Here is a 105,887-nt window from a genome sequence, read left to right as displayed (position 1 = left end):
GCTTTTGAATTATCACAAAAAAAATAAGCTCTGTGATCATCACAAGTTTATGATAGTGAGAAGCAACTCACTAGCCAGAAATAAAAAGCTAACCTTAGGCTATTAGCTTACACCATGGTCGCTCGGCTTCAAAGTCACCACCACCAAGCTTCAAACTCTTTCGGTCTATATATTTTACCTGAAAGGGTGAGTTAGAATAGTTTGCAAGAGCGCAATTATAAACTCAACGAGGTTGTGAAAGTGGACTATAGTGTAGAGATGACTTAACCTGCTCGTTGTTATGACCCCGACAATGTCTGCAGTCCCACTTATTAGCAACCACCTTTTTCAAGACATGTAAAGTAGTAAGTGGTCTATTAGGCTACTGGCGTGTGTGTTATTTCACAGAATAAAACATGAAAATATTTTGAGCTTGTGTTAACCACAGAGACCGTATAATCATGTTTTAACCAAATTCCATGTAAAAAAAACTGACTTTGGGAAGAAGAAACCAGAAGTGATAAATTGCTAAATCGTTTCCAGGTGTTGGCCTAAAAATACATCATCCCTGCAGCACTCGTCCCGCGGCCCGCCCTACATTTTTTCTTGTTCGTGAAGTCGTTTCACTCAGATAGGCTATTTTATAATAGGGAAAAAAGACTATATCGCAACCTCTGTAATGTATTTGCTACTTATAGAGTTTTATTTATTTTTTTGGAGTCCTTTGGACTTTACAAGTTAAAAATCCTTGATCCTTATAGGCTCAAAACTTTTACAAAAATGATTGTGGCTTTACGAGGGTAGGCCTAGGCTACAATGATATAAACTAAATAAATAATTACCATATAAATATTTAGATGGTACTCCAGCATACTTTAAATAATATCATGGTTTATGTCCAAAAAACAACAACAACAACAACAACAACAACAACAACGTATAAACATGATACCGTGGCAGACAGACAGACAGATTGTGTGTGTGTGTGTGTGTGTGTGTGTGTGTGTGTGTGTGTGTGTGTGTGTGTGTTTATTTCTTGTATATTTTAATCAGTCCAGTTCCTCATTCAAAATATCAAATCACTAGGTTCTTTGAGGGTTGGTTTTAATGGACACCACCATACCACATGCAACCACATCACGAGATTTGCCTCTGGCACAAATAAAATGATTCATAATGAAAATGAAATACAAAAACATTGCCAGTACTGACAATATGAAGCACTAACATCCTTTTTAACGTTTGCTTTCTCATGCCAAACTTCGATCAAAGCAGTTTCAGATTCTCTCAGAGGAAAACGGCACATTGGTTAATTAAACATTTTTAATAAATAAATTAAATTCTGTTTTGAGTGTATTACTCTTTGGAGAAAATTCTGACAATTATTCATCTTTTATTCTTACTTTAAATAATGACATTACATCCATAACACTCCTTCCCCAACCCATTTCAAATAAACGTTTTCAGGTCTGACTTTGATCCAAACTATGGCAGATATACCTCTGAGCCCATGCCTGTGACTATGCTCCCTAGTTTCTCTTTTTCTCGCTCATTCTCTGTTCAAACCGCCATGACCTAGAGAAACACCACAGCGGTATTCTGGTTACACTCTGGGTTAACATGCACACATGGCTCTCAGTGTATACAACACACAGACACTCTCTCACTCACACACACTGCCAGGTTCCCATGCTCACTGCCTGACTGACATTTAGCTTTCCTTTTGTCTTCTTGTTACACAGTTTGTGCCACATAATCATGGGAAATCCTACGTAGGCTGATGTTAGTCAGCGTGGTTTAGGTTTAGTGGTCTAACCCTGATGATCCCTGCAGCGAGAAGTCTCACAATAAATCCTTGCATTGGTCAATGTGGATACTCACTGTGGCCACATGATCACCTTTACTTTGTACTTTAGTATCTCGTGTATTAGTTTATGTGCAATAGTGTATGTTATTAATTTTGGAATCATATATATATATATATGTGTATATATATATATATAATTTTTTTCATAAATTATATTTTTTAATAATACATTATATAATTTTTTTAATGCATATTATTTTTTGTATATTTTTTATACACATTATAAAGGGATCTAATCACACTAATGACTGTTAGGGTAATATTTCAGATGAAAAATGAACACGACAGCGATCCTTTACATCCTGCTGAAACTGCCTCTGAGAACTCGGCATGGAGCAAAACCACACGACCGCCACCCCCCTCTATGATACCGAGAGCTGGGCAGTTGCTACAGGTCTTAACAAAACAGGAAATTTCATGTTTCCTTTGCTACTTTTAGCAACTGTTCTTAACGCGCAACTTCTGAGAACCTACATACATTCACACACACAAATCTGACTTGGATTGTTATACTATAAAAAGCACATGAAGACCACTATCGTAGTAGGTGTTCCCCAAAACAAATGCAAGACAAATAACAACAAATATGACCATAACTTGTGTTAAATTAATATTAGTAGTCGTGTATGGTCCTTTTAGATGCATGTTTTGTGAAAGGTTTATGTATTTAACACAAGGACATAGTCAAATATTCAACATTCAAGGTAACCCTGTGTTAACATTTGATAATTTTCCACTGAAAAACCTATTTTGATCAACCACTAACCACTCTGTGGTGTTTCAGCCCTGATTTGAAATTTAACCCTCGCACGCACATCAATATTGGAGAACTTATTTTATCAAATAACTTATTCAATATAAAAAGCACTAGAAAGGCCAAGATCATGGGTTTAATTGCCAAAGAACACATATACAAATAAAATGTCTAATGTACTGCAAGCTGTTTTCAATCAATATTTTGCCAAATGAATAAATGCAAATATAAAACATAATGAGTAAAAGTTGAATTGCCACTTTTGTTTTCACATTTACAAACCATACAGCAGCCAGACATTTTCATGCATTCTAATGACGATAAAATGAAATACATTCACATACAGACCAATATGGCCTAAATATTTCACAATATCACATTTCTCTTTGGCTATGTCCCGTTGTCTGAAAGTAGCAACCTTTAACAGCATATTTGCATGTTAGCCCCTTATTTTACAGAGACATTCGTTTTACAATAGCATGTTTCTCAATAGGAAGTCGGCCTCCAGCATCTCTTTTTAATAGCGCGAGGCAACATTCTTGGCCTAAAGGTTAGCATGTAAATGATAGAAATACCCATGATGGAAACACTGACTGTTACAAAGAGAAGGATGTACCACACAACAGACTCCTCATTACTGATACCACCACAGTGGACGGTGTCCAAAAGGACGATATTGTGACGTCTGTGGTTTAAGTCCAAACAAGTAATCTCGGAGTGATCTACAACATTGATGCCTTTATTCTCCCCGAAGGTCCTGTACCAGTCTAAATGGCAACAGTTGAAAGCATTTCCATTCATATAAACAGTGTGCAGTCTTTGAGCTAACATGTTAGCATGTTGGGACTGGATGGTTGTCAACATGTTATCCCTCAAGTCCAGAAGTTTCAGGTTTAATGCCATTAGAGATTCGGGAAGTTCTAGTAGTGAGTTTCTACAGATGTTTAATGACTTCAAATGGCTGTACATAGAAAAGTCGAAGTTTTGAAGACCGGTATTACCAAGTCCCAAATGCTGTAAAGTGTTTGCGAGACCTTCCAGAGATTCCGGTTTAAGATGTAGGTCTGGATTGTTGGAAAGTTCGAGATGAATCAGCGGCGTGCCCTTGAACGCTGAAGACGGTATGTTTTGAATGCTACAGTCGGCAAGATAAAGCTGTTTTAGGGAAACCATGTTGGACCACACAACACATCCTGAGGAACTTGTGTAGTTTGGCAAGTAACACACGTCCACTGCGTTGTGACTGAGATCTAGTGTGCTAAGATTTGGTAGACAAGCAAATATCCTAGGTTGAAGGTTCTGAAGGTCATTTGTACTCAGATTCAAATGTGTGAGATTATTTAGCTCACTAATGGAGCGTTGGCTTGCTGTTAGCTCGGTTAACCTGTTTCGGCTCACGTCCAGTTCATAGAGGGTGTCTGGCAAATCTTCAGTCGTCAAACTAAAGGACTGTAAACAGTTACTTCTCAGCCTCAGCCAGTAAAGATGTGGCATCTGTTGAATGAATCCTTGGGGGAAATAGTTCACCTTGTTTTCACTCAGGTCCAGGAGCTCCACTGAAGAAAGATCACCGTGAAGACTCTCATTCCAGAGATCCACTGTGATGTTGCTCACATTTTGCCCCAAGTTATAGTACTCAACCTTAGTCGTCCAGTTTGAAGATGTGTTATTTGCAAAGTGTTGGTAAAAACCAACTCGATTATTGGACAACAACAAAGTTCTTATTCGGTTGAGTGTTGGAAGGAACGGAAAGAACAGCAAATGGTTGTCAGACAGATCCAATGTGTCCAGCTGAAAGGTCTCATTCAGATTCTGATTGGTTATGAACCATTCAATGGAATTGTGGCTGGCGTTTAGGACCAGCAGTTGGGTCATCTCAAAGTTGACCAAACATGGCAAGTAGTTGAAGGCCAGGTTCAACCTCTGGAGTTTTTTCATGTGATCAAATGCTCCACTGATCTCAAACAAAGAATTTCTCTCGACGTTCAGCTCCTTAAGCTGATGAAGGCTTCTGAATGTTGACTCATCCAGCCTCTGCATGGCATTCCGGGACAAGTATAGAGACTCAAGCGAGGACAGATTCTGTACCAGCACAGACACCATGTCCTCCGAGAGATCATTACCCGAAAGATCAAGCGTCTTTAGTTTGGATAGAGAGCTCAAGGACTTGGCCACCTGCTTGTGTCCCTTATAAAGCTCATTGTCCGCTAAATTGAGGTTTTCTAACAGAGGCGATTCCGAGAAAACATTCTTTTCCACTGTCATTAGTAGATTGTTGGCACAGTTCAGTATCCGTAGAAAAGGATACCTAGAGAGACAACCATCTTGAAGGTTTAACATAAGGTTCTTGTCTAAGAAGATCTCCTCAATTTGATGTGGTAAATTATCTGGTATGGTGGAGAGCTGACTGCCGTTGCACAGAGCCTTGTTTTGGATCTGGAGATGTGGAGAGACAGAAAAGAGAAGGAAAGACTGATTTAGATTCTTCTTAAAAAATTGAAAAAATTTAAATAGTAACATGATGATGTGACTCAATATTTCCACTACAGTTCATTGGGCCCATAGGAGAACATCAAAAATAGATGAACAAAAAAAATTAGCCCACTTGTGGTTTGCTGATTAGTCCTCATAGCCTATACATGGTAAAAATGTTTAGTCAAGTAACCTAAAAATGTCCTTCATGTGGTAATATCTAAATTCAAGTCAAAAGTAATATTTAAAATGTCTAAATCCTCCTGAATACATCAGATTACAAATATTTTTTTTAAGTTCAGGATGAGTAAAAATAACTTGTTAAAGTGATAGTTCACCCAAAAATGAAAATGTTATCATCATTTACTCACCCTCAAGTTGTTCCAAACCTGTATGAGTTTATTTCTTCTGCTGAACACTAAAGAAGATAATTTGAACAATGTTGATAACCAGACAATTGACGGTAGCCATTGACATCCATAGTATTTTTTTCCCCAACTATGAAAATCAATGGCTACCGTCAGCCGTTTGATTACCAACATTCTTCAAAACATGTTCTTTAGTGTTTAGCAGAAGAAAGAAACTCATACAGGTTTGGAACAAATCGAGGGTGAGTAAATGATGACAGAATTACAATTTGTGGGTGAACTATCCCTTAAGGTAACAACTGTAACATCATACTTTAAGATTAAGCATTTTGAATATATTTTCGGTTTAGAAACTAATACGTTTATGGGCATTTCCTTTCCAGGAGATCATCGTGTGCATCAGTGTTCATCTAGGAGCATTTGTACAGTCTTCCTTTTTCTCACATACCAGACTGCAGGGGAAGGTCTGCGGATGTCCTAAGGCTGAAAGAAGGCCCAGCAGTAGCGGCACCACGGCGTGACAGACCACGATGGACAAGCAATCGAACACCGGCATCTTAACATGATCACTGTGATGAAGGTCAAATAGACTATTTAAGCATTATGACTACAAGAGTAAATATGTATTCCTCTAAAAACTAGTGTATGTACACACAAACAAACATACATATATCTAAAAGTGATCTTCACTCTTTATTAAAATATTATAAAAAAAATATTAAAGATTTTGTAAACATATTGTGCTTGGAATCAATTTTTTTTCTATTTGTGATAACGCAATGAAAAATGGAATGGTAAATTTTGCGGACATAAGTTTTGGGCAGGCTGTCCTACAAATACATTTTGAACACATGCAAAAACAAGAAGGAACCAAAGAAGTATTAATAACTGATTATAGTCAATCATGTATGATTTTTTTCTGTGAGCTTTTTGTTCTTCCTATTTCCTATCTATCTATCTATCTATCTATCTATCTATCTATCTATCTATCTATCTATCTATCTATCTATCTATCTATCTATCTATCTATCTATCTATCTATCTATCTATCTATCTATACATGCATTTCTTTGTTTTTGAAAGAAGTCTCTAATGTTCACCAAGGCTGCATTTATTTGATCAAAAATACAGTACAACAGCAATATTGTGAATTCAATTATTACAATTAAAAATATCATTTCTAATTTAATATATTTTAAAAAGTAATTTATTCCTGTTTTCCTAATTTTCAGCATCATTACTCCAGTCTTCAGTGTCACATGACCCTTCAGAAATCATTCTAATATGCTGATTTACTGCTCAAGAAACATTATTATTAATTGAAAACAGTTGTGCTGCTTAATATTTTTTAGGATTCCTTGATGAATAGAGAGATCAAAAGAATTTTAAATAGAATTTATTTTAAATAGAAACTTTTTGTAATATAAATGTCTTTACTGTCACTTTTGATCACACTCATAAATATGTCAAATATATTATTTTAAAAAGGAAAAATTGAGACAATATGAGACAATAGTCAAAAACATAAGCTTTCACAAGGAAAAACTTAGTTAGTATGGCTAGACACTTTCTGGACACACTTTACAGTGTCCATGTAGTTTATTAACATGTTCACAAAACAATTATTGTGTTGATCTGCTTGAAATTAAACATTTCCGATGCGATTGAATTGAATTTAAGTACCGGTAACATAATATAATGTTCATCTTAAATATTTTAAACACTTTTTTACTTTGACACCTAGTGGTCCGTGTGGCACGAATAGCGGAAATTATTGGCTAAAATCAAATTCCAAATGTGTTTTAGGTTATAAATCAGATCGGTTAGGCTGCGGACACAGGATCAAAGCCATCAGTTGATTTCAAGTGGCCCTAAAAATACTTGGACACTTGTGTCACACTTAATGCATGAATGTTACTGCCTTAGATATCAAAATATCAAACCAACGGCATTTATTAAATAAGAAAGATTTGCTTCAAGCTAATATTTAAGAAATACACACACACACACACACACATATGTATATATATATATATATATATATATATATATATATATATATATATATATATATATATATATATATATTTACATATATATATATATATTATAAAGATATGTGCAGTCCAAAATTAAGATAACTATTTATTTTGACAGTTTATGTCAAACCTTACTGGAACATCACCACAGTAGTTATAATGTTATTATGAACTGTCCTTACTTTACAGGACACCTGTGTGAATGTGACAATTGACTTTATAAATACCTCAAATCACCTTGGAATCGTTTGGTTAAAAGTCTAATAGGTCATCATTTGAGATAGGCCTATCTAAAAAGTCATTTGTTTGTATATGCCAGTTGGTTTGATATTTTATTATCTAAAATCTTGACCTTTTATGTGTGATCTATGAGACAAAATACTTTTGGAGCCACTGTAGGCTATGCATTAAAGCTAAGACACAATATATCCCAAACAGTTCGACTGTTCGATCACCACAAAACATGTTAATATTGCGCGCTTGAGTACGAGAGGTCACGCAGGCGACAATACCTGTAATGAGTGCAGCCTACTGAAAGTCACATTGACTCAAATCGTTAAACAAATTGCTATTAAACATTTAGCCTGTCCGTTTTATATTGACACACTCTCATGTGAGTATAATGTGGACACTTACCCCAGCGGCAAGGATCGCGCCCTCCGCTCCTGTGCGAAGTTCACAGAAGACCATTACATCGGTTTGCGGGGAGGTTCGGTTGGCTTGGTCTCTTCGGAGATGCAAAGTGCTTGATATCTGCATCTCTGCAGTGTCTTTAGTAATTGCGGAAGCAAGCAAGCAACGGAAACGCAGTCACATGAAGCCAGCCAAGATCATTTCTCACACACACACACACACACACACACACACACACACACACACACACACACACGCACACACACTGCAGGGTCAGAAATATGCACGTTAGATATGTAAAAATCGACCACATCCCACAACAGTAAAAGTATTTCAGTTTATGTAGACTAATGGCGTAGAATTCATCTAGAGTATAACGGTTCTTACATAAACTAAAAAAGTTAATGCATGAGGACAAATTATTGAAGTGAACCATGGCGCGTGAGATGCAAATGCACGTTAAACTATAAGATGCACAAACATTTCACCTTATTTCAGTCGACCACAAAACCTACCAAGTGAACACACCCAAAGCACCCACTACTGGTTTCACTCATCAGATACTACTCAAGAGGAAACCACCAAGAGCTCACACCCTTCCTGCTAGAAAGATGCAGGGCAGGCCCATCACTTCTGCGCGTTGAAACTGTGCTGTGTTATTCACAAGTTGTGCTATTGTGAAAACGTGTGAAAATGTTGACACGTGGCACAATTGCTTCATTTCCAAATAGGCTACATCTGCTGATAGCCATCTACCTAAAAGCATTTAGTGTTTACACATGTAACGTTACACAATGATTTTCATACGTGACCACATCCCATTTTAAACTGTAGTAGCATAACGAAAGGCGTACAGTACGTATCTTATTGCACTCAGTAGTGGTTCGGGCTTCTAAGTGCAGACATTAGAATGTAAAAAAACAAAACAAAAAAAAAACATCTATGTAAAGTCGACCGATTGATCAGTTTTGTAAGTAGGCCTAAACAACTGGGGCCTCATTTACAACCGTTGCGTTCGCACAAAACAGGCCCCGAAAGAGGCGTACGCCACTTCCGACGCATAAGTTGTGATTTATAAAAACAAACTTGATGGGAAAATGTGCGCACCTGCATGCAAACTCTGACCCATGCGTACGAACGTTTTGGAGACGGAGCAGTTTGGCGACACCGATGGTGAGCTGGAGTTAAATGTCTTTTTGGTCACTTTTAGACAGAAAATCGAAATAAAATTATACATATACAGAAAGATAATAGCCTACAAACATAATTTCACTCACCAAGCCTATCACTTGAAGCAAATATCCACACCTTAAATGTCCGCGCCAGCGAGCGCGTTGGGCCGTTTAGTGAAACTGACGCACGTAACGGCAGATGAAGTTGTAGTGGCATTTTTAATCTTTCCTAATGATTTAAAAGATTAATGCTGTATGTTCTCTGTCTGTATTCTGAGTTTTTGCTGATGTAACGTTGGTTCAGCTGGAGATGGAGGTGTGAGGCCGAGAATGATCTGTATCTTAAGTTCCCATGCTGGGGGAAGCTGTTCCTGCTTGTATAAACGGTGGGGGTGATGGTTTCCCCTTGCATTATAAAGTAGCAGGCCAAGCTCTCTTGAGGAGAAGTCCCAGTATCTGTCTGTCTCTGACTCTGGCCTGCAGCCTGGCTGCAAGGCTGGGGTCAGGGAACCATTTTCTTGCATGAATAAATTACTTTTCTTTTTAAATACAATTTGGATCTTGACGTCTCTTTGCCTGGGAATGCTGAGTTTAGTAATTGTTTTTGCCACAACACATGATAATAGCAGATTGTGCAAATTTATAATGCACAACAAGGTCTATCTGTTTCCATTACAAATATAAATCAAATAAAAATACTATTAGGCCAGTGGAAAAGATTAAGAAAAACTTTCTCTGAAATGCATTTTGCACTATTTTTTTTTTTTTTTTCAAAAACAAGGCAAGGATAGGCTACTACCGGTAAATTATTTTTTATTAATGTAATGTGACAGCACATTCGTATTTCATATTTTCCTAATGTCTTGTACCGTTAAACATGTTATCACGTGGATGAATAATTATATGCAAATGATATGCAGATGAGGATATGCATAGTAAAACTACGCGCTGTAAGCTCCATATATGGTTATTTCGGGGAGGAGACGCATGTGCGCACAATCTTCCGCAGACTGGGATTTATAAAGGGATTTTGCGCATGTTCTGGCGTAGGCCTACGCACGGTTTTATAAGTCTGAATATTTTTTTGCGCACGCCATTTTTGGCTTTTGGGCGCTCGTACACTTTTAGTAGGGATCCTACGCACAGTTTTATAAATGAGGCCCCTGGTGATATGCGAAAATAGCGAGATGTTTTACATTTACTATGCTAGCGTGTTGTGTGTGGTGCCGTCAGACCATCACTAGCGGTTTTTAGTGCATTGCAGTTGGGGATGGGGTGCAAGAGTGCAATAGGCTAGCAGGGATAGAGATGGATAGGGTTAGTTGTGAAACCGCCGAGATTCAAATTCCAGAAGAAATGGGATAACTTTTCACAGGTGAGAACGTTTGCGTTTTAATATATGGGCCATTCTACAGAATTGGTGCAAAGCTGCAAACTGCTGTCCCACAACCAAAAAACACATTTAAAAAGCATAAGTAGGCTATTACAATTTTAGATGTTTACAAAGATCCTATGATCTATTGAATCCCACAATAATATTTAAAATATCATAAGCTTAATCTGTGTAACTTTAAGGAACGTCACGACCAAACACCTTTTTTCTCCAATTAAGCAAACTATTTTTGGTGTTATTCCATAAAATTTAGTTTTTATGTAATGTGTGTACAAGGTGCTACCGTTCTGATTTAAAACATGTCGTGCTGGTTACAATCTTTGAACTAGGCTCAAAAGTATACAAAATTGTCCGAAACAGTCACTACCGAAACGTGGTGAAGTTTCGGTTGTGACATCATGGTGTTTTGAGTGTTGTAGCGATTATCTTTGAGAAAGTAGTGATTCTTTTAGAGAAAGTAGCGATTCTTTTTAGGAAAAGTATCGATTCTTTTTAAGAAAAGTATCGATTCTTTTTAAGAAAAGTATCGATTCTTTTTAAGAAAAGTATCGATTCTTTTTGGATAAGTAGGGATTCTTTTAAAGAAAAGTAGCGATTCTTTTTAAGAAAAGTAGCGATTCTTTTTAAGAAAAGTAGCGATTCATTTTTAGAAAAGTAGCGATTCTTTTTGAAAAGTATCAATTCTTTTTGGAAAAGAAGTGATTCTTTTTAAGAAAGTAGCGATTCATTTTAAGAAAAGAAGCTATTCATTTTAAGAAAAGAAGCGATTCATTTTAAGAAAAGAAGCGATTCATTTTAAGAAAAGAAGCGATTCATTTTGAAAAAGCAGCGATACATTTTGGAAAAGTATAGATTCAATAGAGATTCAATTATGCGCAATTGCGTCGATCTATGTATATATCTATGGTTGCAAAGGTATTCTTAGTAATTGTTGGTGTTGCTATGCAGTTACTATTTTGTCAAATTGCTTTTAGTGCAATGCTTTGCAGTTGCTAAGCTACTTTTTGTGTGTTGCTATGCTGTTACTAGGGTGTTGAGTCATTTAAGTGCAGTGCAATGCAGCTGCTAAAACATGTTATTTTTTTAGTGCGTTGCTATGCAGTTGCTAAGGTAATTTTCAGTGGGTTTCCAAGCAGTTGCTAGGGCGTTTAATGTCACTATGCAGATGCTAATGTGTTCTTAGTAGTTTTAGTGTGTTGAAATGCATTTGCTAGGGTGTCAAATGCAGCGCTATGCAGTTGCTAAGAAAATTGTTCAAATGAATCGTGGTTTTTCGGGGGTTTCTAATTGTTGAGGGGGCAGGGTGGCCCGGTCTGGACAACAAAACTAGCCCATCAGCCCAGCGATCGCCAACAAAAATAGCCCAAACCTAGCCCAATGCGAATTTGGGGGCGCCGCAGACTTGGCAACCCTTATTATTGGGAGATACGATCGGGTCCGTGGCTCGACCATTGGAGAAAGCGTAATGGCCAACTTGGATCAGTGTGCTTTGATAACCAATCACATTACTGCCTTCACATAATTTAATTTCATTCAGAGTTGTGCGACAGTTTGACAGTTAGATAGGGCCAGGCTGTGTCCGAAATGCCCCTATACCCTTAAATAGGGCACTATTTGAGGGGACAGCCATTTGTAGTGGTGTCCCAAACCATAGTAGATGTAATCAAGTGCACTAATTCAATCACACAATGCACCTCAATAACGAGTGTACAACCAACGTACACTCAACGTCTAGACTAGAGAATACCTATAATGCATTGCGAGAGTTGCTCGCGCCAAATGAATTCCCGCGTCTCACGGGAAGATGGCGCCCGCAGCTGAATCATAGGTATAAATTCCGTTTCAATTGATTATTAAATTGGTTTAAATACAGTTTCCATGAGTTCAAGATACATTTTCTATTACTACTGGAGCTGCCAGTTTGTTAAGTTTCAAATGATTATTAAACAGCAGGCTACAAATTATTTAAAGCTGGAGCACTTCTGGTCCGTATTCACTCACTCGTTTTCATTCCTTCGAGTGGGCTATATAGGGATGTTCGCCGGAGTCAAATGTGACGTCACGATATGGGCGTGGTCGCGAACTGGTTGGCACTTGGCAGAAAGAACCAAAACATGTCGCAGACTCGCAGCAGTATACATGTGTTTTGTCAGCATATGCTAATTATTTGTCCGAAGAACCAAAAAAGAGATATAAGGTTAAGCTTTTATATAACCAGGGTTCATGTTCTCTGCCTGATCAATATCACCTGAGTGAGAATTGGAGCAAAAGCCCGGACACATGGCCAGATTTGACATTCGGCGACATCTATCTGTATCTCATCGACACGCCATCTATGTTTACCAGAGAGTCGATGAAGGCGTACAAATCTTTAGATGCCTATAAATTAAGTAATAATTACGAATATTACTTGTTGTAACTAAGGATAACTGGTAAATATGTTACAACTAGAGTAAAAATACAGGTGTCATTTATCCATGGGCTATATTTTGAATCAAAATGATCTTACCTCTGATATATAACATTGGTTAACATATAAGTAAAATGTATGAATGAAAATACAATAATTTGCCCTTAATTTATAAGGTTATGTCAGTGTTATTATACTTCCATTGCTCAGTCACAGCATGCACAAAAAGTTATGTAAACAAACACTTTGACACGTCTTCCGCGGTATTTTGTACAGTTATTCATTCATTAATTAACCCATCAATGCGATAGAACCTACTAGTAACATTTATTTACAAAATTAGTTTTAATTTTTAACGCAAAATGTAGGTAGCTGACGCGATCGTGGTCCGCTGGCTCCCATTGTTTTCCGCTGGGTATAGACGCCTAATTGCAGAAATTCAAAGCTTTTTTTCTTGATTCAGGCTGTTTAGGTACGCGGTAGAAGCTCTTGGGGTTATTACTCTTATCGATCTTGTTAACACAGCCGATCACAAAGCACGATACAACCATTTTTCTTCTGTGTTTGCGCTGCGCTTTAAGCGGTCATTACTTTTCTTCTGCCAACCAGAGCGCGTCGTGACGTCACGGCGAACATCCCTATTGGCTAAGTGGAGTAATGTAGGGAATAGTGAATGAGGTTATAGGGGGCAATTTCGAACACAACCACAGAAATGAATGAGAAGTGCGGTAAACTGAATCCTACCTGTCTCGCAATTGTCTGTGACTTCTTTTATAAAAAAAGCAATTTTTTTCAGTGTAAACCAAAAATAGATCAACCTTAAACGAATGTTTAAGAGCAAATATGTTGAAGATTAGCCGATAGGCTGTCAATTAATTAAATGTTAAGCCTTTTCCCACAAAAACAGTTTAGTCAGCGTAGTGAAGCCTCTCCTCCATGGACATTGATGGCCTCTGGTCTCCTTCCCCGCATACCATGCTAACATTTTTGCTAACTTTGTAGGCTTGTCTTCAAGTGGCTTTGATTAAAATAATAAATCTCTCTCTCTTGCTGTTAGCTGAGGCCATCTTGTGGTTGAGATCCACTGTTCTATGATATTTTGGTCCCTTGATATGGCTTGGGATTTTAAAAAAAATGCCTGTTTTATTGTCCACCTGCTACAATAATAATTATGACAGCTTAGAAAATTATTAGCACACCTGCACTATTTGAGGTATCATTCATGTTCATAGTCCAAACAGTGGATGATGTGTACAGTACAAACCAAAGTTTAAGACTACACCAAATCCTGACCTTAATTCTGAGCAATAATTATAGTTAGTGGTTAACACCACTTACAAACCACTGATACAATTAAAAAAAGAATGAAATAGTCCTTTCCTTCCATTTTAGACCGATTGCACTATACAAAATTAACATTGTTATAGAAAATAACAAACAGATGTGACTGTCAACTGTTGTTTGGCCTTGTCTAGGAACTCATGATGACGGACGCCACCTTGTGGTGAAAAGAGAACAACTATGGGCTCTTCGTCGATTGCTTGATACAAACATTAATATACCACCAGATCAATCATGTAACAACAAAACAGTCTGAGATACATTCACAGTCTGGCACAATTTAGAGTTTATTTGCAGTCTCCATAACCTTGGTTATAGCAAATATGGACCTCAATAAATAAATACTATACACTTATACATCACAGTTAAGATGTACAGTAACAAACGGAATAACGACATACTACCTTTGCCTGTCCTTAAAAATAATAATAAAAAACAGAGGAAGAGACTGGTATACTGCATGCAGATAACTGCTCTGGAAAAAACAGAACGGTAAGATATTGGTACATCGTTTTGGCATGTTTACTTCATGTTATTTACCTACACGTAAATGTGCTTTTTTTAAGTGAAAGCTTGGGCCGTCCTTGTACTCATACAGTAGCTTCTCATTCCATGCGTGTGTAAAATGTTTGTAATGAATTATAAAACTTTGTCACTTGTCTCTTCTATTTTGGCTTAATTTTTTTTAACCTATTTCATAAAATAGAACAGCTGCTCCCTGTGCAATTTCATAAATTAGATTAAAAGCAGGTTTTAAAAAAATGTCCCAGGTCTTAAAAAAGGATTAAAAACAAATTGATGTTCAACTGAAATCCGCAGATGTGTGTTGGACATCCTCACCATCAACAAGCCCCGCCACCAACCACAAATTTTCCTTTATTTTAGTGACAAGCAGCAGTTCCCATGGTGCTCTCCGGTGGTGATAGTGGCACTGAGATCCTACTTATCCATCCAGGGGTCTTCCCAGATACACCATAGTCACTTCAGTGTTCCCATAGACGGCAGAAACTGCTGGAAAGAGGCATGCTTTGGGCAGCCCCCGGAAAGCCACTCCAAGGAACTCAAACCCTCGCTCAAAGGCTAGTGTCTTATCATCCATGTCTAGGATTACACGTATTCTCTCCCCTATCTGGAAAATAAATACAAACATATGATAGAAAATCAACAATTCTTATTTCTAGGAATATTGCAGTATTTATTATTAATAATTTATCAGTGCACATTTTTTAAAAATGAATGTGCCGTCATAATCTTTAGTCAATATAACTTCCCCTTCCTCTCGCAGCGACATCTCTTATTTGATGATGTTTACTGGCGTGAGGGCGGGACAACCTTTCACTCACATGAGATCGACTAATAGCAAACCACAATGATCCAAAGACCCAATCAATTCCCCATGGACAAAATCAAGTCCTGCCCTTCTTGTTCAGAAGCCTTTTCACTCAGAAAGACTCACAACTTCAGTTTCATGCTGACTTTTCAAGGAAAGGTTCAAGCAAAAATTACAAACTGACTAGAGATGCATGATATATCGGCCACCATATCGTTATCGGTTGATATATGTTCATTTTTAAGTTATCGTTATCGGCCTGATACATTCATTATTTACCAATGTATTAAAGACAATAAATAATGGATTATTTCCTTCAGCTGAGACACTTCAGATGCACACTGTTCGGCATGATGGTTTTGAATTGCGGATTGGAATTTGGATTTATATTTATCTGCAAATATATCGGTTATCTGCTTCCAATTATAAACAATTATCGGTTATCGGTATTGGCTAAATTGTTCACATCGGTGCATCCCTAAAACTGACATTAGTTACTCTCCCTCCTGTTGTTCCAAACCCGCGTGCTGTTATGTTTGCCATCAAAAACACAAAAGAAGATATTTTGAAGAATCTTCACACTGTCGTCGTCGTAAATAATAAAAAGTGAAAAAAATGTTGAGGTACATTATTTCTCTAAATGAACAGTTCCCCCCCCCAAAATGGAATTGCTGTCATAATGTATTCAACTTCATGTCATTCCACTCATTTAGCTTTCTTTCTTCAGGTAAAACACTAAATAAGACACATGAAGCTGTTGTCTATATTGTGAAAGCCAATGACCTTCAATAAACCAAAAACGACAAAAGGTACAGTAAAACTAATTCGTACATAAACATATGTACTCTGAAGTGTACTTTTTCTTTTTACAATTTTCAGTGTACACACACTACTTATACTATTTATACTACAAAATCGCATCCTCTTGTGTGTTTCGCAGTAGAAAGAGAGTCATAAGGTGCTAAACGTCATGAAGGTGAGTAGGCTAAATGACAGAATTTCCATTTTTAGGTGAACTATCCCTTTAAGTTTGGAAAAGCATGATGTTTATGTATAGTACATTCTCAAGCTCCACTACCTGGTATTTTGGTGCGTTGTTGCACTGGGGGAAGTTGCCGTTGACCTCTCCATTGTGAAGCAGGTTATTGTCTACTAGATTCCAACCCCAGCTCTGGTCATCGCTGCCTAGAAGTGCCACATAGCCCTGGCACTGCATGGGAGCCCTCTTGGTCGCGATGCCGATCACCGCCACCGTGCCAAGAGGACCCTCCCACCAGATCTCCCAGGCATGCCGGCCCTCCGAGAAGCCGATCTTCCCACGGGCACCGTCAGTGCTTTGGGCGATGGGGTTACGGTGCAGAGTAAACCCGTTTTTCTTTATATATACATTCCTGGAGCAGTCATGGGAACTCAGCGCATGCTGGAAAGACTTCAGCTGAGGATAAAAGAAAGAAAGTTAATAAAATGTTATCTAGAATAAGACGGTAATACAATGGTAATTCTCTCTATAGCCTATATAATTTATATGAATTATGATATGTTTAAAAAAGTATGGTATGGTTTATTTAGTGGTTTTATGCCACATCAGTATTTATTCTCATCGCAAGAACAGGGTAAAATAAGTTACAAATAGGTAAATAGATTAATAAACATATTTGGCAGTACCATGTCCAAAACACAATGCTGGTACCATGCTTTTTGGTGATGAGAAGTCTTAGCTTTGATACGAACAGTCAATACAGGATTTTAGTAATTTATATGTACCGGTAAATGCCATTTTCCTGCCCATCATTTTATGCATGCAACCTATTGATGTGACTGTATTTGGGTCCAATATTTACAAATGACGTCATACATTAGCACCGTTCTCTGACGGTCACCTACACACATAACTCTATTAAAAAAATACGAAATGAAAAATGAACGGTTATGGATATTATTTGAAAAATAAAAGCAAATAATAGCAAATTAGCATGCACTAAGGAAATTCTAGTTTATTTAATAAAAAAAATCAATTTTAGAAAATGCATGCATGATGCATGATCATACGTATTACAGTGTCGGTTGTATAAAAAAAAGAAGAAGAAAAAAAAGAATAGCACATGAACTACTTTGACCAATCTTACTTTTCCTTTATATGAAGTCAGGTTGCAGAGGACATCAGAGCGCAGCGCTTCTTCACTGAGCAAGCGGGCGCACAGACTTCGCCACACCTCGCTGTTTTCATCCGCCAGACAGTTGTACCAGTGCCAGCAAACGAGCGAGCAGTTCATGAGATCCGGCAGCTCCAGATAGGAGAACATATGCTCGAGAACTCGGCTGGGTAACCGGCCCGCGATGCTCGATCCTCCGTTTAATAATGCGGCAGAACCGGCGCCCGACGAGGAGGAGCAGCAGCCCGCGGCGGCAGAGCCCAGCCCCGCAGACTGCGCCCCTCCACCGGCCACTGCGCCAGACATGTCAAACTCCTCCGCTGAAAGCAACCGTTATTACAACCGCTAAGCTGGATTCAACAGCGGGTCAGAACCCCACCGCGGTCCCGTGAAGCACGTTTGCCTGACACATCTCCCGGTGTTATTGCTGTTGCGGCCAAATGGATCAAAATCTAAGCTATGTGACTATTGTAAAGGTCCTGGACGGCGTGTGGTCAACAAATCCGAGCACAATAATCAGGACGGATTGTACGAAAGTATATCGTTTGATTAAGTTACTTTATATATTAACAATAGTTATCCAAGTGTCGTACATAACACGTTGTAATGCTACTCTTTCTGTTTCTGTTTCACATCAGTAATGCCCGATTCATGAATGAATCACTCTTGTGAGTAAGATCTTTTCAGTGAATTGATTGAACTGGTTCACACGAAACCATCCTTTTTGATGAGCCGAGAACAAATGAGTGAACCGTTTGGAGTAAACCAAGTCTTTTGACTAATGGAGCGAAAGGTATAAAATGTTCTAAGATAAATGTTTATGTTTTAGCACGTTAAGGTGATTGTTTTACTATGGAATTGTATTCAAATTATATTTAGGTCCTAAATAATAGTTGAATTGTTTCTCACCGGTTCTTTGAACTGAACTGTTTGAAAGAACCGATTCGCGGAAATGAATATACCATCTCTATTTTAGGTTATACACTTCTTTAAGGACCTTGCAATTGACTAGATTACGTAGATGGGAGGGGGAAATGGAATGTTACGGGAAAGACAACTAGAGGGGCGGGGCATCCAAGATGGCAGCCGGAGCGGTCGCAGTTTCATGCAGCTGATTCAATTTTACTTTCCATCCCCTATTTTTTAACTCTATTTAAACCCGGACGCATTATATCTTTCGGTTATGCATTAGGTCATTGTTTGTTTTGTTTTAGCGAAGTAACTTGATATTTAAGTTAGTTTCATTTCCTCCTTGAGTTGGCGATCGTTAACTGAACCCTTTGGCGCACATGGAATCTAAGGATAGCACGATGAAACGAAAAGGAAAAAAGAGCTCTACCTCTAAGTTGCTTACGGAAGAGATGGAATTAGAGGTTCCTGTCGCTCTTGGTGGATCTGCTGCACACATCGAGGTAGACCATCAATATGACCAACAACATCCCGATGTCACCCGATCTGAATGCCCAAGTCTCGAGATTGTACATGACTCCGACCAAGATACGCCCGTGAAACCTCAACAAAAGAAATATCGAGGAGGTGATATCTCTCTGTCAGAATTGCAAGATAATGTAATTGCGGCATTGACATCCAGGATTAAAGAAAGTGCTAACGACCTCGGCAAGATGATTACCAGCAACACGGTGAGCATTGAGGGCCTTAAGAAATCAATTGACTTTGTGTTTGAAGAAGTAAACGCCGTAAAAAAAGATTTGAAAAATTGCAAAACTACCGCCAACTTAAACAGCACCAAAATCCACGAACTTGAGCGAAGTCTAAACGATGCCGAACGCTATCAGCGGAGATGGAACCTCCGTCTGTACGGTATTCCTGAACATTCTGAGGAAAACATCAAGCAGAAAGTCATCGGCGTCTGTGTCTCCGTTGTTCCCGACTCAAACGTTTCTTTCAAAGATGACATAGATGTCGTGCATCGACTGGGAAAGCTGATGGAGCAGGCCAATAGACCAAGACCAGTGATCATTCGCTTCGTGAGAAGATTTACGCGGGACCTGGTCTGGCGGCAGGCCAAGCACTCTGAATATCTGAGGAGTCACAAGCTGAGATTCACCGAAGATTTGTCTCAAGCAGACAAATCACTGAGGATGAAGAGGTGGCCGTTGGTTGAAGCTGCTAGGAAGGAAGGAAAACGAGCGTTTTTCGTCGGTGTGCGCGTATTCATTGATGGGAAAGAGGTGCAATCACCCCCGTGAAATCAAGGGATTCGCATATTGTCTCATGTGAACACTTTTCCTTCTGACCTGTTCTAGTAAGTTTGTACTAGTGTTTATTACTTGCCTAATGCAAGTTATTTTTGGGTGAATGTTATCTATAACACCTATAGTTCCATAACCGGGTTCGTTCTTATTTTATTTCAAAGGGGATGGAAGTTTTTTCTCATATTGTTCTAGTTTTTTCCTTTGTTCCTTATATATTCATGTCGTTTTCGTTAGTTACACTTAATGTCAGGGGTTTAAGGTTTAATGTTAAACGTAAAGCTTTGTTTTTATTTGCTAAACAGCAGAAATCTGACTTTTGTTTCTTTCAAGAAGTTCATTCAACTCCTAAAGATGTTAATTTCTGGAAAACTCAATGGGGTAATGATGTTTGGTTTGCTCATGGGTCTGAGCGTACAGCTGGTGTTGCAATTCTAAAAAACAAATTTTCTGGGGACATTTTATTTTCTGAGGGGGATCCCCTTGGTCATTTCATTATTTTAGTTATTAAACTAGATCTGGTGACTATAATTATTATAAATATTTATGGGTACAATTCTAAAACTGAAAATGATGCTTTAATAGAAAAATTAGAGAGTCGTATTACACACTGTTTATCTAAATTCCCAAATTCACTTATTTTAATAGGAGGAGATTTTAATATCACTTTAGACAATTCCCTTGACCGATGGCCACCTCGCAGTGTAAATTATCATAACTCCACATTGAAGGCCTTTATGCAGAAACTTGGAGTAATAGACATTTGGAGAGAGAAATTCCCTGGTATCAGTTCTTTTACGTGGAATAATAAGGCATGTACCAATATGTCTCGTATTGACTACTGGCTAACTCCGTGCAATTTACATAAAGAAGACATTTCTGTTAATATTCTTCCCACGCCATTAACAGATCATAAGGCAGTGTCTATCAACGTTTCTTTACATTCGTCTCTTTCCTCCAACCACCATAACTCTTATTGGAAGCTTAATAAGTCATTATTGGAGCATGAATTTGTAAAGGTGACCATTCGCAGTTTGATTGCACAATATTGGAATATAGCTCAGATTAGTAATAACTATTGCACTAATTGGGAGTTATTTAAATTTGAAGCTTGTAAATTTCTTAGAAAATTTGGCAGTTTATTATCTAAAGCTAAAAAACTTGAAGAGGAGACAATAATTTCTAAAATTACGGCTTTTACTCATAAATCTCCTCCAGATTTGTTGGATAACGAATATCTTGAGTTATTTACACTTCAAAGCCAATTAGATGATATTTATAAAAGGAGGGCAGAGGGGGCCTTCATTAGATCTAGACAGAGATGGTTGGAAAAAGGTGAACAGAATTCTTCATATTTCTTTCAATTAGAAAAATTCCATGCAAAATCAAATACAATTTTGCATCTAAATATTAATGGTAGGATTACACATGACTCAAAGGACATTGCAGATTACTGTTCAAACTTTTTTAGCACTCTTTACAATTCAAGGTTTAATGAAAACGATTCTTCCGTTTTTATGGATAGTCTTACTAATTCGAAAACTATAAATGAAGATCAAAAAGAACATTGTGATAGTTCTATATGTATAAAGGAAGTTCTTCAAGCTATCACAGAGCTCAAGTTTAATAAATCTCCTGGTGTAGATGGTTTAAACTCTGAGTTCTATAAAACCTTCTCAGAAGAACTTGCTCCTTTTCTTTTAAATCTTTTCTTACAATGTATAGAGTATGGTACACTCCCGCCTACCCTGACACAAGGCCTAATTATCTTAATTCCCAAACCAAAAAAAGACACTTTAATTTTAGACAATTGGCGACCAATTTCCCTTCTTAATAATGATTATAAAATTTTAGCCTCTATATTAGCTTCTAGAATTAAGAAAACTTTGGATTATATCATTGATGACACACAGTCAGGTTTTATGCGTAATAGACATATTTCAAATAATATTCGCTTGGTTTTAGACCTTGTTGATTACCCACATCTATACCCAGACGAGAGTTTCATTCTTTTTTTAGACTTCCATAAGGCCTTTGACACTGTTGAACATCATTTCATATATTCGGCCCTAAAAAAAATTGGTTTTGGTGATTTCTTTATTAATTCCATTAAAACTTTATATTCTAATGCAAATTGTTCAATCAGATTGCGTAATGGCACCTCACCCAGATTTAATCTCAGTCGTGGTATCAGACAGGGATGCCCTATTTCCCCATATTTATTTTTACTTTGTTCACAACTTCTTGCAGATCTAATTAAACAGAGCCCTTTAAGAGGTATCACTGCTGCTGGCAGTGAAATTATCATTAGTCAATTGGCAGATGATACCACTCTTTTTTTAAAAGATGCAGGAGAAATACCTTTAGCCCTTAAAATTGTCCATACATTTTCTAAAGCTTCAGGGCTTTACCTGAATATAAATAAGTGTGAATTAATGTCTCTTAAAAACAGTAATCTTCTGTCAATTTGTAATATTCCCATTAAAGATGAAATCACATATTTGGGTATTAAGATTGTAAAAAACGAAGAAGAACGATGCAAAATTAATTTTTCACCAGTCATTGACAAAACAAAGAAAAAATTAAATCATTGGTTACTTAGAGACCTATCCTTGAGGGGGAGAGTATTGATCACAAAGGCAGAGGGCATCTCCAGACTTACATATGCTGCGCTCTCCTTAGCAGTTAATGATAATACTTGTAAAATTATTGATAAAATGCTGTTTAACTTCCTATGGAAAAATAAAACCCATTATATAAAGAAATCTGTGGTTATGAACTCAACTGAAAATGGAGGCCTGAACTTCTTAGATTTTACCACCCTTAATCACACCTTCAAAGTAAACTGGCTTAAGCAATTCCTTAAAAAACCAACATCTATATGGAATATTATACCTCACTTTATCTTTTCACAAGTTGGTGGACTTCAATTTCTTTTGCTTTGTAACTACAGCATTGCCAAACTTCCTTTAAAACTATCTAATTTTCACAAACAGATGCTTCTTTCGTGGAATTTAATCTATAAACACAACTTTTCACCCAACAGGTGTTTTATCTGGAACAATAAGAACATTCTGTATAAATCTAAATCTTTATTTCTTATGAATTGGTTTTGTAATGATATAGTATATGTTAGCCAACTGTATAACCATGAAGGTCTTATGTTGACCTATTCTGAATTTCTTTCTAAATATAATATTCCAGTTACTCCTAAAGATTTTGCTGTGGTCATGGATGCTGTGCCCTCTGGTCTAAAAATGCTTCTTAAAAACACCTGTCCTCTGCTCTCTCCATACTCGTTGGATCCTGCTGATACTGAAGTAGGCCGTATCTGTTTTTCTCTTTCCTATACTAAAAATAATAATCGTTGTGTACGGGCTTTGTTTCAAAGGGATATTGTCTCGAGACCTGCTATTATTTCATTTTGGAATGGTTGTGTTGATAATCTGTTATGGAATACAATCTGGAAACTTCCTCATAAATACTTAATCACAAACAAAATCAAAGAAATTTCCCTTAAACTCATTTATAAATATTACCCATGTAATTCGTATCTTGTGAACAGATTTAATTGTGATATTGATACAATTTGTACTTTTTGTGATCTACAAGATGAAACACTTTATCATTTATTTTGGAGTTGTCCTCATTCAGTTTGTTTTTGGTCAGATTTCTGTTCCTTTGTTAAGGCTCATATCATGCCCAGCTTTCAGCTGTGCTTTAAAAATGTATTATTTGGTTTTTTCTCTTGTGACAAATCTTTTCATAAGGAATATTATTTAATTAATCTGTTTCTTATGCTAGCTAAATTTAGTATTCACAAATGTAAATTTGGTGGAAACAAACCTTTGTTTTTAATTTTAAAAGCAGAAATTCAACAATACTTAAACACAATAATGGGTTTGAAAAATAAGAAAGCTGCAAAGTGTGTTTCAATCTGTAAACATTTTGACGTCTTTGTTTAGCTTTTAAGTTTGTCACTATGTCTGTACTGTACGGATTTTTATATTTGCTTATTTGGTTTACTCTTTGTACTCCCCTGACTATACTTGTAATTCATAAAATTCAATAAAAAAAAAAAAAAAAAAAAAAAAAAAAAAAAAAAAAAAAAAAAAAAAAACAACTAGAGGGCGCCGTTTAGTTTACGATTCTTTAAAGGCTCAAATAAAAATAACCTAAAATGTAGGCTACACTTTTGACACATTTATTAAAATATATTTATTAAATATTCATTAAAATAAAGTGCATTATTTATAGGCTAGCTATTGCTGAATATTTAAAATCATAAATTAATAAAAGAGAGTTTAAAGGGATAGTTCACCCAACAATTCAGTTCAACTTCTTTTGTGTTCAACAGAAGAAAGAAACTCATACATGTTTGGAACAACTTGAGGGTGATTGATGAGTAAATTTTCATTTTTTGGGTGAACTATCCCTTTAACTCACATAGGAATCAACCTAATATGCAATAACTGTGGACCCCGAAGAGAAAAGGAAGAAAAAGATCCCATATCTTAGGTCACATTCATGTAATACATGCCTTCAGTCTGTTTCTTTCTCAAAACAGCAACTGGAGTTTGCAGTTATTTTACTTCCTAAATGGCTGGTTATTAATTAACTATTATTAAACCTTCAGGGTTATTTAGTAGCTTGAGCTAGACAAAGACTAATGATGTAATTTATTCTTAATACTCAAAGAACGATTAGATTTCCTCAAATTTCCAGATGTTGTAGGAATATTATGTTTTTTTCCCACCGTGGTTATGCAACTGTCAGTCTGTTTTCTGCATGATTGATTGCTTGCTGCTCGAATGCTGTCTGGTCTGATGGATCATTGGCTTTAACGGAGGGGGGCAGGTAGTGTATGCTTATATTTCCCCCCAATGAAGCGATTATGTCAGTTATGGCTCACCATTGCTTTGCCACATCTTATTAGCCAACATCTACTATAATGGGTTTAATGGGTTTATTTCTGCATAAAAGATTATTTATTGTAAACTTGTAAAGTCCATGTTTCCATGTTCAGTGAAACTTGCTGTCAGACCGGATTGACTGGTTGACTGGAAATGATGTATGGTGCTTTCTGTAAACCACTATATCTGCTGGGGGAATGAGAATATTAGTGTTATTGTATTGACTATAAATAAGGGAGTACATATGATTACATCAGTTGCTGGCAGGGAAATCACTTAAAGTGACAATACCCAATATTTGTGAACAAAGTTGCAGGAATGTTTTGGAAAGGTAGACACTGAGGGGGATATAAGGGTTATTTTCATGAACTAAAAATAAAACCATTAAAAAAATAATTAGGCTACTTGAAATAAAATCAGCATTAACTGAAAAAATGACACTAAACAAACACTGATATGCTCCTAATATTTAGTGGATAATCAACGTTTTTGCAATGCTAAATAAATGCTAGATGTATTCTAATAAGCATTATAAAAGCAGCCACTAGATGGATCAAATCCCTTTACAAATAAGCCTTCCCTTTGCACAGTCAATTTATATTCCTGAGCACAGATGTTAAGTTCCCTAGTTATTCTTGATGTCCTGAACTATAAATGATAGGCAGGAAATTTAGTAAAATTAATCTAAAGGATTTTTATATATATTTTGAAAGAAAAGAAGCCGTGTATGTCTACACATTATCCAGAGTGCAAGTACACCTGTTGTTAGTGGGTGGAGACTGAAGCCCCGCCTCTCAATCCACTAGGGCCAATCATGAGTTAGATGGCCGTTAGAGGGCGGGGCGAAGCAAGCGGAATGTGATGCTCGCATAGACAACATTATTTCGGTTTACGGGACTGAGATTGTAGAGAAAACCGGGGATTTAACGGCATTTCGGATATATTTGGGCTTCCAGTATACATGTATCTGTGTGCAACGATCGAGATATGCTCCTTCAGTAAGTATGCATTTTCTAATTTCATATTTGCTATAACGGAATTGCTTGACTGGTGGGATTTTGATTTAAATAGGCTACTACGTTAATAAAATGATGAAGAACTACTGCTATAGGTGAAATACGTATTATAAATAGTATTTGAGGTGTGCAATATCGTATTAACAGCAACACAGAAAAGTTACAAAAACTTAATGACCTCGGATTTAGTTAGTGAAAACTTCTCCCACTAACATGTAGTAGGCTAACGTTACCTTTTTGAGGAATGTTGTCTTTGGTTGTTTGGGAATGGACTTCACGTGTCCTAAGGCACTGTCCTTTGACATTGAACGCAATCTTTGTTAGAATTTACGCGTTTACTGTGATTGTTTAATTTTTTAATCGCGTCATTCTATCTGTTTATATTAGTAATTTTGGTGTAAAAATGTGTGGAATTATCTGACTGTGTGTGATGGTAATTATATGTTTTAGTGTTTGGAGAAAATGTGTTGGACTTGTTAACACAACAGGGTTTCTAGCACTCAAATTTCTCTAAAAAGAAATAAATACTTTCTGAATTGAAATTCTTAAATACTGACATGTTTGGTAATGACATGAAGTGACATTCCACTTCTTTAAACTGTAACTCTGCTCCTTGTCTCATCTCATTTCCATCACCTTTTTTTGTGTGTGGATAAATTCAGTTGTTCTCTAAAATAATTGTTGACTCTGGGGCAGTGATTAAAACAATTGCAAACTGTTCACATGTTCAAATACAAAAAGAAGTAGCCTATAAATATGTTCTTAGGAAAAACTGCAAGGTAGAATTTCCATGTTTTTTGTAATTCTGGGTTAATGTCATAGTAACTATGTTTCTGTGAAGTTCTAATTTCCCTAAATCTATTTTATATTGGACTTCCTAAATAACTTGTCATCGATATATTTGGGATTCTAACTTACTCTTACTAACCTTGTTTTATCTTCTTGTCTTCGGAATAACAGCAAGGGACGGTTTTATTTACAATCCACAGTGTGGGTTCTTTCAAAAATGACAGAAATCCTAAACAAAGACAAAGTGAGATGTTACTTCATCTTTAGTCTGTGAGGTTAGTGGTTTGGCTTTCCTCAAACTCAAAGCATTTTATCTTGCGCAAAGTAAAGGCATTGGGATTGTTTTTACCTGCATTTTTAAATTATAAAATTATATTAAGAGCACTTGATATAAAGAATGCAAGAAAAAAAAGAAAAAAAAAGCTTGATGGAGACATATTTAGACTCAGGCTTTACTCAAGCTTTTCCTAAGCCTCAGGTCACAGTCAAAATATGCCTTTGAAATTCCTGGTTTGCTTGTAACTAATACCCATCTCAAAGTATACCCGACCGTATCACCTTTAGTCTTTTTGAGGTTTCTTTATTTGAGATGCAAATCACTTTTGAGACTCAGTGAAGTCTAAACCAATTTGGTGTGTAAGACATCCCTATTAGAGCACAGCTTAAATTTCTCCCCTGTGTATGTGCACTGCAGTAAAAGTCCTGCAAATAGAAGTGCTCTTGTCTTCAAACATCAGTGGTTTAACCATACGTTGTGTCTGTTGTGCACACAGGACCGACTGTCAGTGAGGAAACTCTTGGAATCTGAGAGTCTCCTGGGACCGTTGCACTGGGATCCTTTCAAACTGGCTGCAGCTGGGATGTTTGCTGCTGGGATGCTACAGCAAAGCAGCGGAGGACTGAACAAGCTATCGCTGGGAATGGCTCGGCTTCCCAGCTCCCACTTTTTCCCCCTCTCCTCGGGTTCGGGGTCGTGGGGTTTGGGCCGGTCTGCGAAGAGTGGCTCTCTGAGCTCCGTCAGCTCGGGATCGGACAGCATGGACATGGCGGGTGCCGATCCCGACTACATCATGCAGCTGGTCAACGAAGTGCGGAGGTTTGCAGATGTGCTGCTCCACCTCAAGGAAGCTTTTAACACCAAAGGTAAGCGTGAGATCGCACAGTGTTGATGGAAAAGAGCTGGTTGTTGCTGTCAGAGTTTCAATCTGTCGTGGGGTCAACTTTAGCCTTGGTTTCAGGGCCACTAACCTCTCTTTATCTTTTTTGGATAGCGGCGAGGGAATGTTTATTTGCCACAAATGTGAGTTCATTCAACAATGCCAGCAATCTTAAACAAAGATAGTCGGAAATGATTTTGTCTTTATTTAGAAAGGTTAGTAGTTTATTTGCATTTTGTTTAAAGCAAATAGATATTTGAGCCATTTTTAATCCATTATGTTATATAATTTAAATGTAAAAATATACATTTACAATTTATAAAAATAAATACATGTATAAAACAGTTATTATTATATGTTATATATATGTGTATAACCCCACCCCCAAAATCTTGCCATTGGTTGAGGCAATATTGTGTGTGTATGTATTATATATAATCATAACAGCCTTGATTGTGGGATTATTTATTCAAATAATACCCTCTGTGGTAATTCATAACCTTTCCTCTATACTCTGTAATCTTAAATGAAGTGTTTTAAAACAGCAAGAAATGTTTTATAATAGAGGAGTGAATAAAGATTATCGGGATGATTACTCTTGCATGTGCGATTACTGCATTCCCAAGGCAGTGCCGTTTGGGTCCGTTTGGATCAGATCCAGTGCACTAATCCTTGCCTTTCCTTGAGAGTTCCTTAATAAGGAGGGGACGGAGGGGTGGTTGTGTGTGTATGTGGTGGTGGGGGGGGGTGTTTCCAGCCTCCCATTGTGTCTGTGCCATGTTGTCCAGGGACTGTAGGAATCTCTCCTTTTGTTTGGCGGGGTGATGGAGGGTCCTTGACCCCAGCTGGGTAGGAGAGTAACTTTGAGAGCTGCCAGTGTGTGACCAGTGCTTTCGGCCTCCAGGTCTCCCCTTCCCGCAGCTTTGGACCTTGAACAGTAAGAGCCACCAGATCTGAGAAGGGATGTTACTCTTCCAATCATTGGAGACTTACATTGTTGTCATCGTTCCGAAAGTGTGGCACTTTACAAATCCGTCTCAGGCTTGGAATCTTTCCGTAGAGTGACCTTATTAAAGATCTCACAGTTGCGCTTTTACAGAGAAAAAGTTAACCTTTAAACACGCATGTAGCATTCTTGAAAATACCCCTTTGTGTCTTAGCCTTGGTGGCTCAAATCAGTGGATATTATGTAAATAAGCTTAGTAACACACTAACATGGGAGTCATACCATAATGCGTTTGCCCTTATCGCCTGAAATTCAGCGAAATGCAGGAAAGGAGACTAATTGAACAGGAAGCTGAATATAAGAGAGTGCAAAGAACTCAAGAGGCTCCTTTGGAAAAGCAAACAAACATTACTTCTGCTTTGTAGACTGTTGACAGTATAAATGTGTATATATATATGTATAGATTTATTTAAATACTTTTTAATGGCACGTAGGTGTCTTTAAGGGATAGTTCACCCAAAAATAAAAATGATGTCATCATTTACTCGCCCTCAAGTTGTTTCAACTGTCTGTTGATTGGACCCCATTGACTTCCATATAATTTTTTCCGCATACTATGGAAGTCAACGGGGTCCATGAACTGTTTGGTCACCGACTTTCTTCAACTTTCTTTTGTGTTCCAGAAATCCAACAACTTGAGGGTGAGTAAATGATGACAGAATGTAACATTTTCGGTGAATTGACACTTTAAAGAGTGATGACGCCATAATCACTGTGAAATTCACACTGCTGGTTCAATTTGTATTACCAACAAAACAAAATTGAATGTATTGTAAATATTCAATATATTGCCCACCCCTTTTATGCATGTTAAAGGAACACTTATCCTCACAGATCATCACATTTCTTCCACAGCCACTTATTTATTCCTAAATCGTACACGAGGCACTTCAGACGTCCATTTAAATGAAGAAATACTCCTAATTTCCATTCACAAGTGACTCTTGAGCCTTGTTTACTCTGGTGTGTGTAGGAAATGAACATTCTGGGTATCTGGGTGATTAGTGTTTTGCTTCAGCGCACATCTTCAAAGTAGTAATTGTTGGTAGTGAACTGGGTGGGGCTGAAGCAGAGCATAAAAGAACTGGTTGGGAATCAGTTGCTCTGGTGTGATTGAAAGTGATTTAGATCCTTTCAGTTTATGGCTGTATTGTCTCTGCAGTACGTGGCTCCTCGTTTCTCAAAGCTTTTTCAGGAAGGGTCGGGAAACCATGGACCTTTTATCACAGTGCAATATTTCGGCTCGTTACAAAACATCTGCTTCATTCACATGCGCTGATGTGAGGGTGACTTTCTTTGTCACTCGTTCTTAGAATTGTTCTTCGAGCAAACTGGCAGCTTCTGGCAATGAGTCGACTTTCCCATGCAAGAATAGCAAGAACCTTGAGATCCCTCCTTAGGGAGTAGTGGTCTGCTATAGTAGGAATTCATTTTTTTTCTTTTCTTTTTTTTCTATCTGAAGTCAAGCTTGTCACCTTAAATGGCAATTACTAAACAGCAGCTCTCAGAGACAGCGCCGTTAAGAGGCTGACCTCTATGTTTCATTCTACTTGAGTTTTTGTGGATTTGAATCAAGAAAAAAAAAAGAAGAAGAAAAAAACATCTTGATGGCTTGATTTTTACATCATTCCCAGTTATGAGGTCTAGACAGCTTCCATAAAGATGTCTTCACAATGAGAGGGATTTTGAATATCTTGAAAGGGTCATGACCTTGCCCGGGGGCCGCACATGATGGACATGCTGGTAATTGGATTGGATTATTTTGGGGTCTGCGCTGGCCTGGGACATAACTGGCCGTTTGGGCTCTGAACTTGGAGGTCAGTATTGAAGTATTTAGTTTAATGTGGGGGTAGTAAGGGTTATGTTTTAGCTTATTTTAAAGACCAATAAACTTGGCTACATGTATCTATATTATGCCTATACTGTTGGTAGTGTAGATACTGATTTGATGTGTTGATTTATGTCGTGTGGAGATGGCGTATTGTAATTAAGGATGCTCAATATATCGGTACTATTAATATACTGGTTATCAGCTAACTTTTCCCCTATTTTTACATTCAGATTACCTAACGTTCATGTTAATGTGATCTTTAAAAACACTTTAAAAATCGTTTTTAATAATTTAATAACACTGTTAAATATAATCTTTAGCTAATATCAAAATAAATGTCAATTTTCCATACTGTACACTATAATTTTGTCATGCCTAAATGCACTTGTAGCATTAAAAATATTTTTTTATATATATATATTTTTAAAGAAATAAATATATTTTATGTATGCAAGACCAAATTGTTTAAAATAGTCAGCATTATCTATATTTGACTGCCATAATTCTGTATTTCACGGTATTTGCCTTAGAAATAGTCAATATAATGCAATAAAGCATGGCAGGTGGCATTTACAGAGCATCCATTGTTAGATTGACCTCTTGTTTTACATTTTGAGACCGTGTCTTTGATTTTCCGAGCTGGTCAGGTGTTGCATTTGTCCCATGGGCGGCTCATTCAAGCAGCAGGATGGTTGGCATGTGTCAGCTATTTTGGAAATGAAAAACAAGATGGCCTGTAATGAATACTGGCCCTATTCACTGAGGGAAATAAAGTGTGCAAGGTTCACTGCTCTCTTTATGATGTTTTGGAGACCCTCCATTCACGCTTGCTCGTTTCTGATGGGAACCACAGCGAGCTTTTTGCCTTTTGGATAATAATTTGGAAAGCGCTGTGCGAAAGCACAATTTCAAGTGTCATTTCTACGAAATGCTTTGGTTAGAAGGCATCGCTTTTGTTGAAATTATACACGACTGTCTGGCATGCTGAGAAATTGACACAATCGCCCTCACATAGACCAGAATCAGCTAATGGCTGATTAGCGAAACTTGTTATTGTGAAGTGCGAAGTAGAGTCTGGCTGCTTCTGAAAACTGATAAATGCTGCCTACGGAGGACGCATTCCAAGGTAGGAAGGCATCAAGGCCGTGCGAATCCAATGTTACCTTCAGTTCCCGTCTCCTAAGATACCTTCATCTGATCGATTTTGAGTGTAGAAGATGTTTCCTTCGCTGCTTTTAATATCCCACAATCCTGTGCTTTTTATTCTGTGACAGTTGAGCTAAAAAATAAAGATGGCACCTGAAAGTTGTGGTTGGTGGTCAGTGTGTGTGAATGTATGTTTTTGAGCAACGGTTTCCACATTTGATGTAATTTCTAGCGAGAAATTACTATTGTAGTAATTAAAGATTCGCTTAGTTTTCACCAAAACTTGCTCTATTTTGCTGTAGATCATTAAACCGTTATGCTGCCTCAGAAGTCTGTCTGAAATCAGTTTCTTGAGGTACCTTCATGTTAGGGTCTCGATGCAGATGTTACAATTCGATTCAATTTCGATTCTTGATTCGACTCCATGAATAGATTTAATACAAATCCTATATTTATAAAAAAGAACAGTGGACATAAGTATACAAGTGGTTAATTGCTAAAAAGAAATTAAGAACTTTTAAACTCTTTTAGGTACACACTTGGGTACATTAAAACAGAACCCAACTCTATATTTCAAATGCATACAATGACTAGACAGGATTTTGATGCAAGATGAAAAATGTATGCTGAAAATTGGACAAGTCAGAACAGTTGCATGCCTTGATCAAACAGGATCAGGTTATTTTATGTTTAAGTTAAAACAAACATAAAATCTCACAGCATTAGCTGTAACATGGAGGCTGCAAGTCTATGAAAAGTGTAGGAGAACTAATACTGGCTTATGGGTGATAGATAAATAAATATGGAAAAAAAATGGATTTGTGGCTTTTTAGAATCGATTTTGAATCGACCTCATTTAAAAAACTATTAATAAAAAAAAATTTTTTTTTGGCCCAGCCCTACTTCATGTGCAAAGTCATTGCCTGATAGAGCAGTGAGGCAACAAGTCAGCTGCCTAAGTTTTTCGGACACAGCCCATTTGTTTATCAATCCACTAACTTCTTTGGTCGCCCTGAAGTCTATGTGAACTAAGGGCTTCTCAGAGTGGACATTTGTTTATTACGAGCTCCTAAGGGACAGTAAACTGTTTCTGTTCTCCCCAAGTGCAGGATGGATAAATAATCAAATTGTCATATAATTTCCCTCATATTTCTATTTTTTTTGGGTTGCTTTATAGCTCACAGATGTTTAAAGTCTTAAAACTGTTCTGTTTACCCAAACATAAACACTTATTCAGTTATCTTAACTTTTAAGAGAATCAAATTAATCACATCTCACATACTTAATAATATCTCAGTACGGTTAGGTTCTTCTTACAGGTTTCTGTTTGATAGTGCTAGTGTAACCTTGAGAGGACCAGTCCGGTGTATTTTTAACTGTTAAATCAATATTGACCCTCTCCTGGTCAGCCATTACCGAGGTCTCGGCTCATCATTTTGATGGGGTGGGAAACACAGTCCTCTCCTCTCCCATCCCCCCCCACATACTCTGCATTCCTCCAGAACAAATGCTCACTTGTTGCTTTAGTGTCTTAGATCAACAGTTGCTGGATGTTGGACACTTTGGACAAAAAGAACCGGCATATAACATTGACAGTTCTGCTGTCCTATAGTACAGTGACTTTACAGTCCATTATGATGATTGGAAATGTTTGGAGTCAAAGGGAAAAAATAGTTTGTCTTTGTAATCCTTAATCAAAATGTACTGCTGTTGTCACTTAGGCCACCTACTATTGGATAATCAACATCTAAATAGCATTTAGGCAGTTATTTAGAATTTTAGAATGGGTGCCAAGTGTTCATGTATAGTTCTTTAAACTGTAGAGCATGACTCCAACAGCGCTGACATCTACCTAGAATACAGGCCTTGATAAAAGAAATGCAAGAATTAAATAAATATCTTATAAATAAATACCTTACCTAATAATAAAATGTATACCTTAAATGCAATGTAAGTCACTTTAGATAACGGTGTCTGTCAATTGCATTAATATAAAAATGAATATATGTATGTTTTGTAAATATAATTAATATTTTGAATTAGCATTTATTTTTATATTTCCCATTTTTATCTTAGTTTGTTAGTCATTTTATGTGTTTTTTTATTTTTTGTTAGTGTTTTATTTTCTACGTAGCTTTAATAATTTTTTTTAGTAATTTTAGTTCTTCAACTTTATTTTATTTCAAATAACAGAATTTGTTTTAGTTGTTTTATTTTATTATTTCTACCATAAATTTAAATTATATAATATAAATATATATTTTTTAAAAATTGGTATACAAAAAGAAGCCACTTAATGTCTAGCACGTTTGTTGAGCCGGCCTGGAAAGGTCTCAAACTGTTGCTGTTGAGTTTGTGGAGGGTCCAAACTGCCCTCGCAGTGGGGTGCAGGCCGAGTCTATGAGTGGGATTAGACCCCTCTTCATCCCCAGTGGCACCACATTGTGCTCCAGCCTGCAGTGCATGGGGGGCTTCCTCTGATCGGCTAAAAGTGATTTTCTGGCCCCTATTGTGAGGTGATTTGGGGGCTGGTGACCCACACCACTTGCCCTGTGAACGACAACCTTCAAACACAGGCATGAGGGACCACATGAACCATACATATGGGCTGCTTTGATCCCGAACAGATTTCAGATGTGTTTAGGGTATTTCTAGCTCATCTGTTTAAGAGAATTTGTTATTTGTGCAAAGTCAGTTGTGGCACAGCTGATTTTGTGTCATGAGTCATGAGTGCTTTACATTTAAAGTCAGTCACATCTGCATTTTAAGTGTTTGGTTACATAAATCTTTCAGTATTCTTAATGAGTCATTGGTATCAGATGACTTAATAGCTTGGTTGGCTGAACAGTAAAAGGTGATCAAAACGGTCATTTTCACAGTTCTGCAGTGTGGTAATGTTAATGTGTAACTTGTTAGGTGCTGAGAACTTCTCACCAGGTGTTTCACAGCACCCTCATCTGTCAGACGTCACTGTGAGTAATTCCTGGTGTCGGGCCAAGAATGTTTTTTAGGATTACCGTTTCTTTCCCATGTGATACTACGGCCTGTCTCTCAACTGGTACACATATGTTGTGTTGATTTCACTCATATATAACAATGAGAAATACAACTTCTTTTTTATGGGAAAAAGGTTGTGCACTAGCCCCTCTGAGAAAGCCAAAATGCTCCAATGTGAAATTCCAGCCTAAATTTAGCTGTCCCAAATTTCAGTGGCTTGTTCAGGCATTTTAATGCAGCTGTGATCCAGCTGTACTCCTGGTAGATGACAGATCTCCTCTGATATGAGATGCTTGGTGCAGCCACCAGTCAGTTCTCTAATAAAGAGTTCCTTTAATGGCCACTTTGAAGATATTCTTGTTCAAAGGCAAAGTAAATGAGCTCATAAATGAGTCCAGATCATCTTTGAAGATCACATTACACTTTCTGGTTTCATCAGAATTAGAGTTGGAGCTAGGAATCTTACTTAGAACCGCTTACAACCGGTACCATTTAAAAACAAATATGGTAACTAAATAATTTTCATGATGTTCATTTCCATTATGAAATCTTTGCAATATTTATTTAGTTAGTTAGTATGTAGGCTACTTTAAAGAGGACCAATGCCCATTTACAAAGTCTTGATTTTGTTTTTTGGGTCTACTAGAATAGGTTTTTTTGCTTGAATGTTCAAAAGTCTGTCAGCAACACTCTGTTTAGTTTCTGTATCTATGAAGCTCCTTTCCGAAAAGCGCAATGTGCTCTGATTGTTTAGCTGGATGAGTGTGTTGTTGTGATTGTTACTTTTGAGCATGTTTCGGAAATGTCCCGTCCCTTACCATAACTGCATTAGATCCGGGGTGGACAAAACAACATCTTTTGGACATTGCGACAACACTCTACTAGTACTAACTCAACTCAACCAGGCCCCGCACCCTTTATTTGTTTATTTATGCAGTGGGCGGGAATTATTTAAATCAGGAATATTGTGATGTGTACGTTCCTGTAAGAAAACTCAAGACTACAATCATGGCATTTCAGGGAGTTCAGAAACAGTGCGCACTGATATAGCGAATAAGTCCTTTTGGAGTGACTTTATGCTTTGTAACTTTGCAGAACATCTTCATGCTCAAACAGCAACATTACACTCTAAAGAAAGTTGAAAATGTTAAAAAAACACCAGCTGTTTTGCTCCTTTTCTCCTAGATTTCAGTGCTTATCTATAGTGGAGCCCATTCAGGAGGTGAACATGGAGATTACAGCCTTCAGGGAAAGCTGAATGTAGGGCAAGGTGACATTCATTCCTACCCTGAGCAAAACAGAGAATAATAGATAAGGCACAACTGTGAGATTTCAGGGCTGGCTGTACCATGTGTGGGTTGCGGATAGCTGTTCACTGCCTGGTCTATGCAGATTTGTGGAGTTTTAACAGTTAGCCATCCTGAAACAAGATTTGTAGGCTGATTCTTTTTTTTTTATTTAAATTTTTATTTTTTTTAAAGTGATAGCTCTATATTACAGCACATAGCATTTTTAAGAGCATTATTTTTTTTTGCCCATTTTCCTTACCTCTATTGTTGAATTTTCTCATCTCAACTATTCAACTTTTTCATCTCATTAGTAATTACTTATTCAAAAACACAGTTTAAGGAATAAAAAATAAAACACACTAAAATAGTTTTAGTCTATTTAGACTATTTAAAATAGTCTATTTAGGCATTACAACATTAGAATGTACTGTATTAAATCTTTTGAAAATCAGCAAGTCATGCATAAAATGTAAAAAGCATTTTTGTAGTTTATGGGTCTGTAGACTTACTTGTATTTATTAAAGCAGAAGTTACAGAGAGAAGGATCCACTGACCATTTGAGGCATTCAGATTAATACAAAGTCCTAACATAAGGAGCTCTGGAAGGAAGAAAGTTTACAGCAGGAAGTTTGGAGAGAGCTGTAACCTAGTCAAACATAGGACACAAAGGAATGTTAACAGTTTTCAAGAAACTGAAATGATAATGTTGGTCAATGGTAACAAGATACCACACCTGAGGGTCCCAGTAGCTTTGTCTTTTATCTCCAAACCAATTTAGCAAATATGGTCTACAGATTAACCCAAATTCTAGACAACCCCCAATCAAGCCCGCCCCCTCTGGATTAGCAACTTTAATCCAAGACGGCAAATTTATCCTGTAGATTAGATTAAGGTAGCCCTCCGATTGCTACTGGATTAAAATAGTCTGGAAAGCAGTAGATTGTATGTGTCCCTGCAGTCTCCTTACCCTCAGTAAAGTCAGGAACGGATTAATCTCCTCCGCTCCCACACAAAACACAAGGGGTTCTATAGCGTAGCCCTGCAAGACCAAATACTCAACTTGATCTGACTCAAATCCTGTTTTCGAGCAGTGGGTTCCTGGTACAAGATGAGTGGTTGAAGATTAATTGGCCCCTGTTTTGCATCTGAGGCCTGAGCCCTGGAAAGCCCATCAAAGAGACACAGCTTCATGTTGAGAGGGGAAACCCTGTCCGTGGCTTATCCTTGGCCGAGCAACAGCTGTCTGGTTTTTCTCACAAACTTTATGGGCAATTGCACAACTAGTGTTAAGACAGAATGAAATGTATACTTGTTCCACAAAAGAAAAAAAATGCATACGTTTTATTTTGGGGTGAACTATCCCTTTAAATGCTCAATATACTCAATGCATTCATGTTTGCGCACAAATGTGACGTGTAATGGGAAGGGTTTAGATATGTGAGAAGCAAAGGATTTCCATTTACATTGTTTTAATGCAAATTTTGCCATATTGCTAGCCTGGAAATTCAGACGGGACAGTCCGTCAAGTGGTCGTGGGCGGAGCATGAGCAATATGACATATTGCTCAGAAAATCCAAATGGCTTGATTATTGAGTGTTTAGACTTTTTGAGGATAAAAAAAAGAGTGAATGGATTTTTTTTCATTGTATGGTGGTTGTGCACACAATGCAAAGACACATTAAATGCAAACACCATATAAAAGTGATTTTTGCATCAGATGACGACTTTAAGGCATCAACCGATTATCGCTAGCGAACACGAGGTCCGTAAACATTTTGTCTGCACGCTCTAAACTGCAAGTGATGTATTAGGCTATATAAAAAAATTATAATTTTTATTACAAAAAATTAATAAAAGAGCCACAGGGGTTTCCACAGTTTTGTGCTTCCAAGTTCCAAACTTACATTTCCATTTTCCTTTCCATTGTGCAAATAGATTTTGTATTGCATTCCGCATAATATAGCATAAATTAATTTAGCAATAGATTACTTCAAGCTTTACTTTTTTTTTTGCATTATATGTAGGCTAATATAAATCATATGCTATTTTTAGAGGATGAAGCGAGTAATCTGTTTAGATCTAGTTTGAATAGGATTTTTCTGTCAGATTTCTGTAGATTATGCTAATTAGGACCTCTGTGAAGCTTTTTTTGTGTTTTACTCTGCTTGACTTTTGACAATAAGTCAAAAGTCGGTTCTCTACCTTCTGGATGTCAGGTCTGGCAGGCCCGAGATGAGCTGGTCGCAGTAATCCGTGCGGAGAGAGCTCTCTGTGTTCTGGTCGGCGTTGCTCTGTGGGAGATTTTCAGTCGTGTTGAATGCGGCATAGCTGGAATGCTGGGGCTCAATTCTCCTCATAAATGTTACGTGGGGAACAGGAGGGAATGGTGGCTGTCTTTTTTCCCGCTCTCTGAGTGATCGACAGCTCTGCGGTCTAATGAAAGAAACAAGCGCATTCCTGTCTCCATGCAAGGTGTCTGATTTATATGCAGAAGGAAACTTATGAGTACTTGGAATATTTAATGGAAGTGAAGATATTATGGTTGTCAAAATGGATGCATTTTGCAAATAACGTTTGGCTTCACAATCAGCTGTCCTTCAAGCCCTCCAGAAGTGATTCAAAATCAATTTGAAGAACATCTCAAAGTGGTATTTGAGGCTTTTCAACAATCAGGGCATTTTTGTACCATGATTTCTAATGGCAGTTGATGAATAATGTGACCTTACCATGTCATTCAAGACTGTGTTCATTTTTACACAGCTTTTTGTGTTTAATTACAGTTTTGTATTTTGACAAAAATATCCTTTCAATTTAGTTTATGCCTAATTCAATCATTTTAGAAAATGTTACTAAAATGGCATCTACTTTGAGTCAATATGGATGCCTGAAGTATAAAATCGTTGATATGATAATGATGCAATTTTCTTAGTTATCCTAGAAGAAATGAAAAAAGTCAATAATTTAATTGAGAAAATTTGATTAATTTAACGTTTGCCAGATATTTCTTTTTATGTTGGCGAATGTTCTACCTGTCCCGTTTGAAGTCAGATGCATGTCTATGCGAGTGTGTGTGTGTGTGTGTGTGCAAGAGGCTCTTTTAAACGTTGGCCCTTTGTGTGCAGTCATGGGAAAGAGTGGATGAAAGGTGGATCAGCAGGGTACTTTGGGGCAGGGGGAGATGCTAACGCAAAAGGCCCCTTTACCGCGGAGCATGTAATATCCTGATCCTGGGAGCTTCCCTGTCACAGGGGAGGACCTGGCCCACCTACCTCAACAGAAAGTGCCCCGGGGTGGGCCTTAAGCGCTGAGGAACGCATTAGACCGTCCACCCTGGCAACTCTGGTCAAAAGGGCATGTTAAAGGCTAAGTAGTCTGAATTTTACCAAGTCTTTTGACTTTAAGACATAAAGGAGGAATGTAACCAAAGATGTTGATCACCAAATTACTGACTCCTACACTGCTGTCGACCCCTAATCAGAAGATTATCATAATGAGTGTTCTTGCTGGTCTTTGTGATGGCTTTTCAAGCAGGTGGTTGTTGTGGGACTCCAATTAAAATAAATTTTCAATGGTATAATAGCATGTTTTTTAATCCTTTGTGGAGTGGGGTTTACATTAAATACCATAAGCTCTTTATAATTTGATTGGGCCTCAGCTGGCTCAATTGTGACATGTTTAGTGATTTCACACTGGCCGTAGACCAAGAGGCCCTGCCATCCATCTCTCATATTCTGGAGCTTTATTATTACATTGTTCTCATGATTAGCCATGCATGATTGAGCAAGATTGGGGTCGCAGGAAGAGGAATGTTGCAAAGGTTTAGTATTGGTTGGTACTGTATTTTTAAAATGACAAACTGTTCATTTAGATTTAATAAAAAAGAAAAGAAAAATCTGTTCATATTGGTTGATACTGTATTCTTATTAGGTTTTAATTTTAATTTAATTTAAAATAATATTATTGACTTTTTATGTGGCGTTTATATTGTAATTTATATAGCACAACATTATATAATATTATAATGTTGACTGCGTTGTCTTGTAGATTTTACAGTACTTGATTTTAATTAATATTGACTTAATTTTTGTATTTATTAGATTATTATTTTTTTTATAGAGAATTTTAAGAATTTCATTCATCAGATAATGGCCATAATGTGAAAGTAATTATCAGCAACAGCCAAAATTGTAATATTAGCGCACTCATTGTACTCTAAGCTTGTTTCTTATTACATTATTTATCAACGTTTTATTTACGTGCTTTAGTTTAGCAGGTTTTGAGGAATTATATTTCCAAGAAAGGAGCCTTGGCTGTTGTACTTATTTGGAAGACATCTTGTGTGTTCGTGTGTTTACATGTGTGGCCCCTCTTTTCCCGCTCCTACACTTGATGAGGCGTCACCATACAGGAATGCTGGGTTTCCATGACGCTAACTGGGTTAAAAAAAAAATTAGTTCAAAGTGGGCTTGCAGGAGTGGGCTTTCTATTCCTAGAAACACGCTTCCCCAGGTCTTAACCCAGGTGCACATATCTGGACCCAGGAAGAAGATCCCAACTTCCCCCTTCCTTCGCTCTTCCGTTCCCTGTGGAGTCCTGCGGCCCATCTCTCGTTTCTGAAAGCCTCCCAGATTTATTGTTCTATAAATGCCTCATGCTGCAGGCCCCGAAGAAGACATCCCAACTGTTTGCAAATGGCCCCCGGAGACAAAAGGAAGGTTCCCCCAATCAGAAAGGCTTTTCTTGTCCCGCTGAAAGCTCGCTCTTGGTTAAACAAGGTTTCCCGTCATCACCGGTGAGGGGTCTCTTCCCTGCTATATCAATCTGTTGGTGAGTGATCGTGTTTGGCCCCGGTTAGAACAAACTCAGTGCTGTTGTAACCATCCCAAACAGGGAACTGCAGGGTTAAAATCATCAACTTCCCATCCTTCCCACTGTTCTAGGATTCAGTTGTGCTAATTGGTTGTTTTTTAGGATCGGCCCAAACGAGCAGGGAGCCATTTAAAGTGTTTGATGGCACTGGGTCTTGTGGCCTCTATTCTCTCTGTTCAGCCATACCGAGAAGAACTGAACCACCCCCCCGTCCTTTCGGGATGCGTGACCGTGTGTGCATGTGAATGGGAGCGCTGTGTGGGGATGGGGCCTTGCTTTGTGTTTGTGTTATTGTCATTCAAAATGTAATGTCTTTAAAAGAGGGTTTTTAATTTGACCCCCACCAATTAAGAGATTTAGGCTCGGGTTGGTTGGCGGTCACCTTTGACCCACCTGCTTATTATACTCGTCGTCTTCGCATCACGGTGTGAAATCCTCTTCTGCTCCTTCTGTTTCTCCGAATATCTCCCTATCCGCTCTCATTCCCTCTTTACGAGATTGTTTCTCTTGATAGTAATGTAGATTTGTGTTGCCAAACTGATTGCGAATTTCTCTTAGTAGTTGTTCTTGGTCTCATGCTTCCCAAGTGAAATGCAAGCTTAATATAGCAGAGAACTTTAAGAATAGTATGGCAGTTTCAGCATTGCAGTGATTAAGATTAAGATTATACTTAGTCAGCTAGTTAGTCCCATACTTAACTCTGAGAGAGGTCTTGAGTGTGTGCCATGCTCTGAGAAAAACAGGGTTGTATACCATCTAGAAAAGCAAAACTTTGAATGTTGACTTGACAATCTTGTTTGAAAGTTTTGAAAAAAAGTTTAGTTTAGATATGGCTTATCAGATTTGTATGGGACTTGCAACATTGCAGGGATTAAGATTATGCTTAGTCAGCCATTTCGGTTGTACACAGTTAAGAAATGAATTGATGGTGTTTTTTACATTTTAATTCATTCAATACATTTCTTTCATGACTTCATCAGGATGGAGAATTGCAGTTCAAATTTGAACATAACAAAGTCTAATTAAAATTCAATAAATTCATACAGCTGTAAAAGCTAAATTTGTTGAGGAAAACTTGGATGGATGGAAGGATGGATAGAGGGGTGTGGCTAATTCATTTAAAAAATGCTAAAAACTTCTTATATTCCTAAAATGTCTTCAGATACCTGTTATAACTCCTCAGATACAAATGTAAAACACTGTCTGTAGGCAATGTTCCTCTTCCTCTTTCAAGGCCTCATTGACTCATTGAACTGTAGATGATTTAACTTGGAAAGCATGGTGACTTCACCATCGCCTAGAGTAGCCTTTTCCCCACAGCTCAGAGTAAGACATAGTAGAGGCTTACAGGAACACATCCTGCACACTCCCACATGCAATAACCTCATCTGATGTGTCATAGCACTCATGGCGAGGGGTCTCCGGGTCAGAAGTGCAGGGTTGGCCTCTTTCAAACAGGAGGGGAGCTGGTGAAGACTGGCTGCAGAAGATTAAAACAAAAGCTTGGTTCAGTTCTCATAAGAGAGCACTGGGTTATCTCATCAGGAAGCGCTTATACATGACACTTGATGAAGATAAATGAGTGCTAAAGCAACAGGACAGTGGCAGACCTGCTGTTCACACTGGTAAGGGCAGCAGGGTTGAACATCAATGTAGATATGTCATTCTGTGAGCTTGGCATATTGAGTCATGCGGTGGTTAGTCATTGAGCACAGGAGTTTTCTAACATTTTAATGCCAAAGACCCAAAAAATTATGACCCAAAGACACTTTCATGATTTATGTTATGTTGCAATGTCTAAATTGACTTAATTGAATACAAACAATTATATACATTTTTCGTATCTTGTGATTTTCTTTATATTATCAGCCATTTATCGGTTATTGCCCACATCATGAAAATAAGGGCCAGTATTTTTCAATATCGTTGCATCTATAAAATTGTTTTCCTATAACTTCCCTTGCGTAACTGTAATGTGGTCAGACTGCATTGGCTCTCTAAGGCCAGAGAGCAGCAGTCATTCATTTCCATGGTAGTCACCATCCACAGCAGCATTAGTTCCACCGCAGGCTCTTTTTGTTACTTTTCGGAAAAGAGATGGAGCGAAAAAAGAGGGTAGAGGGGGTAAAGTCTCCCTGATCCCCTTTTCCGTATGCCGGGTAATCCAGAGGCCACTGTCAGCACAAATGTGGCTTTGATAGCTGGGAGAGGGTGCGACTGAACATGGTGCCCCTGAATGCGTTTATGGGTAAGCGAGTGTGTGGGTATGTGTTTGTGTGCTATTGCGAATCTAGCGGGAAACAGGTCAAAAGAAGCTGTATAGAAAGAAGGCCCCATGTGGGAAGTTCAGTTTGAATGTGTCTGGAAAGTCGGCACTATTGTTGGGTTGTGCAATGTGTGCTTGGACTGACCAGGCAGCAGGCCGAAATTACATAATGAAAGCAAATGTGTTTCAGAAATGTTTATCTCATCCACAGAAGGTTAATGAGACGTGAATGTAGATGTAGTGATCCGACAGGTTCATGCCATTGTGTTTTTGTTTCTAATATAAACAAAAGATTCATTCAGAATAAGTGTAAGCTCTTCCTCCATCAGGTGTATGTTAAGTGTTAGATGACGTATTAGTTGGAATCAGGTGTCAAAATAACACACGAGTACAATTGATGTATTACAAAAGTTGCACTTGTGTTTTGTGTGTCCTTTCAGAACATTTTATTTTGCTATTACTAGAGGTGTTTGCTAAAACAAGCATCACTATTATCATTACTGTCATCACTCATGATGACACTCTCGGAGTGTTTGGCATGGTAATATGGGTATGGGTACATGGATATGACAATATTGACATGTTTGGTCTTGGAGGAATAGATCTGCTACGCTGCTGCTGCTGCAACAGAGCAAGTACGGGACTTGCTACTGCCAATAGATACACAGACACACAGCTGCTGTGCAATAGCATACATGAATTACCCATAGCAGATCTATACAGGTGGAGCTGGGGAAGGTGGAGGGTTTCTGATAGCGCAAACCAAATGCTACAGCAAACGCTGACCAAGTATTTAAAGGCTGAGCAGCGAGCTCATTGGCTACTGATACATCAGGGACCAATCAGCTGTTTCCTGATGTGACTGCAAGCAGATTGAGTTGAGGCCTGCGCCATCTATAGTTTCATGACAGAACTTTGTATTGCTCATATTTAAAGAAAAGACTGAAGAGAACTCCACAAACAGTTGAAAGTTGAGTCGTGAAAATGATGTGAATCTATCACCTTTATACAGTGCGAGCCATTGTAAAGACTGTAAGTCTATCCCTCACAGCCTTGTTTTCATCCGTTAAATTCAATATGGCATCTAACCCGACTAAGGCCTGTTAGGTTTCTTTCTAATTAATAAAACTTGCGTTTTTTGCCTAGTGAATTATAACATTGAAAGGATGGGCTCTTTTGACTTGGACCAGTAAGCAGCTGCTTATCAATGCTCTAGCAACGACCTATAACACCCTAGCAACTCCCTCGCAACCAATCATGTTTTTTCAGTTTTTTTTTTTTTTTTTTCAGAAAATGAAAAAAGTTTGTGACTTGTTTTTCTCATGACTGTAATGTTTCCTTATGTGTTTCAGATCACCAGGACTGTCTGCACCAGGTGGTTCACGAGCGTTTGGGAGAGCTGCTGCGTGTGTTGAAAGCTGTGATTTCCAAACACCACTCCTTAAATTCAGTTGAAATCCTCAGTGCGGCAGGGACCCTAATCGCAAAGGTCAAAGGTAAAGAGTTGTCTCACTCTCCTCCTTCGACTTAAATATTACACAGTGTAGAAGAATGAGGGAGAGACACTCATTCATTGCTATCTTGCTCCTCAAACTCTCTCTCACGGGCCTCCCACTCTTGTTTTGCACTCTGTATCACTCTAAATTGTCTCATGTCACTAGTAACGATAAACCCGAAATTGCCAGGGATGATTTTCCAGAAGGATTACCAGTGCATACAAAGCTCTGTGAGATACATGCGGAAATCAAATCCCTAAAAAAGAGACATCTTTGTTTCTCAAGCTTCTCTCAGGGCTGACATTAGAAAAGCAGAACAATGCATGTCTACAAGTGTGTGTTTGTGTGAGTGCACGTATGTGTGGGGGCAAACGCTTGCTCGGAGTACAATGTCCTTGTCAGAGTAGAGGAATCCCGTTTCACTCGGTTCCACGGTGAGAGATTAGCATCTCCATGCATGGCGATGCTTCACTTGGCTTGTGGACAAGAATCTCTGTATCTGCATAGCATCTAACAAACTTCTTATTGTGAGTGTTTTTCTTGTTTTCTAAATCAATGATGTTTTAAGTGCTGCCTAAGTGTGCATATAATTTTTAGGACCACTGTGTGCATGTTCATGTTCGTTAGTATTTATTTCATAGACAAAGATTAATCTAACCACATTTGCTGATATGTAACCTGTAGTGTCACTGATGTCAACATTCTCAGTGCTGAAATGTCTGCTGGTTCTCGCTTGTTAACACAAACAGAGGCAAGACTAAATGGCAGGTCTTGGTTTATTATGTGGTCACTTTACTTGCACTCTTCACTGTTATTGGGAACTGAAGCTAAAATGCCTAGCTTTGTTTTGACAGTTGATATCATAGCGGGTCATGTGATGTTTTTGTATAAACACATCCCCAAACCTTTCAGTTTCCTCTTTCTGTGCAGCTATTCAGTTTTCTCTGTGTAATCAAATTTATTGAATTTAAATCCGTTTTTTAGTCTTTAGTATGTGTAAAGTGTTTTTTCTAACATATGTGTATTTTGTACATGTGCATAAATAATAAATGTATTATTGACAGCAAGTTTAGATACTTCATGTATATGAATCCTTTGAGGTAATATACATATCAGAACATTAAATTAGATTTGATTAATTTAATTTAGATTTATTGTAATTGTAGAAAATTAGGTTAATTAATATTATATTATTGAAAATCTATAAATCTATTATATTCGAAATATTCTGCATTTACATTTTAGATGCTGTGCATATTGGATTTGGATTTCAGTGTTTAACCAAATGTACAAAAAAATAATGTTTAAACATTTTGTATGAAAATCTTTCAATACTAATTTCACTCTTTGATTTTCTAGAATTTGTAAATAATAATAGTAAGTTTCTGAAGTTAATTTAGTGCAATTCCAGCTTCCACCACTAGAGGGGCAAAATGCTTCTTATTTCTCTTATTTTCTCTCTCTCTCTCTCTCTCTCTCTCTCTCTCTCTCTCTCTCTCTCTCTCTCTCTCTCTCTCTCTCTCTCTCTCTCTCTCTCTCAGACACACACACACACACACTGAAACCTTTGTAATGTGACACTTGAATAATCAGTGTTCTAGCTCTGTGGCACGGAGATTAGAATAAGAGAAAGTTGAATATCCGGATCGGGGAGCTCCAAGCATGATAAGAACTCCACTGTGGAGTTTGAACAGGGCTGAATCTCTCATGTTCAGCTCAGCACATGCGTCCGCTGCCGAAATGTGACACTGACCCTCCTGGCTGGGCCTCAGGATGAGATAGGGACCAGCAGGAGTTTAGGCAAACCTTCATGGAGGCTCTAGGGAGGACTGCGGTCCAGAATGTTATGTGAACATCGCAATATAAACTCCCCAAAAGCCGAATATCCTGATGGGAAGATATGTGCTGATGTTGACGAACCTCGTGCGACTTGTCCTTGATGATTTTAGCGCTCAGCATACCGGCCTGTTCTGAGGAAATAAAAATAAGGCTTGTTTTCTTGAGCGAGAGCCACAAGGAGGTTTTTTACCTTCCTTTTTTCATCCTGCATTGCTGTTATGCAAGAACTCATGCAACGTTCTTGCACATATTGGGTTTCAAAAGTAATTGAAGTTTCTCTGTGGTACGGCGTCTCTCATGGGCTGCCAACAAAAAGGGGGTGTGTTTGTTCCCATCGGCCCTGTGGCTCTTTACCTCTCACCACCTACATCCCTCAGGGACGCTCCAAATCCATTCATCTGATGGGCTTGAGACCTTTTGACTAAGTGCTGCTCTCCAAATTCCCAGAGCTTACGGAGACAAATCCATCAAATTCTTCTTCTCACCCAGTTAGGACTGCATTTTAACCACCTCTAATGTGAGGACGTGTCAGTGTCATCCTTATCTGAACAGATAAGTCTGGTATCTTCTGTGGGAAACATCCAAACTGGGTCTCCGGGGGCTCAATGTTTGGTCTCATCCATGTTTTATCAGTTCCTCCCTCTAGATTTAGAGGTGAAATTGATTAGCAAGCCTCACTGGTGCCTGATTTCCCAGAGAGAAGGGGGAAAAACGCGAAAAAACAATGCCATTTTTGCTTGATGATGTAACTTCCACATTTGGATTGTGTGTGGATGGTGAGGGCTGCCATTGTGTTCTTGCGAGCTTCAGGATGTCCTGTTGGGGAGGGGTATGTGGAGGGACGAGGGGACGTGAGGACCAGACAGAACTTCGTAAACGGCGGTAGAAGGAGCTTCTGATCCGCGTCACGTTCGCTTCAGAATCTAAAAACCTTTTGGGAAGATCTCAAAAGGTCAAGAAGAGCAGCCTAGCGGTTTCGTCCATTCAGACCACGAGTGTCTTCAAGCAAAGTTTGTTGGGAGAATTTTGGCGAAAGAACGTAAAAAGTTTCCTGGAAACTAATCGATTTTGACTTTCATCTGTCTTTTCTTGGCGGTTTGGTGTGTGCTGACTGGATGGGAAGTGTAGTGATCGGTAAGTGTTTGCTTTGTGGAATTGTTTTGAGTCTTGAAGACAGCTTCTCTATTTGCTTTTTAGCCACTCTATGGTTTTTTGAGGGCTTTCAAGAGTTCTTAAAGCGTCTTGTTCTCAGTTGAGTGGCACCGGAAAGCTAAACTGAGACTGTAATGGTTAAATAAACCAGTAGTGAGCAGATAGGAAGGTATATAACAGGTGAAATCTGTTGTAATGGAGTACCTGGATATCCACTGGCCTTCTTTCTCTTCACAACTCCTCTTTTGGAGGGTGTGTTGGGGTGGATTTGGAATCGTGGGGGGAGGGTGTTGAAATAGGAATGGCGTCAGTGGTTTTGGCAAGGTCTGCCACTTGTTTATTTTCACAGTGTTTATTATTGGAGCTGATTGTAGCTTATTTACGCTGCTGTTTAGTTCCTCCCTGTCTTTACTAGTCCAGTGTTTAGACTCAGGAAACAAAGTTTTCTCTAGAGTACAGACTGAGCCATAATGTTACTCCCAATCTTAGAGTAGAAGTTGACTTTAGCATCATACATTTTTTTTATGTAGGATGTGACTGGAAAAGTTGATGGACACTAAATCTGTTTAGCTAGTAATTTATAATTGATTAACTTATTATTAATTATGTTTATATTATTATAGCAACACCTTTGATACATAGTAAAATATCCATAGCTATACATTAATATATAATAGGATTTTATGTATGTTTATTTATTTATTTATTTATTTATTAATTCACTCATTTGTTTCAGTATCCATGTAATAATCAAGATAAAGTATTTTAATATTTTAATTTCAAACATTTCTTTTTCTCATCTTTTGTCATCAAACAGGTGTTAACTTCAAGGAAGTGAATGAAGACAATAAGCAGACGCTCTTTTCCGAGATCTACACTTCCATAGATACATTGGCCTTCACGTTTGGCAATGTGTAAGTGCAACACAGTTGCTTCATTATATGTTACTGTAAAATCCTTGGTTTGTCACGAAACATTATCCGATTAGTCATTTAAAAAACATCTGCACAGAGGATAGTGACCTCCCTGAGTCAGCAAGCTGAATGTGTGTTCAGCTCATGTCTGTTTTATAAGATAACACTGACTCTATGTGGTTTAGGTGTTGCTTGTTTTTTTTCACATCAGGAGTGTGCACGATTGTGTGTGAGTCATTAGCTTTGTTCCTAAACCTAGTGAACTTCAGCATTTTAAGGCATCATAGACAAAAGCTGTTTCAAAGGGCAACTTGATTATAAAATGCTTTGTTTTTGAAAGATTACAAGAAAGCATTGCATCGTTTGAATAGAAGGCAATGGCTGCATCCAAACATGCATACAACTCCCGGTATTCATAAAACAGTAGGCAAAAAGTACCCGGTGAGATTCTGAAGTGTGCATCCAATGGACAATGAGGCCACTGGAGATGAATTGTGAATGGCAGCAAAGTGACATAACTGACATTGCAAGTCACACGATAATAACAACGTGGCAATGTAGTATTTACGGATTACATTCATACTACACATTCATGGCATGTAGAACATACTTGTTTAACGGTTGTGATGTAATTCAAAAGAATATGCAATTTTCTGAATATTTGTGTGGTATGTATGTTTAAGTGTATTGCAGTGTTAGCTTAGCAACATGCTAACAACAAACTCTATTGGAATTAAGTCAAGTCTCCCTTGCTAATTTTAGTCTAAACTTACTTTTTTTTTTAGTTGCTGCGTATGTAGACCACTCCAAAATGGTTACTTATGAGGTTTCATGACAGTTACAATACTGTCCACACAGAATGTGTTTTTAGCATTCCACTGCACTGCTTTTCCATTGTTTTTCTATGTAAACAAGTGTTAGAAGAATGTGTTTCACCATTGTACTAGGGTTTTGCGTCTTTTGCATCATGACGCTCAAGTTAAAAGTAGTTCAACGTTCCAACGCAGTCACTTACAAGGTTCCATGACGGCTAGAATGTATTTTTGAGATGCCGCTACCTATGTAGGTTATATGTAGCAAGCTGTCTCAATAGATTTTTTTAAACAAAGCTTTGGTCCTGCTGTGCATGTGCGCTTATGTGTGTGTTGTTTTAATGTTGAGTTTGTTGTTTTTGTCTTGTCTTCCTCAGAGTGTCTGACTTCCTTATGGGAGATGTAGAGAATGGCTCAGCCTCGGGGCTTCCTCAGGCCCGCAGGAGCAGGGTGAGATTTCCCGCTTTCCACTCCTCATTATACACTTTAAAGCAGTAAGAATAACAGGTGGCTGTATGTCACGTCAAAGGCTTAAGGATCTGGCTGCTTTCTGCGCTTTAGAGGTGGGGGTCAGAGAGTGCAATACTCAGTAAAGGAAAATAGAAACAAGGTCTGTTTTGGAGAAGAGGGCTCTTCCTGTTTGGATCGCCCCCTTGATATATCTCATGGAAAAAGCCAGTGACACTTTGGCATTGTGATTTGACTGAGTACTCTTAGATAAACCAGATATGGAAGATAAAACGTGTTTCCTTTTCTGTATTGGATTTTTTGTTCAATCTGCCGTCTTTTTTATTGTTCCCTGTCTTTTATTTCAGTCTTTTGAAAACCTGACGGTGGAGTCTGGAGGATGTGGACCGGAAAAAGATGACCCTCCAGGTGAGAGTCAATAAAAAATTATCAAGAATTATACTGTAAGTTACTTACTTATACATTTAAGTTACTTAATAAATATTAGATTTAATATTTAAATATTAAACATATTTAAATGAAATAATTTAAAATCAACATGAAATCCAATTGGACAATTTTCTCCTCATTCCAAATTTGTTTATTTATTAATTAGTTAATTAATTTATGATTACTTATTTGATTTATAGATCTGCCTCTGAAATGTTTTTATTTTATTTTATTTATTGATCTGCCTCTGGAACTTTTTATTTTATTTGATTGTTTCTCTGCCTCTGTTACAACTTTCTTTTTCGACTGTTAGCAATCTTTCTTATTTTTCAACTCACTCCCCTCCAACCACCTTAAAGGACAGTTTTTATGATTCAATTGATATCTGATGGATACATTTAGGTCTGTTTTTTTCCCTTCAATATCTTGTTTCAATTGGAAACATGTCACATTACAGAAATAAAACCACAATCGCTAAGGTTTGAATTTAGCAGCACGGATCACACCCACATACTGTAGACTCGCACATATCAAACAGCTCCCTGTTCTCAGATCAGTTTTACTGATCATTCTCAGCATGTGTGAATAAACTCTCGGCTCACACATTCGCTGTCACTTTAAATCCTGGCAGGGCTGCTTAGTGACAATCCACTCTAATACAGCCCCAAGGTCAATAAACACTTTCCTTCTGTCCTACACACACATACGCAAACACCCTGCCCCTGGTGTAAAATCACCTATGTCTGGGGTGGGCTTGCTGGGATCCATGCGACAGCCCTTGCTGCTCACCCTAACGGATGTGTTTGGCTATGTGTCTGTCCTTTTGGCAGGTCCCTCTCCGCCCGCGAGGGTGGAGGAGATGGATGGAGCTTTGCTCCGGAGTGACAGCGGGGTGGAGTCGGCCCTCCTCTATGCCAAAGCCTGGTCGAAATACACCAAGGAACTTCTGGCCTGGGTGGACAAACGTATTAATATGGGTGAGTCGAGCATCTAGATATCTGTACAAGCATGCTTATCTATCATTAGTAGATGAGGGAGTTACTGTCATGTTTTGTCTTCACCTTTAGTGGTCAATTGTGTGTGTTTTTAAGTGACTAATGAAAATGTGATGACAAATATATGTATAATTGAATATTTGAGTAGGGTATAAGCTACACAATCAGGCTAACCAGCTAGCAGTATGCTAAGTTAATATGCAGGGCTTGCAAAACGAGAATGAGAAATGTTTAATTTCACGATTACTATACCTATATATATATATATATTTATATCCATTCAAAATATATATCCATATAAAATATTTTAGTTAGTCGGATGACTGTGTAATTGAACTAACAAACCAAGACTCTATATTAATCATATCCTTTGAATTCATTCCCAGACATTGAGTGTGCAAAGTGCTACACCAAGATGGCTGAATCTGCAAAGGCGCTGGCGTCTCAACAGGTCAATATTTCTATGATATCCACTTCATACTTCAAGTACAATTCAAAAACGTACACATTTCCATTCTCAGACTATAAAAAAATCTTTGCTAAGTAAGCAATGGTGCTATCAAAACTTTGTATCTGTTTGTTTTATCCTCTGTGGTTGATTCCAGGAGCACATGCCATTTCGGGATATTTACATATCTGCCTTCAAAAATGATATTGAATACAGCCAGTTGATCATGCAAACCACAGCTGCTCTACAGTCTAACAAATTCATGCAGGTACAACTTCTTTTCTCTTTCTGATTTTGATCTTATTGTGTAACTGATTCATTGAAAATGTACTCGTTTTTTAAAAGTGTATGTCCTTTTTTAGCCTCTGCAAGCTCGAAAAAATGAGCTCGATAAGTTGAGAAAGGAGGTGAAGGAACAATGGCAGAGAGAGCAGAAGAAAATGGTGGGTAGATTTGTATGCAAATCAATCAAAATCAGTACGGTATTTGCGAAATACGTGAGGTCCCCTTCTGAAAACCGAGTTGGCTCAGCTGTCAGCCTGTTTGTTGTTCAAATTCCTCTGCTGATCTAATAGAGGCTCTGTGTTAACACTAATTACATCAGATTCAATTGCAGCGACTTCATTCTGTTGGTGCACAGACATGTCTTTGTGTGAGGTATTTTGGTAAGCGGCTGTTTAGCACCTAAGCATGACTTATTACTGACGAAAAGAGAACAAAGAAAGTTTAAGGTAGTGCTCATGCACTGCTACACTCTGAAGTGCCGATTGTCTGTGTTCTTCTAGTGCCTCTGAATGGGCATCAAGTACGTACTTCCTTTAAAACGTATTTGTGTGATTTGATAATTATAGAAAATTGGTGTGTTTTTGGATATTCATATGAGCATGTGCTGAAATTAGTTAGTTAGTTTGACTTTATTATGAAAAATGGCTCTTTAATTGTGTTTATTTGGTATTTTTCCAAAATATGTTTGAAGGACTTCTTTTTTGCAAAAAATGTTTTGCAAATTTTTATTAGTCCACTTTTATTTTTTGTGAAAGTAATGGTTTAATGGAAAAAAATATATGAAATATAGAATTACGAGGTTTCCGTCTAAAAGCAATGATTTATTTTCATATCATGAAGTACAGAGTGTGTCCCATTATGGAAGTAAAATGACTTAAACATTAAACGGGCTGTTTTTGTTACTTTACCTTTAAGATGTCTCCATTTAAACGACCTCTGCTATGATTGGCTAATCATATGAATGTGTTTCTATTGTGTATTTACAGCATGAAGCAGACAGTGCGCTGAAGAAGGCCCGGCTCCTGCAGGCTCAGAGGCAGGAAGAGTACGAGAAAGCCCGCTGCTTGACCAGTCGAGTGGAGGAGGAACAGATCGGAACGGCTGGAGGAAAACAGCTGGAGAAGAGACGCAAACTGGAGGAGGAGGCTCTGCAGAAGGTCTGACACGGATGCAACACACTTTATCCATCCATTTTTGCAATAATTCAATCTTGACTTCTATATTGCACACTTTTCTGTCTTGTATATGTAAAAAATGTTTTTTGTTTTTACTTTATTAGTTGTATTTTTATATTTTCATCTTATGTTTTTGAGATCCTTATTGTTAAAGTGATTTTTTTTTTCAAATTAAATTATAAAAATTGTTCGTCATAAAAAACAATTTGATAAATATTAGATATAATACAATAAAATAAGATTCACCCTTAAGTAGTTTCACTGTTGCAAGTAGTTTTCTCCTGTCTGCTGTAAATAATCTGTTGTTTGAGACACAAAGATGATTTTGGCCAGAAATGAGAGAAACAGGAAATATCCCGGTCTAAATATAATTGTGTTTGTATGTGTCCGTTTCTAGGCAGAGGAAGCCCAAGAACATTATAAGCATTGCATTACAGATGTCGGAGTAAAGAGAGTGGACCTGGCCAACACCAAGAGCGAGATTCTTACTCAGATACGAGAGCTTGTGTTTCAGTGCGACCTGACCCTGAAAGCAGTGAGTATGTACATACGATTAGATAAAATCTAACTTATTACTGGTCATTCAGACAAAACAGGCACACCTGGGATCCTTGAGGCGGATTGTAATTGGTTGACTTCACTTCAACAAAGTGACCTCAGGCTACAGGTTAAATTTCACAATTTCTTAACCAGGAATGACTCAATGGTCAAGCGATAAATCTTTTAAATAGTTTTTTTTTGACAATTGATTGATTTGACCTTTTTCATGTTGTAGCCAATGTATATGTATAATGTTTATGTTATTTATATACTATTATAATCTTTATTATTATTTTATAATTTTAGTTTAAACTGTAGTTATTTTGTTATGTGCTTTATATATATATATATATATATATATATATCTCATTATAATTCGGTTAGTTGCCAAGGCAAGTTTCAGTTTTTCATTTAAAAATTATATTATATTTTTAGCTTTGTTTTAGTTAGTGATATGTGATGTGCTTTTGACAGAGAGAGAGGGAGCTTTCATTTATTTTTAATTTAATTGAATTTACATTTTTGTAATTTAGTACTTCAACTTCAAATTATTTTATTATTCTGTTTAGTTGCTATGGCAACACTTCTACTTTTCATTTAAGTTTTATTTTATTGTAAGTTATTCCTCTAATAATTATATTTTATTTCAGCTTTTTTTTTGTTTTTTTTTGTGAATGTTTGTGTCAATGGCCTCAATTGTACTCATTTGATAGTAATGATTTATTTTCTTGTTTGCAGGTGACGGTGAACTGGTTTCAGATGCAGCAGGCACAGGTGGTGTCCCTGCCTGTGAACTTCCAGTCACTATGCGAGAACGCTAAACTGTACGAGCCAGGTCTGTGTTACACTGAATTTGTGAAGAGTCTGCCTTCAGACAGGACCAGAGTGGAATCGTTCTCCTTTGACATCTCTGGGACACAGAACACAGGGTAGGTCTATATCCCTATCCGTAACTTTTTCCCAGCTCAGAACATTCCCACCGAGATGAGTATCCAGGAAAATCTGTGTTTTGGAATCACTATTCCAAGTTTTGCTTCTCAAAACTGGCAAAGGCCTGCTTGTTTTTTTTTCCAGATCTTTGACTTTTAAGTCACTGAGTGATGGAGAGAGACGGAGAAAATGAATTGTGTTGGTGAGAATGTCACACAATTGTGTGGTCGCCCTCAGGTCTTCCTGAGGAAATGGCTGTGGTCAGGGCAGAGAGGGATACAGGGAACGGGACAGGGAGTGAAGGGAGAAATGTTTCGTGTTGTTCCTATTTAACAGATCTCACGTTCGCATGCGCTCTTTCTGGCACATGACTCTGGGTCGTTGATATCCTGTGTTGTGTTGCGGACCATATTTCAGAGCAACCTCTTTTAAAAACACACCTCGCATTCCTGAAATGAAACTCAAAAGCAGTCTAGTCAAAACACCCATGTTCTAACTCAAGGTCCTTATTTATTCGTGCCTCGGTGAGTGACAGCTGAAGACCTTTTGTTTTGAACTGTAAAGAGGTTTTACTGAAAATACCTGGGAGGTGGTGAAAACTGTATTTCATCAGTTTCTCTCTGTTAAATGTCAATAAAGAGCAACCCAGTTAGTACACATGCGTTGAGGTGCATGTGGATATGCGTAATTTGTGTGCAAATGTAATATATGTATATATGCATAATATATGTATCTTGCAAAAAAACATCCTACATGTTGTTCTAACATCTTATCTGTAATGTTTTTGCGACGTATTAAAAATGAGTATAATTTGTATCTTATATGTAGTATTTTGTTAATTGGAATAAAGCTGTAATAAAATTGAAGAAAAATTATTAAAACTAGAACCTAGAAATGTTGCAAAAATTTATAAAATTACACTGAAATAATAAATATTCACACAAAAAAAGACAAAAGCACATAAAATTACTAAAACTATAGTAATTATACTGTACTATAGTAAACTATAAACTATAGTAATACTGTATATATATATATATACAGTAAGCGTACCAACTTTACCATAGTATTTAAATGGCCACAGTCATTATGGCCAACTATGTTCTTTTTCATATCAGGTTTGTGACATACAAACTGACTAATCTAGTCCAAACTACTTTTAACCGGTTTTCTGAAATACTTGTCTATGTTCATGCAGGTTGCCCCTCTCAAAGCGAGCGATGAATAGTGGTCATTCATCCCAAGTTCACTTGTCCCAGGTGTCTCTCGCACCTGGAGACTTCCTGAGTGCCGACGATGTGGAGAGTCACGTCCAAGCACGCACTGGAAAGATGACGGACGGACGCTCCAACAGCAGTTCAGATATTCAAGGTAGCACATCAAACACCACTTCGCTTTTGAACAAGTTTTCCTTAAAAGCGCAGCACGTTTTGATGTAGGATTCAGTGAGGTCCAGTGAGGCTGCATCACTGCAGGGTTTTGGCTGACTTTCCTGGAATGCTAAAAGTGAATCGCTCCCTCAGGATGCGCCCTCGTTTATCTCTTTCATGAAAAAGTTCGTTCTTTTCACTAATGACACATGAAACCTCCGCTCGGAGATACGCCTGTCAGACCTGCTTTTAGCAGAGATCAATTGGACACATTAGTGTTTTAAGACATCTCATTAAGGTTTACGAGAGTGTGAACTAGCATCAGCTGAAGACAGGGCAGAGGAAGTGGGCGGCTCACACACACACACACACACACACACACACACACACACACACACACACACACACACACACACACACACACACAGCACTGAACTGATCATCTGTGATGTTCTTGACTCTTTTTTCCAAATTTTCCATTTCTTGAATCAACATTTATTTTATTTTATCCTATTTTTTATTAGGGTATTCAATTTGATTCTTATTCATAAGCTCTCGATTCAATTGTATTTTATACAAATTAGATTGGATACAATTCATTTGGGTATATTTCAGCTATATTGTCCATTTTGCATAAAGTACATGTAATGGTAATTTTCTCTCTGCTAACCCTGTACATTTTACACTACAGTGTTTTAGACTGATTCAAACCTGTTAACTTTAATGAAAGCTATTAATTAAAAGAACCGGCTCATAAGAGTCGTGTTTCGGGAATCAGGCTACATCGGTACATTAAATTACGATTCACTGAAAATAACCGCTTCATACGAGTCATTTGTTTCAGGAATCAGGCTACACTGTAGACTATTCAATTCAATTCAATTCAAATTTATTTGTATAGCGCTTTTCACAATACATATTGACTATATGGTTATGATTCACTAAAATTAACCGGTTCATAAGAGTCATTTGTCTCTGGAATTGGACTAGACTGGTAAACTCTATTGTTATGATTCACTAAAAAGAACCAGTTCGTAAGAGTAATTTGTTTTAGTAATCGGCTACACTGGTACACTATATGTGACCCTGGACCTCAAAAGCAGTCACAAGTCGCACGGGTATATTTGTGGCAATAGCCAACAAAACATTGAAATAGTCAAAATTATCGATTTTTCTTTTATGCCAAAAATCATTAGGATATTAAGTAAAGATCATGATCCATTAAGATATTTTGTAAATTTCCTTAAATATATCAAAAATTTATTTTAGTGAGTGGATGCAGCAAAATCGCTGAAATGGACAAATTTAAAGGCGATTTTCTCAATATTTTGATTTTTTTTGCACCCTCAGATTTTCAAATAGTTGTATCTAGACCAACTAGTCCTATCCTAACAAATCATACACCAATGGAATGCTTATTTATTCAGCTTTCAGATTATGTATAAATCTCAATTTAAAAGAAATTGACCCATAAGTTTTGTGGTCCAGGGTCACATATGGTTATGATTCACTAAAAAGAACTGGTTCATAAGAGTCATTTGTTCATGAATCAGTCACTTATTTACCATGTTATATAGTAAAACACAAGGATAGACATGTACATCAAAATAGAACTTGTGTACTATTCAGATCAAAGTTTCTGAATGTTATGTCGTGTTTGATAGCTCTGAGGATCCAGGGTCCGTTCCGGGTCTGGAGTAGCAGCAGTCAGGGTGGAGGCATGTGCAGTGACTCTGAGAGCGCTGGAGGAAGCAGTGAATCTCGCTCTATGGACTCCCCTACGGCAAGCCCAGGTACAGCAACAGTAAATCTCTCTTTGCTTGAGGCAAATAAACACACTTGATTGACAGGTCTTTTGTCATGAGTGTGTAGCACAGTGATGGTAAACAGACCAGTCACGCTCTCTGTTGCAAAATTACCCAGAATGCCATGTGGTGCTTACAGTACATACACTACTGTTCAAAAGTTTGGGGTCAGTAAGATTTTGTTTTAAAGAAAATAATAATTTTATTCAGAAAGGATGCATTAAATAGATCAAAAGTGACAGTAAAGACATTTATTATTATGCTGTTTCTATTTCAAATAAATGCTGTTCTTTTGAACTTTATATTGATTGTAAACATAAACATGTAGTGTTGAAACTAATGATTCATTTGTGCCATTTTCCAGGTGATTTTAAGAGAAGGCTTCCCAGGACCCCATCCACAGGCACCATGTCTTCAGCAGATGATCTGGATGAGAGAGAACCGCCATCCCCTTCAGATAATGGTGAGCTTTTGTACATTGAATAACACTTCCAAACATGCTGTCTGGCTGTTTGACATTGCACAATTTTTTGTATTTATACTGTAACAGACAGACAATGTACAGAATGCAGTCCAAGCATGTTAACACTGTGCTATAATTGTTGCTGGAAACATTTTTCAAAATCTTTTGGTAAGGTCTGACTCTGAATGAACAGAGCAAAAATAAACACTGCAAACATTGTCTCTTAGGTTTGAGTGAAATGGTTACGGAGGCAGCCAGCTCTCCTGGACCTTTTCGCAACACACAGATGTCTAAAGCGGCGCAGACGCATAAGCTGAGGAAGCTCCGTGCTCCATCCAAGTGCCGGGAGTGTGAAAGTCTTGTGGTGTTTCACGGTGCTGAATGCGAGGAGGTGAGTTTTTTTTTTACATGAACACGCACAAGTCACTGATAAGGCATTGGCTAAAATACATTTTTGTAAGATAATGTTATTTAATGTTTTTGTGTCGCAAATTTGCACCATGGGAATTTAATAATTATTTAATCAATTCTTCATTCTTGTGTTATTTCCAGTGTTCTCTCGCTTGTCATAAGAAGTGTTTGGAGACTCTAGCCATCCAGTGTGGGCATAAGAAGCTACAGGGGAAACTTCATCTCTTTGCTATCGACTTTGCTCAGGCAGCCAAGAACAGTCATGATGGAATCCCCTTCATCATCAAAAAATGCACCTCAGAGATCGAAAACAGGGCTCTGAATATCAAGGTGTGTTCTTCCTCTCTACGTCTTATGTATTTCCTGGAGGATATGGAATGTAAATGCTGAGGGAGACTGAAAGGGGATGTTTTGTTGTATTTTTAAAGGGAATTTATCGTGTTAACGGTGCCAAATCACGGGTGGAGAAGCTTTGTCAGGCATTTGAAAATGGCAAAGACCTGGTTGAGCTTTCGGATCTCTACCCTCACGATATCAGCAACGTCCTCAAACTCTACCTACGCCAGGTATATGTCAAAATTTTGTTTTTTAAATGCAACTTAATACATTTATAAATTCGTTACATGTTTTAGTGACTGTTTTATTATCATCAAATATTAAGCTAAATTATTTAAGAAACATTTGCCCTGCAAAAAGCATTTCCCGCCCTATTTCAGTATTTTAAATTAAATGTACTTTATTTAATATTATTTCATTTCATTTTATAAAATTGTTTTTATTTACCCATTCATAAAATAAATTAAGAATAGATGTATACGTTTGTGTAATGAAAATTATAATTTTTAACCCCTCAGCTCCCAGAGCCCCTCATTCTTTTCCGATACTATAACGACTTCATCGGATTGGCCAAAGAGAGTCAGAGTATCATTGTTGATGAAGTAGAGGCGTCAAGAGGAAGTCCCGCGTCCGACAACCGGCAGATCAGCGTAGAGCTCAACCGAGTCCTCTTCAAGATTAAAGACCTGCTGCGTCAGTTTCCTCCAGCCCACTACAAAACCCTGCAGTTCCTTATTCAACACTTGCACAGGTGTTTTAATGAGTATATGTTTTAATTAGAATATAGATGAAAACGGCGTCAGAAAACACAGTTTGTAATCACATTTTTCTTTCTAATAGGGTGTCAGAAAGTGCAGATGAGAACAAGATGACTGCCAGTAATCTGGGCATCATCTTTGGGCCCACACTGATCAAGCCCCGACAGGCCGATGCGGAGGTCTCTCTGTCCTCTCTGGTAGATTACCCCTACCAGGCCCTGATCGTGGAGCTTTTGATCCGCCATTACGAGATGATCTTCGACACTCCTCTGAGTCCTCTTCCTCCTTCCTCCCCTGTAGCCGAGAGCTCTCCGCTCCCCATCAAATCACGTCTCACCTCACAGGAGAAGCAACAACAGCTTAGCCGACATTCAAAGTCCATGGTGGACATTAAAGGGGTGAGGCGGTTTGTTGATGTTTATGATGTTGATTTATAATAATGGTTAAAAAATATTGTTTATTTCAATATAATCAAAATCGCTACCCTGCTGGAAAGTCCATCAGAAACAACTTTTGGCCCAAACTAGTCACTCCCTCTACTAGTCCGCCGACTCTACACACGATGTGATTGGCCTGACTAGAGTTTGATTATTCCAGCTTGAAAGAAAGCAAATGGAGAGTTGCTAGACCGCCTTGGCTGCAAAATAAAATTTTGCCGCTAGGGTGTGTCTACATTTCTAGGCTAATCTTGACCACCTTTGGCCAGTAATAGTTTTTTTTGTGTGTGTGTGTTGGGTTCAAGTAAGTCCACCAACTGGTTTTTCCATCAGAGAATAGATCAAACCAAACCTTAGATGTCTAAATGAAGTCTAATAAAAGAGTCTAATAAAACTGTATCATTTTTCCATCTTTGTTTCCTTTGTCAAAGCAGCAACAGTCAAAGGCTAAGACATATAAACGACATTCCTCTGTAATACCTTCTACTCACCTGATGGATGAGGTGAAGATAAGTTCTGACAAAGACTTTGCTGCAGGTCAGTATTGTTTTACTTTGCTAAAAAAACATAAAGTGACATATTGTCATACGACGAAAGCTTCTACTTCTCTCTCTCTTCGTCTTTGCATGCAGTTGGCGATACAGTGGACATCAACAGGCACCTCTCATCAAGCGTTCCTGAAATGAGGAACTCGCCCGGCCTCAGCCGCCGCAACCACGTCTCCAGAGTTCAGCTTCGGCCACCGAGACCCAAGCTGGCCTCTCGACCGATCAGCATGCCAGCCGAGCGGCTCCTCAACCTCGCCAAGGTGGACGAATGTAACGTGAAGAACTCTGTAGAGCAGGGTGACAACCACGGTCGCGATCCCGTCATCGAGGAGGTGTCCGAAGAGGAGAAGCCCAAGTCCAGAGCGGGAAACCATTACAGGAAATCGTATATCGATACGCAGACCCTACGGCGGACATGGGACAAGCAGTATAAGCATCACGACATCACTCCAAAGACCGTTGTGATTACAACCACCTATCCTTCTGATTCCAGGACCAATGATGCCAACGTTCACACTTCTTCTCTCACGTCATCGTCTTTTTCAGAACACACCACAACCGTCAGCACTGCTCTTGCTAACAGACCCTACACCATTGCTGTGAGGCCTGGACGGACTTTACGTAGGGAAGGAAACGTTAGCGAGTACTGCCCCGTTCCCACAGCCTTCAGGCCTCCTAGAACTCTGCAACCTCCTCCTGGAACGTTCTACAAACCTCCAGGTAGCAAAACCAAAACATTAACAGGGGTCGAGCTTAAGTCTAGTAGAGCAACCGCAAACAGCACCGAGGAAGAAGAGGAGGATGACGATGAGGAGGAGGAAGGGTTTGGGGTGGAAGTCTCGGTTGATGAACCTGATACAGATTTGGATCCAGAACCATCACCAGAGCTGGATGCCCACAATACAAGCCCACTTTTGCTCCCGCAGTCTCCCGGCTCCGGCCCGGAGGATCTCGGACAAAACGAGACCAAACCCGTGTACCAGAGACTCAAATCACACCGTATGCAGGATCTCGAACACAGGGAGGCACATTTTGTTTGAGATCTGGACACGTATGACTCCAGAACTGTTGGTTAAGGGACAACCGGGAATGTCATCCCGGGACGAGGTCATTGTCTTTACGATTTTGTCTCGGACCTGTGAATTTTAGCAACGGCCCCATTTTGTGTATGTGGAAAGGTTTTCCATAACTGTGAAGAGATGCAAGGACATGGTATACATCTATATATTAATATATTGTGCATCTGCTGTTTGTAATAATCAAACAAACCACTTGGACAAGAATTTACACAGTATGCACTTAATGTTTTTTAACTTTATCGCATCACTTATGCACAAAGTCAAAACAACCCGTTTTTGCATTATAACACCAGAACGTCACTGTCACCGTGCAATTTCATTGACACTGTATATGGATTTTTTTTGTTGAAAAAAAATATAAATATATATATATATTCTGTATATTTCTGTATTTTTGTTTTACACCAAAACCAAAATGACCAAGCTGTTACAGTTGAGTATCGTCACTTTATTATAATCATAAAATGCACTTATTAGACTTTGGAACCACACATTTCACGCTACTGAATTGTTGAACTACATGCAGTGTTAATTTTGTTTTTTAAGAACAACAGACAGATGTAATCTGACCCGTCTGAGAGATGTACACTTGTTTTTTGTTAAAGTGTGCAATGGTATTTTCTTTTTTGTCTTGTTTCTTTTTTAATACAAAAATGCTGATATGAATTATTGTTTATAAGTCTATTAATAGAGAGCTTTCAGAAATGCAATTTGGCCCACACTCTATTAAGTGTACATAACATATTGTAACAGTTTGCCCAAAGTTTCCTTTTTTATTATTATTTTTAATGGTCATATCAACAACAACTTAAATGTCAGTATACCCAAAACAAGCAAGTCAAGCCAAAGCAAGTGCCTTCATTTATGAGACTCCACTGACTGGTTGTCCAACACACATTAGCTGGTCTAAACTACATTTTACCAGTTTAACACTCATCAGTGGCTTTTGTAAATGGCACCCATGTATCTGATGTGATTATACTGTATAAACTGATTCTTTTAACAGCATTTTCAAGATGTCTTACCTTTCATCAAGTGTAAAAACAGGTGCATGTGAGAATACACACTTGTAACTTATTAAAACCACAGCTGATGTCATATTTGAGTTCATGTTTTTACTTGAAATTGTTCTGATGTACCTCTCAGAATGTGTTCTCCTCATTATGTGTGCATATAAATATGTATTTGAAGCCCCAGCCATGTAATCAAAATGAAATATGTTAATTCAAGAAGAAAAAAAGGTAATGGTGAATGACAATGACTATTGTAACATGAGAAATTGTTTAACAATTATTATAACTTATTATTGGTTGTTTTAACCTCATTTAATATGATGGTGGTGCATCTTGATATTAGTATTGCATCCTGAAATAAATAGCTATGTTAGGCATAATAAAATATTGTTGGCTAATTTTGATTATGTACGGTATTTAACTAAATTTTTAAAATGCTAATACTAAACTGAGGCAACATTGAAACGTTTTGTGAACGGCAACTGCATTTATTTGCAGGAGGGAAGTTTCCGCCATTGTGTGCACTGTTGGGGCATGTTGTCACAAATCGATGTTTGTTTACTGGACCTTTTTCCCATGCAGTGACGATGGAAATGTCCAATAGTTTTTTTTTTTTTTTGTAGCCAGACTTTAAGGTATGTGTTTATACAGAAATGTATATATTCACTGGCGTATAGGTGTGACAACTAGCCCTGGTCTCCACTAGTGCACTGCCCAGACCTCCCAAAAAAAAGTCACTGTTTGCATTTCAAATAGGCAAATGCTTAGGAGTAATAAAAAAACATCACAACATTTATTTCGATCAAGAGGTGCATCAATTTTTGGTCAAGATCTTGTATTGACAATGCAAGAGGTGAGCACTCTGTAAAGCCTCCTCCAGCACATCCCAAAGACTTTCAATGAATTTAAGGTCTGGACTCAGAGATGCCAATTCATGTGTGAAAATGATTCTTCATGCTCCCTCCCAACCATTCTTTCACAATTTGAGCCTGATGACTCTTAACATATTCATCCTGGAATATGGCCATGATGTGTCTTCCTACATGGTTGTTTAAGAAATGAGAAGCTACACACTCCATCAATTAGGATTAGAAGAACTGTTGCCAAACATATAACATGCTAGAAACATAATAATCACTGCAATAATGATCCAATCACTCTTAAGCATTTTCCTATTTTAATCTGAACAGCGACTTTTTGGGGTCGCTGGGCAGTATGTATATTTACTATTAGTAAATGTAAATGAATTTATAACAGTTCCTATATGCATCACCAATTACTGTTAGTTAGGTCACAGGTCCACGCAGCATAGATTGGGCTCAGAGCACCGGCTCTCACACTGGTGAAAGGAGCTTAAATCAATCAGATTACAAACCTGCTTAGCGTCTGCAGCAAACCTACAGTCAGTCGAGTGAGGACGGCCATGAGCTTCAGCAGATGTAAGCGGAAAAGAGCCTTCTTCTCCTGAGGTGAGTTCTTTCTGTTTAATTATGTTTTGCATGTGTCCTTTAGCCGTTTCCGAATGAATGGTCATTGAGTGTTGCATAAAGGAGCCTGTTACGTAAGAGCACTGTGTTTGTCTCTAATAAGCTGAACTGTATTTACAGCCCACACGAATCATTTCTTGTCTCATTATGTCTCATGACTGGTCTTTTGATTTAGACACAGTGTATTTATTTTGTACTTTTCCGAGGGGTTGAAGACAGAAACAGTTTGGTTGCTTTGGTTTCTTGCTCATCTTTCCCTGCTGGGTTGCTCAATGGTATATGATGAAGATAAAATGTGGTGTTTCTTTGGTTGTTTTGTCCAGGTAGGTCACCTGTAAGTGACCCCTGTTGGGGTGAAGAGCAGCAGTCATGGGAACCAACAGCCAAGTGCGGCTGCTCCTCTGGAAAAACTGGACTATCCGAAAGAGGCAGAAGGTGATCAGCTTGTTCCATCAATATACATAGGAAAGCTGGAAATTAGTACATTTAACTCAGCAAAAGAAAATTCCAGTCATGTTATGCAATGAATATGGGTTAAGATTTGAACTAGGACACAAACAACTTCATCTGACTAATATACAGCTCAAAAGTTTTGTATATTTACTGTAGGAACTGTAGGATAGATGTTCTTTGTCTGTATGTCTTCTTGAGCCTTTCTAATGAATGTTCTTGTGTTTTAACCCCAGACACGGCTCTTTATGGAGATTATGTGGCCTGTGGTGCTATTCATTGGACTGGTTTGGCTGAGAAGAGCGAACCCTCTTTACCGCCAACATGAATGTATGGATGGTTGAAGATGATTTTAATAGTTTTAAACATTTTATTTTCATAAAAATAAAATAAAAATAAAAAATACTCTAAATATAAGTTAGTAAAAGTAGTATATATTTTACACAGTATATTACAGTAAACAATAATATATAATATTATTTTATCACATTAATAAGAATTACATTTTTTATTATTCTGCATTACAGTATTTCTAGTCACATTCAAAAAGCAACCGTTCTCACTGATGTTGGTTGATGTTTGTGATGCATATGTTCATTTGTTGGCATTAATGACCATTTTTCTTTACCTCAGGTCATTTTCCAAACAAAGCCATGCCCTCCACTGGCATCCTTCCATGGATCCAAGGGATCTTCTGCAACGCCAACAACCCCTGTTTCCAGCACTCAACTCGTGGAGAGTCTCCAGGCCTTGTGTCCAACTACAACAACTCAATGTGAGTTGATTTGTTTCATGTGCAAATGATGCAGATGATCTAGTCCTCCATTGCTCAAATACGCATGCACCCCTCTCTGTTCAGTCTGGCTCGGTTTTGGACGGACGCGCAGGAGCTGCTGTTTGAAGACACAGAGTTCCTGCAGTTGGGACGGCTATGGCGAGAACTCATGGCCATGAGCAACTTCATGGACACCCTCCGAACCAATCCTGAACTGATCGCAGGTCAGCAACCCTCACGTCACCTCGGCTTCCCAGACGTTCCTTCACTGTTTACAGCGCTCTCTCAGATTACATCACATGCTCAATCTGCCTTGAAGAGGTCCTTTCATGGGGAATGCTAAGAAGCTTATGCTCCTTCCATACTATTATTTTTAGAGAAAGCACTTCCATTTGTTTACCTCATGACGGGACACACAAATAGAAGTTGTCTGGGTTTGAGTCTGGCATTCCTTCGCTGAAAGCTCTAATTGGCCTGTCCTCGCTAGAAAAACAAATGTCTATGGCCTTCAGTGGAATGTGATTGATTGTTCTCTGGTGATTGACTGACCAATTGTCCAGTGCATTATGGTGAGGGCAGGAATGAGTGATCTTTTGGTTCCTGGCAGAAGAACCTGTCTAAAGCTTAGTCCTACGTGCAGCAGCTCGCGTTCAAAGTGCTAATAGCATCGTGGCCCTTGAGAAAAAAGGCCCATGACTTGTTTTTTGTGTCGTGTGAAATGGTCTCTGGCTCCTCTAGGTTCCTGGCACTGATTCACACCGGAATCTCTCTCTTCTATCACACCCTCTTTACACTTTCTTTCAAAAATAAGCACAAACAGAGCGATATATTGGCCAGATTTCAGCAGGTCATGGATGCCTGGCATACCAGAGCTGTTTTCTATCTGTTCATCTCATTAGAATGATAGTCATGCTGCTGAAATCCTTCCAGCTGAGCATCTCTTAAGTGTTGAAGTGCTACATTCCTTCATCCTATTGAAATTCTTCTGTCTGGAATCCTGTTCTCACACATTTTGTTCTCTTCGTGTGCAGGTCGAGGCGTGAAAGTGGAGGACATTTTGAAGGATGACGAAACTCTCACTTCTTTCCTGCTCAGAGATGTTCCTCTAACAGAATCTGTGGTGCATCAGCTGGTTCATTCACAGATCCGACCTGAACAGGTAAACTGTGTTGGACTGTTTCAATTATGTGATCCAGAAATATCCAATATAAATATTGGAATAATTTGAATAATTTGTCATTTACATTTTATATGTCCATTTCCCACCACACTGCAAAATACAGTATGCGTTTTTTGGATTGTTTTCCAGGTTAAATTCTTTTTAAAAGAAGATAAGTTTTACTTGAGAAGAAACAATGAAATATTAATTTCATTTTTTTTTTACCTTTTTTACACTTATATTAAAGACACAATCTTAAAAAAAAGTCTTAATCTTTGCTATGTTGCCCATCAAGTAAATCATTTTTGTTTGAGTGATTTTAGAAATTTTGTTTGGAAACAAAAACTCTTTAAGAATATGATTTTTTTTCTTTTTCTACTGTACCTTTAAGACTTATAAATATCCATTAGAATTAAATATTCCAGAGGATTATGTATTAAGATTGCTTAGCCTCTTTGCATGTAAAATGAGTAAAAAAAAAGTTAAGGTTAAACTCACATTTAGGCCATTATAAATTATATTGGCTCTAGAAATGGACGATATATTAATACCATATTAGTTATGGGTGATTTTAGAGATTTTTTTATTTATAAGTGCATGCTCATTTTACCTATTTTTCACATTTTGGTGACCATTGCTGTCATCTTTGATCCCTTAAAGTTAATCTTAAAAACACTTAATAACAATGTTAAATGTAATCTTTTAGCAAATCTCAAAATAAAAATATCAATTTTTCATGCTGTACATTATAATGTTGTGATGCCTAAATACACTTTTAGCAGTATATTTTAGTAATAACAGTTTAGTTTTTAGAGTTTTGTTTTTAAATTATTTACACAAAACAGTAATAATTTATTAAGATGACAAAAATCATCCGTTTACTGCCTAGTCATTTTAATCTGTAACTGCCAGAATATCTTTGCATCTATTTACATTACAGCCTAGGGTTCAAGCTCAGAGAGGTCACTAAACCGAAACGTCCTTTTTTTGTGATTGTCTAATTTAATCGTGAACGATACGCAGATTGATTTCGCCGCAGAGACAAAAATTCATCTGCTTTCTCTGCCGCTTTGTTGGTGGACTTGAATGTCTCTGTTTGAGACTGAGAGAATCTTGGCCGGTTCTCAAGTCCCCGTTTGTTCAGCATCAGACTGCATGTTTGGGTTTCTCAGCTCTCTGTACAGACCTTTTGTGATGCATATATTTGTCATCCCAGGGCCCTGTGAGTAATCAGACCCCCAACCTAAGGTAGAACGGCTCTGGCTGAACCTCGCCCCCATGTTACCCTGCCCCGAGATTCTTTGTGGGTTTATTTTCCAGTGAGAACAAAGCACCGATGATGATTTGCACGAGACCCTGTCTCCTTTGATCTTGAGGGCAGTGATGTGGACAAAGAGAAGAGCAGGTCTAGAGGAAGTGATTGCATGAACACAAGAACATCAGGGTCCGAGTCACTTTCATATGGAAATGTTAGGGAGAGGAATGCAAGGCATTTTGAAGGCTTTCTCAGAGGTGCTGCCAGTCAGCCAGCAGGGCGTACAGAAGAAGATGGAATGTCCTGGTTGGAAAAGTCTTTAGCTACCAATGAAATAGAGAAAGAGAGAGGAAGCTGGTTAGAGAGGATGCATGAAGCTGGAGGTTTTCCAGTTGTTGTTTTTTGTGCACTGGTTCTGAGCCATGAACCATCTGTATGTATGTTTCTTCCAAGTGTGTTGCCCATTGTTGAGGCAAAGACACACAAGCGCTGCGTACGACATCGCGTCTGAGTAGGTACTACATTTGAATGTGAATTTACTTCGTCAATGTTAAAAATATATACAGTATGAAAATGGGTATTATGAATGAAATTTGGACATACTACATCCGACATTTTGTTTCTGTCATGTGACCTAGCGTCAGTTGCGTTGTTTCCATTCATAAATCCTCTCCCACAGCCTCATGGGATTGTGAAGTGTCCATCAAATGCACACTTCAGAATCTCGGCCGAAGTCATTTGGGTATTATTCGCCTACTGGTTTTCTCCTCTTTTGGCATACTGTTTTTCGCATACTATATAATAAGTTGTTTATAATGTCTGAATATTGTTGTTAGCTGCTTGTACTGTGGATACTGTACAAGTCACAATTGTTATTCCCCTGCTTGTTTCATGATAAAAGTTGCAGACATTAAACAAATTCAAAGTAAGAAGGGAAACAAGTATGAAGGAGATGGTTGCGCTGCTTAATATTTTTGTGGAAACTGTGATCATTTTTATTTTTTTAGTTGATAATTCTTTGATGAATAGAAAGTGCATCGACAGCATTTATTTGAAATAAATATTTTGTAGCACTATATTGCAAGTGTATATACTGTAATTTTTATCAATTTAATGCATCCTAAATAAAAACATAAAGAAAAATTAATTCTTGTTCCCAAACCTTTGAACGGTATAATTTTATTTTTATTTAAATGTTTTACAATATGTCAAATACAGTATATAAAATGTGATATCTATATTTTACACACATACAGATAATTTAAAAGCATAAGGATTATGTAAACATACATGGTGTGCTATTATATATGTCATACTATAAATAGTCGATGTTGTATTGTCTAATGGTAGCAGGCAGCAACACCTCAGAAGTGTTTCTTGTGATTTAAGTCCGTGGTTAAAGCTGCTCCAGGATGTCTTGGATGTTAATGATTTCCTCCAATTTTGTTGCCATCCTCTTTTGTGCCCCTTCCTTGAGTTGAAATGCTATTCCACGGGGAACCTGGTGGTGTTTCTTAATAGATGTTTGATGAAGGTAGAGTACAGGTTGAGTTTCGCTGACTAACAGTTAACGTTATCTCGATGTGTGTAGGCCTATGTTGTTTTGACTTTTAACCTGTGCATGTTGTACACTATGAGAGGAAAATTAGCACATTTTCATTTTCAAACCGGTAAAGCACATGCATGGGCTCATGCATTGTTATGTCTTTCAAATGTTTTAGTAACCATTTAGTTTTCTGTCATACATTGATCAATACTGTGAATTCTGCTAATTTAGATAGCATTAGCTAGATAACATAATGTTGGCCTATATGAGTTATTTGTGTGTACTCAAAGCATTCATTAAAAATTTATTAAAATTATAAATAAACCAGTATTTTTTCATAGAAATAGTATGTATTCTTGTCACATATAGGCTAACACTAATGCTAATATGTCTTTATAGTGGGTGCAGAGAATGTTAGCATAGCAACTTTAGCTAGTACAAATCTTAACCTATAACAAATTTTTTTTTTTAGCATTGATGTCTTTTTTTCAGTGTTATGCTAGTGTCTTAATCCATGTGCTAAAACAACACTAACACTACATTGCAGCAACACAACTGATTTGTTATGTTACGGTTTTGATATGTGCTATGTAAATCACAGACTGATACATGACAGATAGTTTTAGAGATCACTCTAACTATCTATTTTGATCTATTTCCAGAAACATTTTACTACTGCTGAAAGTTTAAGTCCGGCTCAGACTAACACAGTATTAACTGCCCTCAACTCCTAATCTTTTCATTCTGTTTTTCACTGTCTGTCTCTCTCAGTTTGCATATGGAGTTCCTGATCTCCATCTGAAGGACATCGCCTGCAGTCAGACTCTTCTTGAGCGTTTCCTTATTTTCCCGAGCCGCTGGGGCCTGTATACTGTGCGCAATGCCATGTGTGTCCTCACGCCACAGCGTCTTCAGACCATTGAGGACAAATTCTATGCTAACCTCGACTTCTTCAAACTTTTCCGCTTGGTCAGTCTACTCATACACTCAGTAAAATCACTGATATCATCTGTAAATGTTGGAAATGGGTTTGGGTGTAGTGGAAATGCTGACACAGATAGCTATGCCAACTATGAGGGAAGTTAAATCAGCTCATGTTTTAGGTGGAAGCAACAAAGTATTATGGTTCAGAATGTAGAAAGACCAGCTTAAAGCGATACTCCACCCCACAATTAAAATTCTGTTATCATTTGCTCACCCCTGTCATTCCAAACCTGTATGACTTTTCTGCTTCTGTGGATTACAAAAGAAGATATTTTAAGGAATGTTTTCAACGTTCTTCAAAATATCTTCTTTTGTGTTCAACAGAAGAGGTTTTGAATGATGACAGAATTTATTTTCATCTTTGGGTGCAATAGAGTAACCTTTTAAGGAATGCAGTTTTGTGTTAAAAAATGTGTAAAGTTAAATTTAAATTAATTTGAGCATTGCATTTTTAGATTTCCATATCATGCACAACACGCTGCTAAAGACGCGACATGAGATCGCAAACATGTTTGTCTAGTGGATGCTTGTATAGAAAAAGAATGGAAAAGCAGCATAGTGAAATGCAAAAGCCCCTAAGCCTGCATGAATTTCTATGTAGGTCTTGGCTGGTTTATGATGGTCTAGAATGTTGATTACCAGAAAAAAAGGCTGAGAAAGATGGTTGACCAAGGTCATTTTGGCCTGGTTAAAATAAACAAGAAGCCTGGTGCTGATCACTTAGGGCTACATTTATAATAAGAATAACATTTTTAACTTAAGCTTATTTATAAAAGACTGGGAACCCATGTTAAAAAATTATACAATTATTTTTAAAAACTTTAAACAAACATATTTTTGTATTTTCCCATTTCAATTTAATTTTTATTATTATTTCATTATTTCAAGTTCATTCATTTGTAAGTGAAACTGAAAAAAAGAAGATTGATTATAGCATTTTATTATAATTTCTTTATTCCAAATTCAATAATTTGCAAGTAAAACTGAAAAAATATTGATGATTATAGCATAAAAATATATTTTATTCCAGTCATTTGTAAGTGAAACTGAACTAAGGAAGAATAATGATTTATTATAGCAACAGCAAGTGCATGTTTTTGTAATTCCTGTTTGATGATAGCTCTTAAATTTTTGTAGAGTTAGTAACCCCAGACACCCTTCCTGGTTGTTCTATAGTTTCTGGTTTCTAAATGAGCGTAGGGAGAGGACAGAGGGGCGTTAGCCTGAGTCACCCGATCAGTGTTAGTGGAGGGAGCCGACTTGGCCTATTTCACTAATTAGATTACAGTCAACACACCTCTGCTGGACTAAACCCCATGAGAGCTTTAAATAATAATACTGATAGACTGTACTAAAGACTACTTTATTCAAGCTTTCCCCTCTGAACAGATACATAAATACATTGTTTATTCATTTGCTAGACACTTTTATCCAAAGCCACTCATGTGTTGTTAGCATCACGTTAACACTTGAACACTGCAAGTATAATAACTCCAATTGTCATATGCAAACACTGATGGCTGGATCCATATGAACATGTTATTAGTCACTTTTAGCATTAGAGATAGATTGAGAGACTAATAGGAAGGATGTCTCATATTTGAGGTTGCTCCTGTGACACACATACATGGCATTTCCTGAACTTGGTCCCCCCTGGTCCATTGTAAAGTAGCTTGGGTACTGTAGATTAGAAGAAAGATTGTTTCTGGAAGTGTTACATCTCGGAAGACAGGATGTGAGCTATACACGCATTTCCCAAACCCTGCTTTGCTACTTCAGCTAAAATGATTTGGACACTGTTTAAAATGTTGATTTAATACTATACATATACTTTAGACATAAATGTAACTAAAACCAGTGTTGTTATTGTTAATTATAAAACTGAAACCATAAAAAACATTTTCATTTCTTAAAATAAAAATTAACTGAAAATAAAATTAATTTCACCTTGTTGCCAAGGCAGCATTTCTCTTTTTTGTTTAATTTCAGTTGAAGAACTAAATAATTAGAACTAAATAAACTAAAAACTAAAACTTGATAAAAACTACAGTATATAGACACAGACATTAAAAATAAAAATATCCAAAAATACAACAAAATTAATTGAAAATATATAAGATAAATTAAATAAAATCTAATTATAATCAATGATTCTAAAATGTAAAATTTATTTTTATAAGGTTTTTACTATTTATGTATTATTTCTTCACTGTAAACCATTTCTAACCCCCCCCCCCCCCCCCCCCCCCCAACTCAAAATTTTCTAGTGACTGGTCACATCTAAATTTTTCAATTGGCCCAAGTGAAATTCTGCAGATGAAATTTTATCAATTTGCAAAATTTCACTTGGGCAAATAGAAAAATTTAGATGTGACCAGTCACTAGAAAATTTTGAGTTGGAGAGGTTAGAATTTTGTACGGTGTTGTATTCACTTACTTTTTGTCACATTTTGTGGTCACATTTCACATCAGTAAAAGTCACATTTTGTGACTTTTACCTTGGTGTCGAGTCTGTCGGCTGACAAAACAAAACAAATCGTCTTTCCAAAAAATGTCCAAGTGACATAAAAACTCATGAAAACTTGTTTGCAATGACATTAGGGCCAGATTTACTAACAGCTTGCATCAGCGTAAACCCTGTTTTGGCGTTTAAAAAACTACTGTAAGTATTTACCAACGGCACGTAGTGAGAAATTTGCAATGACAAGGCATGGACAGGGTTATTTTTGTGGCTGACCTTATTGCATATGCATTTGTAGGAGTTTGTGATTTAGGTGATTTACTAAGGTTTTCACAAGTCAGTTTACTGGTATTTGCTCCATTACTTACCGCTGCTCTTGATAGATTGCGTTGGTCATTATGGAAATGATCCGGCTGCGTCTGTTTTCTTTAATTTGCACGTCGTCAGTAGATCAAGCACATAACTTTCCACTCTCATTGACACTTTTTTGTTATTGCGTTCTCATGCTAATTTGCCCTGTTGAGTATATCTGGCCCATGGACTGTTAATGTATTGAATGCACTGTACATCTATTCTATGCCATCTAATTTGATGGTCTCATTTCCTTCTCTTCTCTTATTCCCAGCTTCCTCTAGTTCTTGATAACTACTCCAATGGACTCGACCTGCACTTCTGGGCGCGACTTCTGCCTGCCGTTTCTGAGAAGCTGAGAGCGGTGCGTATGGGCCTCAGGGCCCTACACAAGTTCAACTGTATTTTTAGCGATCAGGAAATCGCGATTTCCTCTGCGTGACTTTTCACGCAAGGATACGGATATGGAGATATCATTGGTGTGTGTGCGGAAAGCTAATTTCAGCCACTGCTCAGTCAGATTCATTGTAAATAAGGTTGAGGTTCACATGTGGTTAGTTGACAGTTGAGGGCATTTTATACCCTGCCGAAAAAAGGGAAACGCAGCACGGATGTTATACGTCAATGTCTGCTGGTTAAAGTGTGTCAGTGTGCCTGCAGTCAGGGACTTCCTGTCAGGTGGGGGTGGTCTTTTGTCTGTCGCCCAGCTAAGAGGGACCCTGACGCCAATTACTAATTTTCCGAATTCCTATTTCATCATATACCACGGGGCCAGATGTACCGTAATGAAAAAAATCCAGGAATTTACTGTCTCCTGTTTTCCAAAAATATCCCTTTTTAGTAACTTGTGAGGAAACAAATGTGTTTTGCAGAACTTGCTGGCTTTTGTTTGAAGGAGTTTGTATGAATCAATGGACTGGTGTTATCTGACATCCTCTAGACGCTGTTTTTTCTCTCTCTTCACCTGCCGTAGTACTGTGGACCCCCAGAGGCTCAGATTATCTGTCCTAGTGTCTGTAGACTTTGATGTGTTTGAGTTTAGAAGATAATGGACTTTCCCACCCAGAGGGATTTTAGTTTGGTGCCAAAAGATTTGGTTTGCCTTCTGACTCCATGACAGATATAAAATTCTTACTCCTTACTTTGTTGAAAGATGTGCAGATTACGGTGATTTCGGCACAAACCTCATCAGAAATATTTGAGCACAATTCAATATTTATTATTGTTCTGTAAGTTGGAAGTAGTTAAATCCACAGGATCCCCAATCTGGACATTGAAGTCACACATATGGAATATTAATTATATTGCATTAAATAGAAATATTTGACATGACTTTTAACCAACTGAAATTAAATGAAATGTTCTCGATGTTCTAAGTTAGACAACCAGAACGTATCTAAATACTTTTTAGCATAATTTGTAACTGTCCAATTTTGTGCCAAACGTTTTTATGAAATAAAACATTTCATAAAAACGTTTGGCACAAAATTGGACAGTTACAAATTGTAGCTTGAGCTTGTGCTTTAAAACAGAAATATAGAATAAAAAAACATTTTGGTTTGATATTTGATATTATAAGTAACGCAACATTCATGCATTAAATGTGACTTAACTGTCTGAATACGTTTTTGGAGCCACTGTATTCTAAAAACATTGAATTTTTTTAGCAAAATTAAAAAGTGCGCATTCATTTTGATAAAAAAACAACAAAAAACTCCTATACCCCTTTTTCAACAGCTGTTTGACAGAACTAGCTCTAAAGACCTCCTGCAAGTGTTCTCTCTATTGCTTCAGTCCCATGAGACTCCATCTTTCAGCCAACTCATGTCCGCCACCTCCAGCTTGTTCTGCGGCTACACGGAAGGGGCCTTCTCCAGGGTCACCTCCTTCAACTGGTACGAGGATAACAACTACAAAGCCTTTCTGGGCATCAACAGCACGAGGGGAGAGGGGAAGTACAACTACGATCACACGGCCAGTGAGTACTGTACTTTACACAGACTTAAGTTTAGACTGATGGAGAGGAAAAGAGGAGAAGAGAATGTTCTCGTGTTTCTCATATCTCTTTCAGCTCCGTTCTGTAATGACCTCATGAAGGATTTGGAGTCCAATCCGGTCACAAGGATCGTGTGGAGTTCAGTCAAGCCTTTTCTGATGGGCAAAATTCTGTATGCTCCTGATTCCCCAGCTGTCAGACAGATCATTAAAAATGTAAGAGAAACAGCTCTTCTTTGACTGCACACACACCTGGAACAACAGTAGATGAGTGTATTAATGCAACAGCTAATCTTGCTCCGGGCCTGTCAGATTAATCACCACATTGCTGCAGACATGTCAGCGGGTTAGCCAGAGGGGAAATGACGCAGGACTGACGGCTTCCCATAGAGGCTACGTGTGTTTCAGGAACACTTCAGGACATATGACCAGCTGACTGGCTTTAGCTCCCTCAGATTCTTATCAGGACTGCAGGTTTTTCGGCTGGGCGCTTTGTAAATGAGTTTCCTCTCTTTCCACGTATAGCATACCCTTAGCATTCCTGTACCTCAAAAAGTCAAGAATGGCATTAGCAACTGATAAAATTGACCTTAAATGACATGTAAGTTGCTTCAAATTGGTAGATGTTTTTGTACATTTGGCAACTGAAAGTCCAATAGACTGGCAAATGCATAAAAATGACTACCGTACTTGTCCAACTTTTTGTTTGATCAGAGTAACTTATTTTGTCTTCTGGGAAACATGTAAGGTTACACTTTATTTTGATAGTCCACTTTAGACATTCTACTGACCATAAGTAACTTTGCAACTACTGTAAGTCACATTAATGTGCAACTGCATGTCAACTAACTCTCCTTAGAGTATCAATAGACTGTTCATTTAGGGTTCGGGTTAGTAGAATAAGTTGAATGTACTTGCAAAGTTACTTATAGTCAGTTGAATGTCTGTTGTGGGACCATCAAAATAGTGTTAACAGATATTAAGCAAAAAAGACTACTTATCTAATGACTAATATGACATTAGCTTATAGTAGAATGTATAAAGTGAACTGTAGAAATAAAGAGTTACCACATGTGAATATATTACGTAGCTTTTGAAGGGCAATACTAAATGAAAAATGTGATCTTTAATAAATAAAAAACACACATCATCTTGTTCAAAAGCATTGTGTTGCCTTCTTGAGCACCATTGAATATTTTGTACCTTTTGTAATAGTTGTCAATGAGTGCCTCAGTTGTCTCAGTTATCATATCATTTTTGGAAAAGATTCAAATATTCAGAAGATTCTAGAAAACCGAAGAATGTGCAGGACCTGGAGGATTGTTCTGAAGAACAGTTGGCAGTTTAACTGCTCAGGACAAACAAGAGACTCATAACATCACAGAACATGACAACAAACCATCTTGGTAATAAAAACACACACAGTATTACGATTCAAGGGTATGTCAACTATTGGACTGGTTAATTTGTGTAAATGCAGCTCTTTGTGACCCTTTCCTTGGTGCCTCTCGCAATTGGAAAAGTGGAAGCAAAAAAACAAAGAATTTGAGTGAAAGAGCGATAAAGAAAGGGAAGGAGGGAAGGTTTTTGCCCCTGGAGAGCGTTCCGGTGCAGGACAGGCCTAGGTGGGGACATGCTTGCCCTGGGCAATGGGCCATGGCTTTGGTCCCATCAGATCAGCTTTAGAAAGCTTCAGTTTCTCTGTTTATGCAGTAAGGCTTTCAGTGGGACTGTGTAAACTGCTCCTGGTGGGAATTCAGTCATTCTGTGGTCAAACGCTAAGCAGACGACCAGTTGCCACCACCTGAGTATTGTTCTGTCTTTGTGACGGTGCCATTGAATGCTAAACAAATTGATTATTTAATTTGTGCATACTAACTTTTATTTGAATGCATCTAACCTTTGTAAGTTTGTGTGTGTTTACCCAGGCAAACACTACCTTTGAGGAGTTAGAAAGACTTCGGAACATGGGTTGGGCCTGGGAGGAGGTGGGCCCACAGGTGCGGAGCTTCTTTCAGGATGGAATACAGATGAACATGCTTCGGGTAAGCTTTGTTTCTTAAACATTCTTTGAAAAATTACACCAATACAGAAGAGATCCTTTCATTTTTAGCACAGTATTTCAAGTGTGAACGTGATTTCACCAATTAAACGTTTTCCTGGATTAACATTCTTGTTGTGTTCCAATAAACCTAATCAGATTTAAGAGATAGGTTTAGAGTTAATGTTAAGTTTAGGCTTACAACAATTGGGCTAGGGGCTTCTACACCAATCTTATTCACCTATCACCTCTATAGGAATATCGTTCCAGGATGTCTTACTTGGCAAAATCACGGCAACCATATTTCATGCAAGGTTTAAGTTCCATAATATTGTGCCTTATATCTCAGGACTCCATTAGAAACCCCACAGTGATGGATTATATCAACAAAGGCCTCCAGGATACACCGTTTACTGGCCAACACATCCTCAACTTCCTGCACAATGGTCCTGAGGAGGATCGAGCCCAGGACATGCCTAACTTTGACTGGCGGAACATCTTTAACCTGACTGACCAAGTTATTCGCCTCATAAACAGATACGGAGAGGTATCAAATACTAGCAAGAAGAATACTACTCATACTAATACTACTCATACTAATACTACTCATACTAACAGTATACAACATATACAGTGCAGTCTGTGTGGTCATATTCCTTTTTTAAAACACAGCCTTTGAAATTCAAAATATCTTTTTTGTTAGTTCTTTTATTGGTGATAAGCTAGAATTTATAAGTTCTCTCATCATTTAATTTGAGTGTAGATAAAGAGACCCAGATCTGCCCAGAAGCAGAAGGGTGAAAACCAAGTGGTCACTCTCAGCCGGCTCTGTCTCTGATGTCAAGCAGAACAAAGACAACCATTTGATTTCTCACTGAGAGTTTGCCATTGTGGAAGAGCTCTTTAATGGTAGAGTTAAATGCTGAATGCCTTCAATACAAATCAGGGTGAGCTTAAGGCAGCCTGTGCCAGCGAGAGCAAGACCTCTGCTATCTAAACCATGTGTCTTTTAGTTTTTGTCTGTCTTAGCTAGCAACACTTGAGGAGTGACAGACAAACCCAACGAATGAGTCCGATTCGATACAGCTGTCAGTCTACTCGACCTGCACAAAGAGAAAGCGCAGGCGAGTTTACTGCAGTGCATACCGGCCACATGGAGAACAATGTCTCCAAGATCTCTAATAGACTCCCACCATCTTATGCCAAGCTGAAAACAAATCAGAAAACAATTCAATTAAACTGAAGACTCATTCAATGAGTCTTTTTGGATACTAATTTTGTGCTGAATTCTGAGACGGATCTAATGCAGTGGAACGACTTGATCTGATTCAGTTTGACAGTCCGGCATTCAATGGCATCACATTAATGTAAAAATGTCTTTAATTTTACATTTTTTTTTACATTTTTTTATATAATTTCTTTTTAATATATTTGATTCCTACTAACTGTTTACTGTGCACCTGAAATACTATTTACCATTTTATATATAGAATATATATATATATATACACTACTTAATATTTTCTATATATAAAAATTCTGATTTGTATCACAGAAATAAATTATATTTTAATATTAAAATAGAAAAACATTATTTTAAATTGTAATAATATTTCACAATATTACTGTTTGTTTCTGTATTTTTTATCAAATAAATGCATTCTTAATGAGCATAAGAGACTTATAGACCGGTATATATCACACGTTTCAGCATACGTATACCTATGATATGATAAATTAGAAATAAGGTGACATTATATACTCCCCATCTATTTACAGTGTCTTGTCCTGGATAAGTTTTCCGGCATTTCTGATGAGGACCAGCTGACCCATCGAGCGCTGGACCTTCTAGGGGAGAGCAAGTTCTGGGCAGGGCTGGTATTTGTTGACATGTACTCCTGGACCACCAAGATGCCCCCTCATGTCAAATTCAAAATCCGTATGGACATTGATGTCGTAGAGCGCACCAACAAGATCAAAGACAGGTCTGTCTGTAGTGTACACTCTCGGAAAAAAACATGCAAATACTGTACCTTTAAGGGTACAACAGCTTGTCACTGCGGGGCAGTACCCTTAAAAGGACAACATTGTACATTATTTACCCGTAAAAGATCAAAGTAGTACCTTAAAGGGTACATATTACTACTAAAATGCACGTTTTAGAAGTAGATAAAGGTACAAAGTTGTCCTGTTAAGGGTACTGCCCCAGTCATTCCATAAATCTTGATTTTCTTTGCATTTATTCCAAATATATATCCTCTATGATCAGATACTGGGATCCAGGGCCAAGGGCTGATCCAATGGATGATCTGCGTTATATATGGGGAGGATTTGCATACTTGCAGGACATGATAGAACATGGAATAATAAAGAGCCACACAGGGAAGGAATGGCCGTTAGGAGTCTACCTGCAGCAGATGCCCTATCCCTGCTATGTGGATGACCTGTGAGTATCACACGCAGTATTCTTAACATTTATGCATGCTATTTCTAGACCTATTTCTATCTGCTAATATTAGAGATGTAACTGATCATATTTTATTTTGTTTATTGGATGTTTAATTGTGCATGCTTATTTTCACATTTAGATTACCTTTGCATCATGTAACACTCGCTTTAAAAACATTAATCCTTAAAGCCTATTGTAACATAAAAATGTGGTGGTATAGGTGTATTTTATACAGTATTTATATTGTTATATGAACAGTTACTGCACTGAAGGTTTACTTGATTATCCAAACATAATTATTTAGAAAAATCATGTTAAAGTATCAAATATGATACAACATTTATCTGTACATCTCTCAATCATTATTGTATTGCATTGCATTATGTTTTGTCCCCCACAATAAGCTTTGATCATAAAACTAAGCATTTAAATATAATCTTAAGACATATTGTTGAAAGATATAGTGATACCTGATATTTATATGCATTTTTTGTTTAAGTTGTCTGCTATACTGCTATACTTATTTTTTAAACTTATTTAGACAAAATAGTTCAATTTTAATTAAGTATCCAATTTATCGATTATAATCCATAACATGAAAAGGATTAACGGCTTACATGTATCTGAATTTTAATATTGTTGCATATCGTCAGTCTTCTCCTCGATCAATAATCTATCTTCCTCTTCTCATTGACGACACACAGCTTCATGCTGACTCTGAACCGCTGCTTTCCGATCTTCATGGTATTGGCCTGGGTCTACTCTGTCTCTATGACGGTGAAGAGCATCGTGCTGGAGAAGGAGATGAGGTTGAAAGAGACTCTGAAGGCCATGGGCGTCACTAACCGTGTGCTCTGGTGCACGTGGTTCATCGACACATTCTTCATGATGGCGTCCAGCACAGCCCTGCTTACTCTTATTATCATGGTAAGAGATGGTGTCCAAAACACCCCTGATATCAGCAAGCAAGGCCAGCTAAGACCAGTATTTTTTTCTTCAGTAGAATAGTGGTTAAAGATATGGTCAGAACCAAGGTTGTTGGTTCCATTTCCCAAAGGTGATCCATGACTGTCAAAAAAGGGTGCTGTCCCTGTAAAATATTATTTTTATTTAGGTTGCTTTCAACTAGAGTGTGAGCAAAATTCACAAGTTATGCCTGGCTCACACTACAGGAGTTTTAGGCCGATTTATGCCCGATTTCCCCCTCCCGAGAATCGGATAAAAAATCTTGTCGAGGACCTCAATCGGTTCCGAAGTTCGGCGCAGATTATCTGCTAATGTGAGGCGTTCACAGATCGAAACTTGCCCCTCCCGATCTTCTCTCACACAAATCGGGCCCGCCCCGATCATATCAAACATGTTTGATATTTATCGGGGTGAGCAAGATTGTGATTCTGTCAGTAGGCTACTGTCACAATAGCCACTATGAAACAATAGGGCTGTTTTGGTGAAGGGATTTCCATTGAGGTAATTTTGAGTGACTCAACAGCGCGATATGCGGTATTATCTCCATTTATTTATTTATTGCTAAATTAATTACGCTGTGGTCAGCAGGCACGAAGACGAGTAGGCTAGCCTACATGTCCAGTAATGAGACGAAAATAAAAACCGCACCAAAGTGGAGTAAACAGATTTTGAAATAACATTTTATATGGGTGGAAAATGCTTATGGGCTCATCTGATTTTTTGTAGCCTATATAGTCTACTTTATTTTGATTTTAGTATCATAATGATTAATGAATGCACGCACAATTATGCGTGAACTTTATAAATGTTGCAGATATGTTTTACTATGCACAAACAAATGCTTTTCAACTTTCTGATTTAATTAAAATTCTGAATTAAACGAATGTGCAGCAATTTGTACAAATGGAGAGTCTGTAGGCCTATTATACGTGTTGAAGCCATTAAATAAGCGCATTTAGTTTCATATTTGTTAAAATATTATATAAAAAAAATAATCTATGTTGATTATGAAAAGTGAACCGCATGAGTAAGATAGGATGCGCATAGCCTCGGGAGACATATGGGTCAGACATGATTTTGACCACTTCATTAGCCTAAGTTTTGTTTTGAAAGCCTTTCTTTAAAGTGAATTTCGTTTTGTTTTGTATAAATTGTATCTTAATTTTAATAAAATTTTAATCTACCAATTGCCTGGATTTAAGAAATAGGAAGCAAATATAGCAGACAATGTAATAATGACATGGAGGCACAGGTGTTGTGCCGAATTTTGACCCCCTGCCAAATTATTACCCCCCTCGTTGAAGTCAGTACCTGATTGCCTAATCCTAACCCCACCCCTAATCCTAACCCCTCCCCCACAACTAATCCTAAACCTACCAATACTAGGGGGGTAATAATTTGGCAGGGGGTCAGAATTCGGCACAACACCGGCGCGTCACTTGCATTGGACGTGAACTGGAGCGCATCTAATCATAAATTAACCGAAACTCAGTGCAGGGGTGCAACTACCCAGTGTCAGAAGGCTATGCAGCAACAATTTTGGCGCCCCCAAAACGAATGGGCCGCCGATGTACGAGTTTTATGGGCCGTTAAGACAAAAAAAAAGTATGAGTCGTCGGCCCACTGGGAATCTCCCGGTAGTCCCGATGGCCAGTAGCCTACATGCCTGGTTGTCACACTTTAAATCCTACCTGTTGTCTTTCACCATCCACTTATTTAGCTGCTGTCGCATCGATTGACATGCCATCTCCTTTTCCCTCTTTCTTTTTCTATTTTTAGCCCCCGCCAGCTTTTTTGCTTTATACATCTTTTTCGACGACAACTCGTACTACATGCTCACTCGCGATATTACCCTAGAAATAGGCTAGCCTACTAGAAATAGGCTACTCTCTGAATAATCCATGGCAATCGTCAACTTCATCTTTGCAGACACTGACACAAAAAACACTAGTTAAAAATCAATGCACTTGTGTAACCGGATTTACAAATGCAGCACATCTTGTGCAATACACACACATTATGTCGAAATAATGAGATATTATGCTGAAATAACATTATCAATAGCCTAATAATACAACTTTAATTGTGATAATTAAAATAATTTAATTTTAAATATTGAGTGGCCAAGTTTTGCTCATTTATTAATATTATTTGTATAGCCTATAATATATATACATTGCGCAGCTCCCCCTGTCAATGATCTAGCACCCCCTCAGCACCTGCGTAAAAAAAAATCACTCTGGCGCTGCCCTGATATGAAGGACAGATATTTACATCTTCTTTCCCGCTTCAGATCTCCTCCTGGGTGAGATCACGTGAGGCGCTTCCTCTGGCACGATAATCTTAATAACATTTTGTAGTGTGTGATGTGCTGCGATTTTCAAATTTTGTAGTGTGAGCATGTTTAAGATTTGAGGGAAGACAATCTGCAAAGATTCTCCTTAAGTGTGTGCTGCAACCAGATTTCACAATCGGTTAGGATTTCAAAACTCCTGTAGTGTGAGCCAGGCATTAGTTTTCTCTTTTTTCAGATTTCATTATTTTGCTATACTGACATTTTGTGGCTACCATCATAAGAGACATTTGAATATGTACTATTTAGACTAGTTTTAAAAAATGTGTGTTTATATAATTTTTTTAAAAACTAGTCTAAATAATACATATTCAAATTCATTTGATATATATGTATATATAAATATATATAGTGTATATGTATGTATATATATATATATATATATATAGAGAGGCATAAATTAATATTTTTATTCATCGAGGAAACAATAAAATGATCAAAAGTGATAGTAAAAACATTTGTAGTATTACAAAAGATTACTATTTTAAATAAATACTTTTCTTTTGAACTTTCTTTTCATCAAAACAATCCTGGGGAAAAAAAGTATATATACCACAACATTTTTACTATTTTCAATTGATAATAATATGAAATGCTTCTTGAGCATCAAATCAGCATATTAGGATCATGTGACACTGAAGACTGGAGTAATGATGCTGAAAACTCAGCTTTGCCATCACAAGAATAAATTACACTTTAAATTATGAAAACCCTATTTTTTTAAAATTGCAATAACATTCCACAATATTACTGTTTTTACTATATTGTTGGTAAAAAACAATTACAGCCTTGGTGAGTGTAAGAGAGCTTTCAAAACATGACAAAATCTTACCGACCCTAAAACTTTTGAGCGGTATTGTACAACTAAATGTATGTTGTAAAGAATATAAAAGCTCATCTTTGTTTTCTCACAGGGAGGAAAAGTGCTGAACTATAGCAATCCCATCATTCTCTTCCTGTTCCTGCTCACTTTCACCACGGCAACCATCATGCAGTGCTTCCTCATGAGCGTGTTTTTCAACAAGGCCAACTTGGCAGCAGCCTGCAGTGGAATCATTTACTTCACTCTTTATCTGCCTCATATAGTTTGCTTCGCCTGGCAGGACCGCATTACCAAGGATATGAAAATCATGGCGGTATGTTGCATGATAAAACTCACTACTGAAAAGAACAAATTCAGAACGGAAAAGCACCTCAATGTGATATTCTGATGATTTTAAGATTATTCTGATTCTATGTTATATTGTGTGTCAGAGTCTGATGTCCCAGGTGGCGTTTGGCTTTGGGACGGAGTACCTGTCCCGTTACGAGGAGCAGGGTCTCGGCTTGCAGTGGGATAACATCCAGACCAGCCTTCTGGAGGGGGACGAGTTCTCCTTTCTCACCTCGATTATCATGATGGCATTAGATACGGTTCTTTATGCCATTCTCGCATGGTACCTCGATAATGTCTTCCCAGGTAAACTATATTCTGGTTTATTTGATAATAAAAAGCCTATCAGAGGATAATAAGTGACATATATTGTGTATGTCATCAGGGCAGTATGGTATTGGTCGACGTTGCTACTTTCCAATCCAGCCTTCTTATTGGTTGAACCGACCTGAGCCTCTAAAACAAGGTGAGTGGCTTTTTAGCTTATTATAAGTAGTTGCCTCAGCCTTTTATGAACACGTAATCTTTTTTACACAGTTCCTGGGAAATCAGCAGTGGAGAAACCTGCTTTTGATAATCTGGTGAACAACACTAATGACCAGGCCAAGAACCACAATCTTGACCATGCCGAGAACCACACAGCACCCGAAAAACCTCCGGAGCAGCCAGGGTCCTGCAAACATGGAGATATACGGGATAAACTAGAGAAAGAACCAAAAAGTCCTGATGAAGAGGAGACGACCAATCACAGCATGAGCACAGACTCATCAGGTGTGGGAGAAAAAACTGTTTAAACCAGTCTAAGGTGGTTTGCTGGTCTTATCTGGACCCTCAGGTCTAGTGTACCAGGTTTGGTAGTCAGTTAATCCATATGACCTGACCAGGTAAACTAGCTGAACATCAGTGGCTGGTTGCAGACTAGTCATACAATTTAGTCATCTAATTTTTTTCTTTTGGACTGGTCGATTTTTTTTTTAATGTACTTTAAGTTACAGAAAAAAATGTAGATTGCTGTGAACGTGAACCTGAAAAGTATCTGCTAGTTGGTCTGACTAGTTCTTAACACACACTGCGTCCGAAATCGAATAATTCCCTACTATTTAGTATGCGAAAAACAGTACTCCAAAAGAGTAGTATGTCCGAATGAAAACGAAAAGTACCCGAATGAGTGAGATACTGAAGTGCACACTCGATGGACACTTTACTATCCCATGAGGTCACAAGAGAGGATTTATGAATCGCAGTGAAGCAAAACAAATGATGCTGGTAGATCACATGACAGTTACAACATGGCGGATGTAGTACGTCCCATTTTCATTCAAACTACCCATATTCGTACATAGAACGTACGTTTTTAACGATCTCAAAGTTCAAATTCAAATGTACGCAATTTCAGACACACCGAAAGTCTTAATTTAGTGCTATGTTTATGCACCTTTTCCCAGTTTAGCCAGGCTAGGTTGCTTTATGCAGTTTGTATCCGCATGGAAATGCTGAATTACTAATTATTTTACCTGTAAATTCTGACAGATATATTGTGGTTCCAGTGGGCTTTATTATCTATCAGGGGAAACGTTTCATTCTACAGTATTTTGTGAAAGAACCTATTACAACAAACAGGAAGGTGGTGTTTCTTTTCTTACTCCTGGAAAAGATCCCATCAGATGTATTCAAAGACCTAACCAGGCTTATCTGCTTGACTAGAGCGCAGGCATCCAGCAGGTTTTTTTGGCTTTGAACTGATGGAGCCCCATGGGAGTAATTACTGCAGTCTTAGCTTCGCTGGCTTTATCCATCAGCACTTGCCAGCGCTCTGTCTTAAGTTCAAGCGCACTGTATAAGGTGGCGCCAGGCATGTGTGCACTAGCACACATGTACACTAGTATAATGGCACACGATGCACAAACACATCTCTGTCTGTGCCCTTTGTGGGAACGCGGTGGCCTTGCGTCTGTTTGCTTGGCTGGCAGGTTGGAATGCTGGTTTCTGTGTTTGTCTTATTGCCGGTTAATGTATATTAGAGTCGTTAGAGATGTTTATTTCATCATTGTGACAATGACATTCCTTTCGTCTCACGGATCAAGGTGTATATACACCATTTCCTAACAAAAAGTTGACCATGGTTGCCATGGTTTTAAACAAAACAATAGTTACTTTCCGGTTTCATGCCCATTTTTTATATATATACAACTTTTCCTAACTAAAAGTTTGCATAGTAACCATGGTTTCAAACAAAATAATAGTTACTTCCTGGTTTTATGCCCATTTGATATGTATTCAACTTTATTATAAATTAATATCAGGGACTACAGGTGAAAAATAAAAAAAAATTCCCTGTTTAAAAAAATATATATATATATATATATAATTATATATAATTCATTTGATTGTTTTTTTTATATATTTGACCCTAAAGATTTGATTAAAATCAGAACAAGTCTAACTAACTTTAAGAACTTTTAAGCAAATATTTGTAATATCTATACACAATCATGTCCCTTTACACACCACATAATTGTATTTTATAAGGATCTGAAGTGTTTCTGTATAATAAACATCTCATATCTTAATCACTCTCCAATCTCTCATCTCCAGGGAGGCACTTTTTCGAGCCCGAACCATCCGGTTTGGTGGTTGGAGTGTGTGTGGAGAACCTGTATAAGGTGTTCAGCGGCGGCTCTAGACCTGCTGTGGACGGTCTGAGTATCACCTTCTACGAGGGTCAGATCACTGCTTTCCTCGGACACAACGGTGCAGGAAAAACTACTACCATGTGCGTTTACAAAACCAGTGAAACGGATCTTTGTTTATCTATGGAAATATCATACATGGAAGTTTTCTCCTCTCCTCTCTCCCACAGGTCTATTCTCACCGGCATGTTCCCTCCCACCTCTGGCACGGCCTATATTTATGGGAAAGATATCCGAACAGACATGGATGCGATTCGTAAATCTCTGGGAATGTGCCCCCAACATAACATCATCTTTCACCAGTTCGTAAACCCCTCATGCGGTTTCCATTGGAAGGATGTTGATTCACCGGCTAATATACAATCTGTCAGAATAAATGCTTATTTGTTCTGATCTCTTTCTCTTCTACAGTATGACGGTAGCAGAGCACATCTTGTTTTACTCTCTACTGAAGGGTAGGCCGTTGCCCGAAGCCCAGCTAGAGGTGGAAAACATGCTGGAAGATCTCGGTCTCCCTCACAAGAGGAATGAGGAGGCACAAAACCTGTCAGGTTTGATCATAAATACCTTTTTAAAAATCCCTTCCTCTGCAGAACAAGCTCAATTCTGTTCTGTAACACTGTAAGACTGAATTGAGGAATAAAAATAATATATTGTCTTCCTATGTAGGTGGTATGCAGAGGAAGCTTTCCGTTGCCATGGCTTTTGTCGGTGGTGCTAAAGTGGTGTTTCTGGATGAACCTACATCAGGAGTGGACCCCTATTCTAGGCGCTCTATCTGGGACCTTCTGCTGAAATACCGTGCTGGTAAATTGAGCCAAACTAAAAAATACAATTACACTTCAAATTAAAAAAAAATTCCAAAGATGGTTTTTCCTAATTTTAGGTAGTTCTTATCACACAGACGTATGTTCAAGTGTTCGTTTTTCCAATAAGCTTGATCTATGATATTGGATAATAAATGCATCCATCCAGCCATAATTTATTATTATTATTATTAATATTATTATTTAATATTTTTTATTTAACATTGTTTTTATATTTTATATAGAATATCCATCCCTCCATCCATCTATATTTCTGTCTAATAAATTGTATTATATATACCGGTATATATATTATTATTTTTTCATTTGTATTTTATACATATTTTATACACATTTCATTTAATTATTATTATATTAATATTTAATACATTTCTATGTCTATATTTTATTTCCATTATTTTATTCATTATTTTATTTTATATAATTCATATTTTTATGTTTTATACAGAAAAGATTACATAATAAATAAATACAAAAATACATAAATAAATACATTACGATGTGTATTTTTCTTTTTTAAATAAAGATGATTATTTTAGATATTTTATTTTTTATTAAAAAAATATATATTTTATATAGAATTTCCATCCTTCCATCCATCAATATGTCCATCTAATACATTTTATTATTATATATTTATTTATTTATTTTTTTCATATGTTTTTATGATTTAATTATTTATACATTTAAATGTTATATATATATATATATATATATATATATATATATATATATATATATATATATATATATATATATATATATTATATATATATTTGATTCCCATCCAGCCATTTTGTAATTTTTTTATTTGATATAATTCATATTTTTATTTTTATATATTTTATATAAAAAATATGATATCCATCCATCCATCAAGATATGTAAAAAATAGTTTATAAGTTTATTTGATATTATACATATATATATATATATATATATATATATATATATATATATATATATATATATATATATATATATATATATATATATATATATATATTGTAAAATTGAGCATCATCTACCAGACTTAATTTCTGGGTGTAAAAGTGTGTATCTGTGTTATTCAGGCCGTACATTGATCTTGTCCACACACCACATGGATGAAGCTGACCTGCTGAGTGACCGTGTGGCCATCATCTCTCAGGGTCGTCTGCACTGCTGTGGCTCTCCTCTCTTCCTGAAGAACTGCCTGGGCGCTGGCTTCTACCTCACTCTGGTGCGGCGCATTAAAGAGCAGCCGTCCCATGTCAGTCAAGAGGTGAGACTCTTACCATCCGTTACAGAGAGTGTATAAAGCAGCTGGACTCTCATGGTTGTTGTGGTTCTCGCAGGGTCAGTGTGACTGTACTGAGGACTGCTCCTGTAAGTGCTCACTCTGTACCAAATTTAAGGAGAGCACCGTAGAGCAGCCCAGAGTGTCAGAAAGACAGATGGAAGGTAAAGAGATCATATGTTTATATCAGATCAATGAAATCAAGCTACGATGATAATTTAGGATGTATAATCTCGCTCTCTCAGGGGACATAGAGAGAATAACGGCCCTCGTCCACCATCACGTCCCAGAGGCCAATTTGATCGAGGTCATAGGGCAGGAGCTGACCTTCCTGCTGCCCAGCCGGGGCTTCAAACATCGTTCTTACGCCAGCCTGTTCAGAGAGCTGGAGGAGACGCTGGCAGACATGGGGCTCAGCAGCTTTGGAGTGTCAGACACTTCATTGGAGGAGGTCTGTCCTGCACAAACAGGCGCATTTACTTTCATTTCTATTAGAGAACGAGAACATCAAAACACAATAAAAATAAAAATAAAAAATGAATCAGTACAATAAATACAACAATTTGCCATTGGGATATTTTTTTTTTTTTTTTTTTTTTTTAACCATCAACCATCATTTGTTTACAACATGTAATAGTTGTGTTGATAATTTGTTCAATAATAATGTTATTTTTTTTCATATATATATATATCCTTTTTTTTGCAGTAAGGGATCAACCTTTTAAAAATCTGTAAAAATCAAGTGTTGTCTCTTGTGTCCTGTAGATATTTCTGAAAGTCACAACTGATGGAGAGGCTGCACACATCAACTCTGCATCTGGTAAGATTTCAGCGTACTATCTCTCATTTAATCTCAGCTGTACAGATACTGTGCATGTGTCAGATTGTGGTGCTTGTGAGTCTTGTATATTGTGATGGTGATGTCTATATTTGTGGTTGAACCCCTTTAGACATCAGAGTTCTGCAACAGAAATCTCTTTCAAGTCTTTATAGAGACACCGCAGTCAAAGTGAATATAGAAGGTGACGACCAACGTAGTCTCTCAGGCTTATAATGCTTCATCCTTACTTCAGCTAAAGCTGCCTTGCTAAAACAACAGTTAAATGGACACAACAAAAGCTTGCTTTTTATAGTTGTAGCTATAGTTATTTTTTATAGTTAAAAATTAGTTATAGAGCAATATATCAGCCAGGCTTATTATGATAAATCATCAAAGGATATTTTAGCTTTTTGAGATTCTGTATAAGCCAACCCTTGTTTAATTTAATTAAATCATTTGTACAACCTATAATAATAATGTGTTGTTCATTTGTTCAATAAAAATAATGTTAATTTTATTAAATTATATTTTGTCTATAGCTGTTCTCTAGATATCTGCATCAGCCTTTGGAAAACCTGTATTAGTTGACCAAAAACAATATAAATAATTCTGTTCTAGATTTCCCTTTGACAGCGTTTAATGTTTTGTGCAGATACAGTCAGGTCGGCGTATGCTAATGGCCAGTCAAACTCTGGAGGTTCGACCAGCAAAGAGTGCAGAGGATCCCCACAGGTGAAGGGAATCTTTCTGGTCCTAAAGCAGTTTTTCGCTCTTCTCATTAAGAGGATCCATCACTCCACACGCTCTGGAAAAGACTTCCTTGCCCAGGTCAGAATAGCATCATTGCTTTGTAAACAGCTTTGTAGCGACAGTGATGAAGACCATATATAAGATTACATTTTTTGTTAAGTCAATTAAATGTAATTTAAGTTGAAATGACTTAAACATATAAGTTGATTGTACTTAAAAATTTAAGGCAGAGACTTTTTTTTTACAGCGTTGATTTTCTCTTTCTCAGATTGTTTTGCCCGCCAGTTTTGTCCTGGTTTCTCTGATGTTCACGCTGATTGTTCCTCCATTCGGAGAATACCCCAGTCTTACTCTAAGCCCATGGATGTACGGCCGGCAGTTCACCTTCTTCAGGTACATTTACGATGGAACAGGATTAGTTCATTTATCCAATGTAAAGTTACCTGAGAAGTTAAAAACAGCGTTTTTAATGTCTGTTTCCAGTAATGAAGAGATGCAAAGCCCAGATATGAGGTATTTTGGCGAGGTTCTTCTGAACAGACCTGGATTTGGGACTCGCTGTATGGTGGATGAACCTCTACAGTACGTGTACATAATATGGATGAAAATCCAGAGGATTTTGTCCTACTTCCTGTGACCATTATGTTTCCCACAGAGACTATCCATGTAATAACATAACCACAGAGTGGGAGATGCCCCTGGTGAACCCGACGCTCATTGAGATGCTGGATAACCCGGAGTGGACAGACGTCAGTCCGTCTCCCAGCTGCCAGTGCAGCACGCCCAAAACACTCACCATGTTACCTGTGTGTCCAGAAGGTGCTGGGGGTCTTCCTCCTCCACAGGTCTGTCTCTCCACTATAGGTATGACACTACAAATGACTTAAAATGTTGTATAATGATGTGATTCCTGCATTTCAGAGGATTCAATCCACTGGGGACATGTTGATGGATCTGACTGGAAGGAACGTCTCTGATTATTTGGTGAAGACCTACCCAAACTTAATACGGACAAGGTATTGTATGTGGTCCATTTATGACAAATTGTTCATTAAATAGCTTATTTGTTTCCAGGTATTCATCTTATTTGTGTTTCTGTTTTCAGCCTGAAGAGCAAGTACTGGGTGAATGAACAAAGGTATTGGTGTCTTAAACATGCAGGATAAAATACAACGACTCCCTCTTGTGGACACTTAGAGTCAAATGGACATGATCTAAATGTGTGGAAGAATGAAAGGATGCGGTCTCTTTCCTTCAGGTATGGTGGCATTTCTGTCGGAGGGCGACTTCCTGTTCTCGACGTGGATCCTAAAAGCATCCAGAATGCAGTTGCTCAGATAGGACGTCTGCTTAATGTCACAGGGGTAAATTTTTCATATTGTTTTCATTGTGAATTCAATGTAATCATATTTCATATTATTGAAAAGAAAAAAAACAAAGCTACTCAAAGCCAAGTAGTAAATAGTTTTTTTTTTTTTATTAAAAAAAATATTCGTTTTTTAAAAAATATATAATTGTGATATATATATATATATATATATATATATATATATATATATATATATATAACATCATTTGTTTACTACTGTGGTTCTAAAATAAGGGTACACTGTAAATAAAGTCAGCAAAATATTAAAACATAAGTTAAATGGTAAAACAGATATATTGAAAAAACTTATTTAGACACTTCCTATTTTTAAAAACTAGTTTTTTTTTAAATACATTAACATTTCATAGTTTTAATTTGGCTTAAGTATCAATTTTTTTAAGGGTCACTTTATGTTCATGTTGTGATATTTTACAGGGCAGATACTCAAAGCTCGCTCTGCAGGAGTTCGCTACTTTCTTGAGGTATATGGAGACTGAAAACAATGTCAAGGTGAGATTTCTTTCAGCTTCACTTCCTGTCACAGTTTACTGAGCTTGTCCCATTCAAGATAAATAGCCCATTTGTTATCTCCTCTAGGTGTGGTTCAATAACAAAGGCTGGCACGCTATGGTGGCCTTCATGAACGTGGCGAATAACGCCATCCTTCGAGCCAACCTGCCTCCTGGTGTCAATTTAAATGAGTACGGCATCACAGCCATCAATCATCCACTAAACCTGACCAAGGAACAGCTGTCGGAGGTCACAGTGTGAGTGTAATGCTGACAGAACTTCACACAGTTGTTTTACTTGCAAATCATGTAAAATGTCTGTGTATGTAAGTATTGTTTACTTATTCATTCTCTCAGACTGACCACCTCAGTGGACGCAGTGGTTGCCATTTGCGTGATCTTCGCCATGTCCTTCGTACCGGCCAGTTTTGTGCTGTATCTGATCCAGGAGAGAGTGACGCAGGCTAAACACCTGCAGTTTGTGAGTGGGGTCAGTCCTATTGTGTACTGGACTGCTAACTTCTTCTGGGACATGGTTAGTATGAAGACAGTATATCTTACCATAACTTGCCAACTTGTTCACTGCCCCCCCCCCCCCCCCCCCCCATTTCTTTTGTTAATTAAATTAAATTATTTTAAATTTAAAAATATATATAAAAAACTGTCCTGCAACAAAAAGCAATAATGGTTTTAGCTTTTAACAACGTACTGCTGGAAATAATATACACATACATTTATTTTGTTCTTTGAATTAAACTAATTAATTCAAATAAAAAAAAACATTTGTACAAAAAGACAAACTGGAAATGATACTGCTATATATGCAGTGCCATACATTTCTAAATACACTTTTGCTAAAAAAAAATATTATGCCATATGATGCAAAACATTATTTATTGGTTTGATATTCTTTCTTAAGCTTTCTATCACAAATCATTTTCTCAATTTCAACAAAATCTATGTTAGCCAGCTAGAAAACATTATCTTGACAAATCAGCACAATTTGCAACTATATCCTTATTGCTGAGCCCTGTATAAATAATGAAAATCATAAATTGAATACTAATAAACTATAAGCATGTTGTTTTGACCATTAAGTGTCTTTATTATTTTCTCTAAAATAGTCTTATAATTCAGTCTTGCTGTTGGCCTGTCGTTTCAGATAAACTATGCTGTCAGCGCGGCAATGGTTGTGGGGATTTTTATTGCATTTGATAAAAAATGCTATACCTCGCCTGGCAACTTGCAAGCCCTGATAGCCCTGCTGATGCTTTATGGGTAATGTCTTCTTTCATGGATCCTTTTACATTTCTTTTAGCAGAACAGCCTTTATTTAGGTTTGTCTTATTATATATATGGGTTGAAATCAAAAAGTACTCGGTGTAAAAAGGTCACCCTCAGCACCTTTAACAGCACGGTCTGAGAGAGGAAGGGTCATGAGTTGACCCAACTGAAAGGTTTGAAAGGTGATTTGTCAGTGTTTTATTCATGTTGCCATTTCCCAGTGTGATTATTTGGCCCTTGATCACATCAACACAGGCAGTGCAGTTGAAAGCCAAATGTCTCTCAGGCTCTCCTCTGCTCAATGAGTCTTCTAGTGTGAATCCAATCCAGACACCCCAGCACAAACCCCTTATTCTGAAGACAAAATCTTGTTGTTTCTGATAAATGAAGCATATCTTGACAGAATTAGAATGATTCATGCATTCAAAGGAATAAGTTAAAATTGTATCTGAAGATAAAAATATTGTATTAATGCTGATTTTATTTCTTTAGTCTCCATAAATCTGACCTGTATGGATATTTTAAAATATACTAATCTGTCATTTTTTTTCATCTGTGAAATAGTTGGTCAGTGACTCCCATGATGTATCCAATGTCATACGTGTTTAACGTGCCCAGCACGGCGTACGTCTCTCTGTCCTGCATCAACCTCTTCATTGGCATCAACAGCAGTGCCATCACGTTCATCTTAGACCTGTTCGACAGTACAGAGGTGAAACATCCCCGCCTTCAAATTATTTTAGTCTAAAATAATAAGATTTATTAGCTTTTAAACAACCCTCCAATTTCCAGCTATATTATCATTACAATTTTAATCAGACTAAATGCATTAGTCATTTAGGCCGAAAGTTCAAGTGTAAAGTTAAAGTTCATTTCATCCATCTGTCTCTACTTTCATAGACTCTGTATAAGTGTAACCAGGTGCTGAAGAAAGCTCTACTTGTCTTTCCGCACTTCTGTTTGGGCCGTGGGCTCATTGACATGGCAATGAACCAAGCCGTGATGGACGTGTATGCACGCTTTGGTGAGTCCTGCTCCTTTCCCCACCTTGCATTTCAATCGGTCGTATTGAGGTTGCAGCGAGCAACCCTAGCCTGGCCCCTGGCAAGGTTTGGACTCTGTGATCTGACCTCCATAAAAGTCACTGAGCTTCAATCTATATGTCAACATGATGGAAATACAACACCTTACATTTGCCAACCGTGTCTTCATTGAAAATTCACATTGCATTTGATGGCTATTCAAAGCTACAATTGTTTTAGATAGCCAAAATGGAACAGACTCAAGCCGCCTTTCCACTTTCTTTGACAAACGACAAGCGAGAGTCCGGAAGTCTTTCATTTTCAATGGAGAGTAGTACGGGAGCTGCGTGGAGTTCCGACAATATGCTCATGCGGAATTTTCGGATCCGATTTGAGCTTCGGGTGCGTTGAAATATTTGAACTTCTGCCAAGTTCAATTTCTTAATTTTACCATGGTGAATAAGCTTCTGAATTTTACCATGGTGAATAAGCTGAGAGTAACGGTTGCATCACAACCAATTTGAAAGTTCCATGCGACTCGCATGCGAGTGTCGGAGATATTGAAAAGACGGCTTCATGCTCAAACTGACCTCCTAGATCTCCTCAAACTGATCTCTTGCTAACTCAAAATCTACAAGGACTTACTAGAGAGGCTAGGATATGTCTCTCTAACTAACTAGAGACTTCTCTAAGAGATTAGACGGATGTTAAATAGATGTGCAGTCTCTAAGAATTGTAGAAGGCATCTGAGCCATTAATTGACAAGAAAAGTAAGGACTTGGTGACTAACGCTCAAGCAACAATTCAGATCACCATAGAAACTGCTTGGCAACACACTAACAACATCCCAGAATACCCTAGAAACACCCTGGCAACTACCAAGAACATTTTAGCAACCACATAACAATTCACTAGCAAACAATCACCCAGAGCAAGTCCCAAGCAACCAGCCGGAACACCATAGAAACTGCTTAGCAACACCCTGGCAACCACTCAGCATGGGAACACACAAGCAACCACAGAGAACACCCTGGAAACTTCTTGACGACACCCCAGCAATCACCCAGAATACTACAGAAGTCACTTTGCAACACCCTAACTACCACACAGAATATCCTGGGGACACCCTGGCAACCACTAAGAACACTCTAGGATCTGCATCGCAGCATACTAGCAGCCCCCCAGAACACCCTACCAACTGCATAGCAATGCCCTAGCAACCAGCCTTAACACCATAGAAACCGCCTGGCAACACCCTAACAACAACCCAGAACACCTTTGCAACACCCTGGCAACCACCCAGAACACTATAGCAACTGCATAACAACGCACTAGCAACCACCCAGAACACCCTAACAACCTCATCGCAACGCTTAACTACATGTATAGAGTTTTTATAATTCATAGTTGGATCTGAAAATGTAAATGTTGGTGACACATCTTGTGAGCTTCATGTACTGTATATGCATCATGTGTGTTTCAGGTGAGGACTTCAGTCTGGATCCCTTCAGCTGGGACTTTGTGGGAAAGAATGTGACGTTCATGGCAGTAGAGGGGTTCGTCTATTTCATCCTGAATGTTCTGATACAGTACAGATTCTTCCTGGATCACTGGTGAGAAGAAATACATTCAGCCTTGAGTAGATCCAGTGGTTTCCATAAATAAATATGCTGTCTCGTTCAACAGGATGTCAGATTTTAAGAAGCCACCAGTAACTGATGAAGATGTGGATGTGGCCAAGGAGAGAGAGAGGATTTACAAAGGAGGAAGCCCTAGCGATATCCTCCAGATAAAAGACCTATCAAAGGCAAGTCCGTCCACCTTACAGTGGTGCATGATGGGCATCGCTACACACGACAGAGATCATGAATGCATTTTCTCTCTCTACAGACGTACATGGGAACGATCAGGCCAGCAGTGGACAGGATATGTGTAGGAGTGTCACCAGGAGAGGTAATAAATAGAGGCATTTGATCTTTGTGTCGTAAGCTCCATGAGCTTTGCGTGAACTGTTTTTCCCCCCCACAGTGCTTTGGACTTCTGGGTGTAAATGGTGCTGGGAAAACTACCACATTCAAAATGCTGACAGGAGACATAGATGTCACTTCAGGGGAAGCTGCTGTGACTGGCTACAGGTTTGTTCAACTAGCTAATTGTAAAGGTATATTTTTGACTGCTAACACAATACAAATATGGCTAGGATGGTGAACGTGATTTCACCAAGTACAACATGTTTCTGGATCAACGTCTTTGTTGATCATGGAACAATATTCCAAACAACCAATCAGATTCAAGGGACAAGTTTACAGTTTATGTCAAGTTTAGGCTTACAACTAGGGTTAAGTGCTTCTATTCACCTATCATTTCCCTCTGATTTTAGGGATAAGGTATGGGTATGTTAACATGTTAATCCAGGAACGTGTCTTACCATTTTTTTTTTTTTTTTGCAACAATAACTATTTTTACACGAGTAACCACCTAGAACACCCTAGCAATACCCAGTAGGACTTTTTAGGAAAGCATTTTGATTTTTACTATTTTGTTGGGTGCTGCTAGTGATGTGGAAAATTACACATTTTACTCAACAAACTCGTTTAGATTTTGTTCATCAATTTGATTTCTCATCTTGCTTCAGCATTCTGACCAACATTCTGGATGTGCACCAGAACATGGGCTACTGCCCTCAGTTTGATGCCATCGATGATCTTCTAACTGGAAGAGAACACCTGCACTTATACGCTCGACTCAGAGGAGTCCCGGAATCCGAGATCAGCAGAGTGAGACGATATTCCATTTTCTTATCTCTTCTTATTTATTTCTCTCTGGGGCTTTCGGTCAGAGACTTCTATCTCCCTTTGATGCAGGTGGCTGAATGGGGAATTCAGAAATTGGGTTTATTTGAGTATGCAGGCTGCAGTGCCGGCACATACAGCGGCGGAAACAAGCGGAAACTCTCTACAGCTATCGCAATGATTGGTTGTCCAGCTCTTCTGCTCCTGGTAAGAGCCTTTCTGTCTGAATTATCTCTGAATATGATAAGCTTTGTTACTAGGATGTTGTTTTTCCTGTGCCAGGACGAGCCAACCACAGGGATGGATCCTCACTCTCGCAGGTTCCTCTGGAACTCCATCATGAGCGTGATTCAGGGCGGCAGGGCGGTGGTCCTTACCTCACACAGGCAAGAACACGACAAAGCACATGCATAATATAGTGCTAATTATAAATACTATAGGTATAGGCAATAATATCATGGCCTACTTTTTACAATTCTCCAGTATGGAGGAATGCGAAGCTCTCTGCACACGACTGGCCATCATGGTGAACGGAACGTTCAAGTGTCTTGGCACAATCCAGCACCTCAAATACAAGTAGGATCACACATTTTATTCACATGAACACACTTTCTGCAGTCTCATAGCTTTGTTTGCATTGCTATTCTGTGAAACATTTCTTATAATCATTTCCCTGCAGATTTGGTGATGGATACGTGGTCACCATGAAAATCAGGGCGGCCACAGCAGGCACAGTCCCGGATCTGAACCCGGCTGAAGCATTCATGGAGAGCACATTTCCAGGCTGCATTCAGAGGGAGAAACACTATAATACTCTACAGTACGAGATCCCTTCTTCCTCTCTGGCCAAAATCTTCCAGCTCGTCTTAGCCAACAAGGAAATGCTGAATATCGAAGATTACTCGGTTTCCCAGACAACGCTGGACCAGGTATTTTATATGATCCTGTTGGCCTATAAACATTTACCATTTAAATGACAACTAGTAAAAATATTTGACAGTATATCCTTATGGTAGACATTTAAGTTTGAAAAATGTATGATTCCCTTTATGTAATCTAAAGCAAAGAGCTCTATTATCAGTGTATGCGCTCTCCTACTTCTGAGACATGATGTGCCAAACTAGACAAGCGCAGAATAGAACAGTCCAGTTCAGGGTCAGAAGATTGCGACAAGCATCCATTCATCTTGTGACCGCCACCATTTGTTTCCATACCTGAATGTGACAAATGCACTGGAACAAGGCCATTTTGGCTCCTTATGTAGTCTCGCTCTCTTTGTTTCACTCCCTGTAGGTGTTTGTGAATTTCGCCAAGCACCAATCCGGAGAAGATGATTCCATTGTGTTGCACCCGAGGGCAGCCGGTGGCCGGCGGGACATGAGAGTCTTTCCAGTGAAAACGAAAACCTGAAAGCTTGAAGAGGGTCATCTGAGCAGGTCAATTGGAGTCATCTTGCAGGGTCACACAAAAGAGTCATAAAAGAAAAGGAGATGATTTTTTTCTTCTTTACAAAACACTCAGTTTGAGACTTTTGATCGTTTACGCCGTAACAGCTTTGCGCACCTTTTTTGATTGGCCTTTTTTTTTATTATATAGAAATGCATTGAAAAATACAACAAAATACAGACAGAACTGGACCGAGTTAGTCTTATGAATACTGTAGCACTTTATTATCAAAAGTGATATCTATTATCAATATCACTTTTTTTTTTACAAATAATTTTGTTTTAAAAACAAATCAAATGATGCAATAGATTTTATTGCAAAGGCTATTGCTATTGAAATGCATATTGCATTGTGACACATTGCAAGTCACAGCTTTAAGATTTTTTTGCCAAGTTAGAAAAGAGTAGCATACAAACAGTTGCTGTAAATGAACTAAATACTACTGTACATGTTTGTAACAAAATGTATTTGTTACTAGATATGGCTGATAAGGCAAGGAATTATAGAAAGTTGATTTTCTTTTTGTAAAAATTCACCAAAATAATACTATTAAAATGGTATGCTGTCGCTCACTTTGAACCTTCTCAAGAATTAATGAGAAAACATTACTATTTTCAATACAATCCAGACATTTATTTAATGGTATGACTCGATTGTGGTTGTATAACAATTTAAACCAGTTTATGAGATTTTAGGTAAAACGTATTATTTTTATTTGACCCGAAACCTTTCATATAAATATAGTTTTGAATTCCCTGATATAGTTCAGTGTCTCCCTGTGTTTAAGAAAAACTATTTTCTTTCATGTTGAAGTAGTTGGTTTAAAGAGGTAGAGTTATGTATATTGCACATGGATGGTTGGTGTAATGATTTAACCAACACATATATATTGTAAACACAAATCTGCTCATTTCAAATCCCAAGTGACATACCATTGTAAGTGCATCTTGCATGATAACCGTGAGATATTTTTGAGAAGAGAATTTAACTTTCATAATCCTGCCCAGAGGGTGTCATAAATCAGATGTTCAGATGTGTCATAGTTCTCTGCATTTTGAACTGAAGTTAGTATATGTGAATGTCAGAGGATGAAGGGAACGATTGGCATGCGGAGGTTTGGGTAGTCCTTAAACTCTTGGGTGTAAATTTTGTGTTTTCCTTTGGCCCAGATGGTCATTTGAATTAGCCCTACAAGTGTGAAGAGAGCCACTGGAAGAAGAAAAAAAAGTAGTAGCTCAGTGTATATCAGATATATCCGAATCACAAAGCTGACAGCTGTTTGATTGCAGTTACTCACCTGGAACGCACTGGGTCATGATGGACAGGCCCACCCAAACACCTACCTGATGGAAAATGTAACCAAAGATGTGATGGGTCAGGCAAAGTTAGTAGAAATTAAGTTATAAAGATATAACTATTTTGCTCTTACCTCATATGTGTAGTTGGGACATGAAACAAAGAAAAAGAGCCATGTAAAAGGGTTTTTGGATGGATGTGGGAACCTCCGACATTTTTTACCTTAAAAAAAAAACATAGGATCATACATGGAGTCATAAGCTGTAAAGTAGTCGAAATTTAACATATGCACTCACCTTCACATTTTAAACTGTTCAATGACCAGTGGATGGAGAAATTACCTGCCTCACATAACTGAAACAAACAATATCATATTTGTTCATTTATCCTTAATATAAAATGAGACCCAAACATCTGAGATCACTAGTGAAAATACTTCTGTTTTGATTGATATATTAGATTTTTAAAGTGGTACCAGATTATTTGGAACACACTGTAACCTATGTGGTGTTTATTAAACCATAAACATCACGTACCACAAAGATAATTAGTGCATAGTTGACCTGTGTCTCTCCGTATGCTGTAAAACATAAAGGTATGTTTAATGTATCAAACTGAAGTGACTATTAAATACCTTTATCTCTTCTGGTACTCACATGGTGGTGTGTAGAGAGGATGATTGATGTAGTAAGCTAACCATGCCGCACAACCCCAGTAATATGCACAATTCTGTGAATTCAGAGAATCACCAATCAACAGAGGATTCGACATAATCATAATTGTATTGTTTAGTTTGTAGAATTGCTCAGAAAATGTCTGAACTGTATTAAATGATCATTTTACCGTGTCTGAAGTAAACAAGGGTGACAAATTACTTCTCAGACTAGTTTTTATTTGTTACAGTAGCAAACCAGACCAGTGTGACCGAACACTCACCCTTGCAATGGCTCTAAGAGGCATCGTTCCTTGAGAGAACCGATGCACAAATATTATTTCAATAAGCCTCTTGATATAGTGAAAGGAGTGACAAGCACAAGCCAAACTAAAGAGACAATTAAAATTGTGTTATTTACTGATGGCTTTCATAATCCATATGACTTTATTTCATCAATGGAGCACAAAAGGTGTTTTATTTATTTATTTATTAAAGAATGTACCTGACCACAGTATGAGAGCTGGAGGTGAAGGCGTAACTGTGGCTATAGATGTACGGGACACGGACATAGAAGAGGAGATATATCAGAAGGGGACCAATGTACTCCGCCAAAAAAACCTGCAGAGCATTTATGTGTTTAAAGATCATGTTTGATACTGTCAGAATTACATTTTGCAAATCTATAGCACTCTTACCAACGTCCATCCCAGTTGTGGGCCAAGGTCTCTAAAATACATGGTCGTCGAGGTCCCAACAGGAAGATTCTGCAGTACGTCATCATCTCTCAGTGCTTTTCCTTCTAAAAACCACAAACGCAGAACTAGATTTGCAACAGCTAGTGTTAAAGTTTTCAGTAAGTGTAGGTTTTGGTCTTGCTGCCTCAAAGCAGCTTTTAACAGATAGCAAGTTAGCTTTAGCAATTGATAGAAATGGAGCAGATGAAATAATTTGTATGATTCCCATACATTTCTACCCAAGGAATAAACCTGTCCTGAAATATTTTCTCGGTTATCTCTAAAGAAACAGGTGAGAAAAGCAAAAGGACATAATATGAATGTGGTTAAAATTATGGATGAAATACAGAATTCCACAACCATACTATAGTATAAATATAACCCCCCTGAAAGGATATTTTTTGTTTTTGTATGTATAAATGATGTATTATGAGTTCCTCATACTCACTGGGGTCCAGCCTCAGGGCTTGTCTAGCTGGATACCATTTGGGATCTGACAGTAAGACAGAAAAATCATACAATATTACATACTTGTCGTATATCAAATATTAAGATATACAGCACAATGCTGGGGGCTAAGGATAATTTAATCAGTCAATAATTCAATAATGAAATAATTGATATGTAAATATTATACATATATAATATGTTTAAACATATTACGCATTACATTATTAATATCTGTCCTGCAATATAATTTTGAAATAAATTTAGTGTTCATCACGCGCTCTGGAATACTTGATTGGTCAATCGAGGCATTCAGCAGATATATTTTTTTCCAGAGCATCAAGCTTTTTTTTTTTTTTTTTTTAAAGATGAATAGTTATATTACAGAATGAACCCCAGCGACACGTGTCGTATATTCAAAGTGGAATAAGAAGGGCATACGGAAAAATATTTGATATGGCATTAGAACAACAGGGTGAGTAACCAACTGAACCGCACCACCTCAGGAGTGCATTCTGTTTCTAATAATTTAAATGCCCACCATAAATTCCTTATTAAATAAACTTCGAAAGGTTGGTAAGGACCCCGATGCGGAGCAGAGGTAAAATGTGACTTATCATAAATGACCAGGCAAAATTACAATAATACAATACCACTTTGGGGGGTGAAAAAACTCACATGACTTGTGAAACAAAATCTTAATGTCGCCTATGCTTGAATGGGGATCAACCTGCATTAAAAACAAAATAAAATAATTTACCTTGAAGTTTTAGCTGAGTGCAGCAATCATGATTGTTAGTTGTAAAATCTGCTTACCTTGTCAAGAAAACAGAGCTGTTCTTTGGTGTTTGAATGTAGAATTTCGACCTGAAAGATTAGTCACCACAGCTGGGTTAAAGGGATAGCTCCCCATAAAATGAAAATTAGCCCATGATTTAGCCTACTCACCCTCAAGTCATCCTTGTATATGACATTCTTCTTTCAGATGAATACAATCAGAGTTATATAAAAAAAAATGTCCTGGCTCTTCCAAGCTTTACTGGCATTGAATTGCTGTTTCTGTTTTGAAGTCCACAAAGGTGCATCTATCCATCATAAAAGTGCTCCACGCGGCTCCGGGGGGCTAAGGCCTTCTGAAGCGAAGCGATCATCGATGCATTTGTGTAAGAAAAATATCCATATTTAAAACTTTATAAAACAAAATAACTATCTTCCGGCCAAATGAACATACGGAGAGTAATGCGACTTACTGCTGATATTTACACTACACCATGACGCACAATATACGTTACTTCCGACCTCACAAGTTGCGTAAGTTTCACTTTAGGCGTAAGAAGATTTTGTATTGCCGTTTCGCCGGAAGCTATAATTTTTTATATGAATATTTTTCATACACAAACTTCAAAACAGAAACACCAATTCACTGCCATTATAAAGCTTAAGAGCTTAAAGCTTTTTTAATATAACTCCGATTGTATTCGTCTGAAAGAAGAATGGCATATACACCTTGGATGATGTGAGGGTGAGTAAATTATGGGGTGGGGATGGGCGGGGGGGTGTAATATACATTTTTGGGTGAACTATCCCTTTAATAGACCTTATTCACAGCAGCGCCATCTTTGATTTTTAACGGGAATGAATGCGAGGCTGCGAGGGATAGACATAGCCTATCTAGACATCTCTTCAGTGGGTTGTAATGTGTTTTTGTTCTGCTCAGGACACACTGCAAAAATATATTTTGAAGATATTTCAGTTAAAAAATAAACACCTGACAACATGAGCTGTGTAAAATTATAAGTGATATATATATATATATATATATATATATATATATATATATATATATATATTTTTTACAGCAGATGCAATTGAAAACACGGCAAATCTATCCCTCACAGCCTCACTTTCAGTCATGGCGCTTCTCTGAATAAAGTCTATAGCTGCATGGCACAGACACTGTGTGAAGCATACGTCATTTTTTTCATTCAATCAACATAAATCAAGTTAATTTCGTGAAGGTCTGGCCTCAGGGTGAAGCTGTCCATCAATTCTCCCAGAATTTTATGCTTCACGTAACTGACAACTGAGAAAAGCAATCAAATCTTAAGCTGTTTACATAGTTTCATATTAATAGAAAATGAGGAGTTTAAGGAATAATTTGCAACACGTCTCCCCTTGAGTGATCGCAAAAGACGTGCTGTGAAGTGAATCTCCAAATTCATTCTGACACAGCTTTTGTGTAGGCAATCGCAGAAGCCGATGAGCATCTAATGAGGGCGGCACAGTGCAGACGCTGTTTATTGATCAGAGCTTCTGTTTTGACAGATCTGGCCCTGTTTAGCACATTGTATGCACTTCATCACCCCAAAACAACAATCTCTTCCATAGTCTGTTTCCGACCTGTCTGAGCTCTGAATTCCGGTAATGCATCTTTTTGCAGGACGGGGATCTTTTTAATCTTAATTAAAAGGTGTCAGCGTTGATCTACAGAGTACTGTGAGTTGAGTCTGCTGCAATTTGCCTTGAAAGCACTACATATTGTGGAGCTCAGCAGAGCTGTCACCCTGAAACTGCTCTTTACTGGCTAGTGTAATAATCTTCTAATGGACACATAGATTAGCCCAATGCTCAACCTAAAGTATAGAATCCCATTGGAGTGGTTGAAGTTATTCTACAGAAGTTCAGAACTGATGTTGATACACTTGTCTAAATTCAACAGCTAGTTTTCTAAACTCTTGAGTATCTCCAGTTGAGTATACTCATATCTCTTCCAAGTGGAGAAATATGAGTATCTCTTCACTTGAGTATCTCCAGTGAAAACATAATTATCATTATGTTTGTTGAGCAGTGTGTCCTTGTAAGTAAAATAAAATATATAAATATTCAATAAAGCAAACATCACTCTATTATCACTCAGACTATCACATACATAATTGGATTTGTGGCACATTCTAATGTGGTTTGGAATCTGATACAAATTTGACTTTTTTTCATATGAACTGTCTGGACTCTTGATATTTCCTCATACTCACAGTTTCGCTCTGCCTTTAGTTTTAGTGAATTAAATGACTCGCTCACTGTAATACTCGTGTATAAAGACCCGGCAGTAAAATTGTCCTGTTTTCAATCAGGCAGAGTAATCAATAAAACCACTCTGTGGATTTCTGAGTGCTATTGACAGGACGTCCTGCTTCTGTTATCCCCATCCCCCAGTACAGTAAATACAGCAGTAATGTTGAGGAATGTACTAGGCTCAAACATTACATAATTCCGTATCCACTCTGTAACCTTGTGTCGTTCTCTCTCTTTGCTTACATCTTGCTGACAGAAAACAGTTCTGTATATTACATTTAAATGTTTCATTTCTGTACATTTGATTTTAAAGTTGTTTAGAGCGTGTGTTAATCAATAGCCCAGCAGTCTCTGGTGGTGTTTT

General features: G+C 37.7%; 5 protein-coding genes across 12 annotated transcripts; 2 read left to right on the top strand and 3 right to left on the bottom strand.

Annotated features, from left to right (window-relative positions):
• Window positions 1-2,723: 2,723 nt before the first annotated feature.
• On the bottom strand, window positions 2,724-8,767 carry nrros (negative regulator of reactive oxygen species). The gene is made up of 4 exons (XM_079601430.1): window positions 8,628-8,767; window positions 8,116-8,249; window positions 5,889-6,009; window positions 2,724-5,036 (listed from the first exon to the last, which is right to left on the bottom strand). Exons 3-4 carry the CDS (start codon window positions 5,994-5,996, stop codon window positions 3,087-3,089), a joined length of 2,058 nt encoding a protein of 685 aa, XP_079457556.1. The 5' UTR covers window positions 5,997-6,009; window positions 8,116-8,249; window positions 8,628-8,767; the 3' UTR covers window positions 2,724-3,086.
• Window positions 8,768-9,068: 301 nt separating this feature from the next.
• Window positions 9,069-63,190, top strand: arhgap29a (Rho GTPase activating protein 29a). 6 transcript variants are annotated; one of them, XM_079601426.1, is made up of 24 exons: window positions 25,901-26,035; window positions 27,014-27,117; window positions 27,616-27,985; window positions 44,756-44,899; window positions 48,708-48,804; window positions 49,994-50,066; window positions 50,432-50,492; window positions 51,344-51,490; window positions 51,895-51,959; window positions 52,114-52,224; window positions 52,319-52,399; window positions 53,228-53,398; window positions 53,814-53,951; window positions 54,695-54,885; window positions 56,085-56,257; window positions 57,921-58,049; window positions 58,426-58,524; window positions 58,752-58,915; window positions 59,077-59,265; window positions 59,364-59,501; window positions 59,790-60,022; window positions 60,112-60,427; window positions 60,898-61,003; window positions 61,099-63,190. In XM_079601426.1, exons 3-24 carry the CDS (start codon window positions 27,703-27,705, stop codon window positions 62,052-62,054), a joined length of 4,065 nt encoding a protein of 1,354 aa, XP_079457552.1. In that variant the 5' UTR covers window positions 25,901-26,035; window positions 27,014-27,117; window positions 27,616-27,702; the 3' UTR covers window positions 62,055-63,190. The 6 variants fall into 6 exon arrangements, with proteins under 6 accessions (XP_079457551.1, XP_079457550.1, XP_079457553.1 ...); XM_079601425.1 differs by lacking the exons at window positions 25,901-26,035; window positions 27,014-27,117 and adding an exon at window positions 9,069-9,285 and having other exon boundaries at window positions 60,901-61,003; XM_079601424.1 differs by lacking the exons at window positions 25,901-26,035; window positions 27,014-27,117 and adding an exon at window positions 9,069-9,285.
• On the bottom strand, window positions 14,438-18,862 carry fbxo45 (F-box protein 45). Its single transcript, XM_079601431.1, has 3 exons — window positions 17,885-18,862; window positions 16,837-17,193; window positions 14,438-15,557 (listed from the first exon to the last, which is right to left on the bottom strand). Exons 1-3 carry the CDS (start codon window positions 18,215-18,217, stop codon window positions 15,372-15,374), a joined length of 876 nt encoding a protein of 291 aa, XP_079457557.1. The 5' UTR covers window positions 18,218-18,862; the 3' UTR covers window positions 14,438-15,371.
• Window positions 63,191-64,427: 1,237 nt separating the features above from the next.
• Window positions 64,428-101,489, top strand: abca4a (ATP-binding cassette, sub-family A (ABC1), member 4a). Of its 3 annotated transcripts, XM_079601158.1 has the most exons (52): window positions 64,428-64,575; window positions 64,917-65,028; window positions 65,280-65,373; window positions 65,677-65,818; window positions 65,903-66,042; window positions 66,850-66,977; window positions 70,550-70,747; window positions 73,849-73,938; window positions 75,312-75,552; window positions 75,646-75,785; window positions 77,498-77,614; window positions 77,960-78,157; window positions 79,390-79,595; window positions 79,880-80,056; window positions 80,764-80,986; window positions 84,293-84,514; window positions 84,633-84,837; window positions 84,917-84,997; window positions 85,069-85,302; window positions 87,127-87,304; window positions 87,392-87,523; window positions 87,633-87,772; window positions 87,891-88,028; window positions 89,122-89,312; window positions 89,386-89,491; window positions 89,573-89,778; window positions 90,093-90,147; window positions 90,278-90,349; window positions 90,800-90,975; window positions 91,166-91,290; window positions 91,381-91,479; window positions 91,553-91,742; window positions 91,819-91,913; window positions 92,003-92,035; window positions 92,156-92,261; window positions 92,702-92,776; window positions 92,864-93,033; window positions 93,133-93,310; window positions 93,938-94,053; window positions 94,624-94,771; window positions 94,960-95,083; window positions 96,565-96,694; window positions 96,768-96,888; window positions 96,972-97,034; window positions 97,110-97,216; window positions 97,717-97,858; window positions 97,946-98,080; window positions 98,156-98,259; window positions 98,357-98,449; window positions 98,553-98,802; window positions 99,167-99,309; window positions 100,609-101,488. In XM_079601158.1, exons 2-51 carry the CDS (start codon window positions 64,963-64,965, stop codon window positions 99,281-99,283), a joined length of 7,017 nt encoding a protein of 2,338 aa, XP_079457284.1. In that variant the 5' UTR covers window positions 64,428-64,575; window positions 64,917-64,962; the 3' UTR covers window positions 99,284-99,309; window positions 100,609-101,488. The 3 variants fall into 3 exon arrangements, with proteins under 3 accessions (XP_079457284.1, XP_079457283.1, XP_079457285.1); XM_079601157.1 differs by having other exon boundaries at window positions 99,167-101,489; XM_079601159.1 differs by lacking the exon at window positions 90,278-90,349 and having other exon boundaries at window positions 99,167-101,489.
• On the bottom strand, window positions 100,401-104,365 carry tecrl2a (trans-2,3-enoyl-CoA reductase-like 2a; the record flags this gene model as incomplete). The annotated part of the gene is made up of 13 exons (XM_079601815.1): window positions 100,401-100,528; window positions 100,617-100,662; window positions 100,749-100,837; window positions 100,912-100,969; window positions 101,152-101,195; window positions 101,272-101,344; window positions 101,552-101,657; window positions 101,773-101,888; window positions 101,966-102,069; window positions 102,453-102,497; window positions 103,130-103,181; window positions 103,268-103,318; window positions 104,348-104,365. 13 exons carry the CDS (start codon window positions 104,363-104,365, stop codon window positions 100,401-100,403), a joined length of 930 nt encoding a protein of 309 aa, XP_079457941.1.
• Between the last annotated feature and the right edge of the window lie 1,522 nt (window positions 104,366-105,887).

Source organism: Phoxinus phoxinus, assembly GCF_949152265.1.
Source record: "Phoxinus phoxinus genome assembly, chromosome: 24".
In the NCBI taxonomy this organism is placed as follows: domain Eukaryota; kingdom Metazoa; phylum Chordata; class Actinopteri; order Cypriniformes; family Leuciscidae; genus Phoxinus; species Phoxinus phoxinus.
This window is presented reverse-complemented; position numbering and strand designations above follow the sequence as displayed.

Coding starts and splice junctions, on each gene's coding strand:
- nrros (XM_079601430.1), bottom strand. CDS start 5,996: ATGCCGGTGTTCGATTGCTTGTCCATCGTGGTCTGTCACGCCGTGGTG. Junction 5,037..5,888: donor AGACCTTCCCCTGCAGTCTG/GTATGTGAGAAA, acceptor CCACATCTCCAG/ATCCAAAACAAGGCTCTGTG.
- arhgap29a (XM_079601424.1), top strand. CDS start 9,202: ATGGGAAAATGTGCGCACCTGCATGCAAACTCTGACCCATGCGTACGA. Junction 51,491..51,894: donor GGACAAACGTATTAATATGG/GTGAGTCGAGCA, acceptor ATTCATTCCCAG/ACATTGAGTGTGCAAAGTGC. Junction 53,952..54,694: donor GCGACCTGACCCTGAAAGCA/GTGAGTATGTAC, acceptor TCTTGTTTGCAG/GTGACGGTGAACTGGTTTCA.
- fbxo45 (XM_079601431.1), bottom strand. CDS start 18,217: ATGTCTGGCGCAGTGGCCGGTGGAGGGGCGCAGTCTGCGGGGCTGGGC. Junction 17,194..17,884: donor TGACTTCATATAAAGGAAAA/GTAAGATTGGTC, acceptor TTTTATCCTCAG/CTGAAGTCTTTCCAGCATGC. Junction 15,558..16,836: donor ACAACGCACCAAAATACCAG/GTAGTGGAGCTT, acceptor TTTATTTTCCAG/ATAGGGGAGAGAATACGTGT.
- abca4a (XM_079601157.1), top strand. CDS start 64,963: ATGGGAACCAACAGCCAAGTGCGGCTGCTCCTCTGGAAAAACTGGACT. Junction 77,615..77,959: donor TACAGATGAACATGCTTCGG/GTAAGCTTTGTT, acceptor CTTATATCTCAG/GACTCCATTAGAAACCCCAC. Junction 96,889..96,971: donor AGATAAAAGACCTATCAAAG/GCAAGTCCGTCC, acceptor CTCTCTCTACAG/ACGTACATGGGAACGATCAG.